The sequence below is a fragment of the Maylandia zebra genome, linkage group LG20, assembly GCF_041146795.1.
Source record: "Maylandia zebra isolate NMK-2024a linkage group LG20, Mzebra_GT3a, whole genome shotgun sequence".
NCBI lineage: Eukaryota > Metazoa > Chordata > Actinopteri > Cichliformes > Cichlidae > Maylandia > Maylandia zebra.
In genome coordinates this window covers 16,759,025-16,868,242 of record NC_135186.1, presented here as the reverse complement: position 1 = coordinate 16,868,242, position 109,218 = coordinate 16,759,025, and the positions used below count along the sequence as shown (strand labels likewise).

The 109,218-nt window shown below is 39.4% G+C and overlaps 2 protein-coding genes and 1 long non-coding RNA gene across 7 annotated transcripts; 1 reads left to right on the top strand and 2 right to left on the bottom strand.

The window, feature by feature from the left end:
- Positions 1-6,582: 6,582 nt before the first annotated feature.
- LOC101484969 (uncharacterized) lies at positions 6,583-9,423 on the bottom strand. The gene is made up of 3 exons (XR_001167236.2): positions 9,250-9,423; positions 7,003-7,086; positions 6,583-6,794 (listed from the first exon to the last, which is right to left on the bottom strand). It is a non-coding gene; the product is annotated as an uncharacterized LOC101484969 (long non-coding RNA).
- A 1,408-nt stretch (positions 9,424-10,831) lies between these two features.
- plagl2 (pleiomorphic adenoma gene-like 2) lies at positions 10,832-64,655 on the top strand. 4 transcript variants are annotated; one of them, XM_004573435.5, is made up of 4 exons: positions 10,832-11,063; positions 53,828-53,950; positions 54,144-54,541; positions 55,397-64,655. In XM_004573435.5, the coding sequence occupies exons 3-4, from the start codon at positions 54,207-54,209 to the stop codon at positions 56,883-56,885; spliced, it is 1,824 nt and encodes a 607-aa protein (XP_004573492.1). In that variant the 5' UTR covers positions 10,832-11,063; positions 53,828-53,950; positions 54,144-54,206; the 3' UTR covers positions 56,886-64,655. The 4 variants fall into 4 exon arrangements, with proteins under 4 accessions (XP_004573492.1, XP_004573491.1, XP_004573490.1 ...); XM_004573434.5 differs by having other exon boundaries at positions 54,095-54,541; XM_004573433.5 differs by having other exon boundaries at positions 54,042-54,541.
- Positions 64,656-68,015: 3,360 nt separating this feature from the next.
- tm9sf4 (transmembrane 9 superfamily protein member 4) lies at positions 68,016-88,685 on the bottom strand. 2 transcript variants are annotated; one of them, XM_004573432.1, is made up of 18 exons: positions 88,639-88,685; positions 83,001-83,111; positions 81,634-81,733; positions 81,334-81,490; positions 81,049-81,190; positions 79,940-80,063; positions 79,659-79,780; positions 79,083-79,194; positions 78,382-78,452; positions 78,172-78,304; positions 76,838-76,919; positions 76,663-76,738; positions 76,408-76,491; positions 74,535-74,710; positions 74,373-74,436; positions 73,323-73,442; positions 73,067-73,156; positions 68,016-71,952 (listed from the first exon to the last, which is right to left on the bottom strand). In XM_004573432.1, exons 1-18 carry the CDS (start codon positions 88,654-88,656, stop codon positions 71,803-71,805), a joined length of 1,932 nt encoding a protein of 643 aa, XP_004573489.1. In that variant the 5' UTR covers positions 88,657-88,685; the 3' UTR covers positions 68,016-71,802. The 2 variants fall into 2 exon arrangements, with proteins under 2 accessions (XP_004573489.1, XP_076734114.1); XM_076877999.1 differs by lacking the exon at positions 88,639-88,685 and adding an exon at positions 86,385-86,603.
- Between the last annotated feature and the right edge of the window lie 20,533 nt (positions 88,686-109,218).

Below are 109,218 nucleotides of genomic sequence, written 5' to 3'. Positions count from 1 at the left end.
TAAAGCGCTTTGAATGCTCAGATGAGTAGAAAAGCGCTGTATAAGCCCCAGTCCATTTACCATCAACTGAACTGAAGCAGCACCTTCACAAAACAGTCCAAACTTCAAAATGATTAAAAAAAGTAAAATGACTCAAATCTGAACCAAATAGAAGATCCTTTCAGTTGCACAAGGGTTTGCCACAGCAGTTAGCTCTGCACATTTGATTTGATAGTTTTGTGATTTATTCAACTGTTTTATCTAAAATTTGGAATAACTAAGATGTTGCAGTGAATATGAACAAAATGTTTGTCGTGTTTGAAAAGGATGAAGACAAAACTGTTTAGTTGGCATACTTGTTGGTCTGCTGGGATTTTTACAACAATCACCTCAGAGAATGGTGTGGAAAAACAGAAAATATCAAGTGGGTGGCAGTTTTCTGGGTTAAAAATGCCTTCTACTCTGACCCATAATGGCCAGAGTGCCTTGAGCTGGTAGGAAGGCAGCAGTAGCTGAAATAACCATTTGCTTCAATCAAGGTATGCAGAAGATTATCTCTGAACACACCTTGAAGCAGATGGGCTACAGTGGCAAAAGATCACACCTGGTGCCACTCCTATCAGCTAAGAAGAGGAAACTGAAGATTCAAAACTTAAAAAATCCAACTGTGTTCATACAGGACTCTTTTGCTTAAAGCTAGCAGCTAACTGAGATTTTGAGGGAATACAGGAAATAACATTGCAGTTACATTCTAAACCATCTTATATGCAGAAAATGCAAATACAAAATGATGCTTGAATAATGAATGATTTATTTTCATCAGGGTGAAGTGTAGCCCATTTCTATCTAAACTGAGACATCAGCCATATTCCCAAAATGAATATCTGAGAAGTCGTATCACTTTTTAACCATGTGTTAAACAAAAAGTGTTAATTTACGTTTTGCAATTGTCCATGAGAAAAACAGTACCTCTAGCTCCTAGCCTGCTGTTAACCACAGCTGATGCACCTGAAAGCATTTATTTACACAACTGTAAATTGCTCTGCTCCAAATCATTGTTGCGGTAGAGGGTTTCATAAATATTGCCTTATTCTCCACAGGTTTGTTCTCCAAAGGGGGTTCTCCAAAATCCTTTTTTTTTTGGCATCAACTTGACCTGATGTGTTTGAAGAAAAGAAATGCCAAATCCCAAAGAATATCATACTCTCGAGCATGGAGGTGGAAACATTATGCTTTGAGACTAAAGCTGAATTTTTCATTCATAATGTGTACAAGTTGGTCATTGGGTGAGCGGTGGTGGCTTTTAACAACTAGAATGGCTCTGTTTGTTTAGAACCTCCTATTTTATTTACAGTTCTGTGCCCTATCAAAGTTATACATTGTATATACTGTAATGTTTTTATGTAAAATGTCTATAAATCATAGTCTGGTTTTAACAGATTTTGGATTAAACATAGTCAAAATTCTGTTAGTGCAGTGCTGGCTGAAAACAGTGATTATATAGACAGAACATTATCTTTATATACAGTGCATGGTTGAAGTAAACAGTGGATGTACAGTAATCATACAGGAATAGCATTAACTAACTGTAGAACTAACCCTTTAAAAATGAACAACGCTGGGTGTCAGCACATATTTTGAGTTAGGAAGAAAATCATGGGTTTAAAGCATACAATAAGCGTTTGCTACTTCTCTTTTGATCATTCCTGCAGACTGACAAAGAAGGGGGTCACACAGAGTTCACAGTATGAGAAAAGAAATATTGCATTAGTCCTTGCTGCTTTGCCTGAGATTCCCAGGTGTAAATCAGATGGAGCCAATCAATGCTACATCCAGTGATAAAGACTCAGATGGGAGAAGGGGCAGCACTCCCAGAGTGTTGTCATTATGTGTTCGTCATTAGAGGTTCACATGTGTGCTCAACATGCCCAGACCAAGTGTACTGGGTAGGCATGACAACATGTGGCCTGGGTGCGGTCTCAAACCTTTGTTACTTTTATTTAGATGATTCTCTGCCAGCCTGCCTTGTTTGACCGAATCAACCGATAATTGCTTAAATATGTCACAATAAAGAGATTGTTATGCACAGCTAAGCGGCTGAGCGACACAACTGGAATGATCTGCATATAGTTTGTTTTTTATAATTACTCCAAGGACAACTAAACATGTACATCTACATAAAACAGCTAAAACAGTAGACAGACTATATATTTTTAAATTATAACCAAAGTCCAGAACTTTTTTTGTGAGTTTCACACGAAAAGGACTCTGAGGTTTTCTAGTTGGGCTTTCAGGGATTCTTAATCCCTTTGCATCCTCCAGGTCAGCCAACCCGTTCTAACGATTCTCTCTTTGTACTCAATCACTCTCGTTTTTCTTTTCTCTGATGCTCAACAGCTGGCTGCTCTTTCCCTCTTTTCCTGTGTCGTTCTTGATGTCTGCTCCTCCCCCATCCCTTGAACACACACTGTTTCTCATTGTTACAGATGACAGCGAAGATAACAATACAAAGAACCACAACTCACTGCCGGAGTTTGAGAAAAAGACAAAAAGTTGGTGAGACAGGGAGAGAGAGCGTGAGACTTCCTTGAGGTGACAGGATCACAACAATCAAACAAACATAAAAATGTTCACCTAACTTTTTTTGCATTTTAGTTTTTGTGCAGCTCTTCCTCACTATCCAAGGTTTTATCAGTTTCATTTCCTTTTTCGACTCTTCAAGCTGCAGAGGAAGAAGCTTTCAGTTAGTAGTATTCAGTATTAGAACATCTACACATGCATACATGCCACTTATGTTTCCCCATTTGTCTGCTATGTTTTTAACTTCTTTCATATTCTACACTGTTTGTGGCCTTTCACAAGAGGGAAATAAGGTAGTCAACCTCAAAACAACCCTCCTCCTGTTGACCTTTATGTGTTGTTCCTGACAACCCAGCTTTCAGTTCAGCTGAAATCTGTATGGTGTGCTGTCATTTTACAGATCTAGCATGCAGAGCTGTCACATGTTAAACAGGTTTTTCTGACAAATTTGTCCACGTAGAAGAAAAGAGTGTCAATAATAAAAGCTTTTTTGTTTGTTTATGTGTTTTTAAATATAATAAAACTCCATGTTGTAACTATGGAGGTGAAGAAAAAAACACACCTCTTCAAAGGCATCGCGTTACACACACCAGTTGTCTATGAACTATCTGAGGTATGTTTTTTGTCCGGGTGAATACTCTGTGAACAAACAGAATAGAAACAGTCCTCCTATTTTCTTTCTTCAGTGAGTTTTAAGATGCAAAAGTTAATGCCTAAACCTGAGAAAGAGTTTTTCCAACCCATTCCTCTGTGATAAAGGCATTAAGTAAAACTGGTAATGAACTTGGAAAACATTTAAAACAACAGATGCACCTAAAAAACTTTACCCTACTCAGCCTGGAATGGCTAGGTGCTCTTATTGTAGCTAGACATAGTAAATATATCTTGACACACCTTGACATAGAAGAGAGCCAAGTTAAACTTTGGAGAAGATATAGAGTTCGACTAAACAGGGGATGTGGAAAAGAGTTTAACTGAACCTACCCAGTGGAACTATTATAGAGGAAATGGAAATCCTGCAGGTGATGCTACAAGAGAGCTTAGTATCAGCAAGCTGAGAGAAATTTTACTGTGATGGACTACTCCAATGTTGCTCAAGACAAGAAAAATTACTTGGAAAAACCAATGAAATCCATGCTGTAAGAGGACTTGTCTGCTGTGAAAACGGCAAGCCTGACAAGTTCTGGAAACCAAGTATTTTTAAAGTAATTTTAAAGTAATTTTGATTATAAAGATTTAACTTTTAAGTGTCATTTCAAGTATTAAAGATTGCTCCAAACCTCTGATTTAAAAAAAACTTTTTTTTTAAAACTTAATTTACCTGCATTTTAACCAGATTTTCATATTTAGTTTTACTTTTGACTTCACCTACAATTTCATTCTGGTTTTCAAGATTTATTTAAATTTAAAAGTAGTAGAAAATGGGTCAAATTTAATAACTGTTTACTGTTGATTTTCTTTAGTTTCCAGCTGCTGTAGGTCCATCTATTAGAAGCAGTTTGCTTTAGTGATATAGAGAAAAATTAAGAGAAACCTGTTTCACCTTCAAGGTTTTCTTGTATTTAGGGATGTTAAGCTTTGTGTGTGTTTTATCTTATTTTATTTTGGTCTGTTGGTTCCTCTCAGTAATCTGCTGTAGCTACACGTAGACTGAATGTAACAAAAAGCAACACACAAAGTATCAAAACTGATGTTAGGAGATTTATCTTATTAATGAAATTGGAAAAAGCCAAACTATCTCTTTAAAGTCTATTCTAAAGTTTGCAGCATTAAAGCTATTAATGATAAGAAATATTTCTCACTTGACAGATTTATTTAAATTTAAACGTGGACATGCCAAAACAAACAAAAATGCAATATCTACCTCTAGAAAATGTTAGTAATACATGCTAATAATAATTTACTGACATGGATAAAAACTGAATGCACTAGAAAGGTTTAGACTAGTGAAAAGGTTAGATTTGAAAACAAACTAAAGTAAAATTAAAACACATGAGAAATATCTTTGTCAGTTTGATTGAATTTGTTAACACAACAGAAGACTTTAGTGCATGTTTGAGACATGTCTGTACGTCATAAAGGCTTAAAAATACCACTACTGTCATAACAAGCGCTGAGACTGTTAATCATGAAACTAATAACAACTAAACAAAAATCAACATTTGAAACAATATATTTTAAACCTTTAAAACTGTAAATGCTAAAAGCCCCTCTTCAAATGAAGCTGGACTAAAACACTAAAACACTAAAAAAGTAGTAATAGGGTAATAGTACTGCGCTACTATTAGTAGTTATAGCAGCACAGTAGCATATATATATATATATATATATATATATATATATAGATAGATAGATAGATAGATAGATAGATAGATAGATAGATTAACAAACTTTATTTTTCTGTTTAAACACAAATATCCCATTTGCCCTAGTGTGTCTGAGTGGCATACATGAAGACTGTAACATAAGACTTTGGTTGTTCCCACAATAACGGACATTAATGAAAGGTAAGTAGATAATTAAACTAATTAAGCTAAGCCATCTGAACATCTGGATAAAGCTACAAGTGATTCTAAAACCTTTTAAATGGTTCAGAATGTTTTTTGTACCGGTTTTGTAAACTTATAACTGATACTCACATTACTGTGCTTTTAAACAGCAAATGTGTAGGCAGGTGCTCTGACTTGCAAGCCTTTGAACCTGGATATGCAGTATGTTCCTTTCACTTCCTGTTTGATTAAGTTATGCACCAAAACTACTTGATTCTCAGTATTGCCAAGAATACTGACAAATGTACAGGGTACGCCAGAAGTGACAATATTTAATTCATACAATAATTATCACATAAATATAACATTATTTACATTACTTCATTTTTAACAGTGTAGTAAATATAAACACTTTCCCTCAGAGTTTCTCACAGTGCTTATTTCAACATGTTACTATGTGAAACAGACTTTTATTTATAAGTGCAGTGACTTGGAAGACAGACAGAACTTGACAGTATCTTTCTACTATTCATTTCTTCTTATTTCATTATTATTGGCTTTATTTATATAGTTATTCATCTTGCCTTTCTTATTTTTTCATTCTCTTTCACAAATTTTTACCTCTGGGCTTACTAAAACTGTGCACACCTACAAACACTCCCTCAAGCACATTATCAGATACACTTATTCTGTTCAATAAGTGTTGTTTTTGTCCTGTTTTTGCATATAAAGCAAAAAAAAATAAATCATTTCATGACTGAGTATTTTCATTAACTATTAATTTAAAACTCTTTTTTAAAATAATTTTTGGGGCAGAGTGCCTTCATGATGTAACTGATGACTGTGTAACTGGACAGCTCTGCAGCTCCACCCATCTACCTTATCAACCTCCTGCAGAACTCTGATGTTTGCTCTCTGTGACTTGACACCCCACCTCATCGCAGAGAACTTCTGCCCAGAAATTATCACACACCAAATGCTCAGTGGTTACATCATGCAGATGTATCGTCTCTGTCTAGCTTTCAGTCGAATGCTCAGCCATTTCTGTGTAGCTGGACGGGACAATGATGTCCTGGTGGTTCCCCACCATCCCTCCTAAGCTGTTTATCACCCATCCCCACTAATGTAAACCGCCCATCTGTTTTAAACAAAACACATAAAAACACACATAGTCATTTCCCACTGTGCCAGACCCTGAAAGAAGAGATTGCTGGGTATTCTGGTGGCAAGCAAATCCACTCCAGATGTGAACAAATTGTCCCCCTTACTAATTGCTATTGTGCTTGCTGATGCTGATTTTGGATCTCTTTGGTTTGTGTAGATGGGTGTGTGAGTGCTTGCCACAATACGTTAAGTTTAGAGGTGCATGTGTACTTACAGAGGAGCTTGAGCGTGCGTCTATATGAAGCTGACGGTGTTAAAGTAATAGCTGTGAAGTAAAGCGTGCTAAAGGAAGGAGGTAAATCAAGATGACACTGCAAGATCAGTTGGAGAACAGAACACTGGTATACCCTGCCATAAACAGAGCCACATGTTTCTTCCCAGAGCCTGATGAAGGCTTTATTTAAGGGAGCCCATTGCTTTCTTCTGTCCTGTCATCAGAACTTCTCAAAGGAAACTTCTGGCTTCCTCGTCCCTCACAGTGCATCTAATCAGGACTGATTAGGTGTGTGGTAGCCAGAAACATGCAGGGGAGTGGTGGCTGCTGCTGTGCATGTGAGGGCTTTTCCTGCATGGTCTACAGGGCTGAGAAAAAGACAGAGGAATCAGAGGATGTCATGTTGTGGCATTTCATAGGTTAGTAAAAATTGCTCCACAGATGTAAATAACAGCCCACCACGCAACAACTGCAATCAACCTGACTGCGGTTGCAGCAAACCACACTGTAATCCAAATAAACAAACAAAGGCATAATGAAAGAAATCTCACTGTTTATGCCAGGAAATTGCCTCACCTCATCCATCTTCAGACCTTCTGTTTCTCTATCATCTATTCTTGTCCAGTTTCTGTTTGCTTTATAGGATCCTAACAGAAGAAGCTGCAGGGGGAAAAACAACCAAAGCGGTTACATCAGATCCCACCAAAGGCAGCGTGGTCAGCTGAATTTAGTCATACATTAGTCGTACCACAGGTAAAATCTGTAATGTATAATCTTTGTGAAAGTACAACTGATGGTAGCAAAATATACAGCTGATGTCAAAGAAAGTCCTACAGCCCAGTCTGCAAAAAGTTCACAAACACAGAATGCAGTTAATCTGTTAATTTTGTATATAATGAAAATAAATGTGCAAAGACGACGCAAACTGCTTATGAGAAATATCCTTTTTTATTTTGACGCCAGAAACACATTTCAGAAAAAGCTACAACAGTGGCATGGTGTGTTGCCTCATTTTTGTTTTTGGGTTGTCTTTTTGTTTCAATACAGTGGTGTGCTGTCACCTGACAACAAGATGGTTCCTGATTCAAACCCTTGTTGGTGCTCTTATGAGTGCAGGCGCTCACTGTGCCTACATGAGGTTTCCTCCTGTTAGTCTGACACATGCTCGTTAGAGACGTTGCTGATTCTGAATTGGCCGTGAATGTGAAGCTGAGAAAATGCTTATATGTGTGTTTAGTTAAAATGTCATCTGAAGCGTTTTGCTCAGTAAGACTGCAAATGTACTAAAAAATACAAGTGCATTACTTTGTTAGGGTTTTTCTGGGGTCTTTTAATGTTACTACACATGGTGAAGTCTACCAGCTGTTCATGTTTTACATCGAGATGTTGTTCTTTAATTGTTAAACTATTTGCTTATGAGATTTTTTTGTGTAATGAACCTTTGCTACTTTTAACTTAAAGAAGACCCAACCTCTTTAGGACATTCTTTTTCTACCAAATCACATGTTAATAACCTGTTTGAATATCCTAGTGGTTATTAAGTAACCTATAGGTTCTTGAAGTGATCTTTAAAGCATCAGTTTTCCTGGGTTTTCACCACCTTTTTTAAAATCCTTTTTGCTGGAATTAAATCCAAAATTAACATTTTTTCCTAAATTTTATATATTTAAAGATTCAGTTTGATTTAATGTTTATTTACATTTTTAAACAGATCAATTTTTTAAGACACCTGCTCCTTAAGTGGTTAAAGTAAAGAAAATAGGGCCCTCTTAAAATGGCACTAATTAGTTTTAAGTCACAAGTGCTTGAACTCCAGCTGAAGTGCCTAATTCCCACAAATATTTATCAGACTAAGGCAATTTTAATTAACAGCCTGGTTGGAAAATCCTTGAATATTCTGAGAATATTACCTAGAGTGTAGTATTTGTAGTTTTTGGGAGATAAAAAATTCTCACAACTTCCCTACCTCATGACCAGCGGCCCTTGGCCTTTGAGGGTTTAAATTGTCCAAAAATGGAAGATTTTCCTAGTTTTTTACATTCAAAGCATTAAAACCATTATTATATCCACAGATAATTTCTACAACTGTAGCATCAGGTTAAAGAGAATTCTTCATTAAACAAACTTTAATGAAGAATTATGTACTTTCTTTTGGCATTCAAAAGAAAGTACATAATTTCATCCAAAGTACATACTTGTCATTGCTTTTGGACAGTTTCAAATTGTTACACTTGGTATTCAGAGATTAATTCATGGAACGTCTAGGCTTAATTTAAGAATAAAAATGTCCAATATGAATAGAAAAAAATGGGTATAAAAATGCAATTATTTCCTTCCTTATGTTATTTATAACTTCCTTATTTGTCTATTTTTAAATCTGAGCTTTCTATGTTTGTCTGAATATTTTATTAGTATCAGTTGCTTAATTGTTTTAATAATGAAAAAATCTTTAAAATAATTATACAAATGTGGTTTTATTGAATATGCGTTTGTTCTATTAATTGTTGTGAGAAATTTTAATTCCTACAGATCTTGTGTTGACAGACCTGCTTTTATTTGTCTAACAGTTAAATATTTAACTCCCCCCCCCCCCCCCAAATAAAAGTCTGCTTGAATACAAAAAACCGACCTGACTCTTTAAAGTAAACTTTGAAAAACAAAAAACAAAACAAACAAACGAACAGAAAACAAAACATCTCAACACTATTCGTGTTTAAAGAGGTTTTTAGCCTGTCTGTTTTACATAAACGAGTCTGCGACGTCAGGTACAGATATCCGGTCCGATCCAGTGGAGTAACATTTAGGTCCGAGACAACAACTTACAATATAGGCTTATTATAAGCAGCTTCTTCTTTAAAAAACGGGGGAAAAAAGTGGTTCGGGAAACAAAAAGCATCATCATCGTCATCATCATTTCCGCAAGCTCTTTCCAGCACACCGTTGTAGTAGGTACGTCTATTGTAGTTGTGCAGCACAGCAGCCCCGAACAACAAACACTTTCTGCCCCGCTCCCCTTTATTGAACAAGCCGAAAGGCTTTTGATGCTTTCATGTTCTGTCGGAAATTTTTCAATTTAGACTAATTGCCCATGAAAATCCGAATAACAGGATAAGTGCATTCTGCATGGTGATGTATTTTTTATTTTAATTGTTCACTGGCCAGTCAGCACCTAAATGCAAGATTTTGAATCATGTGTTTCTGTTTAATAAAAGCATTTTGCACTTCAACATGATGCAAAGGCTTCGGAATAAGTTGAATCATTTATGCAATTCAAAAATTACACAAATATATGTATTGATCTTTAAAAACACTATTTTATTTTTTTGTATGAAAATAGAACATAAGAACTTAAATGCCGCATTATTGAAGACACCCCTTCTCATTTCACTCACTCCGGCGCTGTGCACAAACACGTTCACCCTGCGGGCTCGGCGGTGGGACCGTTGGCAGCCTGTGGAGGGGCTGGGAAGTGGTGCCGGAGAGGCAGTTAGGGTGATGAGGAAACGAGTTGATGTGCCCTGGAAGTAATTCTTTCACCCTTCTCCCCTCCCCCTTCCCCAAAGGACACACAAGATGGGAGAGAGAGCAACGGGACCACCACCACCACCACCAACCACCGGTAGCCTTCAGCACGTGGGGACCCGGGGTGATCATCCACATTCCAGCTTGTGGGCTGGAACTCCTACTCGTTATCTGGCGCCATGTTTTCACTTTCTGATACCTTTAAAAAGCACCTTAATTATACCAGCACATTAATTTCAATAAAGTGGTTTTGTATTTTTTTTATAACGCATTTAAGGGTAAAAATGTTTTTCAAGTTGAATCCACCCCCCCACCCCCCCCCCCAATTATAAATAACAATAGCGAAATGATGATGAAGTGGCGTTATGAGAAATCTTATGTTCTTGATGGTTCTTAAAACGCAGACTCCCATTGTAGCTAAATATTGACGTAGTTATTCCAGCAAAAAGGCTGAAATAAACAAATACTACATTTAATAAACAGAAAATTCTTTTTTTTTTTTTAAAATTATCAGTGGTTTCCTCATTATTGTTGAGCTTCTTAAAAAAAACAAGATAAATAAAAATAAGAAAAAGCAAAGCATCGAACAAGTGCATTCATAGCTTAACAACTAAGCCCTCCCCTCTTTACTCAAGTCTGGGCACAGCCTGCATTTTAGACATTGTAGAAGCTTCTGTTTTCAAACATCTTTCTAATTGTTTTAAAGGTTTTCTTGTTTAAAATCAATGCGCAGAGTGAAGATAAGCTGCAGGTGTTATAACTGAAACTAGTACTGCTAACTGGGAGGACTGGCTGCAAGCTGCTGAAAAACCAGTAAAGCTGTCGCTGGTTAGAAAAAAAAAGTTTGTGAAAGTGGCCTGACGTCACACTCCCATAATGCTTACCGCCCCATAACTCCGCTGCAGCCTGAGGAGAGCCAGACACACTCTCAGGCCCCGAATATAGAAAAATTATTGGGAAAAATCGGAAAAAATATCCAAGCAACAGATCGGGAGGAGAAAAGAGCGTGGAGCGGTGGCGTGGGCTCTCCCACAGCGGGTTTTTGGTCCGGTCCGGGATGGGAGGCTACCGGGAGTCCTTGTGAAATTGACTAATGCGATGCTGGAAACTTTCTGGTGGGTAAACTGCTCGTTTTTTTCCTCTAAGCGCTCATATTGTGGCTTCACGTCCTCCCGTCTGCATGTGTGCCTTTGCTACAACTTTCCGAGCCTCGTATCAGCCCTCAGTTGTCTCTAAGTGACACTTGAATTGTTGTGAACGTGTTGTTACCGTCGCACGATCGGACTTTGCGCTATTTTTTCTTTAGTGGCACCGTGTAAGAAGCCTGGGTATTTAATTTATAATTACGCGATCGTCTCTTCTGCCTCGTCTTCTTCCTCAGTTTTTTTTAAACGTTTTCTTGTTTTTGCTCGATGATTATGTTGCAAACGCAATCTGTAAAGTTGTTCCACACGGCGCACTTTGTGCAGCGGCCCCTCGCTGTTGACGTTTGATGTAGTTTTGCAAGTTTTCGGCGATCTTGTGATTTTTAAGCAATTTTCGAACATTCATCAAGTGTGCAGTGCCGCTGCACGGGAGAGGGAGGTCGAGAGAACGTCCTGTTGCGTGTGTTTGTTGACCAGAGGGGAAAAAACAAATTTGCTGAAACGTGCACGGATGTTTATGCCCATCACAGATTCTTTAAATAAGTTTTGCGACCGATATTCAGTCGCCCTCCTTGAACCTTGAAGCCATTGTTGCTGTCTGAATCGAGCCGTCCACTAGGTTGTGGTTTATGTCACAGTTCGGATGTTTTGCTGGGAGAGTGTGCGCTTTTCCTTGAAAGAGGGGGGTAAATAACAACCAAGACCCTGCCAAAGAGCCGGGGTGGTTGGGGTCACAGTGTGGGGGTTCAGTTTGTGCACTTGTTTCTGATTTGGCTGCACGCTTTTTACGTATTTACTGTCATTCAGGAGGGAGGAAATGAGCACAAACAACGGTGGAAGTAACCCTAAAGTAGTCAGCTTTGCAGAGGACTGAACAGAAAGCTGTTTCTCCTATTGGGAGATTGTTGCATTCTGGTGTTTTTCATTTGCATTTCATATTGTTATTGCAGCAATATTACATTTCAAGATTAGCAAACTTTTTCCCTGTTCTGCATAAAGCATGAACTCTGGCTGAACTTTGGGATATTTAAGTTGTTTTCATGACATCACTTATAAACTATAAGCAGACATCCTGTGATTGTACAGGAAAGTGCACATCCACAGTGGGAGATTCCACTACACGCATACACGGTTTTCCATTACCAAGTTATCCATCGTCATTTGAGCACACTAAAAATGACAATATGGAAGTACATCGGCCAACATAAGTATCAGCTGTTGATATATCTGTGTATTGTTGTTGTTTTCCATCATTTGTAGCAGCGTGGAAATGTTCAAAGATACTGTGAGGAAAGGAAAGTACTTTAGGACAGTTAACAAGAACAGAAATGTGGACATTTGTGTCAGCATCTGCTGTTGGCTAGATTGTTATTTTAAACATAGAAATCATTCCAGACATTGATGATCAATGTAACCTAAAAGCAAAAAAACAACAACCAAAAGATCAACTTACTTCCACAAACATAAAGGCTCAAAAATGATTGATTGATTTTTCAGTTAATGTAGGATAAATACCACATGACGTGTCACATTCGTTTTTAGAAGCTATTAGCCATTTTGCGAGTTATTAAGAAAATACATACACTACATATTAGACATGCATAGGTTGTGAAACTCTAGACTGATGCTGATGTTTAAATTAGCAATTCGATTGATAGCTGATATTTTTTCAGTATTTTTATTTTGTTTCTGTTGTTATTTTTGCGACACAAAGTAATCTTATTTGAAAACAAAGCTAATCTCTGTTAGTCTTTCAGCTTTTTATTACACAATATTTGTGCATCTAGTGAGTACAAAAATGATGTGCAATTAAAGATAAATATCAGCGACTGATATCGATAAATCTTGCCTTGTTATCCTGCTGATTTGTGTAGAAAATGATGTGATGAGTCACTTAGTAAGATGTCAATTCATTTATTTTACTGGGATCAATAAAGTTTTCGAACTGAAGATAACTTCTGCCTAATGGTTCAAGGTCAAATTCATATTTTGCTTGCTACTAAATCCACAAACACAATTTCAGTGCATGCAGCTATAAATCAAGTCAAACATTTTGTTATAGTTCATATGAATAATGTGATATAGCTGGACTACCAGTCAGAAAAGTCATACTCACATTTCAGGTATAAAAGGTAGCTAAAAAGGCTAAATTCAGATCAGCATGTAATGAACTTTAGGTAGGTTTTTCCCTTCAACTTCACGCCTACATGTCTGAGCCAAGCATGTACCATCAAGGCCTCCAGCTACATAATAAGGAAATGGAAGTGAGGTTGTCACGAGACAATGCCTTTGCTGGTCGCTCTGCAAGTTGAGACCCATGTGTTGATGTTTGCTGCTCTCTCACTACAAGCGTTCGGCTGACGATGGATCCGCCCCATGGAGCATTAGCCAGATTTCAATTCTCACACGTGGAGCGTTGAAGAAGATGACTGCTTTATTTTTTTACATGCAGTGACATGATATATGAAAACAAAGGTATTTGAATATAATAGTATTTTCCCCCACAAATTCACAGAAGCTCACGCTAATTCCCATCAGTATGTGTGTTTTCAGAATGATTATGTGTACTCTAAAGCACAAAAAACCCTCAAGAAACTCCAAGACTCCAGTACTCCTACTTTATATTTTTTCCTCAGACATAACCATCTAATGATTCATGTTATTCTGCTGCCTGAGCTTTCAGATCTGCTCTGTTCAGTTGAGCACAGTCTTTGCTTGAGTCCACTGAGCCAGCTTCTTCTCATTAACTTCCATGCATTGCCTTACATTACTTCCATGCCCTGTGGTCGAGAGGCAGCACGTTTCATGTTTGCCTTTATGATTGAGCGAACGTGGGTGCCTGTGAGAGCACACACACTTGCCTGTTTGGAAGATGTGTGTGTGTGCAAGTGTGCGTCTGCGCTCCATTTTAGTGTGTGTGAGTGAGAGATTGCTGTTTTTTGAGTCCAAGGGAGGTCTTCTCTTCTGAAAATCCCCCTCACAATTCCTTGCACCTCTTCGGGCAGCAGCGGTGGTGGCAGCAGAGGTGGTGGCGGCAGCGACGGCGGTGGCAGCAGCAGCAACAGCAGGCTGATTACCATGAGAAAAGAGCATCAGTTGGGTTAATGGGAGGGACAGCCCTCTGAGGGGACAAATGGTAGTTAATAACCAGGGAAGAATCGGAAAAGCTCTGATCCCTTGCTTTGTACTTTTTCACCTTCTAGAGGCACGGATGGGATGGGGTTGGAGGGGGTGGGTGAGGGAGAAAGGGACACTGGGTTCATGGTAGAATGGATGCTGCTTGCTGACAGGCTGTAGGAAAACTGTACTATGTGTTACTTTCTCAGGAGTGGCACTGGGAACCTGAGAACTGCAACAGAATACAGGGCATTGCCAGAGCTGTTAAGTGTGTGCATGTGTAAACACTGGGCAGCGTCCGTACAAGAGTGTGTGGACGTAAGTACATTTGGTGTCATGGGATCAATGTACAGGTTTTTACTGAAAACAAGTAATACTTTACACATTATTTGATACTTTTCCTAAAAGTAATGCAATTTGTTTCTTAATGACCTGCCGGAGAATGTAATTCGTTACCCTATTTGATACATTACTTTTGTGTTACTCTGTAAAATGACCTTAAACACATTATCGTATAATTATCTATATAAACCATAGGCTATTATTATAATCCATATCTTTTAGTTTTAAAATTGAGATCAAAGAGGCTTCACAGTGATGCAACTGCAGAAACACGAACAGGTAGAAATGAAGGCTACAATGGTGCAAGCCTGACTGCTCATCACTGTTTTTGTTACCTGTTGAAAATCAAGCTCTGGCTGCAGGACTAGAGTCAGCAAGCCCTCAGCTTTAAAATAATTCTGGGCTCTTGGCTAGCTTTCTGTTAGTATGCTGTCTGTGCAGATGTTTGCAAAGAGTCCACCTTGTGTTAGCACAGTGCGGTTGTATTTGTCTTGATACAGTTTGCATTTCACCATCGTGCTTTTGTCCTTTTATGGAATAAAAGTAAAATTAATGTCCATATTTCTACTGCCTAAAAGCTCCACACCACATTTTTCCTCTTTTCTTCATATAGACAGAAATCAGCTAATAGTAGGGCAAGTGCACAGGAAAAAAGAAAACATGTTAACTTGATGCTTTTTTCTTTCTGTCTGCCTGGTGTGCAAACAACTAAAGAATCTTTGTAAAACAATGTCACAACATAATTGTAACTAACATGTCACTGTGTTACTGAAAAATTTAATGTGATTACAGAAACACATTACACTGAACACTGCATGGGACTAGCAGGTAAACAGATATTTCATTTAATTTATTTGCAATATGTGAGGCTTCACACATTAGCTGCTCCGCTTTCAGGCTATTGTGTGAGAGAGGGCTGAGAGCTGTATGTTGGGTGTGAAAGCAGAAAGAAGTTATGAATTCTGAGAAAGACTGAACAAGGGAGCAAGAAATAGAAAAGCAAAAGGATAAATCTGTAGCTCAGAATGTGGGTCTGATATTGAGTGGTAATGTGGTCAAAGAAAAAAAAAAAAAATCAGCAGTAATTTGTTTTTCCTACCAAGAGCTACAAACTGCCATACTACTAAATGTTATGAAATACTTATAAATGTCAAGACTGGAAAAAATACTGGCTAATACTTTGATTAAAATAAGTGAATATTTTCAAAAGCTTAATTTTATTCTTGATGATTTTCACTGGTTTTAATCACAATTTTTTCCAGTATTAGACTGTATTTATTTTATTTAGGAAAATTGGGTGTGCAACTTCTTTATTACCGTTATTATGAAATTAGTAATTTTTTTTGCTAAATTAATAAAAGCAGCTTTGTAGAATCCAAAAAGTTTAGCTTTATTGTCCCATGAAGCCTGACAATCAAGTCTAACTTGTAGTCTGAAGTCCAAGTATTACATACTCAATGGCTACATCTGAAACTAATAAATATATGTACAATATATAATAGTATATGCATTTCTGGATGTGTATACTAAATATTTTTCTACGTGTGTGTGTGTGTGTGTGTGTGTACACATATTTTACAAATTAAATAGAGTAAACAATAAATAAAATATATAAAATTACAAATCAGAGGTTTGTTGGATGGAATTGTTTTGCTTTAGTTTTGCTGTATAGATAGCAATGTGATGGCTAGCCTACCATAGCTAATACCATAGCTAATGTATACCAATGCTAATGTCAGGTAACATTACCAAAGTTTGAATACATAGAACAAGGAAAATATTACTGAAACTTTTTGCTGACTTTTTGTTCGTGTGCATCATAATCATAACATTATCGTTATAATAACAATACCAGTGGAACTGCTGCTTTAGCTAAATGTGGCTGGTAACTGGTGGGTAATATTAGCTAAAGTTGACTGACCTTACTATTAAGTCTGTATGCTGAGTTTATGACTTTTTAGTGTGGAAGATTATTAATTAATTAATTTGACCAGATATTCTTAACACCATGTATATGGACAGAACCCATGTTGAAGTCATATATAATTTAGATGGTTTTTACTAAGTTCACATGATGTTAAAGGCTAAGAAGTAAGCTAGTAGGTTTAGGCATTGGGGACTAATATTGCTGGGTGCATAAATATGTCCCAAACAGCAATCTTTATCCCAATTTTTACTAAATACAACTCTATGTACATTTACAACATTTAGCCTGGCAGCTATGACAGAGAGAAAAAGATGTTTTGCTGTATAATACACTGATTGAAAACAGGCATACAAATGAGTGGAGGAGCTTACATAGGCACATAAAGTCTCACATATGCACAGATATTTACAAGACTAATTAAAGTAAAAAACAAACAAACCCAAAACCCAACAACAACAAAAGAACCCTCACATTGTCATTTTTACTATGCATAGGCACAAAGTTAATAATACAGGCACACATGCTCTCATTTACTCACTCTTGCAGAGGTTTTTCAGACCCAGGCACATTCTGATGGGTGCTGCAGTATGCTAGTCAGAAATAGTATGAGGATGCGAGATGCTTGAACCACATACTGCCACTTTTCCTCATGGATCTTTTTCTAGGAAGAACAGGGCAGCTGTGGCTTTTCAGAACCTAGATTCATCCATCAAAAAGCACCCATGGTTTACACCACACAAAACACACACATACACACCCTCTTTCCTCTCCCTCATTTACCTCTAGTCCTTCCCCCTTTCTCCAATTCCATACATCCTCATTTCTTTCCATCCTCTCTCTTTTGCTTTTTATTGTTCTTGCTTTTCTTTTTTTCAAAGAGTTTGTCCACCTTTTCCCCCTCTCTTTTGCCCTTCATCCATCCTTCTCTCACAGACTGAGTTTACAGCCCCAGGCCACTTCCGCCAGGCTGTCTGCAACAGATTTATTAATAGGCTCGTCTCTCTCCAGTAAACACAGCATTGGTTTAGGGGGTCGTCTCTCAGGCACTGATAGACTTGTACTTAACCTTAGGCACTGACCGACTCGAGAATAGTAGAAGGCCTGTTGGTTCCAAGGATGATCCACTGCAGACCAAGTAAAAGAGGGGAACAGTTGGAAATAAACACAAGTATGAAATAGTTTGCAGTGAAAGACTGAAAAATTTACATCTGGTCAGGTGGAGTTTGGTAGGTGAAAGGACAAAGGAGCAGAAGGGGGATGAAATGTAAAAAATGTCATGCGATTTTACTACAGGCAATACAGCTCACACCTCACCCTGTTCATCTACTATTGATTTATGCCACCACATGACAACAACAGATGGAGATTTCCCATTTGTCATGGACTTATGTTAAATATTGTTGGAAACAGTTGGTCCATCTTAACTGATCATTCACTATGCCCAAACCCCCTTTAGTTAAGGTCAATTCATGGTTTCTGTAAACTCAAAACAGACTTGAACAAGCTTCTGTGCATATACCACTGGGGGTTCATGGACACATTCCTACCTAGAAAACTTGATGCTGACCTCTTGACACCAAGAAAGGAGCTGTTTTTTTTTTTGTTTTTTTTTAAATCGTTTTTGTGTTAGTAACATAAAAAAGTAAAGAGAACCTAGAGATTAGAGATTAGGGGAGAGGATGTGAAATGTAAAAGAACAGTCTACTCAGATAATCATGTGAGCATGATGCTATAACCTGGCTTTTACTGTTTCAATGAGTTAGCAAACATCTTGACTGTTAGGTGATATTATCAAATAAATGGTGTGACAAATTTAAAGATAGATACTGAATGGAGAGATTTGTTTTTAAAAGGACAGGACTAACAAACGTTTTTGCATTTTTTTTGATCATAGTTAGTAGTATACAAAGTTGGGACTCTCATTTCTTACAAAAACAACCATTGATATACCTAACAGATTTTAGCTGTCGTTGCTGGTGACCTATTCAGGGTGTACATTGCTTTTAACCCCATGACAGCTCAAGGGCTGCGAGATGCGGCATTAATTCGATACGGGGTGGCTGTAGTGTAGGAGGTGAAGCAGGGTCTACATGTCTGAATGTGTGTGAATGTTAGCTAGAAAGGTACTTAAGGATAGAAAAAAAAATACAAAAGCGCTTATATAGCTTATATAGTGTGTGCTAAATAGTCCATTTAGCACACACAGAGTAAAATGGATGGATTGATGGTAGCTATTTTGTTAACTATCAATCTGTTGGTTGTCTTATAGCTGATGCAGACAGCAATATTGTTTTTTAATGTACTTTTTAAAGTTTCCCGTTTGTGATAGGGATTTTTCTTTTTGGCCAGTGCTAAATTTCTACAATGGATAAACATTAGTGATTGCCATTGGTTGAATTCAAGTCAGGTGATCTGAACTTTGGAAGGTGAGTTTCTACTTATACTAATGGTCGTCCAGTGTATTGGTACATTTCTAAATTAACTCAACTTTCCTGGTAATCTTTTATTATTTGTATTGCTTATCTGGTAAGGTAAACATCAGCATTCTTACCAGCTACGGAGCCATTAAAAGGCATGATAGTAAGGAAATTGCATTTTTCTTGTATTGCACTGAACTGCTAAGTTCCAGTATTACATTACGGCTTTTTAAACTACCCTAAATGTAACAGAGAAGGGGTAGGATTAGACCTCTGCTACAAACTCATAAATTTATGCTGAAGTATAACAAAAAGAGACTTTGACATTCTTATGATTTATCCACGGGTGCCTTACTAGTTTCATACATTTGAAACTAGTTTTAAAAATAACATGAAAAAAAGAAAGCAAATACGCTAAACCAGAAAACTAAAAGCCAGGCACTGTTCTTAAAATAGCAGGAATTTGTGCCAGTCATGATTTACATTACTGAAGAAAGTTTCTGTAATAGGTGAGCAGTAACTTCAATTGGAGTTGCTGAAAAAATGACACCCAGGGTGGATTCAAATCTATTACTAGAAAATTATTATAATTAAACCCATCTCCCTTTGACTAATATGGTCAGGACATACAATTTGGTTTGCTGTTGTAAATTGTAGTTAACTGGGTATGCTACATTTACAGTTTATGTAAATGATTCTGTGAGATTCACTTTGAGCTTTGTAAAATCTAAAAAAAGCCTTTATTTTTATATACATATATTTGAATATATTTTATATATATACGACTCTTAGTACAAGTAGAGCTTCAAAGGCCTGTCAAGCTTTTTTAGGTTTTGCTAAGATATACTTGAACAGTTGTTATTTGGTGAGTTTTTGTCTTCTTTTTTTAAAAACAAAATACAATTGCTTATTTTTTATGACTATACATGTAGCTATTAACCTTTTGGCATTTCTTTTTTTGTTTTTTACCTTAGGAGGTACCATAGGAAGCAAAAAAAAAAAATCAGGTCCAATTTAGGGAAGATAAAATATTTTAGAAGCATCTGCATAAACTGACTGTCCTTCAGAGCAGCACTTTTTTTAAAAAAAAAGAAGAAGAAGAAAGAAAACAAGACAAAAAACAAATTGCTGTTGATTTTAGCTGACATTATCCTTGCAGCTAGTTTCAAAGATGACCTCAGTTGTGCATTTCTGCCATGAAAAACCCCCCCAAAACAGAATACACTCTTTTTATGTTTTTGGTGTCTATGAATTCATTGAAATCATAATTTTTATTTTCATTATCACTGAAATTCATTCTTTCAAGCAAGTGAATAATAGTTCAGTTCATAACATGTTACGACTGTTTAAAACACAAGTTTTTGTGTGTTTTTTTTCTTAATAGTTATTTATATTTTATTAATGACTTTTCTGTTTGAGCATTAACTCTTTTAATTCACTTCACGCACACTTGTCATTGTAAAAGAGCATTTTGGGTGTTTTTCCTTTTAATGAAATGCCTGATGTCTGATTGGCATTTATATAGGTTTCTTGCTAGAGGTTTAGGCTGCAGATGGGGATTATTTTCAGTTCTTGTTTAAAACAACGAAGAAAACGTTTTTGTTTGTACCAGCAGTGCAGAACCCAGATTCATTCAGTGCACTGGCACATAACAAATATTTACATAAGAGAAGCTACAACTAGTGATTTTTAATTATATTATTATTATTTTTCAAATCTGTCAATACAAAATACAAACAATTCTGCAATCTGTTACAGGCTGGTTGTCTGGTGATTGAATTATTATTAAAAGTTTGATGGAACAAACTTTTACAGCCAAACATATTTAATTATTTTTAGGGCTACAAATAGTTGATTAATAACTTTGTCAGTCCTCAAAACATGTTTAAAATGGCACGTTGAGATCATAAAAAGTTACAATATAAATAGTTTCAACTCTAAATATTAAAATTTTTGGAATTTTAATTTTTGCATGTGAAAATTGTAGCCCTTTTCTCTAATTTTTGTATTGTCTAATAATTGTAATCGGGAACAGGTTTTCTAAAAAGAAGAATGTTGTCCAACAACAGGGAACGTAGAACCTTTGAAGTGTTTTTATTCTTTTCTCTTCACTATAATTCTATCCAGATTTTGTTAAATTTCAATATTTTTTTCCGTGAATGTGCCAATAATGTGATGTGTTCGTGATCATCAGCATTCCTAATATCATCTGTTCACGTGCAAAGTTTTCAATCTGAGCCAAAAGTGGAAGTATTGTGGTGCGCTGCTGTGGTGAGCTGTAGCCGAGGACTGCTCCAGTACCGGACCATCTAGCGCGCGCACGCTCACTGAAGTATGTCAGAGAGTTGTTTAGGATCAACACGTGACTCAGAACAGAATTATGCGTATGTGTATTTTACAGTAATATCTGGAATATGGACCTGATGTCGAATGAAATGCAGTCACACACACACTCCTGACTCACACACGCCCTCCCCTTTCTCTTTCGCACACACATTCGGCTACAGTAGTACTGATACATGAGTGCGCCGCTCCTGAGTCATCCTCAGGAAAAAGAGGAATGTAGCCACACTGTCTGATGACACAGTGCTTCTTCTTTTCTCTGAAGTGATTTTAATAATGTTTTTTTTAATAATGGTGGCCTGTGCCACCCACCCTACTCAACAATCCAGTGCTTGCTAAGTATTGCCAGGCAAAACCTTCAGCTCCCTCAGTAGAAGTAAGTTTCTCTGCTGCTTGTGCCAGCTGAAGTGAGTGATGACTTTGAGCATGGAGAAAAAGAGGCGCATCATCAGCTCGTACCTATGCACTTCTGATTTTAAACACTGGGAACATGACTCATGTAGGACTTACTTTCTGCCTGCAAGTACTCAATGTTTATCTGTGCCTCTACAATGTGGTTGCTTTCATTTTACAGTAACTACTTAACCAACAGATTCTCTGTAGTGAATTCATTGGTGGACAAAATACTTGCATTTCTTATTCAAAAATGTGCATCACCACAGTGTAAAACTGCTGTGATGTATAAAGCAAAGTACGCACAAAGTTGAAAAGTATGTGGCGGTGTCACTGAAATATAAATGTATTTGTTTATAAGCTGTACATAAAAGGACGCAGTAGCATCAATATATAGAGATACTGCAGGGGAAATATCTTTAAGGTATCTTTGAGTAAGTATATCATTACATCATGTTATCATCATTACATTGCACCATTAAAAAAAGGTTTGGTAAAGGGGGAGGTGGAAACTGTTATTTCTCTATTAGTATTAGTTTTATATACAACAGATAAGATAAAACAGCACTTTTCACTGAGTTGAATGAACAGCACCAAGGCCCAGTACAAGATAAATAGGTACTATTTTAAACTGTGAATCATGCAAAGCTATTCTTGTAGAGTCCAAGAATAAAAAATATAATGCTCAAAATAATCTGAATAGATCAAGTTTAAGCATGGCCAGATAAACATTTTGCTCTGGGGCAGGAACTCATTTTGGGCCAACTCTGTTTCAGTAAGACAGTGATAATAAAATACTACAAATATAATGCTATAAAATGCCCTTGTATTTGCATTTATTTACTTCATCGTTTGTTCAGTAGAGTAAATTATTACTTCACTTTTTGAAAACGTTAAGTAAATATATGCTCTGTAAAACCCTAAAATTAAACTTGTTTAATGTTTTTTAATAATAGTAGTCCTGTTATTAATGTTAATATGAATAATATTAAAAATAGCTGAAAACCTGATTAGCAAGATAATGCTCTCTATTTTTAAAAGAACGCAAGGAAAAAATACAGAATCTGCATCTAATGTGTTGCTATCAGTACCATGGATTAATTTTTAATAAAACAAAACGTGTGATTTAACCATGTGAACTTAAACCACATGAGACCAAAGGCTACTCTGCTAAGCTACCCTAGCTATTTATAAAAACAATTTTTATACTTCATAAAGTTTGGCTCAATCAGTTGTAACACTAATTAACTCTATACTGCTTGAAAGGAGCAACACATGAAGCTCTTTTCTGACCTTTGTAATGTAGTTAAAATACATCACTCCCTTTTATTAAAATAACAACTATCTAGCTGTATGGTTGAAAATCTTTGTGTTTTACTAGATGGGATAAAAATCTGTTGTGTCTCAATACATGTCCATTTTTTTTAAGGTCGCTCATTAGAAATAGGGTCTCGTGACTGCAGGCTCTGTGTACTACAATGGATCTAAAAGGCTGCTTTAAGGAACCTGGGCATGTTATTAAGTGTCAAACTACTATGAATAAGTTATGAGCAAGGCTTCACTTTAGAGGGGACATATGTGTAATTAAGAACAATTAACATTTGTAGACTTGTAGATTAAGACTTTTAAAGTAGACTGTATTAATGAAGTACTATTAAAGGAGAGCACCAGTTCTAATTGTGCTGCCACATTGCAAGCGCACAGTAAACAATGCATATTAAGATCTTGATTGATATATAACATTGATTTGTAACTTATTGATTGGTGGCATCTTATAGTCCAGAGACATGCATGTTGGGTCACTAGTGAATCTACAGTGGGTGTGGATGTGACAGATAAAGTGCTTACAGTTTACAGGATAAAATGCTGTATGAATTTATGGTTATATGTGATTTATTATCTAAAATGCTTTAAGTGGTTAGTAAGACTAGAAGAGTGGTATATAAGTGTGAGGAGATAACTGTAAGTAATTCAGTTCAATTTTGCTTTTATTTATATAGCACCAAATCACAACAAGAGTCACCTCAAGGCACTTTATATTGTATATTGTAACCCTACAATAATACAAAGAAAACCCCAACAATCAGATGACCTTCTTTGAGCAAGCATTTGGGGACAGTGGGAAGGAAAAACTTCCTTTGAACAGGAAGAAATCTCCAGCAGAACCAGGCTCAGGGAGGGGCGGGCATCTGCCGCGACCGGTTGGGCGTGAGGGAAAGACGTAATTAGGAGGAGGTTGAGATAAACCTTTGTTATTGGACCAGTAGCTGTAGAATGTTGTCACGCAAAGTAATACGCAGGTAAGCCTTGTGGACAGTATGCTCACCTAATAGTGAAACACTTTTTGGCTAAATTATTTGAGCTGGAAAAGAACTCAAAAATTAGAGCAACAAATTCAAAAGTCAAAAGCTTAGAGAATTCAAATATTTAATTACCTGTTATGTAATATTTGTAATATTTTAGTTATAGTTGAAATACCTATAAAAATTATTAAGGATAATAATAATAATAATAGTAATACCAATAATAATAAATAATAGATTATATTTAATTTAATTACTTTAGGCAAACGCGATAATGCAATTGCACATTATTTTAGCGCTTAGGTTTACAGTGTGCCTTAAGACAACCTGTTACCTCATAAAATAAATAGTGATAGTTGAGTTACATTATTTTGAGTCATGTCTTAATAAAAATTGAGGGAACTAAGATCGTCTATAATAATATGTCACTTGGGTATGCCAAAGGAAAATGTTTAAGTTTAGACTTTAGATATTAAGCCAAACAGTTATTGTCATTTGGTGTATTACGGTGCAGATGTGTCCTTCCTCCAGTCTTCATCGCCTGGTAGCTTTTCTGCTTCCTTCACTAACTTGTTTATCAGTCTGCTTACTCCCTTCCTCTCCCCTCGTACCTCTCGCTCTTCACGCTGTGTTTTGATCAGTTGGTGAGCTCCTACCCCCCCCCCCCCCCCCAAACATACTTCCCATTATTTCCTTCAAGTATACTCTTTTGTGCCATTCTCTTTGCCGAGCTTTGAATTTTCCCCCTCTCTGTTCACTCTTTCGCTGTCTCTCCCCCTCCTCCACGACCACTTACCAAATTTAACCCCTCACCCACTTAGATGCATTCCATCAGCTTCATAAACACACACGTGGTACCAAACATGTAATGGTACTTCCTCTGCTGTCCTCCTCTTTTCCTCACATCTCTCCATCTATTCTCTCTCTCTTGCTCTCTCTCTCTCCTCTCAAGGCCTTGGTGAACGACGACAACAACAAGTTGGAAAAATGAAAGTGGGGTGACAACTGCGAGTCCCCTTTCTGCCTCCCCTCCAGGGCCAGTGTGAAGTTTTCAGTTTGATTGAAGGCCTCTTTTCTGTGGTGTGCAGTGTGAAAGCTGTCCTAATTGAATGATAAAGTGCCCCGAGATGGAGTCCACTGAATAGCCAACAATGGCCAGCCTGTGTGTGGTAGAGGGATTTTGGTTCACATCCAGCCTCTGCCTCTCTGCTCCGAGAGGGGGCCTATTATAATACTCTCTGCTGGACTCGGTCACGTGATACTGCCTTGCTCCCTGCTACTCACCCCCTCCTCCCTTTTTGTCCCCCCCCCCCCCCCCCCCCCCCAATCTCATCTCCTCCCTGTTCCAGTGTGGCCTGGCCAATCCGGTCACATCATCGGCCTCTTCTTCACCCTGCTGGTTTGGTTGGATGGTCTCATTTTACCAGCGAGTGAATCTCTTTGTGTGTGTGTGTGTGTGTGTGTGTGTATACTGTACGTATCTATTAACTCAAAATGTCCTCAGGCCTGTGCATCCATCCACTGCTGTCAGGTTACCAGGGTGATATAGAAAAACTCTATGACAAAACAGAAGTGAAAGCAAGCACTAGATTTCAAAGTGACTCATCTTATTGATCTAAGTTGAAACCTTTCAACCACAGAGTGTTTGACAGTTTTAGGGTTGCCAAAAAGTTTGGATATTTCTAAAGACATATAACAAATTTGAGAATGCTGCCCAAAGACTTCTGAATATTCAAGAACGCCAAGTCACTTCCCATATGGAAAAGATATAAATCTTATAAAGTTTGTATCTGTCTTGTGTGGAACTTGTTTGAAAAGCATACAAGAGTGAAAACAGATATAAAATCCCTTGAAAAATTATATAAATGAAACTTGTATGTTTTGGATACTTATTAAAACAATATATGAAAGTAATGAGAAAGTGCCAACTTTCATGAGTAAATCATATAAGCCTTATATGATTCACTATATGAAGTAAGCCAAATCTGATGCAAGTCTTTTATAAGTTTTTTTCTATTTCTTCTCCATATGGGTTGACTTGGGCAGCTTAAAAGTGGATGCTCACAATTTCATTGAGAGAGAATGATGTGCAGTGACACTGGCACCAGCTTCTATTTCGATAGAAAGGACATCTGTGTATCTATTTAGCTAGCTATCTGCATTTACTTTTTTTTGTTTCAACTTTTGTATGACTGTAAGAAATTCATTATGAACAACTTTTCTACAGAATTTCTTGCACAGCCTCTTGATATCAATAGCCTTCAGTCACTGTAGCATTCCAGCCAGACTTTATTCAGACGATGCACTCAATGATCATTACGGATGGACCATAATTCACAGAAAAGGCACAGGATCAGCCTGCTAGATCACTCAGAAACTTGTTAACAATCAAGTAATACATTTACAAATTGTCCGAAATTTAAACAACAAGTACAATACACAAACATACCTGTTCGCCTTCCAGCTAGATGCTAATTTAAAGATGGATGGAAAACAATAAGTTTCTCATTAACCTTTTCTGTGGCAAGCAGTAGCAGTTCGATCTTCCTTCCCGGAAGTTGCCCGTTCCGAATTTCAAAATAAGAGTCTAATCTATATTATAAGGTATAATTTGTTCAGGGATTTAAGTGTTTGAAAAAATATCAAATAAACAAATAATCTGGGTCATTTACAGTCACCACAACCAACCACTTTTTATACACACATTAAAGTTTCACTTGTGGTCTGACTATGCTTCTGTCTATGTAAGAGTTTGTCATAAATCCTTAACTGACTAGCCAGCATGCATTAGTGTCTTATACTACATCTGCTATTTTTTTGGGATTAATTTTTGCCATGAAGTGCTTGTTTTGTGTTCTGTTATGAATAAGTTCATTTAAGTGGTGAAATTTCAACTGTTGCCAAAAGGCCGAGATGGCAGAAAGGTGACCTTTGATCATCAAGATCTGTCTAGAGGAAGTAAAAGACATAAACATTTTCAGTATGTGGACCTATGGAAAGACCCTTGGTTGCCTTCAAGTGCCACTTTTGGTTTTGATTGACTCGACTCTTGATTGACCTGCCAGTTGCAGGTGCTTGATCCATTGCTTACTGCTCCTGTCTCCATTCACAGATTTCATGTAGTCAAGGCTCAAGACTAGAAGTGACTGGCAGATACCCATGCAAGATGGCCAATATAAAAAAAAAAAGCAAACAAACCACCTGTTACTCTGGGCCTGATTCTTGTATAAGAGACCCAGCCACCTCTTTTTTCCATAAATTTATGTATTTTAATTTCAAGGCAATCACTTTTGAAATACATATTTTCAATGTTTGCAAATTCAATAATTACATGTTTGCTAACTAAGTGAAAAAATTTAGATATAGCTGATGGCTAAAATAATCATGGTTGTTGTTTTGTTTCATTCCAGATTACTTACGTGTATTTATGAAACTAAAGTAAAATAGTTGGGCTTCTATTGTCTGTAAGCAGATGTAAATAATTGTTTTAGTCCTTTAGCTTCGTTCACTCCAACTCATTGCAAACTTTGTGGAAAAAGCTTCTTTCGGCACGTTTGCCTGAATTGCAGTTAATTTCCGTGCAGTATGATGGTATGACTATCAGCTCTAAAACTGCTAAGACTTTTATACAACTATTAATAATACTCATTTAAAAGTGATGAATATTTACCTAATAACCTTAAAAAAATGGGATTAAATTCACTACAGCTAAAAGTAAAATCCCATTTGGTCTCATGCAGTTTGTATTTCGGGAAACTAAAAAAATCCTCCTAAGACCCAAACTCTTCCACGGCATGCATTTTTAATTTCTCTTTGATATTTGGGCTGATTGGGACCCCATGAATGTAAAAACAAAGGATTACCAGATTTTATTTATTTTTTTGTTTCTAAGAAAAATGAGAGCCACATCAGGCCCTTGTAGAGAAAAAATGAGTATTTTGGTCTAAATAACCCAAAATCTGATGTCCACATATGTGGACAGGTCCTAGGAGGTTAAAGAACTGTTCCAGCTTTATCATTTTCTCTTTGACTTCCTGTCTACAGATGATGTGAGATTGTGTTGCAGTAAGTGGATTGATTGACATACGCTTGATGGGTGATCACCTTGTATTTGGAAGAAAGTATTATGCCTTCTTCTATAGCTGTCTGGCAATCAGAATTATATTGACACTGTACTGAGATCATAGTTAATGTTATTATGGTGTGATTGTATTTGTTTTCAGTGAGCATTTTTTCATATCAGAGCAAACTCTGTGAACAGAATCACAGTGAGACTGGTCTGGTCACAGACACACACATTTTTTTTGTCTTTTAATTGTAGAATAAGATTTAAAATATACTGGCAGTAATATGGAGATATTATAAGTTTAGTAAATAAACCTTTATAATAAATGGTATGCAGTACAAAATACAATATTTTCATTCATTGGCTGTGCCTACCAATGCCCCTCTCTGGTGACAACGCTGGTGGTCATTAGTTTGTTTAGAAAGTTTGTGGAATTATTAGCAGACTGTCTGTTCTACTTAGAAAACAGACTTCTAACTTGAGTTTAACATAGTCATAAGGATGAATAGGAATGGCACAGTTGGTTACAGAAAGTGAGATGAAAGTGTAAATAAATTTCCAAGTTAGCTGCAATGCCCCACTGTTTTCATCTTTTTAAAAAAAACAGTTTTATGGTACTTCATATCTTGGCTACAAAATGAGGCAAAGCTTTCTGTTTTAGTTATGATTTTTCCACATCCCTATATCTTTGATTTAGCATGTATTTGACCTCTTATGAAGCTCTACTCTTGCTGAAGGAATATATTTTTGTTTCATTTTCTCTTCAGTCAAATCAAAGTCATCACCTAGGGGCATAAGGATTTACTTGATTAATATAATTAATGTAATAAACAGGTGCATGAGAATTGTAGCTGCACATGCACAAAGATAGTGTGAGAGAGAAAATGAGACACTGGGCAGTTTATTTATCTGGATAAGGTAAAGGCCAGAGAGCACTGAATCACAGTTAACTCTATTCACACAAAGCAGTGAATGGGCTGTAGTAATCATTATAATAGGAGAGTTAGCAACTAAAATGATTTCAAGTAATCACATTTCCTGTAGGTCTTTTAAAAAAACAAAAAAAAAAACAGTTTTATTCGTTTTATTTCTACTCTCTTTATTTGGAATTTCTTGTAATCAATAGTCTCGAGACAGCGTAACTATAGCCAATACAATAAAACAATAACAAAAGTAGAGTGAAAGATTATGGGTATGTAACAGATGTAAAATTTGATTATGGAGTTCCTCAGGGTTCTCTGCTGGGACCAGTTCAATTTATATTTGTGCATTAATTAATCAGTAATGTGCATTGACTTTTACTTTCTGTAAAAGCCACTTTTACTTTTACTTCACATTTACTAACAAAACATCAAATATCAACATGCCTCAACTACTTAATTAAAGTAAGAAAGTAAAATTTTATTTGTTTAGCACCTTTCAAGACAGAAATCAGAAAGTGCTTCACAGAAAAGCTAAAACATAAAAACAGAAATCAACCAAAAGCAAGTTAAAAAAGATGGTTTTTTAGCTGTTTTAAATGAAACCACTGAGTCCACAGATCTCAGGCTTAAAGGAAGGGAGTTCCAGAGTCTGGGGGCCACAGTTACAAACGCTCTATCGCCTTTCGTTTTCAGCCTCGTATGTTGGACGACCAGCAAGCCCTGATCACATGACCTCAGGGATCTGCTGGGGATGTACTAGGGTTGCACGATTTTGCATAAAATGAGAATCACGATTTTTTGGCTTAGAATTGAGATCACGATTCTCTCACGATTTTCTTTTCCAGTATAAATATTTATTGCACTTATTAACTGCACATCAACTTCGTAACAGTTGAGACTGAACATAAAAACAATAAATGTCTCACATTTTGTTGTTGCCGCAAAATGTTGTACTGCTTGTAATTCCGTCTCCACCGTTGCTCGACACTGCGTGTATAGAGCAGGTAGTGCAACAATAGAAAAATAGTTGCAGGACGGCACTGTGTAGCATATGTCTAGGGTGTTGATCATTTTCCTAAATCCCTCTTTTTTCACAGTGTTGATGGGAGCCATATCTTTGGTCAGGTGATAAGTGATAGCCTCCGTAATTTCTTTGTGCCTGCGGAAGTTCGATGTGAAGCGCTGTATAAGGTTCCTGTTACTGTCAACTCTGTGGTAAACCCCTGCCCCTCTATGCCTCTGCCATGCTCCCCGGGCCTTTGTGAAAAATTTTCAAGTTATTTTTTGGATAAAGTCGCATCTCTTAAATCTACACTTCCTTTGGTGACCGACCGTTTGCCCACCCCCGATTGTTCCACTACTTTTTGTCAATTTGAACCTGTTTCTCTCTCTGCTCTGAAGCATCTAATTGAGAAACTCAATAATACTAATCTTGTACATGATGCTCTTCCATCCCGTATAGTCAAGGATTGTTTTAGTACAATTGGACCTTGTCTTTTGTCCATATTGAACTCCTCCTTGCTGTCCGGCTACGTACCATCAGCTCTTAAACATGCCATAATCCAACCTGTTCTTAAAAAAAGTAATCTCGATCAAAATGATTATGCCAATTATAGGCCGATTTCCAAACTTCCCTTTGTGGCTAAAATTCTTGAGAAGGTAGTTCTGCTTCAACTTCAGACCTACCTGGATGAGAATAACATTAATGATAAATATCAATCGGCCTTTAAACAACACCATAGCACTGAATCAGCACTGCTTCGAGTTTTTAACGACCTTTTACTAATGGCTGACAATGGACGCCCCTCTGTCCTAGTGCTATTGGATCTTTCATCGGCATTTGACATGGTTGACCATAACATACTATTGGCGAGACTAGAGCACACTGTAGGCATCAAGGGCACTGCCTTGGATTGGTTTAAATCTTACCTCTCCGATCGGCTCTCTTCGGTTCACTTGGCTACCTCCTCCTCCTCCGCTGTACCTGTTTGCTGTGGTGTTCCCCAGGGATCTGTGCTAGGCCCTACCCTGTTCTCACTGTATATGCTTCCTTTAAGTGTCATTTTGGAGAAATACCACATTGCCTTTCACTATTATGCCGATGACATCCAGATCTATTTTGAGCTGAATGATGATCTAGCTATGTCCGTGAGTAACTTTCGAGAGTGCATGTGTGAGGTCAAGCAATGGCTTCTGGCAAATTTTCTTATCCTTAACGATAAGAAAACTGAAATTATGATCTTTGGCAGTGACGCTCTTCATGCCAAACTTCATGATGCTTTTGGTTTTCTCACTAGTTCTTTCCCTGACACTGTTAGGAATCTGGGTGTGCTACTTGACAGCTCATTTAAACTTGACAAACAAGTATCTGCTGTCGTCAGATCTAGTTTCTACCAACTTCGCCTTATTTCCAGGGCCAAACATTACATCCCGCACAATGACTTGGAAAAGCTTATCCATGCCTTTGTTACGTCACGACTAGATTACTGTAATTCACTTTATTATGGTCTCCACTCTACCCTCTTACATAGATTACAGACAGTCCAGAATGCCGCTGCACGCATTCTAACTAAAACTAGGAAGTTTGATCACATCACTCCCGTCCTTGCCGATCTGCACTGGTTGCCTGTGAAATTTCGTATTCAATTTAAAATTCTGTTGTTTACTTTTAAAATTACCAATAACACAGGGCCAAGTTATCTTAAGGAACTCTTAAATTCATATCTTCCTACGAGGGCCTTAAGATCTTCCTCACAGTCATTGTTGGTTCAGCCCAGATCTCGCTTGAAGTCTAGAGGTGATCGAGCGTTCGCTCTAGCTGCACCTGAGCTGTGGAACAGTCTCCCGATTGGCATCCGGGCGTCTGATTCTATTCAATCTTTTAAATCACGGCTTAAAACATATCTGTTTGAAATTGCTTTTTCTACCAGTTAAATTCTCGCCTTGCTTCTAGTGAGTTGTCCTAATGTTCTAATGTGTCTGGTTGTTTTGCGTTGTCCTGTGCTGTCAATGTTTTCCATCACTGTGTTTGATGGTTCAGCTTTACAGCTTTACTCTGCTTTAGCTGTGTGCTATAGTTTATTCTTATTAGTGGTTTTTACCTGTGAACATAATCTCACACTTATATGACTCTGACGTTATAGTCTTAATTATTTTATTATTTTATTGTTGCGTTGCCTATGTCCTCTATCACTGTGTATGATGGTACAGTTCTTCTTTGCTACAGCTGTGTGCTATTGACTGTTCCTATTAGTGGTTTTTACCTGTGAACATAATCCCATACCTATATGATTCTGATGTTTTAGTGTAAATCATTTTATTGTTTTATTGTTTCATGTAAAGCACTTTGGCATGCCCCTGGCTTTTAATGTGCTCTATAAATAAAGATTGTTGTTGTTGTTGTTGTACTGATGTTTGGGTGGTTGACCGGGACGGATTTTCTCCCGTCACTTTCTCCTCATCCCTGACGTGCTCTCCGTTGTTTTTTCCCTGTTAATTTTAGCATCACACGGCACAGCTTCTGTATCACGTGGTATAAGGCTCCGCCCTTGCCATTTGTTGAGCAGGAAGAGTGAGCGCTTGTTTCCATGCAGATTACGTCCCGGATCAAAATGCGGTACAATCGTCGTCATCTTCTTTTTTTTTTTTTTTTTTTTTTTTTAAATCGTTGTCATTTGGAAATGAGATCGCACATAAGTATGAATGGAGATCGCGATTTTCTAACGATTAATCGTGCAGCCCTAGGATGTACTGATGTAAAAGATCTCTGATATAGGTTGGTGCTTGACCAGGCAGAGCCCTGAATGTCAAAGTCAAAATCTTGAAGTGGGTTCTGAATTTTGTGGGGAGCCAGTGCAACTGAGAATTTAGAAGATTTGGTCAGAAGCTTTGCGGCAGTGTTCTGAACAGCTTGCAAATGATCCACAGAAGCTTTACAAGTGAACAAAGAATTGCAATAATCCAAACGAAATGAGACCAAAGTCAGAGCTGAGTCAAAATTTACACCAAAGTTCCTGATAGAAGGTTTGGCAAAGGTAGCGAGAGGGCCTAAGTTTTCCATAACCAAAGGTACCAATTTTTTGGGAGCACAAACAAGGACTTCAGTTAACAATTTAACGGGATAAATTGGATCACATTAAAAAAAAAACACCATTTGTGCTTCCTGTTTTCACCTTCGCAAACTATTACTATAAATATGATTACATATATATCTAATATAGCACCAAAAAATATTTATTATTAGTCCAGGGAGGAATTTTTTCAAACCATTCCTTTGGGAAAGAAAGCAACAAAAACTATGAAAATAATAATAATACATGACAGTAATTTAAAAGATTAATTAATGCAAACAGGCAAAAAGCTTTATGACTATAATGGAAGAAATTCCTTTAGTTAGTTTTTAAAAAAAATGTATGTCTGTTTTTAGATTTGACAACCACTGCTTACTTTGCTTGCATTATACAGGCATTATAAATGCTTCCCTTAGGCAGTATTATTAGAAGGCTTGCATTTTCATTTCTATGCAGATGATACTGAGCTTTATCCATGAAGCCAGATGACACACACCAATTAGGTAACCTGCAGGTTTTCCCACAGGGCTGAATAACCTCTAATTCCCTGCTTCTAAGTTCAGATAAAACTGAGGCTTTATACTCAGCTATTACAGTTTTTTCTGAATGCTTAAACTCTAACTGTGATTCCTGTAGCACAATTCCTAAAACTATTCAGACTTATAGCAAAACCACTCACTGAGTTTGCAAAACCAAAAGCACAAAAACTGCTTTGCACTCAGTTTGCAATTTCGTAACACACACTTTGCAAAACTGTAGGCACAATTCACTGCACAACACTCAATTTCCAAATTTCCAACACACTCCTAGCAAAAGTATACACATGTATGGCTATCATTAACACTAATTTGCCAACTGTCTGGCACACTTTCACATGTGAAAACTTTTTTAGATAATTCGTTCACTTTGCAATCAGCCTAAGCACTATAATACAGGTAAGCTGTGTGTGCGGAGTACAATGGAGGGAGCAGAAAGAGTGAGAAGTAGAGGAGGCCGAGGAAGAGGACGTGGAGGTGAAGAAGTAGGATGAAGAGGACGACAAGGACAAGGAGGAGCAAGAGGAAGATGAGGAGGGGGCAGAGGAAGCATGTTCACTGCAGACCACGTAACCCATATAGTCATTATGGCGATTGCAAATAATCCTATACTTGGAAATAAACACTTGTGTTTGTTTTGATGTGTTTGAATAAACAGCAGTACTTGAAGTTTGGATCCCTCTATGCTTATGGATCTATGACAGAAGTATGAGCTCAAACTGACATAGCCTACCTTGTGCACAGAGAAAGCAAAAGCCAGATGTGTTTTGTATTCATACCATCAGTGTGCAGTTGGCGCATTGTGTGCTTAGTAGATGATGGCTTGTGTGTACTGTTTGATACGGAAACACCATTTTTACGAAGGTGTGAAGAGTTAATCTAGCTGTGTTTGCTTTTGCAAGAGAACTACAATGTTTTGATTATTGGGTGACAGGTTTTCTTATTTGTGTGAAGAGTTTTGCAAAATTAGCCAATAGTTGCAAAAAAAGGGCTTAAGCAATCAGAAAAAACTGTAAATCTTAGAAACAGGGTGTCTAACCAGATTACTTACTCTGGATGGAATTACTTTGGCCTCCAGTAACACTGTAATGAACTTGGACTCAGTTTTAATTGGTATTATGACTTCAGTGTGCACATTAAAGAAATACACAGGACTGTTCTCTCGCATTTGCAGAATCTCTAAAATGAAAAAAAAAATTCTCAGAAAAATTAGCTCATGTATTTATTATTCCTAAGCAGAACTAAACTTAAAAATTCCCTGAAAAGGTTTCAGTTGATCCAGAATGGTGAAGCAAGACTACAGACAGGGACTAGAAAGAGAGAGCACATTTCTCCCATATTGGCTTCACTTCACTGGCTCCCTGTTAATTCCAGAATTTAATTTAAAATCCCTATCTTGACATACAAGGTCTTGAATAATCAGGCTCCATCTTATCTTAACAAACCACCCTAACTGAGCATTTCACTTTCTGCAGGCTTACTTGTGGCTCCTAGGAAATTTAAAAGTAGAATGGGAGGCAGAGCCTTTAGCTTTCAGGCCCATCCAAAGTGGGAACCAGCTCCCACTTTGGATTTAAAACTTTTTTGATAAATCTTACCGTTATGGCTACAACAGGTGACTCCGAATCCTTTCTGAGTTGTGCTGCAATAACCCTAAGCTGCTGGGGACTTCCCATGATGCACCGAGCATCTCTTCTTCACACACCTCTTATCATATCGTCTCTTCCATCTTTTGTTCTGCTCCCTCCCCTCACCCTGAGCTGGTTATAGCAGATGGCCGCCCCTCCCTGAGCCTGGTTTTGCCAGAGGTTTCTTCCTATTAAAAGGGAGTTTTTCCTTGCCACTGTTGCCAAATGAGGTCTTCAGATTGTTGTGGTTTTTACTCTATTATTTTAAGGTCTTTTCTTTTCTCTACCTTACAGTATAAAGCACCTTGAAGTGACTGTTGTGATTTGGTGGGATTCAATGTAATTCAATTGAAAAATGTTCTGTGAAACTTTAAACAGCACCCGTGGTCAACAAACACAAAATTATAGTTGGTGCTTTAGGCCATAGAAGGCTGCCTGGGTTGTAATACACTGGCAAAAACCTTGGTTAAAACAAGCCTTCCTCAGGAAGTACATTTATCTTTTTATATTAATGTATGCTAGATGGCAGCACGGCTACTAGATGCCAATGAATATGTAGATTTATCACAGGTTAATTCACCATTTAGTACTGAAGTGGAATACAGGTGAATACTTCCTGCAGAAGCAGGAGTTGATTTCGTAGGTCTCATGCAGGGGTAAGCATGAAATAAAGAGCTGTGGTATGGATGCAGGGCAGTCTGTTAACTATTTTACTCTCCGACTGAAATTTAAACCTTTCCCAGAGAAGGACAGAGCTTCAAACAGAATTCCTTACATCCCCCACCCATGTACACCCTTGCTACGTACACACACATTTAAAGTGTTGGAGAGGTAGTGAGGTGGAAGACCACCCTCTGGCATCCCAGTCATGCAAATGAAGGTGTGTTTTTATCTCTGGGGGCTGGAAGAAAGGAGAAGGAAAGAGCTGTGTAAAAATGTGTTAATGAATAACTCCTGAACTCAGCACTCTTTCTGCACAGGCTCTGAACAAGTCTTCCTCACTCACTCACTCACTCACTCACTCACAGTGAAACTTTCTACACTTGTCTCCAGATTTCCCCTTACTTACGTTTTGCTTTTTCTAGTGAGCCAAAGGCCATGTCCACACTAATACATTTTCGTTTTGAAAACGCATCTTTTTCTCTCCGCTTTGGCCTTCCGTCCACACTGAGATGGTGTTTTTGGTCAAGGAAAATGGAGCTTTTTGAAAACGCTCTCCAAAGCGGATACATTTGAAAACGCTGTTTTTGTGGTGCAGTGTAGACTGCATAAATGGAGACTTTTAAAAACGATGATGCATTTTAGTCATATGTCATTATACAGCAGTTGTTTTGTTTGCTCTCAGTTTTGACAGCCCTATTAAAGATTAATATAATTTGGTACATGCTCCAGATAGCTTTCTCACTCGCTTTTGCAACTTTGTACTTTTGTGTTACTCGCAGCAACAACCCCACCTCATTGTTAGTCCATTTAAAAACATGGTGCTTTTCCTTTACATTTGGCTGTGACGTTTCAAAGAGCTGGAAAGTAAATAAACGGCAGACAGAAATAGCGCCGGTCGAATCATCTTACGTTTCACCCATGCGCAACACAGGAACATAGCGTTTTCAATCATTTCGGTGTCGATGAACAACTGTTCGGAAACACTTGAAAACGATAGTGTGGACACGGAGCATTTTTAGACGAAAACGCCATTTTCAAATTCATCCGGATTAGTGTAGACATAGCCAAAGACTTGTAGGTCTGAAGTGTTTTAAAAAAGTATGATTGTAGTGTTCACTTTCAAAGAGATATTTGAAGTTCTTATAATTTTGTGGAAATATCTCATATATAAGCATAACGGCTCAGCAAAATGATAAGTTTGGTAAGTATGGTAAGTTTTCTACAATGCTAACTTTGTAGAACAAATGGTTGTAATTTCCAATTAAAGCTTTACACTGTAGCTAATGGTACTTAGTGCAATGCTAAAACCACTACTATTTCAAAACCTCAGTGTTACTTTTAAATATGCAATACTGGGTTTATTTTCCAGTTAATTACTTTTCTTCTTAGACTCTAGAGCAGGGGTAGGCAACTCCAGGCCCCGAGTGCCGGTGTCCTGCAGGTTTTAGATCGCACCCTGGGTTAACACACCTGAATCAAATGATTAGTTCATTACCAGGCCTCTGGAGAACTTCAAGAAATGCTGAGGAGTCATTTAGCCCTTTAAATCAGCTGTGATGGATCATGGGCACATCTAAAACCTCCAGGACACCGGCACTCGAGGTCTGGAGTTGCCTACCCCTGCTCTAGAGTATCGTTGCATGATGAACAGTTAAAAATCTTCCTTTTTTTATCTTAAACGGTGTCTTGTTGCAGCCTCTCACTTAATCACTACTGTCTGAAACCGTAACTAGATTACATTATAGAAGATGGATGTAGCCACCATGACCACCTGTTGGTTTTGGTTCACATTTGGACAGGAGGGTGGAGTTCTGGGCCAATTTCCAGACTATTTTGATTAAGAAGATGTATCCATAATCTTTAGAGATTGATATTCACTAATCAGAGGTAAGAAACAGACTAAAAAAGTGCTGGGATTTCACTTGCCCAAACTGCAGCACAAACATCTTGGTCTATACCACACACATCAAGTGATTAAAATGGCCAAAAGGCCATAGTTTTTGCGGCAATATTTGGATAATAGCACACAATTTGTTTTTAGCAAAAATACTATGAAATTGGTCTGATAAGGAGACTAGAATAACGGGGCTTTCTCTTTAGCTGTGTGTAACTTCCTGTACTGCATAATCTCTATAGAGTCCACAGCTGTTGTCATTTCTCAGCTTGGACCAAAGTGGTCGCAATGCAGAGCAGTGTATGTACGTTAACACTGGGCATGTTTTTGCTATCTGCAGTGTCATAATCAAATACAAAAGCTAAAATTCCCCATGTTTGACAGATGGTATGCTGACATTTTCCTCTGCACTTTCATCTCCCCATCACCTACTGGCTGATCTGATCTTATCGTCTGATGCTATGTCCATAATCATAGAGGTTACGACAAGTACTGATTTGCACTCTAGGCCTTTCTGTTTTTGAGGCCTGTCGTAGTGTTGAATTGCTTTTTGTTGTGGAAAATCTCAGGTTTGGAGCTCATTCATGGCCAGGTTTCACAATAGTCTGCCAGTTGTTTGTTAACACTACCCATTTCTATCTGCCCATCGTGCAATAACAACAACAGGACAGTTTGTGGCTGGCTATATGAAGCCACTGTACTTTGGTGCTTTCAACTGTATGTAAAAACAGAGTTGTTTTTTCTCACCATAACCTCAATTAGTTTTAAGTATTATTATTGTATCCCAATTTATATTGCATCTTTGTGTCACATATAAGAAGTGAGCTGGATGAAGGATTCTAACATATAACTGAATGATTACAGTACTGTCACGCTGCTGGTTTGAACTGAAATACCCCCGCATTGAACATCTGTGTTATCTGCCCTTTTTTTTTTCTGTTTTGCCGTGTGCTCTGCTCCTGTCAGATGGCTGCTTACTCTTTTCATCTCATTCTTTTTGTGTTATGTTCTCTCTCTCTCCTTCTCTTCTGCCTGTTGCTGTCATCCGCCCGAAGGTGCCTACAGCCAACACTTCCACTAAACGTGATCGAGTTTCAAAAAAAATTCAAAGAATGCAATCTGCCCACTGCCCAATTCTTCAAGGTCCTGTTTATGCAAGAATGTTATTTTTTACAAGTCTCTACCTTTAACCCCCTCCCCCTTCTACACACCACTTTCCTCTTTCCATGGTTCCATTACCGTGAACATCCTTTAAAGACCAAGTGTGTGTGCATTCAGTAAACTAGTGACAAAACAGAAGAAAATTAGCTGTAGGACAAGAGTGGCAAGGAAAGATTAAAAAAAAAGGCTATGAGTTCATTGAAACCTGTAGATTTCTGTAAACAAAAGGCTGTTGAACAATGCCTGTTGTTTTAAGCTGAGCTGACGTTGCCAAACTTAGAGATTGTTTGTTGCTGACCCCATCTGAATCAGAGAGAGCCAGCAGCAGCACGGAAAACAAAAGTGACCGAGTCCCAGCGGCTGGACGGACTGGCTCAGACGGACAAGCTATATGTGTCAGAGCAGCTACATAATGACTCCGTGTGTGGGTTTGACATTAGTGTTCTCATGTTTGCATTGTTTAAAGTTCAGTATTTTATCTGACTGTACAATGTCTTTTTCAGTATTTCTGACCAAGGATGTTATTATAAGATTTGTCAGAAAAGATCATCTCATTTCTGGGGCTGGAAAATAGAGCTGACACAGAAAAGCTAAAAGCTGCAGTTCCTCCAACGGCCACTTGAAGCTGACCCCCATGTTAAAATGCCCACATTAGAATGAATTAGAAAGCAGCCTGGTGTCTCATTCACAACCACAAGTGTTTGGTCGGTGAATCTTTTATCCATATGGAGCAGTGGCTAAAACACAAATTTTGAGGTTGGTGGTATTATGTTGGCTATATAACAGCCAACATAATAGATAATATCAGATCTTTTTTATCAATATTACTAAATTCTACAAATTATGATATATTATCATTTGTTGTCCATTTTTGTGTTAAAATTTGTTGCTAAAAAGATATTTTTATTTGGGCTCAAAAGTGCATATTTAATATAGTAAAAATACATGTGAGGTGTGCAGTTGAGAAGGTATAAGTGTGACAGTTTGCAGTACGTAGATGTTCTGCTCTTTAAACATGAGAGAGGGTGAGGGCATTTGGCGTGACGCCCACTGGAACTGTGCCCACTTCTCTGGCTGCTGTGGAGCTTCATGTCATGGCCAGGACTCCCTGCCAGAAGGGCTTTCCCCAGAATCACCTCTGCACACACACACACACACCCACACACACAGACTCCTTTACACGCTGAAAACACAGACACACATGCCTTACATTTAGTCATGCTGCCCGTGTCTTTAATGTCAACATTTTGATAAAGCTCTGCAACGGAAACACTGTATCCTGAATACTAATACGCTGACTCTGCAGTTTTTTTTTGTTTGTTTGCTTGTTTCTTCTTTGTGGTTCATCTGGTATAAATAATCATAATATAGATGTTCATGATGTTCAACTTTATCTTTTGGCTTAGCTAAGGGTCAGAGATTTTACTATTCTACTTGATCTTAACTTGCATTTGAAATATTAATATAATACACTGTTAAATATCCAGTACATAGTCAGTATAATGCATATGTTTCCAAATGACTATGCAGTCATGTGAATAACTAATTACACCCTGTGATTTATTTTCCCAGTCTTCTTTACAATGTTGTTGCAGCTCATTGAGGTTCACCTGCAAACTTCAATGCACTGTTAAACTGCGGCGTTATGACCACAGGATTTCACTCAGGTGGAGGTCTGCACTTTGTTCCATTTAATTCCTTCACTTGACAGCCATTCTGTGGTAGATTTACTGCTGTACTTTGTATCATTGTCATGTTGCATGACCCAATTTCAGTGACTGATGCTCAGATCCTTTCGCTGTAAAATGAGCCCAAACAATTGGTGAGGCATTTGTACTGAGGTTCTCACCAAACATGGTGCTGTGCGTTATGGCCAGACAGCTCCACTTTGCTCTTGTCTATCCAAGGAACTTGGGCCATCACTTACTAACAGCTTTCAGACCGCTCCTCTGTGGACAGCTTCCAGTTTAGATTTGGGAGACAGGTGCCTGTTCCACTTTTAGGATTAGACTTAAAACTTTTCTTTTTGATAAAGCATGTAGTTAGGACTGGATCAGATGACCCTGAATCCTCCCTTAGGCTACGTTCACACTGCAGGTCTTAATGCGCAATTCCAATTTTTTGATCAAATCCATTTTTTTGTCTGCTTGTTCACACTACAAATAAAATGTGCCAGCAAACGCGCTCTAGTGTGAACGCTCAAAGTGGCCCGCATGCACAAAAGAAGACGTCACACACAACGCGCTCTGTTTAGACCCAGAGCAAACAATATTGTTTGACTAATGGCCCTTAATATAAAGACTTCGGACTTTACGTTTCCCAATTTTTGCTTTAATTTATTTTGTTATTTACATAACAATGTAAATAATCTAATAATTATCCTTATTGCTGTTTTAGAGAGGAGCAGTGCTTCAAAGGATAGTTGCAGATTTCTGTCAGAATCTGCAGATTATACAGTACAAATGTGTACAAAATGTACACGTTGTCTTCCCAACAGTTTCACTGACATCTACACTGGATGGCCAGGAAGCCTTCGTGATGTCTTCTCGGGCTCTTCTCCGGTGCTGATAATTGGCGTCTGTCTTGTATCAGTGACGTAAAAGACGGATTTAATGCGACATGACCATTCAAACAGCAGTCGCTTTCTAAAACATCGGATATGTATCGGATTCAGTACCACATACGTAAGTGACCCAGATCGGATTTGAAAATATCGGATTTGTACCGTTCACACTGTCATACCATGATCGGATATGGGTCGCATAGGGTCAAAAAAATCGGATTTGTGCTCAGAGTTATGCTCCAATAGGGCTAGGCTGCTGTGGGCTTCGCATAATGCATCGAGTGTTTCTTCTTCACTCGCATTTTTATACTCACTATGTTTTTATACAGCCCTCTGCATTTAATCATTAGTTGTTATTATCCATCTCTGGCTCTTTTCCACAGCATGTCATTGTTCTGTCTCTCTCCCTTTACACAAAGTTTTGGCAGATGGCCGCCCCTCATTGAGCCTGGTTTTACTGGAGGTTTCTTCCTGTTAAAAGGGAGTTTTTCCTTCTGACTATTACCAAGTGAATCATAGGCGGTCATCTTATTGTTGTAGAGTAACCTTGAGAACCTTTAGCCTGCTGTTGTGTTAGCCAGTGAAGCTCAAACATCAACAGGAGTGGAATTAGTTTGATTTCAGCTGTTTGTAGGTGTACTTGAGAAGTAAATGATTTTATTACATATCTGTAATTTGTGTACTTAAATAATTACTTAGAAGACGTTAAGCCCATTGTGGGGACAGGAATAAGTAGTATCTAATACCAGACAACATAGTTGAAAATCATTCATGCTAACCCTACCCCTAACCATATGCTATCACAATATCTATTTTTATTTTTTTAATTGTTCTTCTATGTCTTGGCAGTTTTTTTTTTATTCCCTTTAGTTTTTTCTCCAAAACATAAGGTTAGCATTAGATTCCGAACCAGGGTAGGGGTTGTCACTGACCGAGACCTCAGAGGGCTAATAACTGTCACACTGATTTACTGATTCTAACTGGTGAGTTTATAAATGCTCTCCATAACAACATATAGGGGGAGGCCTCTCTAATTCTCAAAGTATTAATATGTAGCTTAGTTGGCTAGAAAACAATGACCTCATGCGTTGGAAGTTGTCCACTGTGTGCTTGTATGGTTAAATTTGAAGTGTTGGAAAAGATTTATGTATGTGTATTTATACATGTGTTTGTGTGTCTGAGAGTGTGTGACCTGCAGTATCACTAACTGACACATTCCCAGTGTCAAATAGTCAGCGTGGACTCAGTGTCACCCCCAGCAACCTGGCTGATCCCCGCATCCCCCTCAGTGGCTCAACAGAAAACACACATAACATGTGTACACACAGAGATGCACATTGTATATTTTAGTCAAAGTTTAATAAGAAATTGCAGCTAATATGTCAAATAGTTTTCTCAGACAAAGGTTCAAACACTGCATAAATCAAACAAAACACAAACTCTGTGTTTAAGTGAAAATGGTTTTAAAATAATATGAAAAGGCTGACATGTTGGGAAATATCACAACTAAAATGATTACTAAGTAATATGACTAGATATAAAAATGACTCAGTGTCCAAAGAAGATGAGTCATCAAAAAGCCTGGATAAGGTCCACTCAGTGAAGGATTGAGTGGGTAGATGGTTGAGCAACCCTGTGTCAAAGTAGAATTGCAGAGAATTTGGCAATTATTATTATTTATTATTATTATTATTATTATTAATAATAATAATAATAATACAGCCACAGAATCAGGCTAAATCTGTGGTAAGGCTGACAACCAATATTGAATCTGTATGTTATCAGTATACGGTTAATAACCAGGAGCAAATTGTAAGCATAACTTGTGCATCTGTAAAGCTGCAAAGTTAAAAGTTCTGCTCCAGTCACACTGTGGTTTGGTGTCTAACACTACAAACGTTTGGGTGTCGGGCTAAATTTAACTAGTAATGTCATGGCCAATACTTTGGTCATATCTGCATCATTTTTGTGTTTCTCAGTTGTGCTGCAAACACATTTATAGCTTCATGTTGATTAAAAAAACTATGAGGCATCATTTCAAATGTAGCATCTTTTAGTTTCTGAAATTCTGACTTTTTGGCTGAAATAAACCAAAACCCTTAACACTGCAACTGGTGTTAGGGGCAATGGCGTTTGTTATATTTTTTTGTTGTTCAGCTGCTTTTTCTCATCAACTACCCAAACTGTCCTTATGTTCATATAGGCGTCTAGAAAACATGCACTTTAACCATTAAAAAATACCATCACAGTAGTCAAAGAGATAATTGTACACAGCTATAGAAATACAATTTACCACAAGAATATGGGGCTCTAATATGTGGTTCCTTGGGACGGTGATTTTTGTTAGTTGTTTCACTGATTTGATCAGGACTGCAGAATGCATCTAAGAAAATGCAAACCCTGTGTTTGTTTACCAAAAGAGAAACAGTCCAGATAATCTCCAGCATGCCTGGAGGTAAACTGTCCTTGAACAGTTAGAATGTGTATTTTTGTCCTCTGATAGCTTTGTCTAAAAAAGAAAACAAAAACTGACCTGACAGGGTAAAACAGTTTGTATCAGATTTCATGGGCGATTCTATACATGCACTTGTTGAATTTAGATAATGCTTAAAAATAACTGCCCAAATAAGTTAGTTGAGATATTTCAAGATGGCTGCAGACACTTTGCTTAGAATTCTGGATGCCAGTCTGCGAGTGTCCTTGGAGTAAACCCATGAAAGCCCATAATTTCAAAATTCAGCAAAAATTTCACCAAATTTAGTTCCCATCCAGGTCCAGTGGATGAAACCTTGTCATCCTGAAAGAGGATGTAAATGTTTCATTAAGGGCTTTGAATTGTTCCTCCCAAGTCTTGCATTTTTTTCAAATTCTCCTCGAACTTTTCAGGGTTAGGGTTACATTTGTTAATCAGGATTGGCCAAGATAGTTTATAATAGCGGTTCAGGGGGTGCAAAATATCCCAGTCAAATATGTTTTAGTTAGCTGCTGTTCAGGCAACTCCTATTCAGTTCCTGAGCTGGTTAGAGGTTCACTTCTGTTATCAGCAGGAAATTTTCCATTTCAGTAGACAAACATTGTGGTGCCATAAAATTGGTGACAGTTAAAGGAAATTAAGTTCTTTTTCTCTCGTTGGTAACAGAATGAGACAGTGCAGCAGTGAAGGTGTTGCCTGGTGGCAGTTAGATGAGCCCTGCCTTCTCCACCTCCCCCCAAGTTAGACCACAGCTATCTTTAGCCAGGACACCGGGGCATGGGTGCTGGGTTTATGGCCACATCCCGACCCAATGTGGCCTGCACTAACTGCCGGGACAAGTGAGGGTTTGGCATGGCAGAAACTCTTCCTCTTCCTCATCTCACCCCAACCCTCCCTGTCTATAGCCTCAAAAAAGTCAAACAGGGGAGGAACTGAAACTGGGGGGAGGAGGTGGGAGGAAGGATGGAGAGAGAGAGAGAGAGAGATGAAGGGTTTGAGCAGCTCTTAGTGTGCTTTTACATTTGTTGCCTCACCAGGTTCAAAGAGAATTCCCTGTCAAGTCATTTTAAAATGCCCCTTCTGAAGGTTACATGATAATGACGATCCATTATTCCTACCGTGTGGTATTACTGTTTTCATAGCTTTCAGAAGTCTGCAGCTGCTGCATGTTTTCCTAGTTCAAAAACAGGTGGTCTAATACATTTGTTAAGCACTACAATTTGTTTGATTTAACTTTGTTCACATACGGCAAAGAATGATCTAGCTTACTATAATCAGTAATTACTGGACATAAGTGGGCAGGTAGTTGAAACATATTATTATTACTTCTTTGTCGTTTTTTTATGTGTAAAATTATCTAATAACAGCAGGCTCATAAGACCTTAACACATATAGTTATGTATAAAAAAAGCATCCAAAATTCAGAAGGTTTCCATATGTTGGACCTGTGGAAGGTTGCCTGTAGATGACTTTCTCTGCTCAGAGTTTCTCCACCAAACTCAGATTTTCTGCTGTCCAGAGCTCTCTTTACTTTTATCAGCACCTCCAGAAACCATGTGGTGGACGTTGGTTGTCCTTGCAAAACAAGCTTTACCAGGAAAAGCCCCTACTGTGGGTCTAACTACCAACCAGATTCCCATGTGTCTCCCATCACCTCTTTATTTTACTTAACTTAGTAATTTGTCATTTGAACAATCTTTACTGTGCAGGGAAATGTTGAGTAAAAACATGTTAAAGTTCAGTAACTCCATGATGGTTTGTCATATTAATGAATGAGTTAGAGTGTTGACCAAAGTGATTGTGATTTTTGCTATAATTGTTCTGCCATGTGACGCTGACACCGGGGCTCACAGAAACCTTTCATGAACTGTTTTTTTAAACACGTGCTGTTTACGCCTGTATTTACTCTGCTTTTCACATTTCTTACTGACCAGTTGAACACAACATAACTTTTTGACTTAAGACAGAACACAATAACCAAAACTGCTCTTCTTGCTGTTGAAGGGATATTGAAATTTTTTGATGCTCATGTGTGGAACATGTCTGAAGATTGTAAAAGTCTCACAAGTTTAGATGGATGCAGAAACCATGTATTAGGCTTAAACCCATAACTCCACCCAATATACTTCTATGGTACCTTTATCTGTCTTACCTTCCAGATTTCTGTTGTTGAACTGGAATTGGTTTGTGACTGTGCAGTGCGTCAGCTGACGGTGGGCATGCTGCCTTCACTAACCCTAAGCCTCCCTGGCTTCTATACCTAGTCAATGTGGTCAGTAAACCATGACCTGGTCTGGTCCTCTGACACCACCCCCTACACACCAGGTTTCGTCTCTCTCTGCCTTTCTCGTTCTCTGTCTGGCTCTCTCTCAGGAGTCACTTGACTGATGCAAAGACCCCTGACTACACCGCTGAAAATGACTCCAGTTTTCCCTCTCTTTTTCACCATCCCTTTGTCCCTCTTTTACTTACCTCTCTCCTCTGTAGCCCCCTCCTCTTATCTTTCCCTTTGTTTACTGAACTGTTCCTCACACTGACGTTTAACCACAGTTTCTTAGTCCATACCTAGGATTTTTTTTATCACTTTGTATTACCTTTGGAAAACGTTTTTTTTGCACACTCCCTTTGCAGGTCAGACTCAAATGCGCCTGTTCTTTGGTTTTATGTTCAGCATGCTTTGATTGGTGCACCCTGTTGTTCTTAAATAGAATTTAGAGGCTTTTACTTTGTAAAAACACCTTGTTTTTGCTGCTTGTGCCTGCTTTTGCTGCACTGGATGCCCTTTCTTGGGTCAACAAGAACTATTTTCTGTACATTAGCTGAAATGTTTGCGCAACAGAGCACTTCACCCACCCCCCTGCCCCCTCTCCTCCTCTCCCCATGAGTGCGGCTGTTGTCACCTTAGCTCCGGACGCTGAACTCACTTTCTATAATTAGTTTGCCTGTATGGTAAAGCCGCTTCTGCACCCACAGTGTCCTACTTTGCAGATCTCCATTCTGCAGAGGCTCCTGGCCTGGCTTGGCGTCGTGCTACCAGGACCGTAAAGAAGCTGACAGCCCCTGTTACTCAATATGGCTGAGGCATGCAGCGAAGGGGTTAATACCAGTCACTCAGCATGCGGGAGCTAGGGTGGGCGGGCGGGCAGGCAGGCAGTGCAGAGGCTGACCTCTGACCCCTCAGGAAAGGAATGTGGAAGCTCTTTCATCCAGGACAGAAACCAAAGACACCCAGGCGGTTGGAAAGAGGCAGTTCAATTCTGCTTTCAACATTTTTGATTAGAGGAAGTAAGCAAGGCTCCATGTGAATGTGCTGTGTAGTGTTTGCTGCTACGGCATCTGCTATTTTGGAGAGTGAATTTCCATCCTACAGCAGTGCGTTTGTTACTTTGCAATCACGCTGAAGTAAGATTAGTGGTTGGAATAGGTTGCAGTTCTGTTCATGCTGGTGGAAAGCCCTGGTGATGAATTGCTGTGTGATCTCACCGATTTAAGTTTTTGTAGTTATGCAAAAAACAAGATGGTCCTTATCCTTTACTGACATTTGGGGATGGAATCACCAGTTATTTCTCATTATTAATTAATAACTGAATTCACATCTTGACTTAAATGTTTGGTTCTTAAATGTCACAAAATAGTGGAAAGTGTCCATGCAAATTTCTCAAAGTGCCTCTAAAAGTTGTCTTTCATCCAGAATCCAACAATATGCCGTTTACTGCCGTATGAGACAAAAAAGTCACACTTCAGATGCTAAAACACCTAGTTTTGGTATATTACAAAATTTCAGGAAAAGTTTGTTTTTCTTTTACAGGTGAATCTGTTTTAAGTTACTTAACGATTGACCAGAAGGAATGGAATCACAAAAACATAGATACACAGATAATACAACACAGAATGTATCGTGTTGTTTTCCATTGGCATATTAGTGTTGACGCATTATAAAACGCAAGAGTTGCACAGAAAAGACGCTGTCATCAAACAAAATCAAACCATCCATCCATCCATCCATCCATTCGCTTCCGCTTATCCTTTTCAGGGTCGCGGGGGGCGCTGGAGCCTATCCCAGCTGTCATAGGGCGAGAGGCGGGGTACACCCTGGACAGGTCGCCAGTCTGTCGCAGGGCCAACACACAGGGACAGACAGGCAGCACGGTGGCACGGTGGTTAGCACTGTTGCCGCACAGCAAGAAGGTCCTGAGTTCAATTCCACCATCAGGCCGGGGTCTTTCTGTGTGGAGTTTGCATGTTCTCCCCGTGTTTGCGTGGGTTCCCTCCGGGTACTCCGGCTTCCTCCCACAAAATCAAACATTTATTAAAAATGAAGGTCCTCGGGGAAGCTCATCTACTAGTCGGAATTTGGTAGTTCCAGTATCCTTCAGTGCATCCCTATTAATGCGTACTAGTCAGTAATCAGTCTGTTTAGGTTTATCGTTTCATATTTTAGTGGGAAATTGATTTGTTGTAGGCTGGAAATTTAACTTTAAGTGTAAATGAAAGTAAATAAATGAAAAAATAGTTTGTTGTTTCATTTAGTTACATGTCACACAATTTGTTGCTTAGCTCTGCTGTGCAGTCTATTATTGTATACACCTGAATATACAAATAATGCCATAGAATATTTTATGGTTAAAAACAATCATTTTGTATTGCAGAGCTTTTTAAAAGCCAGAAATTTAAACTGTGGACAAGCTGAGTTGTGTTGCTGAGAGCAAAGTGGTTCAGATTCATTGCCATGACTATCTCTGGCACTTTTACAGTGGGAAGATAAATAGTTGGTTGTTAGCTCTTGTGCTCGCTTAGGATGAGAGAATACCAGCTGTAACCCTAAGCTGTCAAATAATGTAACTTCTTTCTGTTTTTCTGTTTTGTTTTGGGGGTTTGCGTTTTGTTTTTTACATTTTGTCCTATAAATTCTCTTACTTTTCTTTTATTTTCAATCTTTTTTTCTGAGAAAAGTAACAAAAAGCACTGTGTTGAGGAGAATGTGCTTCCTCTATCATGACTATACCCTTTACCAGTAAACACTTGATGGACAGATTTTCACCTTTCTAGTGCTGAAACTTTTTTTGACACCCATCTACAGATACAGCCACCCCCCACTTTGAGTACGGTACCTATGCCTTCTCTTGGGGCGTATCTGCTATCGACTGTGAACACACCCCTTTCGCTCAATTCCAGTGCCACCAAGAGATGGCACTTTCTTCACAAAAAGTTTGACTTCTTTAGTTTACAAATGTTTTGATAGTATTTCATGTTGGAATAAGCATTCTTTGAAAATGGAAAATACATCAAATTTTAATCAGACCTTTCACACATTTTCCACTGTAAATTGCCAAAATCCAATGTATCCAAGAGACTCGTGGAACTAAATTTTTTAATATATTTTTTGATTGGTTAACACTTGCTCAGTTCTGAAAAGTTCATTTTTGATTTACCCTGTAATTTTTTTAAAACTTGATATTGGCCAAATGTCTTGAGCCACCATCTTTTTTTCTTTCACCTGCTGTAATGTTGTTTTTGAGTGCTCTCCAGGCTTTAATAGTTGTTCATTGGACATTGGCTGCTTTTTAAATACTTTTCAGTCCAGTCTTTGTACATCAAGATCTTCAGAAGAAGGTTGTTTTTTTTTGTTTAATCCATATGCTAAACTATTATTCCTTAAAAAGTACCTAACAACAGGTCTTATGGAGTGATAAATACAAATGTCTAAATTTCTGATTGAAATCGCTGTTTTATATATGGTAGAGGTTAGAAATGAGGCCTAACAGTGAGTGTCTACAGCCAAAAACATGGTGCAAGCTAGGGCTGGGTGATATGGCCCAAAATTCATATCTCGATTTTCTTTAGCTGGATGGCAATATACAATGTATATCGCGATATTTTTTTTAAAGCCATAAAGTAAGAACAAAAAAAGTGCTCTTAGTCAAAGCTGTGTCCCAGATGTCACACAGGCACTTTTATTAACATACAGCGTAGATGTACATGAAAAAATTACTCAGAAATAAATTAGCAACATTTATTAAATAATAATGCTCCATGAATAAAATAAAACAATGTTGTTTTTGTGCATAACAAAAAGCTCACAATTGTGCATTCAAAATGTAAACTAAAAGACGCTGAGCATAATAACAAGGACAGATTTTGCAGCTGCTGTGTTCCCAGGTTCTACTGCGTGACTGACAGCCTTGTTTGAAATCCACTTTGCAACCTGTCCCTTAACAGATCCCACTTGTGGTCCCTATACACACACACACACACACACACACACACACACACACACACACACACACACACACACACACAATACGGTAATATTACGGTGAATTGAATTATAACGTAACCTAGACTATATCGATATAAACAATATTGTCACATCTCATATCTCTTATAAAAACATATCGATATATTTAAAAACTAGTGCAAGCTCTATCATGGTTTGGGACAGTTCAGCCAGTGGTGTTGGGAATTTCGTCAAAATGTAGAAAAGTGCCATCAGATTTTAATCCACAATGCAAAACTATCTGGAAAGAGTCTGATTGTCAACAGTTTAATTTTCCAGCATGGCAATGATACAAACTGCACTCCCAGTTCAATAATAGCATTGGCAGTGTGAAAAACAAACAGCAGGAAAAACACACAATGGAGTACCATCACTCATGGACTGGCCTCCACAGAGCCCAGACCTGAACATTATTGATTCACTGTGGGAGCATCAGAGCAAAAGGCAGGCAACACCCAAAGAAGAGCTTTGAGTGGTCTTCAAGACGTCTGGAAAACTGTTCCTGAAGACTTGGCTTGGCTAAGAGAGTTCAGGCTATGTTAAAGAATGAAGGTGGTCATAATAAATATTACTTTCAAGCTAACATTAACATTATAAACTGTATTAACATGTTTTTCTCTGCCTCTTTCAATTAATAGCTTCACTTATTTTTCTAGCAAAATATAAAGAATTTAGTCGTAGCTCCAACTTTTTGCACAATGTAATTAACATAATGTGAACCATGCAAATGAAAGTGTATTAGACCGGTGTTTACTTAATGGATGTAGGAGAGTGTGTGAAGGTTCAGCAGGGAGAGCATGTTTGCAGTCCACTGGCCTGTCTGCCTGCACTGAGCTCTGATGTCAAATGGAGGCATTGCACAAAGTATGTGGTACAACCACTCTGTGGGTCGCTCTTGCTTGTGCTGTTGTTGGTCCATCATCCAGGCTCAGAGAAGAGTAAAGTTATAACATCCAAAGAGCTGAAGTGAAAGTTGAAGTGTGCTTTTCATGCTGTTTTTTTTTTTTTTTAAGTTTTTTTTTGTCCCTGTGTCGGTGAACTCTGCTGTCGCTCCGTTCCCTATTCTGGCCCACTTATTACTATTCAACCATTCAGCATTCAGCAAACACATATGTCATCCACTTCGTGCAGTTTGAATTTTAGAGGACTGCATGGGAGTACGTTTGCAGTGTTTAATAAATGAACTAAAAAAAGAATTTAATAGAACAGGACTGCCAGTAAGTGGTTAATTGCTATGTCAATGTGTGTTAACATTCATGATGACTGTTTAATAATTCAATGTTGTTGGAACAGGAACTTCACTGAGCCCCAAAAAACATTTTCTAAAGGTCGGGGTGTCAGTCTTTAAGATGCTTTGCCAAGTTTGTTGTGTTAAGTATTTGTACTGGTGACATGCCAATTATCAACACAGGCTAAAGATGAAAAGCCTCTAGCATCACTCATAAATTCTGATGTACGTGAGACCTGGTGTGTGGGGTTTCTCCCCTCCTTACTGTACTATCCAATATACTATTCAATTTCCCCCAAAAACTTGGGAATATTGGAAAGTCCAAATCTTCATAACCACCCTCAAGCTGCACCCTCCCCACATTTCTTGACTTTTGTGTGCAGCCAGGAATCTTGGTGGATCGTACACCATCTTTGTGCATGCTTTTGTTTGTGTGTTTGTGCATGGTGCTGTGTGCAGAGTAGAGAGGTACGGTAGGGCAACACGGCATGGTTCAGGCCAGGAATGTGCGGTGTGTGTGTGTGTGTGTGTGTGTGTGTGTGTGTGTGTGTGTAGGCTGTACAATAGAACCTGGCTCCCTGGGGGTGGTCAATGGGATGGGTTTTACCCCCTGCTGGGTGATGAGCACCACATAACGCTGTAGCTGTCAGCTCCTCTTAACCACTGCTGTAAACACATGTATTATGAGGGCACATCAATGCACATGTACACACTAGAACATACGGGAGCACACAGACGTGTTAAAGGTGTGTTATAGATAAGAAATTACAGACACAGCACACATACATGACTACAGACACACGCACACAGTTCAGTACTGTGTTTGTACAATTCTAACAAGTTTGAAAGTCAATATGATCACCTTTATTCTTCAACACAGTCTGTGCTTTTTTAACAAAGCTTTCTTGTAAGTAGTCTTCAGGAATTTTCATTTGTTCCATTATGAAGATCTTCCCACACTGCTTCAGTTGTGCTGAGGTCTGGGCTCTGGAGAGGCTAAACCATGACCAATAGTGTTCCATTGTATGTTTTTCTACTTTTTGTCTATTGTCTAGTAAAAAAGTGCCTAAACAATTTCAAATTGGTTAAATGCTCAGTTGTCTGTTCTGTGATGATATAGCACTGGTTCATTACGGGTTGGGTTAGGTGCTATTTCTGTGCTTGAGTGATTCATGGTTTTGTCGCTTTATAAAAATGATCCGCTGATAAGTTGTCTGTTCTATGAACAGTCAGGTAAGGACTTGACTATAAATGAATGATAAAGGAGCCAAAGAAAAACTTTGAAAGATTTGATTTGTTGCAATAGTTTTGTCCAGTTTAAGGTGGAAAGAACATGTTTTTTTAACAGTTCAGTTAACATCAAAAGTATTTGTGCCAAAATAAATTTGTGAAAGCCTTTTTGTGTCATGTGTTTAGCGCATATCGGTGCATGTCAAATTCTCATAAAAGCAAATGTTAACATGCTCAAAGTAAATTCCAGCATATTAGCTTCATTAGCTCATCAATGCAGATACCGGTACATTTGGAGTTCTGCATGCATGTACAGACCTCTGTGCATCTTTGCACAGAGGTCTGTACATGCAGACCACACTCAGATACACTCTCTGTTCACATGACTGAAGCACAGAGCATGCCTGGCATTGAGATCAGTATTGGGAATGCTCAACCTTGGACTTGGCTGGTATGCTAGCTTGCACAGGTTGATCACAGAGGCCACTGAGGGAATGCAAAGATGAGCGTGAGTAAAAAAAAGTTCATACGGTCTCTCGGAAACACAAGTTCATGGACACCAGGATTTTGGTGCTGGTTTTCATTAGGATTGACTTCATAGTTCATGGTCATTCATCATCATTGTCATTATCAGGGTGACAGGTAGTGCAGGTTTTCAGTTGCTGTAAACACAAGCCACCCCCAGACGCTTTACCACCCATACCAGTGCTCTCTTTCTTTACCCCAGTGCTGCTTCAGTGTTGTGTGCTTTCCAAAAGCTTACGAGAGCTTTAAGTACACACATGTACAAGTGCACGCACAAAGCTGGCTTTGTGCCCTGATCTGTCATCTGCAGACACACATGATGAGGAATGAAGCTATGTAATTGCATTTGGCCTTCACTAATGGGTGCACAAACAAAGGTCCTGTGGCTGTAACAGGAATCATCATTTACAAAACAGCTTTTCTGCTGATCAGTCTTATCATTCAGCTCCCCCTAGTGAGCTCAGAGGAAGCTTGCTTTCAAAGTGGAGTTTGCAAATTACATTATGACTCAAGTCAAAGCTGTTGACTAGTGAGCTGAGTAATGTTTCAAGTTCAGCTTGACTGGGTGGTGTTTGGTTTGTTATGTGACTATGATACTGCATTGACTGTCTTATTTATTAATTTCTCTTTTTTTTTTTTGCTTTCTCTTCCACAGCACAGTAAAGATGCGAAGCAGTATTTCCCACTCACCACCAACCATAGCTGTTGGGACTGGGTGAGCACCAGAGTGAAGGAGAGGAGCATCTAAAGAAGAGGCAAGAAAGATTTTCACTAACAGGTAAAATGAGGGTTTATAAGAAGTGTGTGCAGTGTTTCCACAAGCTTCGAGGCAGCTGGTTTCAAAGCTTGTATGTTCTGTCTCACCCCAGATTTTGGTTTACCTCGATGTTTCCTGTGGCTCATTGGCTCTTTCTGTGATCAGATCTGTGTTGTCTTCTTTTTCAACAACCCCTGACCTGCAACTTCCCAAGTTGAGCCTGGGAGGCAGGGGAGCTACAAGTGAATTTTCATGGCAGCGGCACTCTAGGGCTGCCATGGCAGCTGCTGCCGCCGATGCCTCACACCGTATTACCGCACTGACGCCGGAGGAAGAGGGACGACGGACTGCTGCCAAGCTGTTTGGGAGCGCCGCCCCACTGCCCCTGACAGAAAGAGAGAGAGAGCGAGACAGGGAGAAAGAGAGAAAGAGGGAGGAAGGAGGAGAAGAGGTGGGGAGAGCAAGTGGGAACGAGTGTTTGGTGTGTGGGGCTCTGTTCACCTCACCAGAGAAGCTCCGGCTCCACGCCTTGAGTCACACAGGAGAGAAACCCTTCCACTGCTCACATCCACACTGTCCCAAGGCCTTCAGCTCCAAATACAAACTCTTCAGGTACAGAGCCTTGATTTACATAGTTCAGTTTACATCCTTTTGAATACAGTGCAACACATTCAATTCAATTCAATTCAATCTTTATTGGCAGACTTCATGTCCATAAAAACAAGACAAGAAACAAGAAACACACACACAACTCCCCCCCCCCCCCACCCCCCACCCCCCACAACACAAGGTATAAACCATTAAATATATATATGTATATAAATAAGTATATAAAGCATTTGTAAACATGTCTGTTTCATTTAGGTATTTGAGTAAATGTACCAAGTTTGGTACATAGATATGTAGATCTGGACATGCCCCTTGCTCTTAGACAGATACAGACACTTTCCACTTATCTGGTGATCAGAGTTCTGACTAAAGGTTAGGGTGGTTTTCAGAAGATATAACATTCCAAACCCAAAATAAGCTTGCACTAGCCTAATTTCGTAGCAGGACAGTCAAAAAATCACAATGTCACCTTGAAAGATTGACATGATCTCCATATATATAAAATACCGCAAACCTGTTGTACCTGTTGCTTAGTTTTGGCACATTTGCACATTTCACAAGCCCAGCCTCAGCATCTTTATATATCTATGTGAGCTTTATAAGGTGGTAAACTTGTTTCCAGCCTCACGTGGCCAGAAATTCATTTTTAAGTGACTAAATTCACCACCGTGTCAGTGTGTCTGGTGTATCAGAGCAACTGGTTCCAAAACCCATTCTGGTCCTGCCTGGAAGCCACTGTGACTCGTGTATGTATTTGTAGTTACAAAGGATTTGACTGAAAGAATGCATGCTTCACTAACAAACATGACAGTCAGACGTGTAATTTCCCCTTCCATTCACAATCTCTACTTTTCACAGGCATATGGCCACACACTCTCCGCAGAAGACCCACCAGTGCTCATTCTGTGAGAAAATGTTCCACCGCAAAGACCACCTGAAGAACCACCTGCAGACCCATGACCCCAACAAAGAGGCCTTCAAGTGTGAGGAATGTGGGAAGCACTACAACACCAAGCTGGGATACAAGCGCCATGTGGCCATGCACTCCGCCACGGCGGGGGATCTCACCTGTAAAGTGTGCATGCAGAGTTACGAGAGCACACCTGTTCTCCTGGAGCACCTTAAGAGCCACTCTGGGAAGTCCTCAGCCGGTACTAAGGAGAAAAAACACCCATGTGACCACTGTGACCGGCGTTTCTACACACGGAAGGATGTGAGAAGACATATGGTGGTCCACACAGGCCGAAAGGACTTCCTATGCCAGTACTGTGCCCAGCGTTTTGGCAGGAAGGACCATCTGACGCGCCATGTGAAGAAGAGCCACTCGCAGGAGCTGCTGAAGATTAAGACAGAGCCTCCCGATATGCTAGGTCTCTTAGCTACGGGCTCTCCGCCCTGCTCAGTGAAGGAGGAGCTCAGCCCCATGATGTGCGGCATGGGGCCCAACAAAGACCCCATGATGGGTAAACCGTTCCCTAGTGGGGCACCTTTTCCAATGGGCATGTACAACCCCCACCATCTCCAGGCCATGTCAAATTCTGGGGTGGGTCACCCACACCCATCTCTGATGCCAAGCTCCTTGTCTGCCGCTATGGGCATGGGTTGTCATATGGAATCTCCTGCATCTCTTCACCCACACTCCCATCATCATCACCATCACCACCACCATCACCATCACCACCATTCCCCTCCACTGCCCCCCCACCATCAACCTCCGGCTCCCCAGCAGCAGCACCAGCCCCAGCCAGCGCCCAAGTACCAGCTGGGATCTACCTCATACCTGCTGGACAAGCCCTTGAAAGTGGAGATGGAGAGCTTCCTCATGGATCTGCAGAGTGGCTTGCCAGGCCCAGTTCCCTCTGCAGAGCCCCACGCTGCTGCTTCACCCCCCAAGGATGGACTGGAGCCCGCCACGGGCCTGGCGGATGAGCTCTGCGGGGATCCCCTTCTGTCTAAGAGCCCTGCAGTGATCGCTGAGTCTCTGTGTGCTGCTAACATGGACTTCTCCCACCTGCTGGGTTTCCTGCCCATCAACCTGCCTCCCTACAGTGCCCCCATGAGCACTGGAGGGCTAGTCATGGGTTACACCTCATCTGCGACCTCCTCAACTTCCTCTTCTTCCTCTTCATCGTCTCTGCACACTGCTGAGCCCCATGCTGCAGCAGTTGCAGCGGCAGCAGCCGCTGCTGTCGCCACAGCACCTCTTACCTCTTTGCAACCGCAACCTCAGGAGCAGCAGAGCTCCAGCGGGAGTCTGGGTCTTGGATCTCTGCACCCCCTCCCACCAGTGTTCAGCTCCAGCCTTAGCACCACCACATTGCCTCGCTTCCACCAGGCCTTCCAGTGAGAGTGCCGGCACCTTGCGTCTTGCCCAGCAGGAACGGCCTTCGCACCAGCCTCAGCTCAGCACAGATGTTTCGGGCTAATCAGAAAGTTGGAAAATTAAAATGAAAGAACATTTAGAAGCCTTAAATGAAAGTGCGCACAAAAGCTTTTGATTGAGCCTTAAAAGGAATTTAAACCCCTTTAAGCAAAAAGGAAAAAGTTGAAGCAGCTTTTATTTTGGGCTTTTTTTCCCTTATCCTGTAGTTATACCATGTATTAACCCTTGTTTTTTTGGGTTTTTTTCTTCATTTTTTCCATTTTCATTAATTTTTATCCCCCCTTTTTATCACCCCTTTTTAGTGTTATAGAAGGCAGAATCAGTGGGCCAAAAGGCATGGTACTGCATACTTTCTAAAGTAATACTATAAAAAAAAAAATCAAAGATAACTTTTAGATTATCTGTTTTGTTGTGACCCAGAAAAAATATAGTTTGAAGTGGATATTTTGTTTTACTTATTTTTCTTTACCAAATGTAAGAACATGGTAGAATGCGTCTCATCTTGAGTTTTTGAAACACCCGTGCTTATATATATTATAGCTTCAACTGTCAGGACTGATATGGAGAGAAGAGAGACCCCTGAAAGGAAAACGCATAAACTTTATGTTCTGTTCAGAGATGGCTTACACAGAACCATAAAAGTGACCTGGCCTCTATAATAAAAAAGAAAAAAAGTGCTCTTCCAACATAAAAAACAACAAAAAAACTAAATAGAAAAACCCCACAAAAAATCCATAACAAAACGAAAAAAATAACAAACTGATGTGCTCTTAGAGTCAGCTCAGTTAAAAACAGACTCTAATCATAGATAAGAGATCTGTTGGCTGCCAAACACACATTTTTAAAGAAAAGCTAAGAAAGAGAAAGAAATGTGTGACACATGTTGGCTTCATTTTTTTTTATGTGTTTCTCAAGAGAAGCACTTTTTTTTTTCTTAGCAGAAGGCACTTCACCTTTTGTCTCCTCCCTCCTTGTGACTAGAGGTTTTCACTGAGACAGAGAGCTCCTCGCTAGACTAGAGGAGGGCCGTCTTTCACTTATCTTCCTTTACAAGTTTCCCTGATAGTGATATAGTTGTTTGCAGCTTTTCCTAGCTGTGCCGCATATCTCTGAAAAATATCTCTATTTTCTGAATATACTGCAACCACATCTTTAGGCGGTCTTTTAAAAAGATGCATCATCTTGGTAATGATGAACCCTGACATATGTGAATGACAAAAAAAAAGAGCAAAAGAGTTACAGTGACAGATGAGGAAAAATGTGTTGAAGAATGTTATTGCAGTGTACGAAATATCTCAAAAATTATTATAATGGCTTTTATCTCAGTAAGGTGTATTTTTGGTAGACGTATTACAACTAAATGATGATGTTTTTGATGTCTGGCAAGTTTACATGTGTGTGTATCTTACAGTTTTGATCAAACAAATGGATGAAGTATTAGCCTTTTCCCTTAAGCTTTCTCTGTCATATCCAGTCTTTACCTTTACATGTACTTGAGTTAGTTTAGAGGAATCAAAACTATGGATGGGAAATATATATAGAACGCTGTTAGTAATTTAGTAACAACCTAGGATTTGAACAATTTAGGGATGCTGATATTGAAGACCTATGAAGCTACGTGTATATAGTAGAATATATACTCACCGGCAACTCAAATTACATACACCTTGCTGGCATTGGGTTGGACCCCCCTTTGTCTTCAGAACTGCCTTAATTCGTTGCACAGACGCCGCCAGGTACTGGAAACATTTCTCAGAGATTTTTGGCATGACATTGTTGTAAACTTGCTGCAGATTGGTTGTCTGCACATCCACGAACCTCCCATTCCAAAACATCCCAAAGGTGCTTTGTGACATGACACATTATCCTGGTGAAAGCAGCCTTTGGAAGATGGACTTGTTAAGAGATGCTCTTCTGCATACCTTGATTGTAACAAGTGGAAGAATTCACCTTTCTTCCCCATTCTGATGCTTGGTTTGATAGACTGTTTTGACCATGCCTATGTGCCTGAATGCACAAGTTTCTGATTGGCTGATTAGATATTTGTGTTAACAAGCAGATGTATCTGAGAAACTAGCCGGTGAGTGTGTATCTCACTGTATACATACATTTATAATGGGGTGTAACAACTCTGTGACCAAGACCAAAATTGCAATACAAATATCAGTATTGCATCTTGGCTCAGTCTTCCCATGCTGTGATACCCATGAGGAGCTGTTAATGCCTAGTTAAAGCAATGCATAGTTACAGTAACAAAAGCTGTAATGTTTTAAAGGTTGTTTAGAATAATAGAATGAAATCTTTGTTCATGATCCAATCATGATAAAGTTAATAGGCCTGTGTTAAAAAATGTTTTCTTTTTGTTTTTCATCCCCTGAAAAAAGGAACTGAGGCCAAAAAACTGACGTTTGAACTAATCTGTGGTCTCAAAGAATTGTTACACCCCTAGCAAAACTGCTCTGCTGTGATAAAATCTTCAGTCCAAGATCAGTTATCTTGAATGTCTTGAAGTTCCAACCATTCATTACTAGTCCTTAAAAACCCAAAACCCAAAGGTCACCTAAACCTTAAAGTCATATAGGTGCTCATTATCTTTCCATTTAATTTAACCTGTAGTCATTCCCTTTAATGTAATTATTGTGCCTTGATGGGTCATGCTAACTCTGCACTCTGTCCCTCTTTTGTAAAGATTCTAGAAATGGTGAGAATTTGGGAAAAGGTTTTTGCACACTTGTAGCCTAAAAAAAATCCCTCTGAGGTCTAAGTTGACCCCAAACCTAACCCCTAACACTAACCCTAACCAGAGACAAAGAAAAATACTTTTAAAAAAAGTTAGTGGCTTTTGATGTATGTCAGTTAGAATCAACAGAATTAAAAGTTGCATTTTCTGATAGCACTGAGTCATCAGCATTTATTGTTTAGTCCTAGGAGGGGTGACTTACACATGTGCAGTAATTAAGCACATCTATCATCCGTACTTACCTCATACGTCACACAGCCACAGGAACACTAGTGTTATTGACATTTGAACAACAACCATAAACTGGGAGTCAGTCAGAGTGGCCTGTTGCTAGCTAAACTTTTACAAAGACCGAAAACCACATTACACAATCAGAAAAACAATTTTAAAAAATGCCTAATTTAATGATGCAAAGTTATATTTTGTACTTTCCATTGTAGCAAGAGGCAGAAGTTCGTTGCTAACATGACCCATACAGCAATAACGACCACATCAATAGGAAATACAGGTTTAGATCAATTGGGATTATTCTTAATCTTCTCATCGGTGACGATGCCCAACCTTAATACTGAACCCTAACACTATATTTTGGTGAATCTTTTTTTTTTCTTCAAAAAATGTAAATAGTCTTTGATGTGTTTCAGTTAGCATGATTATTTCTTTCTCCTCTTGATTTGCAAGACTTGGCAGAACATTTTCTTTTAAATGTTAGATTTCCTTTAGCATAGGGTTAGGGTTAGGGTTAGTGTCGTCACCGGTAACAACCTCATAAGGTTAAATGGTCTTTCTGTGGCCTGACCAACACTGACAAATATGCATGTTCATATCTTTGCTAGTTCATTTTATTGGTGAATCTCATTTCAGCGAAAGCGCACCTGGTAACTCTGCCTTTTTAGCAGTCACTGTGCTACATGGGAACCCAAACACACAGAAAAAAAAGGAAAAAAACATAGCACATAAAAAATGGAAAGTCAAACACATATTGCTGCTTTTAGCTACGGTTGCAGATGGATGACAACTGTAGACCACTAGAACATTTCATTTTTTTTCTATCTGCAAGATGGACAGCCAGCTGAAAACGTGCACGAAACAAACCGACAAAGTGTTCATCGGCCCCAGTACCACTCCCTCTGTACTCCTTCCTTTCCTCCTCCTCTTTCAGCTGCTTCGTAGAGTCAAAGGAAAAGGGTCTGAAAATATAGTGATCTATCTGGAGGAAGGCAGTCACCGAACCTCTGTGCTTTGACATTCAAAGCAAGAGGGCGGACACGTGTTTGACTGCAGGACTCGAGGTATCGCTTATGCTCATATATTTGTTTTGTTTTTTGTCATTTGATATATTATTTTCTGTTTGTATAAAACAGGACCTCGAAAAAAAAACAACACAACACATCACCTCATTTTTATGTTTTTGTTTTTTTTGTTTTACCAAAACCTCGGGAGAAGAAACTATGTTTTTGCACAATTGCTTGTTGAAGAATGCTACAAGTGCTTTTCGTTTAATACTGTAGGATATAAAAGCCTGACAATGAGCAGCTGATGGACCCTGTTATTTACACAGGTGGAGGAGTTCAAGGTCCAGCGACTTTACTGCCTTTGGGTGGAAACACATTGGTCAGGCGTTAAAGTTGCGTACATTATTGCTTCAACCTCTTTAGACTTTTGCTCTTCTCTGTGCACCTTGGTAAGTAGGTAAAATTGTGCCAGAAACCTCTACTCTGTAGTTTCCATTTACACAGGTTAACCCTGACCCCTCCTTTCAGAAGGTATAAGAAGCTGAAAAATTTGGAATCACTGCAATGTGTAGAAAAGCGTCCCCGCAGTCTGACTGTTTAACTTCATCCCTAAAAATTGTCTTTGTATAATCCAAATTTCAAACTAAATTGGAGCAGGTTTTACACTTAATTAGAATCCCATTGGAAAGTCATTTTTTGATAATGATGATGATGGCTCTTGCAAAATGATCAGACGTCTGATCTTAAATTCATTAGCTGTCAGCATCTTTCTTAGAATTTATCATATTAAAGAAAAGGTAAAACTGGTCTTTATTATGATCTCTAAAAAGGTGGTTTTATAAGAACCCTTTTGGGTTAAGCCAAACTTGTAGCAATCAAATTGAGCATTTATATATTTTTGTAACAAATAGTCATTTAGTCTTGAAAAAGCTTTTGGCATGCTTTTAGTTTGTCCTCCCTGGGTTTCTGTGAGCTAATCTGAATTCTAGCACTTTCAACCTTTAAAAAAGAGTATTTTTTTCTTTAAGATTTTCAGCTTATGTGTTCATATGTTTTTAATTTTGTATTGATCCTGTATATGTATGTGCCATTAGTTTGATGTGTAGACTTTATCAACTTGTGTATTTCTCTTTTCCAAAAGGATAACAGTATTTTTGATATACCTTTCACTAATATCCTTCTACATAAAAGACCTCTGCCCTTTTTACTTTTTTGTTCGTTTTGGGTTACCAGCTTTGCCTTCTCTCACGTGATTTTTAATCAAACTCTACAGCCAAGTGTTTGAAGACAACAACCACAAACCAACCACAGCCTGCCACTGAAAGCCTGTTGTAAGAGACCTGCCATTTTTCGACCATGTAACCAAACAAAAGTAAAGTCCAGAGCGACCCCACAACATAGATTTTAAAGCTTACCATTGTGGTCACAGGACTGATTGTCTCTGCCAAAAGGAACAACTTTGTGAGCAGCAGTGAAGTTGACTCTCAAAAATGGATTTAAATTAATGTTACTAAACTCAGTTTCAAGCACCTGAAAAGAATAATTGTTTCTTTTTAGATATTTTAAGCAAACTGGACATGTGATGAGGGCTTACTTGTAGCTGTTAAAATTCAGATTTCATGCCTATCTTACCACATGATTTGTACGGAAGCTCATTTGTGCCAAGAAGTGAACCAATAATTAAAATAATTCTAATAATAATACAGGCAGTTAGTCAAGTGAAAATAAGATATTATACTAAGTGTGATAAAGTGAGATAGCTATTAAAATCATTCCATCATCATTCCACACAGGAATGTTACAAAGTTCCAGGATCTGGTCTGTAACAGACCTACACATTCAGCAGGACAAGCTGCAGATACAAATATGATTTAACATCCATAAATATGTGTAGAGAACTTGTGTGTGAATAATCACATATTTAACTGTTTTTCAGTGTCACTTACGTTTAGTGATAGTAGGATGGGGTTTAGTGATGGTACATTTGTGGGTAATGTGCAAACAGGACTTGAAAATGGCTAAAGACAGAGCATAGCCTAACAGACCTACCTATCCATGGTTTCCATTTTTGTACTGGTTTCCAAAGTAGATCTGTATGTTGGTCATTTCATCTTGATTTAAAATGATCAGGCTGCTCATAGAGTTTTCAAAATATTTTGAACAATGTCATGTTGACTAAAAACGTGAATTTTCAACTGAAACAGGAAGTCTTTGTACAGCATATGTACTGAGCCATGTTTTTAGGTCGTATTTGTTTGCATTTTGCTGTGTACTGCCAATAGTCACTGATCTGAACAAAACTCAAACTGTGTTAATTATATGTTCCGCTTCATGCTCTAGTCTATTGTAGATGTACATATTACTATACATCGGCGTAATTTTGTGCTGATCTCTGTCATGATCTCTGTCTAAATAAATAAATGCATCTGGGTAAATTCCCAGATGGTTAAACATGCAACTATTTTGCTGGTAATACCTGAAATGAGTAAAGAAAATCAACAGCCTATCAACAGCAAGGTAATTCACAATTTTATTGGGGGGGCTATATTGGTTGGGTCTGATTATTGGGGGGGTCATAACCCCCCTGGAAATTACGCCCCTGTTACTATAAGATCCCATAGTACTATGGACAATGAGATCTTTAACTTCAAATTATATGAAAGATTACGAAATAAGATCTCTCCTTTTTTTCAGTGCAATACATTTCTCTACTTTTAAGTATTTTGACATGCTAATAATTGGTTACTTAAATGCAATTGTAAATGGAAATTTAATCTTAGTAATTTAAAAAAAGCACAAAAATAATACATCTGCTAAAATAAGTTTTGTTTCAGGCTCTATGAACTCTGTCCTGCTTGATCATCATTTGTCATTATTTACATAAAGTGAAAAGTATAAAAGTTTTGACTAACGTTTCCTAATTTAGACTGTAATAACACAACTACAAGGGGATTTTTAATTAAAACAATATTTCATAATTTCAATTTACAATTGTTTTTTTTGGCAGAAATGAGCTTCTGTAATTTGAGCTGATGTCCATATCATATCAATCCTATTCTGAAACAATTGCAGTGTTGTTCTGCTACTCTTCTTGGTTGTAGCTCCATTACCTCGACCTGCACCTACTAGGGATGCACTTATTCTCATCTTTTCTTCTTAACTAGTAGGTGCAGCACACACACATTTTAAGGGAATTTATATATCAGTTTAAATCTGAGAAAACTGATTAGATTTTTAATGAGGCTCTCTCTTTGTTGCCCTCTCTTTTGTTTCGCTGTTAATGAGAAACTGGGTACTGTCTGATGCAGGCAACATCCACAAGTAGTTTTATATATTTCTAGCTTAACGGAAGTCTTGCATTCCAACCTCTTTGTGTATCTTGTTTAGTGACATAGCCCATTTTATTTTTATCACTTGCTATTACAGCCACCTCTGAAATAACCAAGATTTTTTTTAAAAAAAGAAGAAGGTTAAAATAGAGTTTTTGCATCCACGTACACTATATTATATAGCATCAACTACAGGGAGAGTTCTATTAATGATGTGCTTTGGATAAGACAGACAATGCGAGGTCTTGCTTTTTTTTTGTTACATATCTCACATGCAATCAGTTGCTGCAATGTTAAAGTGACAGATTTGTATATTGGTTGATCCAAAGAGATGATGAACACAACAACAGAACTATTGACTTATTGTACAGTACAGTCTATCTTTGAGTTGTCATGTGTTATGTTGAAATGATTAAAAGAAAAACCAGTGGTTTCATAGCCTCTTGGCATTCTTTTTTTTTCATCTGCAAAACACTAAACCACACTAAAACATGTCAAAATGATTCACATAAGATATTATCATAAGATCTCAGTACCTTTTGAGAATCTGGGCTCTGTAGCAGTGTAGGAAATTTTTTTTTAGTATATCAACTTAAATCAGCGGTGTCCAACTCCAGGCCTTGAGGGCTGGTGGCCTTCAGGTTTTAGATGTGTCCTTGATCCAACACAGCTGATTTAAAGGCTAAATTACCTCCTCAACATGTCTTGAGGTTCTTCAGAGGCCTGGTAACGAACTAATCATGTGATTCAGGTGTGTTGACCCAGGGTGATATCTGAAACCTGTAGGACGCCGGCCCTTGAGGCCTGGAGTTGGACACCCCTGACTTAGATGTTTTAAGGTGATTATGGGACTTTCTTGAGAAGAGAGGATTTTGATCGTTCTCCTATGATGGACAACACAATCTAACATTCAGAAAACAGAATAAGTTGTTAAATCATTTTTTAAAAGTCATTTCCATTTAGGATATTTTTTCCTGAACTCTGTATTCTTGCGATTATTGTTTATTTTCTCTCGGCAGGAATAAGAATGCTTTACCGCTTGACCCGATCTACGCGATATATTCAAATCTGAAACATATTTATTTCTTTATATCATATTTCTGTTTTCAACATACATTAAGATTTTTTTTTACTCTGTATCAGACTGAAAGATAAGTAATATTGCACATCATTAGTAGCAGAAATTTTAAACAGATTTGAGAGCAGAGAAGTAGTGTAGAGAAACAGTTTTCCTGTTTCGTAATATGATGTGCATGGAGTGGAACAGGGAGAACCTGGCTGGATAGGCTTTATTAGCCATGCCGATGCTGTTTCTTGTAATGAGAAATGGGTTGAGGTTTGACCACAGTTAGGGTGTTGTTTATTTATTTTTATCACGAGAGAATACCAAATTACGAACATGAGTACGAAGATGTGATGATTATTGACAGTAAATTACAAATTTCTCTTATTTATGCAAATTTTTATTTTTTTAAGTAAGAAACTTACTGCTTTGCTCAAAATAGCTTAAAACAGTATCTCAGAGTATTTCCTTTCTATATGACTTGCTGCGTGTTCCACAGTGAGTCGAAACCTCGTACAGTACCAGAGTCTGGATTATGTCTTAGAGAGCTATACAAGTGCGCCTGCATGCATAACTGAGTGTCAAGACCATCCTAATTATAGTACCAAGGAGCTAACCTATACTTACATCAACTGAACTGACTCTAACACATGTACTCACGGGCTGCCAACTGTGCCATAATTCAGGAATAGAAACTCTTCTGGTTTCATAGAAGGGTTTGTAAATAGGATTTGAGACACCACAGCATAAACTTTGTCATGTGACCACAGGTTTCCACACAGTGAACAATTATGGAAGGACAAATCAGGAATTAACAACTTAAAAGCCATACACAGCAGACATCTCACAAAAAATTAGGCCAATAGTGTGAAACAGTGCTGCTCTATTGGTGGGGAAAACCAAGAGCTGGAAGATGAACACTTTGTAGTTGAAACAGTGCACTGATAGAAATGTTTTACAAAGGACATAGTGAAATAAGTAGTGGGAAAAAGCGAAGGGAAAACTACAGAAATAACAATAATCATATACATATAAGAATTAAAAAGGTAAATGCTTAAGGAAGCAAAATGACACTGGAAATTTTCTTAAATTTAAAAAATGAATGCATGCATTTATTGACCACTGTGCTTGGTGCATTTGAATTTCCTCGCTCTCTCTGATTGGTAGATCCTTAAGATGTTTTGTTTTTGCTTTGTTTTTTTCTAAGAATAATGGCTCGATGTGATTATATGATCCAGGCTGAAATAGAAAACCCACAAATTTTTAGCCCTTCTAAATCAATCTATTCATCCCTGATTGTGTTTTTGAAGATGGAGTGTTGAAACGTAGATATTTTTATCGATAGCTACTCCGGACAGCCTCTTTCTCACACAGGCAGACAGACAACGGTCCTAGACACTGAAAGTCATGTATTGCAGTTTACATGACTATCATTAGACTGGGGGACTTTTGTTCATATGCACTGCTCAAAAACAAATCAAAAAAAGAGCAGTGGTGTGACATAGCAGGTTAGCCCATTTTACTGAAATGTGCTTGTTTGCATGAATGACAGCATCAGCGCACGCTTATAATGAGATGATAATGTCGTGGGGGATCCCCTCCCTAATCTGGAACCAAGTACTACCGAGGTCCTGGACAGTCTAAGATGCAACCTGGTGGTGTTGGATTTTTCTTGGATTTAGGTCAAGCGAGCACAGTTAGTGGTATCAATTGCATCATCCTCCAGGAAGTGCCCGCATACTCTCACCACATGAGCTGGGCATTGCTTTGCACTCAGAGGAACCCAGAACCCCCTGCGCCAGAGGAGGGTCTGGCAATAAGTCCAAGGATTTCATCCTGATAGCTAATGGCAGTCAGGGTGCTGTTGCCTAGCCTGTAGAGGTTCCCCTGTCACGTCTGTCATATGCGCTCAGGCTGAAGGTACTCTAATATATGAAAAACATAGGGCTTTACATAGCCAATTCTCATTTTCTGTGGCAAGTGCCAGTATTGGGCTAAAGTGCCACAAGGCCTCAGCCCTTTAGCCCTCAGTGAGCACAGGGCTCATTAGACAACGTTGGACCCTTAGGACAGCTTCATGACAAAGTCTGTTTATGATTGTTTAGTCACAGACAGTGACACCAGTGACCTCCTGGAGGTCATGTTGTAGGACTTTGGCAGTGCTCCCTTTCTCCACTGCACAAAGGAGCAGAGCGGAGCAGTCCTGCAGATGGATTAAGGACTTCTTTGGCCTTGTTTCAACTGCCTGGTACTCATTTTGTGTGGCATAAACTCTGGGTGTTAGTTTTGTGGAAATTAGTTTTAATTGATCATTTTGCTGGTTTTTGCCCTAGACTGTACATTAAAGATTGATATTGCCCACTGATTTCTGGACACTGCATTTTCATTGCTACCGTTTACCAGAGTGCTAAGTGAACAATAGGTAATGCAAGCTAACTTAGTTAGCAATGTTCAGTTCAGCAAGCCTTGTCTTGTGAAAATGAGAACTAGCAGACACTTATTAGCTAAAGCCTCCTGTGTTAGGACCTATCTGTAGTATCAAGATATTAGCGTTTTATAATAATCACAGTTGTTATAAAGGAAGAAACTATCAACAGATATAATAATTATATTTTGTGACAGGGAACAACCTGAAATAAAGTTGTGCTGCCTTTGTGGACAGGATGTGTCATTGTAAAATCATTGTAATGCACCATTAAGCATGTTCCAAAAACACAGGAAGCTAACTTTCATATTCAACTTGCCATCACTTTATTGTTTTGTCGTGGTACATTTTGTAATTGGACATTCTGTAAAAGAAACAAAGAGAAAAATAACAAACAAGTTTCTTTAAAAGTCATCAAGAGCATCATGCTTTTTGGCTAAAACGATGACAGGAATCATTACAGAGAGCGCCACAAACAGAAAAATGCAACAAATACAAAGCTGTTTTCTTTTATTTACATTGTAAAACCTTCAATCATACATGCATGACTCGGCCTCTTAAAAGTAAGTCTGTAAAAAATCTCCCCTGGTGTGTGCACTTGCAGGAGAGGAGTGTCTGTCCTTATATTAGACAGCAGTCAGGTATCAGAGCTCTGAAACTCTGACACAACACAGGGTGGTTCAGCAAGTAAAGGATGAAAATAAAAAGTAATGATCCTGTCATTTCAACTGAGGGATCCTTGGGGCTTTGATTAGTTGTTTCACATAGCAAGTGGCAGGGGGAAACTTCAAATGATTTTGCCTTCTCGATCTCTTTAAGCAGCTTGTCTGTAGCTTGAGTGCTGATGATAATGAAGGAGAGACCATGAGGATGAGTTAGCCATTCTTTCCTCTTGCCCTGAAGAATCAGGGTATATCTAGGCAAATATCTCATCTGTACTTTTGTGCAAAAGTGAAGCATTTCAATAACCCTACTAAATCTGTCAAGGGTGTAACAAATACAAGTGTGTACTAAATATTACCTTACATGCTGTGTAGTTTATGGTTTGAGTTTCTCATAAATCTGCGAGGTACTTCTTTTTGTTTTGCTTGATTAAAAAAAGGCCTTGGCCTGAGACATCCAGTCCTAATTGAAATTTACTGCAAATATATTTTCCTTTAAAACCACACCACATACAGTCTGATAACCTGGCATTCTGCAGACACCATCCATTGTTTTCTACTTGAGATATGGATACTGCTTCAGATATACTGTATTAGTGATACTGATCTGCACTTTTGTTGCTGTCTTCCTAAGAAGAGTGATACCACACATCTACTGACATTTAGCACAAAAACTTATGTCTCTATGTAGTTAAGAAAGTATTGCTATCTGCTGGCTAGCTTAGCACACCATAAACACTAATATCTGTGTTCTAATGTCCCCAGTTTTACTTTCAAACTCAAAAGCAACACCTATCATTATATAGTCCCATAATGCATTGGATTGTTGACATCACAATCTGAGCAAAGTTCCTGCTAGCAGCAGGTTAACTTAGCCTAGCATTAAGACCCATATATTAATACCCATATTAAACAGAAAAGCTTATGCTAGGTACCAGATAGCTTACCTTAGACCAAAAACTAATGTTTCTGTCGCAATCTACTGCTAGCAGCCAGTTAGTTTTCTCTACATTAAACTAACCCTTGTGATCAGGTAGCTTAGCTTAGCAAAAAAGGATGAACAGGTAATCTGGCTGTACAGATGGTCATTACTCCTCGCCAGCAAAAGGCTGATTTATTGTGTACAGGTGCTGGAATACGTTGTTGAAGTTATACATAAAAACCACAGATGATATAAAACATGGACATAGTTTCTGTGTAGCTTAGTTGCTCATTTCAAGTCATATTGACTAAAAAATGAAGTTATTTTGTAAATCTCGAGACTCACAGGATTGTCAGCCAATGAGCAAGGGGTTTCATGGTCAGCCATACCCCCCTTGTCACATCTAGTTATTTGAAACCAAGATGGCAATGATGAAAATGCCAAACTCGAGGCTTCAAAACACAACTTTAGAAACCAACAGATGATGTCAGAGTAGCCACTTCCACCTTTTACACCGTTTATAATATAAAATGGCTTTTAACAAACATTCAGATTTAAGAAATTTCATGGGGCAAATTCATATCTTTTACCTTTAATTTGGCTAGCATTCAACTGAAATACGGTATCTGGTTAGAGCTGCTCTGCATAAAGTAACCTAGATTAGTCCATAGGCTGAAAAGTGAAGCTAGTGCTTTAGAATCTTAGACCTGCATTCTTTCTAATTTACCACCTGAAGGCACCGGTTGTTGCAAAGAGACTTTTGGTCCTACAGAACTCTGTAGATCTGCATCACTTGTTTCAGGTTTTGTATTCAGTAAAAATTGGGCGACTCAAACTGTCAGAAAGGCAGTCAATAAAACCCCCAGCATACGCGTATTGTCCATGGCGTTGTTGATATTTTGACTGAATAACATGAAAAGTCAGACAAATTACTTCCCAACTAATGGGAACACATGGATGCAGGGTTATATGCCTTAAGACATAGCAAGAATGTCATCTTTCCTCTTTATGCCTACTGAAAATAACCTGTCACTAGCTCATATTTAACAAACAGTCATGCGAGTGGTATCAGTCTTCTTACCTAGCTTTTAACGGAAGCGAATAAGTTTATTTCTATTTGCTCAACTGGATTATTACATATTGCAATTTTGCTACTGTAAAATAAAATAGTTACCTAGATGAAGCCCTTGAGTTGAAGGTAAAGCATTTTTTTAAAATCAGGTTCCACCCAAAACTGCATGTTTTTTAAGCTGAAAAATACATATAATTTGAAAATAAAGGTAAACACATGATCTGCAGCGCACAAAACACAGACTGTACACATCTAATAAGAACCCTGTCAATTACATTCAAAACATCCCAGGACCTCTAAGCTCCGATACCGGCCAGGTGATCTTGCTGGGCTTTCCAAACACATCAGGTTATACAAACAAACGTATGGTACATTAGGCTCAAAAAGGAAAGAAAATAGGCATTTCGTACTAAAAATGGTCCTCTGAAACAACCTTTGCAATTTGCACCTTTTCCCCCCATTACTGCATAGTTCAGCAGGCTCAGGCGCTGCTAAGGCTACACTGATGGCATGGTTAACGAGCGGAAAAACATATTTGTGTTGTAGGCTTTTGAATATAAAATGGGTAGTTGGGTTCAAATATTCAAGTTCAGTCCCATTCTGAGCAGTTCTGCTTCATTTAGCGCAAATGGAGCAATATTTTGACATGAATAAGAAACCCAGTGTTTGGGAGGGAGAAGCTAATATTTGGATTACAGTTGTGGTTAACATGGTCACACCAGGACATGGAAACTGAAGTAAAAAAAACCCCAATAGATTTAATTTATCCATATTTGTGTTACAATGTAGAACTTCCCAGGGTGGTTTCCATCCATGAGTTCAACACAAAAAACAGAACCACAGAAACGATCCTCAATCCTTTCCTGATCTGTAAAGTCTCTGAAAAGAAGGTCACGTCTGAAAATGGAGACAGCAGAAAGTGTAGAAACAGAATTTACGTGGGGAAACCAGAAGGAAGTAGCCTCCTGAGAGGCGCCCAATAGAAATCAAGACACAGATAAATCCCATGAAGACAAAATAAAAACCTGGATAAGTTACAATCAAAAAACACACACAAACACACACACAAAAAAAAAGATAAAATGTGCAGAAACCCTTGTTTGACAAGCTTTGGCCCCCTGTCTTTGTGGAAAAAGGTGAAACAGCAGAGGACATTAATAGTCCCGGCAGAACAGAGATCCTCTAGATGTCCTGGAAAGGAGGAGGAGGGAGGCAGAAGCAAGGTGACAGCCGTTTTAGATCTGCCACCTTGCTTTTCTTTATTGTGAGGCCAGCAGTTGCGACTGATGCACTGTAGAAAGCAACCCTCTCATTCCTTCTGCACTCAAGTCAGTGCTTGTTGGACATGAAGAACATTTTTATATATATTTAGAATGTTACAAAAAAAAAAAGAAAAGAAAAAAATAAACAAAAAACAGCAGCACCAGCAATAACTAGTCGATTTTCACCGCAGCGTAGATTTTCCTGATGAACATGTAGGCGGCATAGAAGCCAATTGTGCCCGTTAACAGCCAGAAAGACAAGACCATGAGGGCGGTGTAGCCAAAGTACAGAAGGGAGGGGATGAACTCCACAATGTCCAGCTAGGGAAGAAAGACAAAAGGAAGCAGTTTAAGCATGCTGCACATTTCCATTTCTATTAAAGAGATATTCTTGCAATTTATCACTTGTATCTACAGTGCAGGGAACAAGATATTCTTGCCTAGAAAATAGAAAACATCTATCATTTGACATCGTTTCATGAAGGTGTGTCGTTTGACTGTCTCCCTCCCCTCACCCCTAACTGGTTGTAACAGATGGCTGCCCCTCCCTGAGCCTGGTTCTGCTGGAGGTCTCTTCCTGATAAAAGGGAGGTTTTCTTTACCACTGACACCAAGTGCTTGCTCATTCCAATATAATGCACCTACAGGTGACTGCTGTTGTGATTTGGGATATGAAAGGTCATATGAAAGGTTGTTTTTGCAGTAGTTGTAGATTTTAGTTGAAATTGTGTGAACCTTCCCCAAACCCTCTTCAATGCTCCCTTTTGAATATGCCTTCCAGCACCCCATAACATGCTCTGAACTCCCCATGGTAGGTTGCCATTTCCAGAGTTCATTTTGTTGGCCATGATCTTGTTTTCCAGCATTGTTGGAAGTATTATAGAGGAAACACAGAACCTGCAACAACAAAGATGGTGGTAGAAGTCTAACTGGAAGTTAGACTTGTGCTAGTATTAGCCAGCACTAGCTGATTACCTGCCATTTCCTATGATAAGGGCAGCTGGCTCCACTGAGCTGGTAAACTCTTAACCATAAACTGTGACTGGTTCTCAGTGAGATCCAGCTCAACCCTCTCAACCAAAAATGTTCTTCTATCTTTCAAAACTCAAGTGTCCAAAATATCAATCTTTGAAGTTACAGAACAGAAATCCACAAACCAATCAGAGACTAAATCTTATGTTTGTTTATACAGTCCATGTCTGTACGTTAAAAGAAAACAAAAAACTAGGTCCAACAAAATAACATTTTTACATATGAGTGAGTCGATGGTGGAAATCTTCAAAATTAAATTTAATTCTGCCATCTTTCAATTCAGGTATTAGGCAGGCTTTGTCAACACTGATGACTCTTCAGGCATTGACAACAGCATGGCTAAGAACAGTGCTTTCTTTAGAGTTTATTGTGGGAGTGTCTCAAACAACCCTGTGCTTTTTACCTTGTTGACAAAGTAGAAAACGGCGTAAACAAGGACATAGAAAGCCGAGCCTCCTGAAACCAGGAAAGTTCTCCACCACCACCGGTAATCCTGACAGTGAAGAAGAGAGAGACAAGGCTGTGCATAAGTTCTTGCTCATATAATACAGATATGTGCCACACAGGTGAAAAACATAACCAACAATATGTGAGATATGTGTGTATGTCAAGTAAAAGCCTGGCAGCCAGAGACAATAGTATGCAATTAATGAGCTTACCTCTGCACAGAGCTGGAAATAAACCATCACAATGCTGATCTGAGAGCAGGACACCACCAAAATGATGAAGACCAGAAAAAGGAAGCCAAAGAGGTAATAAAACTGGTTCTCCCAGATGGCCTGGAGGTGGATGGACACACATACACACATTGATTCTAGCATTATTGAGGAGGATTGCACATCAGTTACATATCCTCTAAATAGAAAATAGATACTGTGTTATTTCTGAAAACTGTGTACCGTATTTTCCGCACTATAAGGCACACTTAAAATCATTAAATCTTCTCAAAAATCGGCAGTGCGCCTTATAATCTGGCGCGCTTTATAATCTGGTGCGCTTCAAACCGATTTTATGTGGTACACGGCGCTCAAAAATCTGTCAAAAAATGTTTTAGTAGGACTTTGGTAAGCTACAAAGCCGCACTGCTTGATGGATTGTCTGTGCGTTATGGCTACCGTAGTCAGGAGCCTCGCGACTCATAGTAATCTGGGTCCAAAACTCCGTCCGCGTCAACTTTTTTCCACTTGATAAAAGTTCCCGATGTTTTTTTTGACAAATGCAATCGCATGGAAAATTGCTGTAAACAGACCAACATCAGTAGGGGAGAACAACTGAGATAATCCAGCCACAATATGAGGTTAGTCATTAATGTAAGATAAAATAACCTTTATTAGTTCCACACGTGGGAAATTTGTTTTGTTACAGCAGAAAGTGGACAGTGTAAAGTTACATAGCAAAAATTAGAAAAACACTGGAACAACATATACTGTTGTTCCAGTGTTTATAGAGCAGCTACCAGAGAATTCAACATTAATCAATCAATGGTACGGAAGTGGAGGAAGCAAGAGGAATGAGTTGAGTAAAGTTTGACTTATCTGACTGTTTTGTTTCGTTTAATACGCCTTATAATCCGGTGCGCCTTATGTATGAAAACAGACCCCTTTGTCGACAGTGCAATTTATAATCCGGTGCGCCTTATGGGCCGAAAAATACGGTAATAGCATTGAAAGATGAGGAGCTCGGACATGCAACGGTGCACATGTACTTACACTGAAGATGAAGAAGAGCTCAATGAACATGGCACCAAACGGCAGGATCCCAGCCATCAGGATGCTAACGGAAAGAAGAGGAAAGATTAAATCATAATTTGCGTTTAAGCAAACCATTAGCCATTGGGGCACCTAAGAATGCGAGATAGGCTAAACTCTTACCCGACAAACTTGTTCATGTACCAGCGCTGCTCTGGGACCTGCCGAGGGATCTGGTTGGTGCGTACAGGGTTATCATACGGCTGTTTGCGGAAGCCAAAGTAGTAGCCAAGATAGACCAAGGGCATGGAAATGCCAAACCACATGCACAGTAGGGCCAACATTGTAGTGAATGGGACCTGAAGTGAGAGAAGACATAAGGAACACAAGAAGAATTATTCAGAAATTCAATTCGATTTTATTTACATAGCGCCAAATCACAACAAAGGTCGCCTGAAGGTGCTTTATATATGGTAAGGAAAAGACCTACAGACCATACAGAGATGATGTCAAGATGTTTAAGAATCCATGTGAGAGTTCAGTTAATCTTTAAAGTTAAACCACACCTACAGCACAGATGCTTTATTCTGTGACAAATAAGAAGACACTTCATAGGATAGTATACTTCTCCCGTGGATGCTTCCTTTAACAGTTTTACCAGCCAAAATTCCCTGCAATTGTTTTTCTACCCAACTTTAGTTTCCATTGCATCCAATCATGGTTTCCAGTTGATGTGAGTCACATTAAACCATTCTTTGGTGTCTCATCCACTCAAATACCTGTCCTTCCAGATTAGTGCCTTATTAGACCCAGACTGTACACTACATTGACTTGCTACACCATCTGGTGGTACAAATTGGTATTACAGGCAAATATGGTCCAATTCCATTTTTACTCGAGGTGGTATGGCTTCAAAACACAATAACCAACACAACACAAAGATGCTTTCAACAAAAAGTTGTTGTTCCAATTAAAGCTTTAGTTAATCTCAGAAGGGCATAAACACACAGTATCAAATTTTACAATAAAAAAAAAGATGGGAAATCAATGATGTTGGTGTCACCTATCATCCCCAAGTTAGACTTTTCTGTGTTAGTGGCAGGAAGATAAAGAATATAAAAGTGAGTAAAGTGACTGTTTGAGATATAAAACAAACACACTCACTTTAAACATGTAACTTTTTTGTGTAATAAGGTGATTTCATTCTAAATCTCTCTTCATGACCCTCATTTAGCTCCCCCCCCCCAAAGGTCATCTGAAGTTTTCCATAGCCCAGTTTGTATTAATAATGACTATCATATTACCAGCTTGATGATTGTCACAAAATAATTTTTATTTCAGGTTAGCTCAGATAGATTGGGTCATAACAGGCCTGAACAAAGAAGGAGGAAAGCATATTTAGCAATATGTTCCTGTCTTTAGAAATCCCCCTTGGTGGTTCTCGTTTATATGACCTCTGTGAAATAACATTGTAACAACACATGGGGTAAAGTAGGATGTGCAATCTGCTGAACACTGTACTGGAAGACGTCTGCCATCACTGTTAATGTGCATGCTGATACTATTCTGTTGAAATGCCGTTGCATCTTTCCTTTATCTTATGACATTTTCCACCAAGCCTTAATTTGGCAAAGGAGGCAGGAGGTTTTTTCGACTATTCTGCCGTACCCTGGGTCTTGGTGCAGCCTCTCAGTTCATCCTCTTCATCTCAAAACAGCTTTCTGTTAACTGGCTGCACCTCATAATCGATAAAAGTAAAGTTTGGATCAGCAGGAATATCCAAGAGCAAGGAAAAAACTGCCTGACACAGAGGATTTAAATCTTTTGGCTCACATGGATTACTTGTACATACACTGATTTAATTATCTGAAACTCTGGCCATGTTATTTTGAGCATCTAGAACTGGAACAGTATAAAAGCATAGCATATCCAGTAAAATGTGTTAAAAAGTTAATTAAGGATAAACGATTCTTCTTTTAAACAGAATGTGAAGTATGTGAAAGCATAGCTGACACACACATTTTTGAATGTGTGACTTTCAAGTCATGGCACTCACCGCTCCAGACGAGTGTTCTCCCCAGATAAAACAGTTGAGGATGAAGCAGATCCCAAAAACCACAGCAGGATACAAAGTTGCTGTCTGCATGGCAAATACAACAACAACAGTCTAAGCCTCACTGCTCACATCATTTTACGCATACACATTACACATATACAAACATATATATATATATATATACACGCACACGCACACACACACAACCCCCCACCTCCCCCGCTTCTTCACACTGCTGTAAGAACCTGAACTCACACAGAATGCTCCTTTCCTCCATCGATGACCCTTCAGTGTGCGATACAGTCTGCCAGCAAAGTAGCCACCAAATACACTGCAGGACAAACATCGACAGTGTAAAAATCAAAGAATTCTGAAACTCGGCGCCTCTCAATTCCTTAATGAGCTTTAGACAGATGAATGCGGCTCCTACCCCATAAACATGAAGAGGAAGCAGGCAGTGGTCATCAAGGCTCCTCGACTTGATGGAGACAGCATGCCCAACATGGCAACAACTAAACACAAATGAGAGCTGGATTAGAAGACTGCAGGACTCCTGGGCTCCTATGCTAAACACAGAGCTTCAGCTAGCAGGAGCTCTTCTAAACTGCAATTAAATAAAATAAGCTTCCATATGTTAATCAGAATACAAGACAATTATGCCCTGGACTAATATGGCATTTGGCAAAATTTGTGACAGTTACAATAAACACCAACAGATCATTTTGTAAAACATCACATTTTATGGATTTTAGCTTAACTCTTTGATTCAAACAACAAGTAAAATTATTTAAACATAAACAAGTAAAAAAAAAAAAAATGTAAATACCTACATCTCACAAATAGGCTAGGCTACCCCTGAATCCCCGAGCAGCTCCGCAACGAAAAACATGGAACAACCATCTTTTTCTCAACAGGAAATGGGAAATGATTACACCACGAGGGAGCCGCAACGCATGAAGCTTTCATGACTACCATACTCATTATTCAGTGAGCATAGTTAAGATTCCACAGATTCTGTCATCCAAGGTTTTTCCAAAGTGGACTGAGTATAAATCACTGTCTTTGTTGCAAAGCTAGGCTGTAAACACTGTCACAATCACTGAAAAAAGTTCCTGTTGAAATATTTCAAGCCTGAAATAATCCCTGCTGGATATTTTTTGAAGATACAAGCTACAACTATTAAAGCAGATAAAGAATATAATAAGCCTGATGTTACTGTTAACTGTTCTAAACAGATATAAAAACAGTCATACGGCAAAAGAACAGGATAAATGTCATGACTAACAACATTTACATTTAACAAACTTGCACCTCTTTAAAAGATGAAGTTGAAGTTTATGGTATGTGAATCATCCACCACTCACAACTCAGGTCATTAAGAGCTGCACCTTTGCCACATAGTATGCAGTATAACAGGTGGATACTGCACCATTAACCCCCCAGCAGCACAGGGTCTAACTACTTTACTGACAGAAATTCAGCTTTGAGTATTTGTTCACACTCCTAGTGTGAAACACAGAACATTAACAATTTGCTACAGAACGTGCATTTGTTTTGTAGAAATGTGCAACACTGAGCAGTTTCATATTTTCACACTCTTATCTTTGCTGATTCATATATGTAAGGTGAGCCCTGTCACCTTGAGAGCATTCCTCGTGTTTTGTCTTTGTGAAGAAATGACAGGACTAGGACAACATGGCCTAAGCACAAATGTAAATAATGTCAGGATGTGCAGAAAACTGTTGAGAGAAATAAGAAACTCACAGATTACAATGAGGATCATGCAAAACAGCTGGATCCCTGAGCCCAGCAGAGAGCTGAGGATCATGGGATACTGTGGTGGTCTGAACACATCACCGTGGACATTCTTCCAGCCCGACTCCTCCATGGTGTCCTCCTGGTTAGAGAGGAGAAAAATGTGGTCAGGTAGTGATCATTAAGAATCCAGAGGCTGGATGCTGTGTATTTTCTTACTATGTCATCCTCTCTGTTGTAGTTAGCAATGTCTTTCCTCAAGGTCCTGATAATGATCATACTCAGAATACCTGAGAGAGAAAGGCAGAGAATAAAATACAATTGCAATATTTAATACGTTGTCATAAACCCATCAATGATCTCTTCGATATATAATAAAGTTTCATTTATATGTTTCAGTTAGCCAAAGAATGTAGTCTTATTTTATGGAGTTGTTATGAAGGATGGATAGTATGATGGTGTTTTAGTATTTTATACACAGTATTATGCTGACAAAGGCAAGTTCTCTTGACGTCCATTTTAAAAGCTGCTCAAACTTGCATCAACGATGACATGTTGAATAAACAAGTGACAGTGTTTAAAAAGACTATCCAAAACAATCAAATCAAATGCAGTGACAACAGGACAGGAAAAAGGACCTGGGTGTCACACAGAAAAACAAAACAAAAACTTCTTAAATTCAAATCTAAAGTTCAGTTGTAAATCTGCCAAATTGTATCCACTAGATTGATACATATTTTACAAATTTCTATACATTTTTGTACATATTATATAAAAAATATTATATTAGTTCATGCCTTTACTGCACCGACAGCAAACTGGTGGTGAAAATAAATCATAAAAAATAAATAGAAATGACAGAAATAGTAAGAGTAAGATGCCATGAGCCACAGGTAAATTCTAACATGAATTGGACATACCTGAGAGGAAAAAGACGACCACCACAGAGTTAACAATGGAGAACCAGTGGATCTGGACATCACTCATGGTCAGGTATGTGTCCCAGCGAGACGCCCACTTCACTTCACTCTCCTACACACACACACACACACACACACACACACACTACACATTTAAAATTTGCTAGTAGGTGCCCAAAATATTAGTTTGTTGCACATTATTTTTATGACTATTATTAATAAATTATTTAATTAGATTGAATATGTCAGAATAATAAACTTGAGTATAACAAAGGTACACAGCTATAACCACGTTCTTTACCAGGAACCCTGCAACGAAGGAACCAAGGCTACTGCTCCTAACATTGGTAAGGTTTGTAAACTCTGCAGTCTACTCTGACATTATATGTGTGCGCAACACTAAACATTAAACAAAGTATACATTTCAGCAACATTTAAACAGGCTTTTATTAATGAGGATTGTAATCAAGTTAAAGCAGTTATGTAAACAAAGTCATTTGAACAGATTATTCAGGGCTACAGATTTTTATGACTACTGGGTTGCAAGACTTGAAAACACATTCAGCCTTAACTGACCTCCCAGTGTACAGAGTAGGTGAACAGGACTTCATTCTCCTTGGTAGGGTCGATGTCTTGAGCGGCAGAGCCACTGGGTTCAGGTAGGGTGCAGGTCTTCAGCGCCTCTGCAGGCTTCAGATCTGAGGAGAAAAATAATAGGACACAGGATGGAGTATACTAAGTATAAGCGGTAATCTTTACTTAACTTTTTAGTCAACAAATCTACTTCCTCTTTCCTTTAACTCACTACAGGCCTAAAGCAACATCAGGCGATTCAAAAAGAGTATGCTGACACTAACCTTCTACTTTGACACTCCGGGGTATAACCTCAAATCGCACCACCCTGTAGTCATGAAGGTCCCCCTCCACCAGTTTCTCCTTGTGGAAGTACAAGATGAAGGACAAGTGGTTGTGCAGATAAAACTGGGAGGGAGAAAAAAAAAGAGAATAATTTAACACTCTTCATATATTCATGTCTTTACTCTCTGCATATGGACTACATCACCAACTAAAGCTGACCTCTCGTGTATATATCCAACCTTAAATTGAGTGCAACTTGCAGAAAATTATATGCTGCAAAGTTTTTAAATCATGTTTTTGGGATTCATTTAAATATTCTTCTCCTGAAAGGGAAACTCCTGGAATTACATACACCATAAGGCCAGCTGCAAAAATACCCGTGCAAAGGTTTCAGTCATAGAACTGACACTATGTCTCTAAAGCAAAGGCTTTGTGCTGCCACAGACGATCAGTAAATCATTCTTTATCACCCTTTATTTTGAATCATTCTTTAAAATTCCAACCTGAAGGGCAATTTCAGGAGCCAGTAAAAACATTAAACTACTACTACTGAATGTAATCATTAGTTATTATTAAGCTCTTGCTCTTTCACAGTGCATCTTTTGTCCCATCTTCCACCCTTCACCCCTAAATAGTCACGTAGTTGACCGTTCCTCCTTGAGCCTGATTGTTGGGGTTCTCTCTGTTATTGTTCAGTGTATTGTAAGGTATGTAAGCCATATGCCTTACAATATAAAGAGCTTTGAGGAGACTGTTGCTGTGATTTGGCGCTATATAAATAAAAATGAATTGAGGAGCCTTGATGACCACTGCCTGCTTCCTCTTCATGTTTATGGGGGAGGAGCCACATTTATCTGTCTAAAGCCAGTTAAGGACAGATAAAGTTTCAGTAAGTTTCAGAATTCTTTGATTTTTACACTGTGTTGTCCTGTTGATGTTTGTCCTCCAGTGTATTTTGGCAGCTTTTTTGTTGGCAGACTATCCAATGAATTTGTGGGGAAACATGGTAAATATTCTGTAAATACTTTGGTACTGATCAGCAGCAATTTAAATTACGTGCACTCTTCTCCTTTAAGCAGAAATGGAAGAGTCTGTGTAATGTACGTACCTTGTTTTTGTCAAAGAAGCCCAATCTGTAGCCGTGTTCAAACTGGACATCTTTTATCGTGTCCTTCTTTTGATCCTCCTCTTCTCCTCCCTCTCTGCTTGGATACTCTAACCTGGTGGCAACTGGAAGGTTATCTGCAATACTGCAATCACACAAAAGAAGGGATTTAAAAACAACAAAATAGATGCTTTAGAAGCAAGTCAGCCCAGAGATATAAAGCCTATCAAACCGGACAAGCATTTAAATGAATTCAGCCTGCTGAAAGCAGTAAGAAGGGACGCTCACAGGTGAACATAATACTCCTCCTGGATTCGCTCAGCCATCAGCTTACTCTCGTCTATGTTGAGCTTTCTCTTTTCACACACCAGCTCACATTTCTTGTCTTTACTCATCTCCACGTTATAAAGGGTGTTTACAATACGGTCTCCACGTAAGACCTCACCTATAAACAACAAGGAAACCACACACACACACGCAAAAAAAACCCAAAAAAACAAAACAAAAAAATCACAAATATATTTATAGATATATATGATAAAAATTTAAACAATTTTAAACTTATCACATAAGCAGCAGTGCACTCACCCAGGTTCTCTCCCTTGTAGAAGACCTTTTTTGGTTTACAGAATGGCAGGGAATAGTATTCATAAGGAAGCTGGGTACGGGAGCTGGTCAGCTTTACCGCCTGAAAAACAAAAGGATCTCTTTCCAGTGTTTGCACCATCATTGTTTTATCTTTGACGATGAGAGAGACAAGCATCAGCAAATTTGTCAGAGTACAATAGGGTGAGAACACCCCAAACTGGCTCCCGTTCTCCCATTCCTGGGAGAACTGTATGTCAAAGATTTTAACACTCAGTTTCATCTTTTTGTATGTTAGAACTTCACCCTTCTCTGTGGCTTGGTGGCAGACCAATGACCGCACAAGCAACAGTGAGCCACAGACTGGGGACTGAGTTTGAGAACCAGTGCTCTAATAACCATCCTGGGTGCTCTGGCTCAGAAGTAATGGCTTATGGTCAGACTATCTCACATCTTCAAACTGTGAGGGCAAGGTTTGCTGGATTAAAGTGCTCACTTGGAGAAAAGCACATGGTGTGAATTTTTGAGTGAAAAGACACATTTTTAACATCACTCAGATAGCAAGCTGTGCAAAGTAAAGACTCTTCAGTTGATCAAAGTATGCTAAACGCACCAGCCAGACTTTGCTGAAGCTTACAATTATTCCCAAACATCAAATATTCTGCCTCCCATTTCCTGCTACAGAACCCAAAATCTAATAAACACAAGATTTTAGAGTGAAATATTTCAAGGGGTCTGTAATCAAAGCCATGTTTAGAAGCCATGGTGTGTAGCCATTTTCACTAATTTAATAGAGTCAAAATATTTTTTTCAGTTCTTGTCGTAGATACTTATTAGCAACTCTGCCATCTAGAAGTATCACGTCTACCCCTTTAAATGAATGAAAACAAATTTACAGACAGTACTGTTCTGCAGCAGACCTGTGGCAGTTGCTCTCCCACTGCTCACTCTCTGTGTGCAGTTACTGCACCCACACAGAGGTTGTGTAGTTCAAAAGATATTTAACTTTCTGTTGCTTCAAACTTTCTACTCTTTAGATAAAGAAAAAACAACCAACCAAACAAAAAAAAACAAAAAACACTGTCTGGTGATGTTGCCAGATGATGCAATTATTTTTAAAACGAAAGAGTTCACCCTGTCATCTTGTCCACCTGACCCTCCGCTCACTCACTGCAGTGATCATTTTGTGTCATTTCACCTCATCATTGCTAATTATCGCCTTTATCGCCTAAAACTAGGGACTTTTCAAACCCTTGTAAGCAGCTAGTGATAAATGAGTGACAACTCCCTCTGTGATGAGTTGAACGTAGCTTTCCCCCCTGAGTGCTCATAGTACAGCCGATATGTTTAGCAGTGAATTTTCATCTTACCTTGATATCTACAACGTCGCCATCATGGAAATTCCGTGGAGCTACTCCAGGAACATAGAAGGACCGGCTCACAGGCAGCAGGGACAACAGCAAAAAGGCCCACCACCTCACCTGCAGAGCGGACACACGTTAGATTTGACAATGAATTCCATGCGTGTCTCTGTTGTACTGTGTGCTGACAGTGGAATGAAAGTTGAGAAGCAAGTTCCGGCAGCTTGATAATGCCTCTGGGCACGATTTTGGAAACCTTCTACAAACCCAAATGTGACCAAAAAAAAGACACTGCTTAAAAAAAATACGTGAACTATTTTTTTTAAATAGTAGAATATGCATAAAATGTTCTAAAAAACGTATCTGTTAAAGAAAAATATAAACTCTTTGAATTTGACTGGAGCAACACGTCACAAACTTGGGAAAGACTGGAAAAGTAAGTGTTACTAAAAACAAACAGCAGGAGAAACATTTAGAATGTATTAGGTTAACTGGCAACAAACCAGAAAGATGACTGGATATAAAAAGAGCATCTCAGTAAGGCATAGTCCCTTAGAAGGTGTGCAGAGGTTCACCAACCTGCAAAAAATCTACATCTACAAATATCATAATAAGGCTGCTCAATGTAAAATTACAAAGACTTTGAATGTCTCATAGTCTACACTACATGATATGAAAAGATTCCACGAATCTGGAGAAATTGCTGTGAACAAGAGTCAAGGCTGAAAATTAAAACTGAATTCCACATCATGCTGTATCAGTGACAACAGCACGGCTTTGCAGTAAAATTCCAGTTGCTGAACTGGCCTGCCTGCAGTACAAACTGTTTATAAAACAAAAACAATATGACAAAAAAGTCCAAGACTGCTGGGCAGCTACAATTTGACAAAACGGGACAAAATTCCTACATTCAAACTCCAGACATTTACAGACTGTTACACAGGAGTAAACATGGCCCCGTTCCAACTTTTCTTTGATGTGCTGCTGTCATCAAATTCAAAATGAGCTAATATTGCTCTTCAACACACAGATCTGACTTATTTTTTATGTTCAGTTGTGATTAAAAAATGGCTTTATGGCAGATCACTTTGGTTATTTCTTACTTATAGCTCTTGATCAATATGACACCTAAACTAAGGCATTATTAAAAATACTGTTTAGTTTATCTTCTAGGAAGCCTGTCTTAAATTTCTGACAGTATTGCATCTCCTGGATGAGGTAGATAAGGTGCATGAGTTTTTGTAAATGTGTATCCACAATAAAGAAAAGCCAGTATATCAACATTCTCAGAACTGAGGCTTGGCCTGTGCATTGATATGTATCCTACTGCAAAAAGCAGACAATTATATTTTAAATATTAATTTAATTTAATATAATATTTTACATAGATTTTATGCCTACTTTGTAGGGTTGCACGATTTTGCATAAAATGAGAATAACGATTTTTTGGCTTAGAATTGAGATCACGATTCTCTCACGATTTTCTTTTCCAGTATAAATATTTATTGCACTTATTAACTGCACATCAACTTCGTAACAGTTGAGATTGAACATAAAAACAATAAATAAACATAAAAACAACAAATGTCTCACATTTTGTTGTTGCAGCAAAATGTTGTACTGCTTGAAATTCCGTCTCCACCGTTGCTCGACACTGCGTGTATAGAGCAGGTAGTGCAACAATAGAAAAATAGTTGCAGGACGGCACTGTGTAGCGTTTGTCTAGGGTGTTGATCATTTTCCTAAATCCCTCGTTTTGCACAGTGTTGATGGGAGCCATATCTTTGGTCAGGTGATAAGTGATAGCCTCCGTAATTTCTTTGTGCCTGCAGGAGCTCGACGGGTATAGGGAAGCGCTGTATAAGGTTCCCGTTATTGATGTTTGCGTGGTTGACCGGGACGGATTTTCTCCCGTCACTTTCTCCTCATCCCTGACGTGCTCTCCGTTGTTTTTCCCCTGCTAATTTTAGCATCACACGGCACAGCTTCTGTATCACGTGGTATAAGGCTCCGCCCTTGTCATTTGTTGAGCAGGAAGAGTGAGCGCTTGTTTCCATGCAGATTACGTCCCGGATCAAAATGCGGTACAATCATTGTCGTCGTCTTTTTTTTTTTTTTTTAAATCGTTGTTATTTGGAAATGAGATCGCACATAAGTATGAATCGAGATCGCGATTTTCTAACGATTAATCGTGCAGCCCTACTACTTAGTTAACAGTACATCTGCATATTTTACAAACAGCAGTAGTTGAGAGCAGCAAGTTTGCGGTGGAGCTTGCTGAGCAGGTAGAGTGGTTCTTATGCAGCACTTTTCTACTCCCTACTAAAGCAAAGGGCTTTATATAACATGACTCATTCACCCATTTACACACATTCCCAAATTATTTCTGATGGATGCATCTGAGGACAACTTGGGGTTCCAAGAATGCCAGAGCAATTGGAGCAACCAGGGATCGAAATGCCAAACCTTCCAATTAAAAGATAACCTTCTCTACCTCCTGAGCAATAGAGATTGACAGACCACGTGACTTTCGCGCATTGCATGCCGGGAACTCGTGGCAAAACAATCCAAGTACCTGCATCAAATGCAAACGTTCATTCTTCGGTTCCAATAAATTCTTGCTTTTTCTTTGCCCCCCAAAAAGGTATGTACAAAACGAAGGAGAACAATGCCGGTCCGTACAAAGACAGACTTGATGAAAAGTCAAAGAAAAGATACGAGGAAAAAAAATCAAACCAGTGAAAGGGTCAGACCCTTACGAGCACACAGAGGGACAAAATACGTTAGCGTGCTGCCCAACTTTCACCACGCTCAGATTTATAATTATACGCTTCTTGGAGTGAGTGCATACACTCGTGAAGTTTAGTAACTTCAGGTCACTGCAACAAGCCCAGGTACAGTTTACCGACGGATGGGTACAGGACCTTGAAATGCACCGTGTAGAAAGTAAAGACCATCGTACATATAAGTTTACCAGTCTCACAAATCATCTTCATAAATACACATTCGTTAACCGTTTATTAATATAACCTTTGAGCTCAACGGTAATTAATTAGTAGTGGAAATAATTTCTGGTAGTGTAACAGAAATGTAGCAGTGACAATAATACTGTATGCTGTAATCGTACTGGGCAATTAGTGATACAAAAAACCTGTTTTATCCTGTGAATAAAAGTATATGTTTTTGTCAGTGTACCATAATAACAGAAGCGAAACGCAATATTGTGTCAGGACAATTTACTATTTATGCACAATAAACAAAGGAGCATAGCGCCACAATTTCTGTTCAGCGCCAGACGTGCTTGTAACCTATATCACTAATTATGTTAAGAAAAATGACGCATTAACTACAACAGCAGACTGACCTTTGTAGAAATGCTTGGAGCAGACTAACCTGTGAGCTGGAGTGTTCTGGGACGTTATATTTGCTCTTTGAATGGCTGCAATCCAGTCGCCTCTTTGTTACTTCGGAAATATGGCTCGAACAATTTCTCTTCAACGACCTAATCCGATAACACCAGATCTCTTTACCCGTCGGCTTTCCGTGGCTGTCATGCGACCGGCTACTGCAGTTAATAATACAACAGCTTCTTGCCATTTTTTGGGTTTCTTTTTATCGCTGTATAACTAATTTCAATTGAAAGCCTACGTGCGCTAGTATCTCTTGCCACGAGTTCCCAGAATTCTTTGCGGTTTTACCCCTAAGTGACGTCACATTTTCAATCTCTATAGTCGCTGCAACTCTATTTTTGGTTGCAAATGTGGGTGACATGCTCACTTTTACACAGTGACAACTAAGCGCTACAGAATCGTATCGAGGCAAAAAAAAAAAAAGCTTCTAGTTATTTGAGTTTCTCCATTTCAAAGAACACCTTCCATACACCTTTACTACAATAATGAGAAAGGTCTGCCAACAGTTTAATCATTCATCAACTTCAACTGTGCGCATGTGTAAGTGAACCAAACAAAAGTCCTCTCAGTGCTTTTATTTTTTCATCTCATCATCTTAATCGTCATTAAGAAATAGAAGGGGGTCCCATCAGAGCAGTAAATATCATTTACATATTTTAAAAATAATCGATTACCTTGCATGTTTGAATAAATTGGCAAAGCTATGCAACAAAGATCCTCTGGAATATTCATCACAGTCTGAACTGTGAAAGGAACTTCAGTGCTCCTCAGCAGGGACACAGTCTGACTGTTGCATAGCTGATCCAAGCACTGGCATCTTTACAGTGGAGAACTCTCTCACATGACCACATGACATGACTCTAAGTGTTAACCTGACTATACCACCACATGTTCCTCACATGTAAGCTGCTCCAGGAGGGGACATGTTCAGATTTTTTGATTAAATCAGCTTTTTCAGAAATGCAGTCAGTTGAGCTGCATATTAATTATGCCACAGCACAAAAGTTATTCGTGCATATTCTCAACTTCCTCTTCATCTCGTTTGCATGAGAAGGTGCGCTCACTGAGAGCGCCCAAAGGCAAAACCAGCAGTAATGCAGTAAAAACTCAAACACTGAGCTGAAATGAGACTACCCAAAATAAAATAGGAGTTCTATGAATAGATCCCCCCCCCCCCCACCCCATCATTAGTAATATTTCATCATTAAATACTCATTCAGTAATACTAATACTCGCTGGGTTGTTTTTTTTTACAAAGTTAAGAAAGTGTAAGTTGAGGCTTGTGTTTTCTCAGACATCAAAAATGACTCCACTTCTCTTCCCAGTAGTGAGGAACACGGCTTACTACTTAATTCAAGGTATATTCTCAAGGCAGACATCAACTCTTTTAAAATATTCTTGCCTCCATCCAGTTTGCAGGACAACTGAAATCAATGTTCTCTAACAGTTGTTTTGAAATTTGTACAGAGATTTAAGATTGTCACTATGTGTAAATTCGATACGATCTTTACGTTTTAACAGAGAAGCCTGAGCTGACAAGAGTGCCTTTACTTACTGTAGTTAAGAAGACATTTTGCGGACATGCGCTAATTCTGATAGGCAAAACGTCCCGTTTTATTACTACATGTTAAAAAATGAACTGAAATGATTCAACACTGAAAAAACATTTGTATTAGCATTAAGCATAAAGAAGTGATCGAAGTTACCAACCACGAATCCTGAAACAAGACTGCATTTATGTTATCATGCGCTACCAACCCGATTTACGTTAAGTTTATACTTTGTAGCTGTTCCTGAGCGGTCATTTTACCATCTCTTTTAGGACTGTAACACACGCCGACACAGCGCTAACAGCTAACATTTCCCTAAAGATTGCAAAACCTGTTTATTTTGACAGTGCATCACATGACAGCCTGAAAGCCCAGCGTTTCACAGTTCATACTCTGTCAGGGCAATTTTATATATTCCACACAAATGACACGAATCTGTTTTAAAGAGTCACCGCTTACTGACAACCAGGCTAGGTAGCTAGCTAACTCGTTTAGCAGGATCGTGAACATTCAAATAGCAGCGAATTCCAATGAAGTTTAGTCTAGTTAACATTAAATAGCACTTGATCGGTCTACTTAAGACCTACACTTTCCCACGACTTCAGTGCGATGTCCGACATAATTTGGAATGAAAGAAAGAGCAATGTACTGTTTAAAGCAAAAAGAGTTCGCTTTATTTCCACTTACCATAGCCGCGGCCGCCATTTTGAATACGTGTCATTACTGACGTTGCGGAAGTAGACTAAAGTGGTTTTTCTCTGGCATGTTTCCTGTTGTGTTTAATGAGAGGTGCAGTGAAAAATGCTCCATTACAAGTTAAAATCCCCCCTTTAAAAATAATATTTAGCTATAATTAGGTAAACATAATTAGGAAAATATTATTTTAAATAGTCCTCACCAGACTACAGAAAACTGTATAGCTATTAGCTATTAACTATAATAACATTTTACTTTTTATTTATTTTAGGTTAAGTTCAACTTGAGATATATATATGTATCGCCCCTGCAGGCAGTCTATCCTTCAAGCTTGGGTCCTCTACCAGAGGCCTGGGAGCTTGAGGGTCCTGCGCAGTATCTTAGCTGTTCCTAGGACAAAACAGCAAAACAGCTGCTTTGATCTCATCCCTTCCTTTCTACGGATCATATTGTCTGTTGCAAACATCATGGTCCACAGAGCTTCTGCCTGACCTCATCAGTTAATCAGTCCCACCCCCACCTTGGAACCATCAGTCACTCCTATCCAGCACCTCACCACTGTCTCTCCGTCCACATATATGTCCTGCACCCCCTTACATATTTCTCTGCTGCTCCTGACTTCCCCATGCACTACCACAGTTCCCCTCTTACCACACTATCATATTCTTTATCTAGATTCACAAAGACACAGTACAATTCATTCTGACATGAGTCAGAATGAGTAGGTACTTCTCTATCAACACCTTCAAATCAAACAACACATCCATTGTGCTCTATTGCTGTCATATTGCTGCTCTCTGATTGTGACACTATCATATAGAGATGGACATGCAACCTAATTAAACATTATATAATACTGTAAGGCATTGCTGTAACAATGCCATGGCAAGAGCAACCATAAAGAGAACAGAAACCACAATGAGCCCATTCATTCATAAGTCATTCATAAGTCCCTGTTAATTCTCCTACCTACCTTACAAACTCCATTGGTAAATAGTGTTTATCATTATGTTTAAACAAACTTAACGACTGATGCCAGTCATTGAAAATAAAGAGGACTTATCCGTCTGCAAGTGAAAAAAAGAGGAAAAAATTGGAAGATGAGAAAAAAAAAGCAAGACGGTGGTGAGTGGAGTAGACAGTAATGATAAAAGTATAACTAAAGTATAACTAAATGCTGCCATAACATAACTTTCACCAGAATTGTTGGGTCTGCGCTTCACAGGTCCCGCTGGTTTAGAGACTTATTCCCGTTAACGAAGCAAGACGAACAGCTCAACCGGTTTTTTACATGCTAGCATGGGAAGGATCTCAGAGCAGCCCTTCTGTCCTCGGTCTCTTCGAAGAACCACCTTCCCCTGCAGCCTTTTATTTTGTGACACACAGTTTACACAAACACCCATTGTAACCCCCCCTATGGTGTATCATAAACCCTAAGGCACTGAGTGTGTATGTGTTTGTAAGTGTGTGTGTGTGTGTATGTGTATTCATGTGCACGTGAGTGTGTGTGTGTTTGTGTTTGGGGGTGCATTTGTGTGACCTCCTGCTCACCAAAATGGTCATAAAGGCAGGAAGTTTACTAAACAAGAAAACAGAACCCTCACATAGGATGTGCCTATCCGGTTGTTCAGTCTGACGTCACTAGCCGTGTCTGGGTCTAAACTCCACTGCAGGTCCATATATCAAACGATCACTATGGCATTACTGAGAGTTGAAAAACTGTCTAAAGTCTTTCATCTTTAATAAAATGATCAGCGTTCTGCTCTACCAGGTGTAACAATTAAGTTTAACATCCAGGCATCCATGAAAACGGAATTTATGACATTTAACGGCGTTAGAAGTTAGCAGGGAGTTAGCTTGCTAGCTTCTATCTAAATACAATATAGCATGTCCTGACTGCGGGGTTTTGGAAACAAATTAAAACGTACAGCTCTGTTATCACTTCCAGCATAAATGAAGACAGAAAACTAAAAAGCAGTGACGTTTGTAGGGTTACTGAAGTTGGGCTAGCTGGTATATAATGATGTGCTACGTGACCGCTAGCGACACAGCTATGCGCTATTATGAACAAGTTAGCTTGTTCATAATATAAACAAGCTAACTTTTTTTCCACTCGATAAAAGTTAACGTGAGTGTTCTCGGTGGTCAGGAACAAATGTAATCGCATGGCAGGATGCTGTAAAAGGACCAAACTTCAGCCGGGAGAACAACTGAGATAATCCAGCCACAATATGAGGTTAGTCATTCATATACTGCTGCATGGGCTGGGCTGTAGTTACATCCTAAGGTTTTAAAAACTGAGCTTAAATAAATGATTAGTGGTAATAAAAGCCGAGGGAGGTCAACAGTGATCACTGACTGTTTTAGGAGCTTTTTGAGATTAAATAGAAGAAAATACATAACATTAAACATGTTAACAACACAAAAGCCATATTAAACGCAGACTACTTTAGGCCAGGAAGTAGGATTCGTCGTGTCATCACTGAACAACCGGATAATAAAACACAACACTACATTTAACAATTTGACTCCAACAAGCATCACATTATTTTTTGTTTACTTTGACATTTACCATTAGTTAGCAGAGCTGCCTCGTACATTCATGTCTTCTGGCTGTGATGTGATGAAATTGAGTGATGGGGCTTGGAATCAGAGTTAGGACAGTTTATGGAAGCTGTTACATTGCTTCAATAAAACAAAAACTAAAGTGTAAACGCTGCATAGTGAACGCTGTGCCCGAGAAGAACATTCAGAAGTTGAATTTGAAGAATTGTAAATCTGTAATGTGAACTTGTTGTTAATATGTTACTGTTATAAGCAGTGTTGGTCAAGTTACTTGAAAATAGTAGTTACTAATTACTGATTACTTCTTCAAGAAAGTAATCCTGTTACTTTACTGACTACTTATTTTTTTAAAGTAATTAGTTACTTTATTACTTAGTTACTTTAAAAAACAATATACAATATACAACCTGATTACGTTATAAAGAAATAGACCTTTCAGTCCATTTCTACTTTTTCTGCACAATCCATCATATAAAATTGAATCAAATGAAAAAGTCTTTTTTTTAAATTGTTTTATGAGCTTTAATCTTTTAACTTAATGCACATTGTGTCAAGCAAAAATGAAATCATATGCAACTGTCTTTGACTTGAAGAAATTATTTTACATTTAAACCTATTTTCTGCATATTCCAGAATATAAAATAAAATTATTTTTTTCTGTTTACACGCACTCTTTCAAATAGATGCAAGTAAAACACAGCAATAAATAAATAAAATCAAAGATTCAGCAGCACTAAGTCCTGTTGCTCTTTAATCTATTTTCACCTGTTTAGCAGGAGTGGGGCAGGTGGAGGTTTGTCCGGTGCCGCAGCCCTTATGTCAGTGGGGGGATCCGGGGGTTTCTGTGAATTTCACATTCCCATGGCAGCGTGCTCGGTGCTTGCTCAGATTTAAAGTTTAATTTTTCTCTGTAGAAAGAAGTTTTCTTCCCATGCAAAGTATACAACGGACCCAAATGTTTTTGTCACTTTTTACAAAATCAAACTCAAAGTAATGTCACTACTTCTAAACTTTAAACACTACATGGTCGTACTCTCTCCCGCACTCCATATTATCCATTGTTGATGTGCACACGTCTGTTGCTACAACACATGTTGCATGCTCATACATTATTGTCATGAGACACTGTCACAAACAAAATCATGGTTTAGTGACGCAGTAACACAGCTTGAACTCTCTCAGACAAGTATTCTGATCACTTCTTCTGATACCTTATTATTCTAACAGAGCCTGTAGTTTGACCTTTCAGCTATCAGGTCCTATATTATGGAACCAGCCACCAGTTGGGATTCCTTTATCTAGGGATTGAGAGTAACGCAATTTCTATTCTCTGTATGTCCTGTACATGTGGCAGAATCGACAAATAAAGTTGACTTTGACTTTGACTTTGACTTTGACTTTTATACCGTGTGTTTATTTTCCTTTCTCTTCTTGCTCCCTTTCTATCTCCTCACCCCCAACCAGTCACAGTGGATGGCTGCGTCTCCCTTGAGCCTGGTTCTGCTGAAGGTTTCTTCCTGTTAAAAGGGAGATTTTCCTCCCATCGTCAAGTGCTTGCTCTTAGAGGGTCGTCTGATTGTTGGGGTTTCTTTCTAATATTGTATGGTCACCTTGAGGTTTTTGATATAAATAAACATGTTCTTCTCATAACTATACACTCATTATTATGTATTTAGATATTCTAATAGACTGAAGTTACCTATTTATGACCATTCAAAATTTGAATATTTGTATTTTCAGCATTTCTTTCTCATTATAGCTTTTGCCTCCTCCACCACCACTGCTCTCTCTTTCCTCATTCTCATCTCATCTTCTAGCTCCTCACCTCAAGGCTCATATTATGAACTCAATTCAGGGCTCTAACACACAAAAACATGGACATATATGCTTATTTATTCACAATACTTTCATACTCATTGTCATCAGATTAGACATGACACCCTTTCCTCTCTGGGCAGCTGACAACAAGCTAGATAATAGTGATGTGTCGGTCACGAACGAAACGGCTCTTAGTGCCGGATCTTTGAAGTGAACGACGCGAGCTGGCTCCTTGTTGGGAGCCGTGGTTTTTTTTTTCTTTCTCTCACCCTCTCTCTCGCACTCTTTTTCCGCTTCATTCCGCACGCAAGCCTTGTGCTTTGTACTGAGAAGAGGGGGGGAGGGGCGGTAGTTACACTAGCAGTAGCACAGGAACAGAGACGGAGGGAAAGAGGGAGAAAGAAAGCCAGGGACAACAACGTCACATTAGAAAGGTATAGTAATCATCCACAACTATTTTCAGTTGCAGATGATAAAGGAGTCAGAAAGTTTATTCATGCAGGCCCATATGACAGAGAATGTGCATCTTCTTTTTGTTTTCATATTTTTTCATATTTATATTTAATTGTGTTGTGGTTTGCAGTGTTTTGTGTTGTTCCACTTTAAATTTGTTTAAAAGGAAAAAGCTGAAAATGTAAATAGTTAAAAGTTGAAATGTGAATAGTTGGTTTTTGTATTATATGATTTATTTATTACATTTTATGTGGAGTGAATAAATAAAAGTATATTTACGGTGGCCCCTAGAGACAAAGTGTAACACACCCAAAGAAAGATTCTAGGTCTGACCAACTGTCTCAGTCGTGGGCAAAAAGATGACAGTCAATAAAATTCTAAAAGATAATTTATTGAAAAAAAATCAAGAGATAAAAGATAAAACAGTCCAGTGTCCCATTTATGAATCAAATAAAAACACACAGTCCCAAGGCCTATGCCACACTGCCAGTTGCACTCCACGTGTTGCCTTTAACAGGGTTAGAAGTTGTCCTCTGAGACCCACCACCCAGCAAGCACATAGCCAGTGGTCACTCCAGCCTCTGCAACTCTGCTGCCTTTAGGCTGTGGCATATACACTCAACAAAAATATAAACGCAACACCTTTGTTACTGCTCCCATTCCCCATGGGATGGACGTAGAGACCTAAAATTCATTCCAGATACACAATATAACCATCCCTCCCAAACAGTGGTCACAAATCAGTCCAAATGTGTGGTAGTGGGCACATCTGCTATATTGAGATAATCCATCCCACCTTACAGGTGTGCCACATCAGGATGCTGATCTGACATCATGAGTAGTGCACAGGTGTACCTCAGACTGCCCACAACAAAAGGCCACCCTGGAATGTGCAGTTTTCTGCGCTATTGGGGGTCTGGGGACCCAGAACCGGTCAGTATCTGGTGTGACCACCATTTGCCTCATGCAGTGCAACACATCGTCACATGGAGTCTATCAGATTGTCAATTGTGGCCTGTGGAATGTTGGTCCACTCCACTTCAATGGCTGTGCGAGGTTGTTGGATATTCGTGGGAACTGGTACACGCTGTCGTATACGCCGGTCAAGCACATCCCGAACATGCTCAATGGGTGACATGTCCGGTGAGTATGCTGGCCATGCAAGAACTGGGACATTCTCAGCTGCCATCTGCCCTGAACAATGTGAACCATGATTCATCCGTGAAGCGCACACCTCTCCAACGTGCCAGACGCCATCGAATGTGAGCATTTGCCCACACAAGTCTGTTACGGCGACGAGCTGGAGTCAGGTCAAGACCCCGATGAGGACGACGGGCATGCAGTTGAGCGTCCCTGAGACGGTTTCTGACAGTTTGTGCAGAAATTGTTTGGTTGTGCAAACCAATTGTTCCAGCAGCTGTCTGGGTGGCTGGTCTCAGACGATCTTGGAGGTGAACCTGCTGGATGTGGAGGTCCTGGGCTGGTGTGGTTACACGAGGTCTGCGGTTGTGAGGCCGGTTGGATGTGCTGCCACATTCTCTGAAACGCCTGTGGAGACGGCTTATGGTTGAGAAATGAACATTCAATGCACGGGCGACAGATCTGGTTGACATTCCTGCTGTCAGCATGCCAATTGCACGCTCCCTCATTGCTTGTGGCATCTGTGGCATTTTGCTGTGAGACAAAACTGCACATTCCAGGGTGGCCTTTTGTTGTGGGCAGTCTGAGGTACACCTGTGCACTACTCATGATGTCAGATCAGCATCCTGATGTGGCACACCTGTGAGGTGGGATGGATTATCTCAATATAGCAGATGTGCCCACTACCACACATTTGGACTGATTTGTGACCACTCCCAACCCAGTGCAACTTCACACAATAATATGGAGCTGAATTAACACAGGCACATTAGTCTACCATGTTACACAAAGCACGTACAAACCCCGAAGCATGTACAAACTCCAAAACACGTAAAAACTCCAAAACACGTTCCTTCCTTTCTTAAAGATGATAGTAGCTCCATTCGCAGTGGCTGCTCTCACAGAGAAGATATTCTGTGGAAATGAGGGAATGTATAGAGCGTCTTTCAGTGTTGTTTTACACTGTCTCCCTCTGCTTTCAATCAAGCACACCTCTGCATCTCCTCCACCTTCAGCCACTCCTTACCTGGTGCCATCAGCTAATTCCACACAGTGTGTTCCCGGCTGGAAGTCGTCATTAAATTTCTTGAACGCTGTTTTATCATTCAGGATGTGTGATGTTGCACCAGTATCCACCATCAGGCCTTTGGTCCTGATGTCCTGTCGCTGTTTAGGTTCAGCGTAGTCATCGCTCATCCGGAAGACATAGGTGTCGTCGCTCTCTGCGTTGCCGCCCTCCTCCGAGGCTGTGCGTGCTTCATCATTCCGTTGTCGTCTCCTGCAAGTTGACTCTCGATGGGTGTTGCTTCTACAGTGACTGCACCACTGTTTGTAGCGGCATGCTCCGGCCTCGTGTCCCCGCTGGCCACACTTAAAACAGACTATGTCTGACATGTCTCGCCTGTGGTCACTAGCAGCTGCTGCAGGTCCGGCGCTAGGTTGCACTCTCGCCTTCATGATGTTATCCTCTTGTTCCACTAAGCGCATTTTCTCAGTGTCCTCATAACTGCGGAGTTTTGTTTTAAATTCCGCAAACTTGATTTCTGATTCACTTTGCGTTATATGAACACAAAAAGGTTTAAATGCTTCTGACCTTTTAACACCATTGCTACAAGCAGACCATCACAAAGTGTCTCTCCAGCATTTCTCAGGGCTGTAATAAATGTCTCTCCGTGTATGATGTACTCTGTGATGCCCTCACTGCTTGCTTTCTTCAGAGAAGTCAGTTCAGTATAAAGGCTGATAATTCTTGGTTTACCTTTTCCCGCATAATAGTCTCTTAATATTTTCAGTGCCTCACATCCATCGTCGGCAGCTTCTCTCATCACGAGCGACAAACTCTTATAATCCAGGAACTGTATTAACTCTGCATAGGCCTGGGCATTCTTATCTTCATCGTCCTCATCTTTGTCATCTCTTTTCAATATTGTGTCTTTTAGACCTTGTAATCTAAGATGTCCCAAAATTTTTGTCTCCCACAGTTCATAATTCTTCAAAAACCAACCTTGCCCATTGGCCACTGGTTCACCGGCACGCTTACTCATGATGCTAACTTAGCATGCTAGTCCTCACTGAACACGCTGTACTTTGCGACTTTTCTGGTGGTAAACTTTCCCCTGGCATAGCTTCAATATTTTCCTGGGCCCATAACCTGTTAGCAGAGACGGGTCTTCCAGCAGAATCTGCGTGAATATTGAAGATACTTATTATCTAGACGGAGGAATAATCACACGTGGGGCATCGGCTTTTACCGGAACATTCACACCAAAGTGACTTTGTTTATTGAACTCTTGCGTATACTCCGCAGCATAACAGGAAGCATCCTTTCAAAATAAAATCACAACAGATGACAATGAGGCATACCTAATAACTAGCTCAACAGTAGGGCAACTTTTAGACCATCTAAATCTTATGATTTAATAAAGAAATTTGCAGACTTGCACAGAGATTGTAAAATTATGATGACTGATTTGGAGATGAAGACAACAGACGACGAGGACGGGGAGGAACAGGGGTTTAAATGCACCAAGGAGACAGTCAGAGAGAACTCGAGACAACTGGAGACAATTAAGGATGCAGGGACTGACAGAGACAGGGAAGAAGTCTCATCATGACGAGTAAAGTTTATATTGCCTGGCTGGGCAGTTCTCTGGGTTTACAGCTTGGTTAGCCTGATCAAGTCTGTGAGCAGCAGGGTGCTGAATCCACTGGCAAATGTTGATGTACTCAAAGAGCCAATAGAGGGATACATCAGATCCAAACCATCCCTTGGTTACATTTTTGAGTTGAAAGCAGCTGAGTTGCACCTTGCGCCTGAGGATGAAAAAAATGTCAGAAAGCGGTGTGTACAAACTCCATATGTAGGATATATGGAAAAGAAATAGAAAAAACTTATAAAAGACTTGCATAAGATTTGGCTTACTTCATATAGTGAATCATATAAGGCTTATATGATTTACTCATGAAAGTGGCCACTTTCTCATTACTTTCATATATTGTTATAGTAAGTATCCAAAACATACAAGTTTCATTTATATAATTTTTCAAGGGATCTTATATCTGTTTTCACTCTTGTATGCTTTTCATACAAGTTTCACAAGACAGATACAAACTTTATAAGATTTATATATATATCTTTTCCATATGGGCATATCCCTCACTAGTTGAGAGTGAGACTGCTGGAAACATTGGAGCATTGTAGTACATGTCAGTTTTCAATATGGAGGAAACTCTAAAGCACAACAAGAGCCTTGGAGAAATAGAAAAAATTGCTAACCTCCTTGGCTTCTCCCATGAAGCGATAGATAAGATTGTCCACCAATGGCGTACTATCCATCTTAGTAAAAGGAATGAGACAAAAAACACAATGGACTTCTGGAGTGAGATTTGGAAGTACAGGGATGCAGCTGATATCAACCCATTTCAAGAACTTGCCATGGCTGATGTGTCTGTATTGTCCTTGCCACACTCAAATGCTGAAGTTGAGAGAGTATTCAGCCAGATGAGTGTGGTAAAAAGCAAACAAAAAACACCAGCTGCCTGATAATGTTTTGCAACTTTTTGGCACATCAGCTGCTTACTCATTTAAGTCAAGTGCTGAGAATCTTGACGAAAATGAGGATGACCCACTCTTTCTGTGAGCCAGCACATCCTGTGTGTGTGGAGGGATGTCTGAAAAAAACAAAACAAAACAATCAGCCTGAATTAGGACCAGATTAATTAGCATCCTTTTTTTTCACATTGACACTGCTTATTTCTACTGTCTGTTTTTGGTCCATTTAGATTGCTAATGTAGTTTGTTAACAAAATTGTGGTTAAAAATGTTCTTCTTTTACCCTTAGTCTTGTGCGGTTTAAAACTACTTAAAAAGCCCCCCCCCCCCAAAAAAAAAAAAAAAAAACTCCGGCAGAGTGCCTATTTCGGGTCACTTTTGCTGGTCCCAAGCCTAGATAACGGAGGAGGGTTGGAATTAAAATAAATGTAACTTGTAGTTCTAAATATATTCTAAATGCATTTAGGGTGTTTTTACTCACTTTATGTCTTTTCCACGATATTATTTCTCTCTTCTACAGCGTAGTTTACAAGCATGACCAATTATGCAAATTAGGCGATGGCGTCACTTAGCGACTTCTAGTGACTTCTAGAACAGCCTATAGTGATTTTCCTTACTGAGGAGTTGGCAACACTGCCCCAGTGCAAGATGTACATCATGTATTTGGAGCTACTACCTGCTTTTATACCTCTCGAGCACTTTTGTCCTGTTCTGGTCCAGCATGTCCTGATCAGCACCGGTGTTACAATAGTGGTTTCTTGCATAAACATGCAGGTGGGGACATGCTCCCATCCCCTGTTAAAGCTGCTGTTGTTATGATTCAGTGTTCATTCTCTGTCTTGCCTCTTGAGAGGTCAGCTCAGCTAAAGGTTTCCTTCCAGCTATGGTGGCAATGATCAAAATTGTGAGGGCTTAATTTACAAGGGGTGTGTGCCTATAAATGGCAAGTGTAGGTGTGTTTTCTCTTTCCAGTGCCCCTTTACAAATGGACTGCAGCAGCCCTGTGAAGTCCCTGTGTCCTGTGATGTGCTGCTTCATTAACCAGATTCAGGATGTGCATTTATCTGATAGACTGTTCGTCTGCTTTGCTGACAGCCAGGTATAAAGCTTTACATAAACAGATACACTGCCACTGGATTTTGGAGGCCATTTTCCTAGCATAAAGTACCAAAGGTCTCTCCTTGCCTCAGTGTGTGAGACCACATACCACCAGGGAATGGCAGCCTTATGGGTTCCATTTAAAGGGTTTATATGAGTGATATCATTACAAACCCAGACGGTTCATACGAGAAGTTGATCCAAAAGCAGACTTTTTGATCAGGCTTTATTTACACACCAAAACAAGGATTATCTGTACACACACACACACACACACACACACACACACACACACACACACACACACACACACACACACACACGCACACACACACACACACACACACACACACACAGTGGCAGGGAGGTGGTTAAGAGGTGACCACATGTCTTCCTGAATGTCAGCGAAACCAATAGGCTCTTTTTGGTGTTGAAAAAATGTGGCAGAAGAAGCAAATGATGTGGATAGAGAAGTATATACAGGAAAAACAGGGTTGGTCTGATTTAGGTGATGACCAGTGAGTGGAGAGGAGGGCTGCTGAGACTGCTCAGAAGTGAGGAGGGGGTCAAGCTGTTCCACCACTGACAGCAGTGCTTCATCAGTGTTACTGACAAAAGTGGCCTCTTTCTGGAGCTGAACGGGTGCAGCAGAGGAGACCAGTGATGCAGATGGGGAGAAATCCATACGAGAAGCTGGGAGGACTTGACAACACAGTTTCATCAACTGTTGTCTGTGTGTTCTGCAGCTGCACACACGCTGACTGCTGATGAGGCAGGTTGGTAACAGCTGGCTGTCTCTGTGACTGCTCAAACAGCTGGCGTCTCCTTCGCAACTGAATAGGAAGAAGATGACTCTGTTTGAGCTGGCGTCACACAAAGTCTCTTGGCCTGTTTAGCTTCCTGTTTAGGTTCAGATGCTGCACAAACAAACACAAACAAAAACACAGTAAGTCTTCTTTTGTTAACAGATTTCCATCTTCTTTTCATCACATTTTCCATTTCAAAAAAGTTGTAATTCCCAGAAATCTCCTCTCACCTGTGCTCGAGGTGCGATTTTGCGTTCTCTTCCTCTTTTTGCTCTAAAAACAAAAAATATGAGAATTTTCATCAGTTGATCCAAACTCTGTGCACTGGTTGTTTCATAATTCAGTGCAGTGATGGGCACATGTATGGACTGCATGTTGGCACTTTGGACATATGTAGTTTTCTTTGGTGGACCAGTCTGGATGCTCTGTGGCGTGACGGCATCTCTCGGTTTCAGCCTGATCAAAATATTTTGCTTGTTGTTCTTTTGAGAGAGACCCCCACTGAAGACAGACAATCATGAGAACACACTGCCAGCATCGATAAATACTCAGCTACACTGTTACTACACATAACTACAGAACAGCTGGCACACACTTCAGGAAGGTGAACGCAAGCAAAGCTACTGGTCCGGACGAGATTCCCGGCCGCGTCCTCAAGTCATGCGCGGCTCAGCTGGCTGGAGTGTTCACGCACATCTTCAACCTTTCCCTCTCTCTGTCTGTAGTCCCAGCCTGCTTCAAAATGGCCACCATCGTCCCTGTACCCAAATCCTCCACCATCTCCTCATTGAACGACCGGCGACCTGTAGCCCTGACCCCCATCGTAAGCAAATGCTTCGAGAAGCTGGTCAGGGACTTCATCTGCTCTGCACTACCCGACTCACTGGACCCTCTACAGTTCGCATACCGCCACAACAGGTCCACTGATGATGCCATAGCCCTGACACTACATACTGCCCTGTCACACCTGGAGAAGAGAGACACGTATGTGAGAATGCTGTTTGTAGATTACAGCTCAGCATTCAATACCATCGTTCCCTCGAAGCTGGACAGGAAACTGCAGGATCTAGGACTGAGCAGCTCCCTCTTCAGCTGGATCCTTAGCTTCCTGTCTGACAGACGCCAAGTGGTCAGACTGGGCAGCATCACCTCATCCCCCATCATACTGAACACTGGTGCTCCACAGGGGTGTGTACTGAGCCCTCTCCTGTACTCACTCTACACCTACGACTGCACAGCCACTAACAACTCCAACATCATTGTGAAGTTTGCGGACGACACTACAGTGGTGGGTCTTATCACCAATGGTGATGAGACGGCTTACAGGGAGGAGGTCAGCGCCCTGACCCACTGGTGTCAAGACAACCATCTCACCCTCAACGTCGCAAAGACAAAGGAGTTGATAGTGGACTTCCGGAGGTGCAGAGAAGTACACACCCCCATCACCATCAACGGCGCTGCTGTGGAGAGAGTGAGCAGCTTCCGGTTCCTTGGTGTACATCTGGCTGAGGATCTTACGTGGTCAGTACACACAAACAAAACAGTGAAGAAGGCGCAGCAGCGCCTCTTCTTTCTCAGGAGACTGAAAAGATTCGGCATGAGCCCCCGCATCCTCAGGACCTTCTATCACTGTGCCATTGAGAGCATCCTCACTGGATGCATCACCACCTGGTATGGCAACAGCACCGCCTACAACTGCAAAGCTCTCCAGCGAGTAGTGCGGTGCTCTGAACGGATAATTGGAGGTGAGCTTCCCTCCCTCCAAGACATCTACAGGAAGCGGTGCCTGAGGAAAGCGGGGAGGATCATCAAGGACTCCAGTCACCCCAGCCATAAACTGTTCAGACTACTTCCATCAGGAAGGAGGTTCTGCAGCATCCGGTCCCGTACCAGCAGACTGAGAGACAGCTTCTTCCACCAGGCCATCAGACTGCTGAACACGTCATAGACACCTCAGCTTCACTACTGGAACTTTAACATTATGCACTCCATACTGTACAGTAATGCCACTGTTTTGCACATGTCTCAACTCTATTGACTCTATTTAATTTGTAAAATATGTGTATACACACACACACACACACACACACACACACACACACGTAGAAAAATATTTAGTATACACATCCAGAAATGCATATACTATTATATATTGTACATATATTTATTAGTTTCAGATGTAGCCATTCTTGTATTTTGCTTGTTTACATTATTGTATTTTGCACAACTCTGTTGCTTGTGAAGCTCGCACACAAGAATTTCACTCACATGTGCTGTACCAATGTACCTGCACATGTGATGTGACAATAAAAGTGATTTGATTTGATTTGATTTGACATGCACAAATATGAGCATAAAACATTAACAGATGCATAAATATATGCAGAGTTACACACTTACCCTCTCTCCCACAACTGCATTTATGGCTGCACTGCCAGTTATGTTCAGTTCCGCCGTCACCTTTGGCCTCTGCTCCTTCAGGTAAAGCATGAAGGCGTTTGGTGGTTTCTTTATATACAGCCGTTTCTCATCCTGTTGGGCTTCACATTTCCTTTTTCTACAGGAATAAAACACAGAGTCAGAGCACATGCTAGCTTTATGTACAGCTGTGAGCAAACTAGTTTAAAAACATGAGTAAAGCTGTGAAGCTGAATGTAAGGAGGCACCATTAAAGGAAGCTGATTACAATAATTCGCACAAACATCTGCAGATCAAAGACAGACAGATACCTGCAGATCACTGACACAAAGCACCACAGAAACTTACTTTGGAGTGGAGGTGTTGGATGGGGGAGCAGGAGGGACAAAATCCCAGACTGGAACACCATGCCTACACAGATGCAGAGACGGATACGAGATAACAGAGTTTATGAAGATACAGACGTTCAGCAGCTGTTCACTGGTGTGTTCAGTGGAAGAAGTGATCAGTAGGAGGAGAAGACGTGCATAAAACTACATTCATACATAGCTGGACTTTGATCTCCTGCGTTATTCTTTGGAATTATGTTTCACTGGCAGTGACTAAGTCTACTGTTCAGCATTTTAGAGTCAACTTCCAGGCTGGACTACTGCAATTCATTATTATCAGGATGTCCAAAAAACTTGCTGAAAAGCCTTCAGATAATCCAAAATGCTGCAGCAAGAGTCCTGACAGGGACTAGAAAGAGAGAGCATATTTCTCCTGTTTTGGCTTCCCTTCATTGGCTTCCTGTTAAATCCAGAATTGAATTCAAAATCCTGCTCCTCACAGACAAGGTCTTAAATAATCAGGCCCCATCTTATCTTAATGACCTTGTAGTACCATATCACCCTATTAGAGCACTTCGCTCTCGCTCTGCAGGCCTACTTGTTGTTCCTAGAGTATTTAAATGTAGGATGGGAGGGAGAGCCTTCAGTTTTCAGGCCCCTCTTCTGTGGAACCAACTTCCAGTATGGATTCGGGAGACAGACACTATCTCTACTTTTAAGATTAGGCTTAAAACTTTCCTTTTTGCTAAAGCATATAGTTAGGGCTGGACCAGGTGACCCTGAATCCTCCCTTAGTTATGCTGCAATAGATGTAGGCTGCCGGGGATTCCCATGATGCACTGAGTTTTTCCTTTCCAGTCACCTTTCTCGCTCACTATGTATTAATAGACCTCTCTGCATCAAATCATATCTGTTATTAACCTCTGTCTCTCTTCCACAGCATGTCTTTTATCCTGTCTTCCTTCTCTCACCCCAACCGGTCGCAGCAGATGGCCGCCCCTCCCTGAGCCTGGTTCTGCCGGAGGTTTCTTCCTGTTAAAAGGGAGTTTTTTCTTCCCACTGTCGCCAAAGTGCTTGCTCATAGGGGGTCATATGATTGTTGGGTTTTTCTCTGTATCTATGAAGCACCTTGAGGCGACTTTTGTTGTGATTTGGCGCTATATAAATAAAATTGAATTGAAATAAAACTTTTTCTTTCATGTGGACTGAAGGATGCAACAGTTTTAAGCATCTTTATCAATAAAACTCTAATGAGACCTGTCACTACCTCTGGGTGTCTCAGCTGTCCCTGGCTATCTGTCCCTGGCTGACTGTAGAGGTGAGCTGGCGCTGAGACCATGAGTGGAACCAGCTGCTGAGTCACAGGAGGAGCTGGTTCTGGGGGAATGAGGCTAACAGATTCTCCAGTCTGAGGATCTGATGCTGGCTGGGGGGGGGGGCAGGTCCCAGTGGGGAAAGGAGAGGCAGAGGGTTGGATGTTTGCCCCAGAATGCCAACTGCCGCATCTTCAGGAGTGGAAGGCGCTTCTTTTGACTGCATTGTTTCCAAAAGATAATTGTTTTCTTCCCTGATCCATTTTAGAGACAGACGGGTTGAGGTGGTTGCTCAGAAGAATGGAAAACTGTGTCTGTCTAAGATCCTGTGGCACAAACAATTATAAAAGGTTTTGCTCTCTTTAGACTGCGTTCTTACATCTCATATAATACAGAACTAAACTAAGGACAAGTATTATCTGGGAACAAGGTGTGAGTTAACAGTTAAAATCAGAGTCAATGTCATATTAAAATATGCTATTTACTGATGATAAGATATTTAAAAGTGTTATATTTGTACTAATTCAAACCAAACAGAGAAATACAAAAAGCTAACAAACTAATTAATACCCTGTTAACTCCATGACTTCACTGCATTTATATAACAGCAATTGTATATATATTCAAGAATCTGAAATTTAATAACACTAACAAGGTACATGAGCACTTAGAATTTGATGATTAAATAACATTAAATTTTGTTTACTTTTAATTTTGCATCAGCTTAGCCAGTTACAACATTAAAATAATGACTTTTGTGATTTAAAACCTGATTAGCTGACATGTACTGCAGAGGGAAATATGTTTTTTTAAGCTATAGTTACAAGTTGCTCTGCAGATCCAAGGTTTTTGTTTGGGAATTAAGATTCAAATTAAGATTCAAACTTCTTATCAAGTGTGAAATGCACTTCACACACGTACACACACGTACAGTTCTTTGTCGCCAGATGCCACGTTTATTTTTAGTTTTCATTTGTTATGACAGTCCACAGTCTGATAGCTCCGGTCTCAGCTGATTCCCAGCTTCCTCTCCACTCCTCTCCCGTCTCACTAAAAAAGGGGAAGGAAACCGTCATCAGTCCAAACGCCATCAGCTGTTCTCACCTGCGTCTCCAGCACCGCCCCGTTGAGCTCACTGCACCACTCCTCCCCTGCAGCCGCGCCCGGAACCACACCTCCGCAACATCAAGTTTCACAAGTTTTAACACAATATGATGCATTGAGATGAAATCACCCCAAAGTTTGATTAAAATGTAACAAGAATGTGCTGTATGAAAGAAGTTACTGCCTATAGGTTTATTTAAATACTGCAGACATATTTTAAAGTACATTTTTAGATTAGATTAGATTAGATAGAACTTTATTAATCCCTCGGGTGGGTTCCTCTGGGATGTGTCCTTGATGCAATTTGATAATATCAAAAACCTGCAAGACACCGGCCCATGATATACTATAGCTGTGGAACAGCTATACACTGTGTAGCAGCCTTGTGTTTAAATAGTTGCCCTGTGAAGTTATTCTCTAAGCTAAATTGTACACAAGTACAGGATGTCATTTTAGAGTTGTTTTTTTACATTTAAGCTAAAATAAAAGGAATAAAAATACAAAATTTAGTATTGAGAAAAGTAAAGTGGGAAATGACTTGAAAATAAAATGAATCTGTACACGCTACCATTGAAAGCCAGCAAGGAAGAACAGAGTTTTGGTTTTGGTTAGATCTGCTGTGGATTACCATTATTAATTTTCCTAAAATACATGTAGAGTTGAATACACATAACAGCTTACAGTTGCAATATAAGCAGTTTATAATTAAAGTAACATACAAACCTGCACAAAATAAATCAATCTCAACATTAAACTCACCTTGTTTTTGTAGAGAAGGTGATCAGGCTTTTTCTTCATCTCCTGAGACCAGCTGCACTGCACCATCAGCATCTTGTATCTTCATCCTTTTTCACTCAGTGAAGTCTTTCCTTTTGTTGGCCATTCCTCTGCACCAAAAAACAAAAACAAAGTGTGTGATCACAGGTGAAATAAGGGATATTTTTCCAATGCAGGTTTAGAGTGTTTCATTTAGTGATAGCTGTTGATCTACTTTTCAAATAATCTCTAAGGATCTGAATTTTTAAGAAAGACTCTGCTTATTATTACTATAAAAGCTTGATATAAACATAACAGTTTATAATATCCCTATATAATACCACTGCACACAAGCACTGCGCTTATATGATACTTTAATCAAGATAATGTTATAATTTAATCACATTAGCTCAACGGGGTCACAAAAATTTCCCACATACTAGAAATGATCTGCTCAGCATTACAAAAATTACATTTTCAACAAAGATTGGAGTAAAAATGCAGTTACAGGAAAAACATGTCTGTCTACAAATATTACCTAAACATTTTTATGTGCTACAAAATGGACATAATGGGGTGATTAAAACAATAGCTGTCACTTTCTTTATTTCTTATATTATCTCCAGTCTTAGCAGAGGGCAGTGACACTATTGGTTTAACCCCAAACAGATAATTCTGTTCATCTGGATGTACCTTTTGTGGATGGATGTTTTTCCCACTTAAAAAGGTACGTCCAGATGAACAGAATCAAATTTTGATTGAGCATGCATTTAGAAACTATTGATTTACGAGTGCACACATTTCCGGTTATCACGTAGATTTCTGAATCTTAGGAGTGAATCGATTTACAGCAGGAACTGCACACTCAGCCATCAATATATGGCCATCAATATACCCTCACGGCCCCCCTCCTGGACCCCCTGCAGTTTGCATACAGAGCCAACAGGTCTGTAGATGACGCCATCAACATGGCCCTACACTTCATCCTGCAGCATCTGGACTCCCCAGGAACCTACGCCAGGATCCTGTTTGTGGACTTCAACTCTGCCTTCAATACCATCCTTCCAGACCATCTCCGAGACAAGCTTTCCCAGATGAATGTGCCTGATCCCATCTGCCGGTGGATCACTGACTTCCTGACGGACAGGAAGCAGCATGTGAGGCTGGGAAACAATGTCTCGGACTCCCGGACCATCAGCACCGGCTCCCCTCAGGGCTGTGTTCTTTCTCCCCTGCTCTTCTCCCTGTACACCAACTGCTGCACCTCCACCCACCAGTCTGTCAAGCTAATCAAGTTTGCAGCTGACACCACCGTTATTGGACTCATCTCGGACGGGAATGAGTCTGCCTACAGGAGGGAGGTTGAACGTTTGGTGTCCTGGTGCAGCCACAACAACCTGGTGCTGAATGTCCAGAAGACAGTGGAGATTATTGTGGACTTCAGGAAGCACACAGCCCCACTCCCCCCCATCATCCTGACTGACACCCCCATCACCTCTGTGGACTCATTCCGCTTCCCGGGTACCACCATCACCCAGGACCTGAAGTGGGAGCCCACCATCACCTCCGTCATTAAGAAAGCCCAGCAGAGGATGTACTTCCTGAGGCAGCTGAAGAAATTCAACCTGCCAACACGGACGATGATGCAATTCTACACTGCAATGATCGAGTCCATCCTCACCTCCTCCATCACTGTGTGGTACACTGGAGCCACTATCAGGGACAAACAGAGACTGCAGCGTGTTGTGCGCTCTGCTGAGAAGGTGATTGGCTGCAGACTCCCATCTCTGCAGGACCTGTACACCTCCAGGACACTGGGGCGTGCAGCTCGGATCTCAGCTGACCCTTCTCACCCTGGACACAGTCTGTTTGACCTGCTCCCCTCAGGCAGGAGGCTCCGGTCCATTTGCACCAGAACCTCTCGCCATAAGAATAGTTTCTTCCGCTCTGCTATTTAACACATGAACAATAACCGTATGACTGTTCCCACCACTAACACATGACCCTACACTGTGTTCACTGCATCATTCCATGTTTGGCACTGATCACCACCTGCACTCATGTATATATCATGTATATATCTATCTATCTACTTAGCACTTTTAATTCTTATTCTCATTTTTATTTTCATGTCCATTTAAGCTTAATTTATAACAGTATTTATAACAGTATGTTTGCACTGAAGCACCGCAGCAATTTCCTAATGTTGTAAACCCGCTCAACATTTGGCAATAAAACCCTTTCTGATTCTGATTCTGATTCTGATTCTGATCAAGCGTTTTGGTAAAGTAGCACAAGTAGCGTAAAGTTTTGTAGGGTCCTGTTAAAAATCACACAAGCATCACAGCACATCTGGCATATTTAGTTCCATTTTATCCGGTACAACATTGAAATTATAAACTATAAATTCCAATCCACTTATCAGTAATTTTTGAGTAAATGGATGTCACTGATAAATCAGTGGTGATTCACCTGCAAGTGTTTTTATAAACTGTATTTTGTTTTTGTAGAACTCACCAGCAGCTGTATTTGAATATCTCCTGTTCCACTTTTCCTAACCTGGAAGCAAAGGATGGCTTACTTCTGACTAGGACACAAACCTTGGTGCTTATCATAGACGTTACATCATCCGTGCAGCAAGACTGAGAGCAGTGACCACTGATTAAGATCATTCGGAAATGTGTCCCTTTCTGGCAGCTGTGGAAACTTCTAATAAGAAAGTTTGCATTCTTAGAACAATGCTGGGTCATGTGTGATGTGTATTCATATGAGGTGTTACATTTTGACTTAATTCTGCCCAATTAAGTGTTTTGATCATTCATCAAATATGGCAACTTTGTGTTGTGCTGCAAGTTGAAACCCACTGTCCTCATGAGCACAGCATCTAGCAACTCACCTGAAAAAACTGATTGAATTCAAATGGACACAATGGTTTTCAGTGGGAGAGACGTTTCATCACTCATCTGTGACACTGGAGAAGTCACTTGGATGAGTGACAAAATAATTTTCCTTGGAAACATCCAGAGGAACTAAACTTTTGGGCATATCCTTGCCTGTAATTCATTCACCAAGAGATGTTTTTATGTATACATCTTTTTTGTAAGTTCTTGTTTCTCTTGGCTTAATTTCAGTCTTTGCAGCATATCACAGAAGAAAACCACTGTAAACTATATATATACACTCAACAAAAATATAAACGCAACACCTTTGTTACTGCT

Coding starts and splice junctions, on each gene's coding strand:
- plagl2 (XM_004573435.5), top strand. CDS start 54,207: ATGGCAGCTGCTGCCGCCGATGCCTCACACCGTATTACCGCACTGACG. Junction 54,542..55,396: donor TCCAAATACAAACTCTTCAG/GTACAGAGCCTT, acceptor TACTTTTCACAG/GCATATGGCCACACACTCTC.
- tm9sf4 (XM_076877999.1), bottom strand. CDS start 86,588: ATGGCAAGAAGCTGTTGTATTATTAACTGCAGTAGCCGGTCGCATGAC. Junction 83,112..86,384: donor CAGAACACTCCAGCTCACAG/GTTAGTCTGCTC, acceptor TCCGCTCTGCAG/GTGAGGTGGTGGGCCTTTTT. Junction 79,781..79,939: donor CCGGAGTGTCAAAGTAGAAG/GTTAGTGTCAGC, acceptor TTTTCTCCTCAG/ATCTGAAGCCTGCAGAGGCG.